Below are 144179 nucleotides of genomic sequence, written 5' to 3'. Positions count from 1 at the left end.
ACTGTTTGACTCACTTCTGTTCTCAGCTGTACCCGTCTCAGATCGATCTCTTTCCTCACTATCTCCCTGGGTCCCACCTCCCCTTACTCGTTTAAATCCTCCCGAGCAGCTCTAACAAATCTCCCTGCCAGTATATTAGTCCCCTTCCAATTCAGGTGCCAGCCGTCCTTCTTGTACAGGTCACTTCTACCCCAAAAGAGATTCCAATGATCCAAAAATGTGAATCCTTCTCCCATACACCAACCATACATTCATCTGCTCTATCCTCCTATTCCTGCCCTCACTCACTCATGGCACTGGGAGTAATCCAGATATTACTACCTTTGAGGACCTCCTTTTTAAAATCCCGCCTAACTCTATATTCTCCCTTCAGAATTTAAAAAAACTTAAAAGCAGTAAATCAGTTGAGAATACCCAGTAAGACAATCTACAGATATATTGAAGAAGTTGGAAAATCTGACAGTTGTGCAGATTTGTAACCAGGACCTGAAAAAGAGACTTTTATCCAGAGTATGGGGCAGAGACAATGAGCTGCTTTTGCCCGGGAACAATTCTGTGAGTCTGAATCCAGCAAACTCCAGTCGTTCAATTTAGTACAACATTTGTGAATGTAACGATACAAACTAAAGGGACAATCACACAAGCAATGATACTGATTTAACACAGCTCAACAGTAACAGGATTAATCAGCACATTGAGAAGATATGGAAACAGATTTCATACCTGGTGGCAGACTCTGGGTCAGAGGGAGACCACATCAGACACAAGGTAGGACTTCATGGAGGTAACAGGATTGTCTGAAAATCAAACTCCAGCTGCAGAATAGCACAGAGTTCGCAAACTGACGAAAAGACAAAGATCTTGGTATGACACAGCAATCCCCTTCAGAAAAACTATACAATTGGAATTTGGTGATCCTGATGATCTGCAGGTGACAGAGTTTGTAAATGTCACTGGAATTCGTACTCCCTCAATTCCAGTGTTACATAGAACATAGGAGACAGTGAGGACTGCAGATGCTGGAGATCAGAGTCGGGAGGGTGGTGCTGGAAAAGCACAGCAGGTCAGGCAGCATCCGAGGAGCAGGAGAATCAACGTTTCGGGATTGAGCCCTTCTTCAGGAATGTTTGAATACAGAACATAGAACTGTGCAGCACAACAACAGGCCCTTCAGCCCATCGCAAACATGACACCAAAATAAACTAATCCCTCCTGCCTGCCCTTGGTTCATATCCTTCCATTTCATGTATATCCATGGGCTTATCTAAAACTCTCTTAAATGCCCCGACCATATCTTCCTCTGCCACCACCTCTCGCAGTGCGTTCCAAACTCCTACCACTCTCTGGGTAAAAAACATATCCTTCACATCTCCTTTGAGCTTTTCCCCTCTCACCCCCAAATGCATGGCACCTAGTTTGAGACATTTCAACTCTGGGAAAAGGACTCCAATTGTCAACCCTATCTGTGCATAATTGTATAAACATTTATCAAGTCTCCCCTCAGTCTCCACAGCTCCGCAGGAAACAACCCGAGTTTTTCCAGCGTCTCCTTACACTTCATACCCTCTAATCCAGGCAGCATCCTGGGAAACCCCTTCTATACCCTCTCCAAAGCTCCCCCATCCTTCCTGGAATGTGGTGCCCAGAATTGAACACAATACTCTCGGTGTGGCCTAACCAAAGCCCTACAAAGCTGCAGCATGACATCCTGACTCTTGTACTCAATTCCCCGAGGAACAAAGCCAAGCGCATCACACACCTGCTGGGGGTCACGGTGCTACCAGACCAGTGAGCATGGCCAAGGAACAGACTCGAGATCGAGGTGAGAATGGGTGGTGTGGACGGACGGACGGACCGCGAGGGACACCGATACACTGCTGGTTAATGCACAACAAGGAGCAGCAAGAGAACAGTGTGGAAGAGCTTCACAGGGGATTTGGTTGGAACGTATCAGAAGCTGAGTGGTGGGTGTGGGAAGGATGCTTCCCCTTGTGGGAGAATCGAGGCCGATGGACTCACTGAGTAATAATGGGTTAAAACAGAGATGAGGTGAACTCCTTTATTCACAAAGGGTTGTGAGAGTTCAGAGCGGAAGGAGTGGGAAAGGGGCAGGACAGACCGGCTGATCTGACATTCCTCACATCCCCTTTCCAGTGTTTTCCAATAACCCTCTTTTCCCTTCTTGGTGAAGAATCCTTTGACCTTTGGAACTTTCTCCCTGGGAAGATGGCGAAAGCTGAGTACTTGAATATTTTTTAAGGCAGAGGTGATAAATCCTTGATTAGCAAGAGGGTAAAAGTTGATTGGGGATGGTTGAAATGTGGGTTTGAGTTTCCAATTGGATGTGGTTATTGAATGACCGAGGAGTCCTGAGGGGCTGAATGGCCTGTTTTGTGGGTTTGTGGCAGTAAGCTGTCTGCTTCTTGAATCACTCTAATCCATGTGCTCTACGGAGGGAATTCCAGGATTCGGACCCAGTGACAGTAAAGGAACGGTGATGTATTCCCAAGTCAGGATGGTGAGGGGCTCGGAGAGGAACTTGCAGGGGGTGGTGTTCCCATGGATCTGCTGCCTCTGTCCTTCTGGATAGAAGTGGCCATGGGTCGGAGGATTTTTGATGAATTTCTACGGTGCATCTTGTGGAGAGGACACACTGCTGCTCCTGAGCGTCGGTGGGGGAGGGAGTGAAGCAGACCTCACCCCTGACCCAACCAATCAGAACTAACCGACTCCAGCCCCCGGACAGCTCCTGGGCACACAGCTCAGGCAGGATGGAGTTACTGACAAAGGGCTCACGACTCAACACCAATTACAGTCTAACAATCAGAAAGTGAAATGACCTCAAAGACAACATCGACATGAACCCAACAATGAGACGCCAAGGTTTGGAGATAATGGAGCCCACAGTCGGTGTAACGGTTAGCCCCAATCTCACAGGAGCAACTTCGGAACCAAGACTCACAAGACCCCCCCAAACCAAGAGGGAGGACCATCAGGAGACAGGCCATCCGAGATGGGGGAGGCCTAACAAGGGACTGACCCCAGAACAGGCAGAGAGAGCGCCTCAGAACAAACACCTTGGGAATGTGGGCCTTGTTCAAACTGAGAACACCAACAGCAAGAACCTCAAAAACCCAACCCCAGAAACCAACCGGGACCATCCCGGCACCGAGTAACAACTCAAAACACGAAGACACTTCGACCGATACCACAGGAACCGTCAGAGGGGGGAACTGCCATCACCAAACCACACCGTCCCCGATCCCATACACACACCGTCCCCGATCGTACACACACCGTCCCCGATCGTACACACACCGTCCCTGATGGTACACACACCGTCCCCAATCGTACACACACCGTCCCCGATGGTACACACACCGTCCCCGATCGTACACACACCGTCCCCGATCGTACACACACCGTCCCCGATGGTACACACACCGTCCCCGATGGTACACACACCGTCCCCGATCGTACACACACCGTCCCCGATGGTACACACACCGTCCCCGATCGTACACACACCGTCCCCGATGGTACACACACCGTACCCGATCGTACACACACCGTCCCCGATCGTACACACACCGTACCCAATCGATCCCATACACACACCGTACCCGATCCCATACACACACCGTACCCAATCGATCCCATACACACACCATACCCGATCGTACACACACCGTACCCAATCGATCCCATACTCACACCGTACCCGATCGTACACACACCGTACCCAATCGATCCCATACACACACCGTACCCGATCCCATACACACACCGTACCCGATCGTACACACACCGTACCCGATCGATCCCGTACACACACCGTCCCCGATCGTACACACACCGTACCCAATCGATCCCGTACACACACCGTCCCCGATCGATCCCATACACACACCGTCCCCGATCGTACACACACCGTCCCCGATTGATCCCATACACACACCGTCCCCGATCAATCCCGTACACACACCATCCCCGATCGATCCCGTACACACACCGTCCCCGATCGTACACACACCGTCCCCGATCGTACACACACCGTACCCGATCGATCCCGTACACACACCGTACCCGATCGTACACACACCGTACCCAATCGATCCCGTACACACACCGTACCCGATCGATCCTGTACACACACCGTACCCAATCGATCCCGTACACACACCGTACCCAATCGATCCCGTACACACACCGTCCCCGATCGATCCCGTACACACACCGTACCCGATCGATCCCGTACACACACCATCCCCGATCGTACACACACCGTCCCCGATCGTACACACACCGTCCCCGATCGTACACACACTGTCCCCGATCGATCCTGTACACACACCGTACCCGATCGATCCCGTACACACACCGTACCCGATCGATCCTGTACACACACCGTACCCGATCGATCCCGTACACACACCGTACCCGATCGATCCTGTACACACACCGTACCCGATCGATCCCGTACGAATCAGGTACAGTGAGCGAGAACAGCCCAGCGAGCAAGATCTCTCCTGGAGATCATCCGTGTTCTCGAGCTTTATCCAATGGGAAGCCAATGATGGCGAGTCCTGATCAAAACCACATTCCGAATAGTGAGCAATATTCCCGACATCCCAAAGGTCCAACAGAGATCGCAGCAGGAGGTGTGTGGTGAAAGTGCCGTGGGAGGAATTCTGTTTAATAATGTTTTAAAAAGCTGGTGTTTTGTACGTGGAATAGTAAACAATTGTAACTCAAACAGCAATAACCTCTTTATTAGGGGTTTTTTTAAGTTCTCCTGGTTCTTGTACGCCGAGTGTTTTGTTTTCTTTGAACTATAGAATTACCTGTTTTTGTGTTATCGTTACCTTTATAAGTTAATAAACTCAGAGATTCTTTTGCCTCTAAGCACCTATCTCCTGTCCATTTATTCCATCCTGAGTAATCCTCCCAGTGTCCAGGGGCTGGAACCACGTGCAGGGCAGGAGGATACTTACTGCAAACCAAACCCCTCCAGAGTGCCCAGTGTAGGATCGTACTGAACAACACAAATCACCAGCATTGTTCCAGGGTCTGGAACAACGGGAACGCCTGATCTTCAACTGGGCCAGGTGTTAGACTTGGAGGTAGGTGAGCACTTCGGGGACAGTGACCACAACTCGGTGACTTTTACTTTAGTGATGGAGAGGGATAATCGTGCGCCGCAGGGCAAGAGTTATAGCTGGGGGCAGGGAAATTATGATGCAGTGAGGCATGACTTAGGATGTGTGGATTGGAAAAACAGGCTTCAAGAGAAGAACACTAATGAGATGTGGGGAGTGTTCAAGGAGCAGCTACTGCGTGTCCTCGATAGGTATGTACCAGTCAGGCATGGTGTAAAGGGCCTTGTGAGGCAGCCGTGGTTTAGTAAGGAATTGGAGTCCCTTGTGAAAGGGAAGAAGGCGGCATATGTAAAGATGAGGCGTGAAGGTTCAGTAGGGGCGATTGAGAGTTATAAGGTAGCCAGGAAGGAGCTAAAGAGGGAGCTAAGAGAAGCGAGAAGGGGACATGAAAAGTCTTTAGCTGGTAGGATTAGGGAAAACCCAAAGGCTTTCTATAGGTATGTCAAGAATAAAAGGATGACTAGGGTAGGTATCGGTCCAGTCAAGGATAGTAGTGGGAAGTTGTGTGTGGAGGCAGAGGAGATTGGAGAGACATTAAATCAGTACTTTTCATCAGTATTCACTCAGGAACAGGACACTGTTGCTGATGTGAATATGGAATCACAAATAATTAGAATGGATGCCCTGGAAATATGCAGGGAAGAGGTTTTGGGAATATTGGAAAGGATGAATATAGATAAGTCTCCTGGGCCTGATGGCATTTACCCCAGGATCCTATGGGAAGCTAGGGAGGAGATAGCAGAGCCATTGGCCTGGATTTTTATGTCGTCATTGTCAACGGGAATAGTACCAGAGGACTGGAGGATAGCGAATGTGGTCCCATTGTTCAAGAAAGGGAGTAGGATAGCCCTAGTAACTATAGGCCAGTGAGTCTGACTTCAGTGGTGGGCAAAGTCTTAGAGAGAATGGTAAGGGATAAGATTTATGAACATCTGGGTAGGAATAACGTGATCAGGGATAGCCAGCATGGTTTTGTGAAGGGCAGGTCGTGCCTCACAAACCTTATTGAGTTCTTTGAGAAGGTGACTAAGAAAGTGGACGAGGGTAAAGCAGTAGATGTTGTGTATATGGATTTTAGTAAGGCGTTCGATAAGGTTCCCCATGGTAGGCTAATGCTAAAACTACGGAGATATGGCATTGAGGATACATTAGAGGTTTGGATTAGGAATTGGCTGGCTGGAAGGAGACAGAGGGTAGTAGTTGATGGATTATGTTCATCTTGGAGCGCAGTTACTAGCGGTGTACCACAAGGATCTGTTTTGGGACCATTGCTTTTTGTTATCTTTATAAATGATCTAGAGGAAGGACTTGAAAGCTGGGTAAGCAAGTTTGCGGATGACACAAAAGTCGGTGGAGTTGTGGATAGTGAGGAAGGAAGTGGTAGGTTACAGCGGGATATAGATAAGTTGCAGAGCTGGGCGGAAATGTGGCAAATGGAATTCAATGTAGCTAAGTGCGAAGTCGTTCACTTTGGTAGGAATAACAAGATGAGGGATTACTGGGCTAATGGTAGGCTACTTGGTAGTGTGGATGAGCAGAGGGATCTTGGTGTCCATGTACACAGATCTCTGAAAGTTGCCACCCAGGTAAATAGTGCTGTGAGGAAGGCATATGGTGTACTGGGCTTTATTGGCAGAGGAATTGAGTTCCGGAGTCCTGAGGTCATGTTGCAGTTGTATAAGACTCTGGTGAGGCCTCATCTGGAGTATTGTGTGCAGTTTTGGTCGCCATACTATAGGAAGGATGTGGAAGCTTTAGAACGAGTGCAGAGGAGGTTTACCAGGATGTTGCCTGGAATGGTAGGAAAATCTTATGAGGAAAGGCTGAGGCACTTGGAGCTGTTCTCATTGGAGAAGAGAAGGTTTAGGGGAGATCTGATAGAAGTGTATAAGATGATTAGGGGTTTAGATAGGGTAGATACTAAGAACCTTTTACCGCTAATGGAGTCAGGTGTTACTAGGGGACATAGCTTTAAATTAAGGGGTGGTAGGTATAGGACAGATGTTAGGGGTAGATTCTTCACACAGCGGGTTGTGAGTTCATGGAATGCCCTGCCCGTATCAGTGGTGAACTCTCTTTCTTTATGGTCATTTAAGCGGGCATTGGATAGGCATTTGGAAGTTATTGGGCTAGTATAGGTTAGGTAGGATTCGGTCGGCGCAACATCGAGGGCCGAAGGGCCTGTACTGCGCTGTATCCTTCTATGTTCTATATGTTCTATGGTTTGACCAATGGAGACCCTTGCTGTTTGAGAACGTTGACCAATGGAGAGCCCTCATAACCAAGAGCTTTCCTTCCTGGAGATCATCCGTGTTCTAGAGCTTTAACCAATGGGAAGCCAATGATGGCGAGTCCTGATCATTTGGAACCTACAGTGATGCCCAGTTTTGACCAATGGGAATCTTTGGGAAGGGCCGGAATGGGACAGGAGATGGGAAGGGCTGTATCCCGCACTCCCTGACCTTTTCTGAGTGTATCTGAAATATACACAGAATGTGGGGCTGTGTCAGTGAGGTAAGGTCAAAGGTGACACTGTCAGGCAATGTGGTTCCTTAATGGATTTGCTAAACTCTCTTTACAAAAGCTTTCACTTGATAATAATTGGATCCCTTTGTGTAATAAACTGCTCCCAGTAACATTTGTATTAGTGGCAATCTCCCATTCTCCCTCCTCAGCAACAGCTCGTGTTATCCCTGACATTAATATCAAAGCAAGCTAAAAATACCCACCTCCATTCAGTGTAAACTCTTTCAATCTCTTTATAAAAATTAATTTCACTCATCATTGTCACTGAGAGAATCATGTAATTCACCATTTGCCTTTCAATACCGAGTATGGAGATTTTCATCAGGGAGGGAGAGTCAAGCCCAACATTAGGTTAAAAGTGCAGGTAATAATGAGACTGATTCCGGAGTTATCTGTGTGAAGCAGAGAGTCACAAGGGAGGAGAGACTCATATCGAGTAGCTCACATTCAACAAAAGAGCAATCAGTTCCCTTGTGAATCCGAGGAAAAGGGAGAGAGACAGAGGGGACAGACAGAGGGAGAGAGAGTGTCAGAGAGAGACAGAGGGAGAGAGAGTGTCAGAGAGAGACAGAGGGGGAGAGACAGAGGGAGAGAGTGTCTCAGAGAGAGACAGAGGGAGAGATTGTGTCAGAGAGAGACAGAGGGGGACAGAGAGAGACAGAGGGACAGAGAGAGAGTGTCAGAGAGAGACAGAGGGGGACAGACAGAGGGAGAGAGAGTGTCAGAGACAGATGGAGGGAGAGAGAGTGTCAGAGACAGATGGAGGGACAGAAAGTGCCAGAGAGATAGTGGGAGAGAGAGAGAGTGTATCAGAGAAGACAGAGGGAGAGAGAGTTCCAGAGAGGTAGTGTGAGGGAGAGAGTGTGTCAAAGACAGACAGGGAGAGATGAAGAGAGACAGAGAGGGGAAAGTGGGAGGGGGAGAGAGTGAGAGAAATAGAAAGACAGATGGACAGACAGTGAGGGAGATAGGAAGAGACAGATAGCAGAGAGGGGTGACTCAGTGGCTCAGTGGTTAGCACAGCTGCCTCACAGCGCTAGGGTCCCAGATTCAGTTCCTGCCTCGGGCGACTGACTGTGGAGTTTGCACGTTCTCCCCGTGTCTGCGTGGGTTTCCTCCGGGTGCTCCGGTTTCCTCCCATGGTCCAAGGATGTGCGGGTCAGGGTGGATGTGGCATGAGAAATACAGGGTCACAGGGATAGGGCAGGGGGTTATGATTCAAGGTGGGTTGCTCTTTGGAGGTTGTTGGTGTTGACTCAGTTGGCCTCTCTATGCACTGTAGGGATTTTATACAAAAAAAGCAGTGATTGAGAAAGAGAGAGAGAGATGTAATCATAGCTCACAGTGTCCCAGACCCCACCATCGCCATCCCTGGATATATCTTGTCCCACCAGCAGGACAGACCCAGCAGAGGGGGTCGCACAGTGGGAGTTACCCTCCGAGTCCCCAGCATTGACTCTGGGCATCACTTGAAACATGAGCAAGAAAACCATTCTCCAGCAGTTGGTAAACCAGTCCCCCTCCATATTGAACATCCCTCAGACATCTAAACTGCTCCCAGTCCCCACTGTTAACATCCGGGGGGGTTATCGTTGATCAGGAACTCAACTGGACTCACAACATAAACACAGTGGCTCTAACAGCAGGTCAGAGGGTGGGAATCCTGCAGCGAGTAACTCGCCCCCTTACTCCCCAAAACCTGTCACCATCTACAAGGCACAAGTCAGGAGTGTGATGGAATCCTCCCCACTTGCCCTGGATGGGGACAGCTCCAACAACACTCAAGAAGCTCAACACCGTCCAGGACAAAGCAGCCACTTGATTGGTCCCACATCCACAAACATCCCCTCCCTCCCCCACCGACACTCAATAACAGCAGTGTGTACCATCTACAAGATACACTGCAGAAACTCACCAAAGACCCTCAGGCAGCCCCTTCCAAACCCACAAACACTTCCATCCAGAAGGACAAAGGCAGCAGATACATGGGAACACCACCCCCTGCAAGTGTCCCTCCAAGTCATTCACCATCCTGACTTGGAAATATATCGCCGTTCCCTCACTGTCACTGGGTCAGAATCCTGGAATTCCCTCCCTCAGGGACATTGTGGGTCTACCCACAGCACAAGGACTGCAGCGGGTCAAGAAGGCAGCTCACCCCCACCTTCTCCAGGGGCAATTAGGGACGGGCAGTAAATGCTGGGCCCAGCCAATAACTCCCACTCCTTGTGAATTAATAAAACCGAACAGATAAACTCACACGCCAATTTGTTCTCTCACTGTCTTGCACATGTTCCCTCACACATTCACCTGTACACACACTCACCTGTACACACTCACCTGTACACACACTCACCTGTACACACACACACCTGCACACACACTCACCTGTACACACATTCACCTACACACACTCTCACCTGTACACACTCACCTGCACACACCTGTACACACACTCACCTGTACACACTCACCTGTACACACACACACCTGTACGCGCACTCACCTGCACACACACTCACCTGCATACAGACTCACCTGTACACACTCACCTGTACACACACACACCTGTACACAGACTCACCTGTACACACTCACCTGTACACACACTCACACAACGCTCCCACACATTCCATGGCACACACTTACACAGTTACCTACACTTCCTCACACTCACTCGCTCACAAACCTACTCTCTCTGACACAATCACTCCCCCACATATTTACACCATCACACACTCACTCCCTCACTCTGATACTCCCTCACACAAACCCACTCCCCCTCCCTTCCTGAGGCTCTCCATTGGACAGGAATACCCGTTTTCCGATCCATCAATCTCAGCAGGAGCTGGTGTTGGGAGCTGAATCCCCCTCCTCCCCTCCATGGGGACAGTGACACAGCCTCTTTCCCAGGGCGCCCGAACTCTTGCCACTGCAGGTTCATTCATTAAAATCACTGGAAGCTCCAATTTGTCACCCAGGTCTCCGCGATGAGGTGATGACAGCTCAGCGATGTCACCCGTCCATCACCGAGAAAATAATACAATCCACCAAAATGACAGCTGGTTAACGGAGAAAGAAGGGAGCGAGGGAGAGAAGGAAAAGGATAGAGAGACAGTAGGGAGAGAGGAAAAGGGCACAAGAAAGAGAAAAGAGGGTGATGATTGAGATAAAGTTTGAAAAGAGAAGAGGGGAGATGGGATGAGAGAGGCGGAAAAAAGGATAGAGAGAATGAAAGAGAGAGTAGGAAGAGAGGTTGAGAAAGGAAGACAGAAAAGGATTGATGGAAGAGCAAGATAAGGAATAAAATAGGAAGGCACGAGTAAAAATAGAATGGGCAACAGGATGGGGAATACCCCTCCCTCCTTACAAACCACCCCCTCTCTCCTCACAAACCACCCCCTCTCTCCTCACAAACCACCCCCTCTCTCCTCACAAACCACCCCCTCTCTCCTCACAAACCACCCCCTCCCTCCTCAAAAAGCACTCCCACCCTCCTCAAAAAGCACTCCCACCCTCCTCACGAACCAGCCCCTCCCTCCTCACGAACCACCCCTCCCTCCTCACTATCACCGTGGTAAATGGGACAGATTTCCAACAGATCTGACAAAGCCCAGACTGGGCATTCCTGAGACACTGCGGGTCATCACCAGCAGCAGAACTGTCCTCCAGCACAGTCTGTAACCTCATGGCCCGGTATATCCCCCACAATATGAGAGTAAAAAAAAGCATCAGCTACAAGAGGGAGGTGATGGCCTCATAGTGTTCTTGCTGTGCTCTTAATCCAGAGACCCTGGGAATATCCTAGGGACAAATCCCACCACGGTAGATAGTGGAATTTGAATTCAATTTTAAAATCCCTGGAATTAAGAGGCTAATGATGACCCTGAGTCAAATGTCAGAAAAACCATCTGGCTCACGAGTGCCCTTTAGGGAAGGAATCTGCCATTCTTACCTAGTCTCTTATCTTCTTGGACTCCAAACATAACTGCCCGTGACAGAAAGCTTTAGGGTTTACCCTGATCCTATTGTGCCATTGATTTCTCATTCCCCCCTCCTGGCTCTTCTTCGCTCTCTCTTTAGGTGTTTCTTGGCTAACTGGTAACTCTCAGGCACCCCTAACTGAGCCTTCAGGTCTCACCTCAGCATCAGCCTTCTTTATCCCGTTGACAAGAAATTCACCTTCCTCAGTAAACCATGGCTCCTGCGCTCGACCACTTCCTCCCGTTGAAGGCAAAGGATAGGAAGGGCAAGATTTGTGAACCGTGGATGACAGGAGAAATTGTACGACTAGCCAAGAGGAAAAGGGAAGCGTACGTAAGGTCCAGGCAGCTAAGAACAGAACAGGCCCTGGAGGAATATCGGGAGAGCGGGACAAGTCTTAAACAAGGAATCAAGCGGGTGAAAAGGGGTCATGAGATAGCTTTAGCGAGCAGAAGTAAGGAGAATCCCAAAGTATTTTATTCTTATATAAGAAGCAAGCGGGTAACTAGAGAAAGGATTGGTCCACTAAAAGATAATGAAGGAAGGCTGTGTGCCAAACCTGAGAGAATGGGTGAGATTCTGAATAATTACTTTGCATCAGTGTTCACTGAGGAGAGGAACATGATGACTCTTGAGATTAGAGATAGAAGTTTGATTAGTCTGGATCACGTTGGCATAAGTAGGGAAGAGGTGTTGGATATGCAAGAGATTATTAAGGTGGACAAATCCCTAGGACCGGATGGGATCTATCCCAGGTTGCTGAGGGAGGTGAGAGAGGAAATAGCTGGGACCCTGACAGATATCTTTGTGACATCCTTAAACACTGGTGAGGTACCGGAGGACTGGAGGGTTGCTCATGTTGTCCCCCTGTACAAGAAGGGTAGTAGGGATATTCCGGGTAACTACAGGCCAGTGAGCCTGATGTCAGTGGTGGGAAAGTTGCTGGAGAAGGTACTGAGGGATAAGATCTATTTATATTTGGAAAAGAATGAGCTTATCAGTGATAGGCAACATGGTTTTGTGTGGGGGAGATTGTGCCTTACCAACTTAATAGAGATCTTCGGGGAAGTGACCAAGTTAATAGATGAGGGAAGGGCTGTTGATGTCATATACATGGACTTTAGTAAGGCGTTTGATAAGGTTCCCCACTGTCGACTAATGGAGAAAGTGAAGTCACATGGTGTGCAGGGTGTTCTAGCTAGGTGGGTAAAGAACTGGTTGAGCAACAGGAGACAGAGAGTAGTAGTTGAAGGGAGTTTCTCGAAATGGAGAAAGGTGACCAGTGGTGTTCCACAGGGGTCAGTGCTGGGGCCACTGTTGTTTGTGATATACATAAATGATCTGGAAGAGGGCACTGTTGGTATGATCAGTAAGTTTGCAGATGACACGAAAATTGGTGGAGTAGCAGAAAGCATAAGGGACTGTCAGAGAATACAGGAGGATATAGACAGACTGGAGAGTTGGGCAGAGAAGTGGCAGATGGAGTTCAATCCAGACAAATGTGAGGTGATGCATTTAGGCAAGTCTAATTCTAGAGCGAATTATACAATGAATGGAAGAGCCTTGGGACAGGTTGATGAGCAGAGAGATCTGGGAGTGCAGGTCCACTGTACCCTGAAGGTTGCTGCACAGGTGGATAGAGTGGTCACAAAGGCATATAGTATGTTTGCCTTCATTGGACGGGGTATTGAGTATAAGAGCTGGCAGGTCATGTTAAAATTGTACAAGACATTGGTTCGGCCGCATTTAGAATATTGTGTACAGTTCTGGTCACCACATTACCAAAAGGATGTGGACGCTTTGGAGAGGGTGCAGAGAAGGTTTACGAGGATGTTGCCTGGTACGGAAGGTGCTAGCTATGAAGAGAGGTTGAGTAGGTTAGGATTGTTTTCTCTAGAAAAAAGGAGGTTGAGGGGGGGAACTGATTGAGGTTTACAAAATCATGAAGGGTATAGACAGGGTGGATAGAGACAAACTTTTTCCCAGGGTGAGGGATTCAACAACGAGAGGTCACGTTTCAAGGTGAGAGGTGAAAGGTTTAAGGGGGATACACGCGGCAAGTACTTCACACAGAGGGTGGGGGGCGTTTGGAACACGTTGCCAGCAGAGGTGGTAGAGGCAGGCACGGGAGATTCATTTAAGATGCGTCTGGACAGATGCATGAGTAAGTGGGGAGCAGAGGGATACAGATGCTTAGGGATTGAGCGACAGGTTGAGACAGTGGATTTGGATCGGCTCAGGCTTGGAGGGCCGAAGGGCCTGTTCCTGGGCTGTAAATTTTCTTTGTTCTTTGGTCTTTGTTCCCTGCCTGACAGGTACATACTTATCAAAGAGCCGCAGTAGCTGTTCTTTGAATAAGGTCTACATTTCAATTGTGCCCATCCCCTGCATTTCCTCCCCCATCCTATGCAGCTCAAATCTTTCCTAATCACATCGTAATTGCCTTTCCCCCAATAATAACTCTTGCTCTGGGTTCTCTACCTATCCCTTTCCATCGCCAAAGCAAACATAACCGAATTGTGATCGCTATCACCAAAGTGCTCACCTCCCTCCAGGTCTAACCCCTGGCCAGGTTCATTACCCAGTACCAAATCTAATGTGGCCTCACTCCTTGTTGGCGATCGGAGGGAGTTGAATGTTATTCCTCTTTACAAGAAGGGTAATAAGGAAATTCCTGGCAATTACAGACCAGTCAGCCTCACGTCTGTGGTCAGCAAAGTTTTGGAAAGAATTCGGAGGAATAGGATTTATGACTATTTGGCAAAGCATAGTGTGATTAAAGGCAGTCAGCATGGCTTTGTGAGGGGCAGGTCATGCCTCACAAATCTTATTAAGTTCTTTGAGGAGGTGTCAAGACAGGTCGACGACGGTCAAGCAATGGATGTGGTGTATATGGATTTCAGCAAAGCATTTGATAGGGTTCCCCATGGTAGGTTCATTCATAAAGTCAGGAATTATGGGATACAAGGAGGTTTGGCTGTCTGGATTCAGAATTGGCTGGCTGACAGAAGGCAGAGAGTGGTTGTAGATGGAAAGTATTCTGCCTGGAGGACAGTGTTGAGTGGGGTCCCACAGGGTTCTGTACTTGGGCCCCTGCTCTTTGTAGTTTTTATAAATGACTTAGATGAGGAGGTTGAGGGGTGGGTTAGTAAATTTGCAGACAAGACAGATGTTGGAGGTGCTGTTGATAGTATTGAGGGGTACTGCAGGCTGCAGCGTGACATAGACAGGATGCAGAGCGGGGCTGGGAAATGGCAGATGGAGTTCAACCTGGATAAATATGAAGAGATGCATTTTGGAAGGTGGAACTCGAATGCTGAATATAGGATTAAAGACAGGATTCTTGGCAGTGTGGAGGAACAGAGGGATCTGGGTGTGCAAGTACATAGATCCCTCAAAGTTGCTACCCAAGTGGATAGGGTTGTTAAAAAAGCATATGGTGTTTTGGCTTTTATTAACAGGGGGATCGAGTTTAAGAGCCGCGAGGTTTTGCTACAGCTCTACAAGTCCCTGGTGAGGCCACACTTGGAATATTGTGTCCAGTTCTGGTCGCCCTACTATAGGAAAGATACAGAGGCTTTGGAGAGGGTGCAAAGAAGGTTTACCAGGATGCTGCTTGGACTGGAGGGCTTGCCTTATGAAGAAAGGTTGAGTAAGCCCGGACTTTTCTCTCTGGAGAGAAGGAGGAAGAGAGGAGACCTGATCGAGGTGTACAAGGTAATGAGAGGAATAGATAGAGTCAATAGCCAGAGACGTTTCCCCAGGGCAGGACTGACTGGTACGAGGGGTCATAGTTTGAAGATATTAGGAGGAAGGTATAAAGGAGATGTCAGAGGTAGGTTCTTTACACTGAGAGTTGTGAATGCATGGAAGCAGAGTCATTCGGGACATTTAAAGCGACTACTGGACATTCACTTGGACAGCAGTAAGTTGAGGGGTGTGTAGATTAGGTTATTTTAGATTAGGAATAATCCTCGGCACAACATCGTGGGCCAAAGGGCCTGTTCTGTGCTGTACCTTTCTATGTTCTATCAATGTTCTATGTTCCATACTGTGTCAGGAAGTCCTCCCGCACATATCGGACAAAACGGACCCATCTAAAGTACTTGAACTATAGCATTCCCAGTCAATATTTGGAAAGTTAAAGTCCCCATAACAACTACCCTGTCACTCTCACTCCTATCGAGAATCATCTTTGCTATCCTTTCCTCTAAGTCTCTGGAACTATTCGGAGGCCGATAGAAAACTCCCAGCAGGGTGACCTCTCCTTTCCTGTTTCTAACCTCAGCCCATACTACCTCAGTAGACGAGCCCTCAAATGTCCTTGACCAACAATGCCATACCTCCCCCTCTTTTACCATCTTCTCTGTTCTTACTGAAACATCTAAATCCTGGAACCTGCAACAACCATTCCTGTCCCTGCTCTATCCAAGTCTCTGTAATGGCCACAGCATCGAAGTCCCAGGTACCAACCCATGCTGCAAGTTCATCACCTTATTCCGGATGCTCCTGGCGTTGAAGTAGACACACTTCAAACCACCTTCCTGCTTGCTCGTGCACTCTTGCAACCTTGAAACCATATTTCTGACCTCAGTACTCTCAACCTCCTGGACGCTGGAACTACACTTCAGGTTCCCATCCCCCTGCTGAAATAATTTAAACCCTTCTGAAGAGAATTAGCAAATTTCCCCCCCCCCCCAGCATATTGATACCCCTCTGTTTCAGATGATGACCATCCTGTTTGTAGAGGTCCCATCTATCCCAGAAAGAGCCCCAATTATCCAGGAATCCAAAACCCTCCCTCCTGCACCATCCCTGTAGCCACATGTTCAACTCCTCTCTCTCCCTGCTCCTCACCTCGCTAGTACAACTCTGTCCTAGCTCGAAGCTTCCACCCTAGCTCCCTGAAGTTCTGCCTTAAATCCCCATCTCTCTTCCTACCTGTGTCGTTCGTGCCTATGTGGGCCATGCTCCCCCTCCCCCTCACAAATTATGAAAACACGATTGGAGACATCACAAACCCTGGCAACTGGGAGGCAATACACCAATCGTGAGTCTCTCTTGTCCTCACAGAACCTCCTCTCTGTCCCCAGTGACTAATGCTCTGCTCCTCTTCCCCCTTCCCTTCTGAGCAGCAGGGACAGACTCTGTGCCAGAGACCTGTGCCCCACTGCTTTCCCCTAGGAAGTCATCCTCCCAACCCCCCTCCCAACAAAATCCAAAACAGTGTACTTGTTATTGAGGGGGACGGCCACAGGGGATCCCTGCACTGCCTGCCAGTTTCCGTTCCGTCCACTTCTTCGTGTACCTGAGGTGTGACTACCTCCCTGTAACTCCTCTAAATAACCCCCTCTGCCTCCTGAATGATCCGAAGTTCATCCAGCTCCAGTTCCCTAACACGGTTTTTGAGGAGCTGGAGTTGGGTGCACTTCCCACAATACAATCAGCAGGGACACTAGTGGTGACCCTTACCTCCCACATTCTGCAGGAGGAACATTCAACTGCCTAACATCCATTCCCACTGTTCTAAGTTCCCAAATGAGACTACTGAAAACTAACTAGTCACCTTAGTCACCTGGGCAGCATGGTGGCACAGTGGTTAGCACTGCTACCTCACAGCATCAGAGTTCCAGGTTCAAATCCTACTGTGGGTGACTCTCTGTGTGGAGTTTGCACATTCTCCCCATATCTGTGTGGGTTTCCTTCTACAGATGTGCAGGTCAGGTGAATTGGTCATGGGAAATTGCCTGTAGCGTTAGGTGAAGGGGTAAGGGTTGGTGTGGACTTGTTGGGCCGAAGGGCCTGTTTCCACACTGTGAATAATCTAATCTTAGTGAATCAGCGCACAGAACCGTTTTTTGGTTGGAGGAGGAGGAGGATGGGTGGGAGGCACTGCATCAGGGACACAACATGTATCCTGGACTTCCGTTTGGATATCCAATATTTCAGGCCCAGGCCGTCTCTGCAGGTGCTCCTCAGGGGAGTGTCCACAGCTCCACCATCTTCAGCTGCTTCATCAATGACCTATGTGTGTGGATAAGGGAAGGATTTTCTGCATCTTTTTTATCATGTGATTGGTAAAAATGTTTCTTTCCTTTTTCATTTATCTAAGTTTAAGAATAAGTTAAGTTTAAGATTAAAATGGCAGGAGATCTCAGACCCGTGCTCTGCTCCTCTTGCTCACTGTGGGAGCTCAGGGACGTGGCTGATGTCCCGGACTCCATCACGTACAGGGAATGTGTCCAGCTGCGTATACCGGATCTGGAGCTGCGGATGGACTCACTGTGGAGCATCCGCGATACTGAGGAGGTCGTGGATAGCACCTTTAGTGAACTGGTCACTCCGTAGGTTAGAGTTGCTGAGGGAGACAGTGAATGGGTGACCAAAAGGCAGAGAAAGTGCAGGAAGACAGTGCAGGTGTCCCCTGCGGTCATCTCCCTCCAAAACAGGTATACCGCTTTGGATACTGTTGGGGGAGGTGGCTCACCAGGGGAAGGAGGCAGTTGCCAGGATCATGGCACCGTGGTGGGCACTGCTGTTCAGAAGGGCGGGAAAAAGACTCATTGGGCCATAGTCAGAGGGGATTCCATTGTGAGGGGATTCTGTCTTCGAAAACGAGACTTCTGAATGGTAGGTTGCCTCCCAGGTGCGCGGGTCAGTAATGTCTTGGATTGGCTGCAGAACATTGTGAAGGGGGAGGGTGAACAGCCAGCTGTCGTGATACATATAGGAACCAGTGATGTAGGTAATAAATGGCATGAGGTCTTACAAGCAGAATTTAGGGAGTTAGGAGTCAAGTTAAAAGGTAGGACCCCTAAGATCGTAATCTCAGGATTGCTGTCAGTGCCATGTGCTCATCAGAGCAGAAATGAAAGGATAAGCAGGATGAATGCTTGGTTTGAGAGATGGTGCAGGAGGGAGGGGTTCAGATTTTTGGGACATTGGGACCAGTTCTGGGGAAGGTGGGACTATTATAAATTGGATGGTCTACACCTGGGCCAGTCTGGAACCAATGTCCTAGGGGTGCTTTTGCTAATGCTGTTGGGGAGGGTTTAAACTAATGTGGCAGGGGGTTGGGAACTAAATGAAGAGGTTAGTGGACAGTAAGGAGAGAGTAACGAAAGCCCATAAGGAACTAGGTAATGAATTCAGCGTGACTAAGGGGAAGAGGAAGTAGGGATCAGATGGTGAACGCAAAGGGACTGGGTCTGAGGGGCAGTTGTTGTAATGTGGGAAGTATAGTAGGTAAGGCAGATGGACTTCGGGCTTGGGGTTAGCCCTGGGCAGGATGATGTTATTGCTATTACTGAGACTTGGTTGAGGGAAGGGTTGGATTGGTGACTAAATATCCCAGGATATCGATGTTCAGGCTGGATAGAGAGGGAGGTAAAAGGGGTGGAGGAGTTACATTCCTGGTCAGGGAGGATATCCCATAGATCATGGAAAGGTGTAGGAGCAACAGGGCGGTGATGATGGGAGATTATAATTTTCCCAACATTGACTGGGATTCACTTCGTGTTAGAGGTCGAGATGGAGCAGAATTTGTAAGGAGCATCCAGGAGGGTTTCCCAGAGCAGTATGTAAATAGTCCAACTCAGGAAGGGACCATCCTGGAGCTGGTGTTGGGGAATGAGCCCGGCCAGGAGGGTGAAGTTTCAGGAGGGGCTTACTTTGGGAATAGTGATCAGAATTCCATAACTTTTAGAATACTCATGGACAAAGACGAGAGTGGTCCGAAAGGAAAAGTGCTAAATTGGGGGAAGGCCAACTATAGCAAAATTCAACAGGAACTGGGGAATATAGAATGGGAGCAGCTGTTTGAGGGTAAATCCCCATTTGTTATGTGGGAGGGTTTTAAAGAAAGGTTGATTAAAGTGTAGGACAGACATGTTCCTGTGAAAATGAGGGATAGAAATGGCAAGATTAGGGAACCATGGATGACAGGTGAAAGTGAGAGACTACCTAAGAGGAAAAAGGTCTAGGCGACTGAAGACAGACAAAGCTTTACAACAATATCAGGAATATAGGACAATCTGAAACAAGGAATTAAGAGGGCTCAGGAGATATCCTTCCAAATAGGGTTAAGGAAAACCCCAAAGCTTTTTATTCATATATAAGGAGCAAGAAGGTAACTAGGGAACGGGTTGGCCCATTCAAGGACAAAGGAAGAAAGATATGTGTGGAGTCAGAGAAAATGGGTGGGATTCTTAATGAGTACTTTGCATCGGCGTTCACCAAGGAGAGGGACATAGCAGATGTTGAGGTTAGGGATAGATGTTTGATTACTATAGGTCAAGTCGGCATAAGGAAGGAAGAAATGTTGGATATTCTAAAAGGCATTAAGGTGGACAAGTCCCCAGGTCCGGATGGGATCTACCTCAGGTTACTGAGGGAAGTGAGAGGGGAAATAGCTGGGATTTTAACAGATACCTTTGCAGTATCCTTGAACATGGGGGAGGTCCCAGAGGAATGGAGAATTGCTAATGTTGTCCTCTTTTTGAAGAAAGGGAGCAAGGATAATCTAAGTAATTACAAACGGGTGAACCTGACGTCAGTGATAGGGATGTTATTGGAGAAGATACTGAGGGATAGGATCTATTTACATTTGGGCTTATCAGAGATAGGCAGCGTGGTTTAGTGCAGGGAAGGTTATGTCTTACAAACCTAATAGAGTTTTGAGAAGATTTGTAGTTCAGGTTGAGGTTCTGGATGTAGGCTTGCTCACTGAGCTGGAAGGTTTGGTTTCAGACGTTTCGTCACCATACTAGGTGACAAGTTGATTGATGGGGGAAGAGATGTAGATGTCATATACATGGACTTCAGTAAAGCATTTGATAAGGTTCCCCATGGTAGGTTGATGGAGAAGGTGAAGCCACATGGGGTCCAGGGTGTACTAGCTCGATGGATAGAGAACTGGCTGAGCAACAGGAGACAGAGAGTAGTAGTGGAAGGGAGTTTCTCAAAATGGTGACCCATGATCAGTGGTGTCCCACAGGGATCCGTGCTGGGGCCACTGTTGTTTGTGATATATATAAATGATTTGGAGGAAGGTGTAGGTTGCCTCATTAGCAAGTTTGCAGATGACGCCAAGATTGGTGGAGTAGCAGATAGTGAAGGGGACAGTCAGAGATTACAGCAGAATGTAGATAGATTGGAGAGATGGGCAGGGAAATGGCAGATGGAGTTCAATCCGGGCAATCGAGGTGATGCATTTTGGAAGATCCAATTCAAGAGTGAACTATACAGTAAATGAAAAAGTCCTGGGGAAAATTGATATACTGAGAGACCTGAGTGTTCAGGTCCATTGTCCCCTGAAGGTGACAATCAAGGTCAGTAGAGTGGTCAAGAAGGCATACGGCATGTTTCCTTCATCAGACAGGGTTTTGAGTACAAGAGTTGGCAGGTCATTTTACACTTGTATAAGATTTTGGTTTGGCCACATTTGGAATACTGCATACAGTTCTGGTCGCCACATTACCCAAGGGACGTGGATGCTTTGGAGAGGGTGCAGAGGAGGTTCACCAGGATGTTGCCTGGTATGGAGGGTGCTAGCTGTAAAGAGAAGTTGAGAAGATTAGGATTATTTTCATTAGAAAGATGGAGGTTGAAGGGAGACCTGATTGAGGTCTGTAACGTCATGAGAGGTTAGACAGGGTGGATAGCAAGAAACGTTTTCCCAGAGTGGGGGACTCCATTACTAGAAATCACGGGTTCAAGTTGAGAGGGGAAAAGTTTAAGGGAAAGTTCTAAATGCAGAGGGTGTTTGGGGCCTGGAACACATTGCCAGCAGAGGTGGTAGGGACGGGAATGATAGCACCATTGAAGATGTATCTAGACAGAAACATGAATGGGCAGGGAGCAGAGGGAGACAGATCCTTATAAACAGGCGACAGGTTTAGATCGAGGATCTGGATTGGCGCAGGCTGGGAGGGCCGAAGGGCCTGTTCCTGTGCTGTAAGGTTCCTTGTTCTTGTTCTTTGACCTTCCCTCCATTGTAAGGTCAGAAGTGGGGATGTTCACCAATGATCGTACAGTGTTCAGCACCATTCACAACTCCTCAGGTACTGAAGCAGTTCATGTTCAAATGCAACAAGATCTGGACAATATCCAGGTTTGGGCCAATAAGTGGCAAGTAACATTCACACCAAACAAATATCAGACTATGGCCATCATCAATAAGAAATATTCTAATCACCACCTTTTGAAATTCAATGATGCTATCATCACTGAATCCCCTACTAACAACATTCAGGAGGGTTACCAGTGACCAGAAACTGAATTAGATCAGCTCCATAAACACTGGCTACAAAGCAGTGGGCACAGGTCTCTGGCACAGAGTCTGTCCCTGTTGTTCAGAAGGGAAGGGGGAAGAGGAGCAGAGCATTAGTCATTGGGGACTCCATAGTTAGGGGGACAGACAGGAGGTTCTGGGGGAATGAGAGAGACTCACGGTTGGGGTGTTGCATCCCAGGTGCCAGGGTTCACGATGTCTCTGATTGTGTTTTCGGAATCCGTGAGGGGGAGGGGGAGCAGCCCCAAGTCATGGCCCACATAGGCACCAACGACACAGGTAGGAAGAGCGATGGGGATATAAGGCAGAACTCAGGGAGCTAGAGTGGAAGCTTAGAGCTAGGACAAACAGAGTTGTTGTCTCTGGTTTGTTACCCGTGCCACATGCCAGTGAGGTGAGGAACAGGGAGAGAGAGGAGTTGAACACGTGGCTACAGGAATGGTGCAGGAAAGAGAGTTTTGAATACCTGGATAATTGGGGCTCTTTCTGAGGTAGGTAGGACCTCTACAAGCAGGATGGACTTCATCTGAACCAGAGGGGTACCAGTATCCTGGGGGGGGGGGGAAATTCGCTAAGGCTATTAGGGTGGGTTTAAACTAATCCAGCAGGGCGGGGGGATGGGAACCGAGATTGTAGTTCGGGTATAGACAACGTTGTGAGTAGGGAGGGCCGAAATCAAGTTTCAGGGACGCAAGATGGCACCGGCAAGCAGGAAGGTGGTTTGAAGTGTGTCTACTTCAACGCCAGGAGCAACCGGAATAAGGTGGGTGAACGTGCAGCATGGGTTGGTACCTGGGACTTCGATGTTGTGGCCATTTTGGAGACATGGATAGAGCAGGGTGAGGAATGGTTGTTGTAGATTCCGGGATTTAGACGTTTCAGTAAGAACAGAGAAGATGGTAAAAGAGGGGGAGGTGTGGCATTGTTGGTCAAGGACAGTATTACAGTTGCAGAAAGGATGTTTGGGGACTCGTCAACTGAGGTAGTATGGGCTGAGGTTGGAAACAGGGAAGGAGAGGTCACCCTGTTGGGAGTTTTCTATAGGCCTCCAGATAGTTCCAGAGATGTAGGGGATAGGATAGCAAAGATGATTCTCGATAGGAGTGAGAGAGACAGGATAGTTGTCAGGGGGTCTTCAACTTTCCAAATATTGACTGGGAACACTATAGTATGACTACTATAGATGGGTCAGTTTTTGTCCAGTGTGTGCAGGAGGGCTTCCTGACACAGTATGTAGACAGGCCAACAAGGGGCGAAGCCACATTAGATTTGGTACTGGGTAATGAGCCTGGCCAGGTGTTAGATTTGGAAGTAGGTGAGCACTTTGGTGATAGTGACCACAATTCAGTTATGTTTACTTTAGTGATAGAAAGGGATAGGTGTATACCACTGGGCAAGAGTTATGGCTCGGGGAAAGACCGTGTGGGCGGCACGGTGGCACAGTGGTTAGCGCCTGAGACCCGGGTTCAATTCCTGACTCACACTGTGTGGAGTTTGCACGTTCTCCCCGTGTCTGCGTGGGTTTCCTCCGGGTGCTCCAGTTTCCTCCCACAGTCCAAAGGTGTGCGGGTCAGGTGAATTGGCCATGCTAAATTGCCCGTAGTGTTAGGTGAAGGAGTAAATGTAGGGGTCTGGGTGGGTTGCGCTTCGGCGGGTCAGTGTGGACTTGTAGGGCCAAAGGGCCTGTTTCCACACTGTAAGTAATCTAATTACGATGCAATTAGGCAAGATGGGGAATTAGCATAGGATGGGGAAGGAAACTGCAGGGGATGGGTACATTAGAAATGCGGAGCTTATTCAAGGAACAGCTACTGTGGGTCCTAGATAAGTACATACCTGTCAGGCAGGGAGGAAACTGTAGAGCGCGGGAGCCATGGTTTACGAAGGAAGTGGAATCGCTGGTCAAGAGGAAGAAGGAGGCTTATGTTAGGACAATCACCTGATGAAGGAGCGACGCTCCGAAAGCTAGTGTGCTTCCAATTAAACCTGTTGGACTATAACCTGGTGTTGTGTGATTTTTAGCTATGTTAGGATGAGATGTGAAGGCTCAGTTAGGGCGCTCGAGGGTTACAAGGTAACCAGGAAAGACCTAAAGAGAGAGCTCAGAAGAGCCAGGAGGAGACATGAGAAGTTGTTGGGGGATAGGATCAGGGTAAACCCTAAGGCTTTCTATAGGTATGTCAGGAATAAAAGAATGACGAGAGTAAGGTTAGGGCCAATCAAGGATAGTAGTGGGAAGTTGTGTGTGGAGTCACAGGAGATAGGGGAAGCACTAAATGAATATTTTCCAACAGTATTCACTCGAGAAAACGACAATGTTGTCGAGGAGGTTACTGAGATACAGGCTGCTAGACTAGGTGGGATTGAGGTTCACAAGGAAGAGGTATTAGAAATCCTGCAGAGTGTGAAAATAGATAAGTCCCCTGGGCTGGATGGGATTTATCCTAGGATCCTCTGGGAAGCCAGGGAGGAGATTGCCGAGCCTTTGGCTTTGATCTTTAAATCATCATTGTCTACAGGAATAGTGCCAGAAGACTGGAGGATAGCAAATGCGGTTCCCCTGTTCAAGAAGGGGAGTAGAGACAACCCTGGTAATTATAGACCAGTGAGCCTTACTTCAGTTGTTGGTAAAGTTTTGGAAGAGGTTATAAGAGATAGGATTTATGATCATCTAGAAAAGAATAATTTGATTAGGGATAGTCAGCACGGTTTTGTGAAGGGTAGGTTGTGCCTCACAAACCTTATTGAGTTCTTTGAGAAGGTGACCAAACAGGTAGATGAGAGTAAACCAGTTGATGTGGTGTATATGGATTTCAGCAAGGCGTTCGATAAGGTTCCCCACAGTAGGCTATTGTACAAAATGCAGAGGAATGGGATTGTGGGAGATATAGCAGTTTGGATCAGTAATTGGCTTGCTGAAAGAACACAGAGGGTGGTGGTTGATGGGAAATGTTCATCCTGGAGTCCAGTTAGCAGTGGTGTACCGCAAGGGTCGGTGTTGGGTCCACTGCTGTTTGTCATTTTTATAAACAACCTGAATGAGGGCTTAGAAGGGTGGGTTAGTAAATTTGCAGACAACACTAAGGTCGGTGGAGTTGTGGATAGTCACGAAGGATGTTGTAGGTTACAGAGAGACATAGATAAGCTGCAGAGCTGGGCTGAGAGGTGGCAAATGGAGTTTAATGCGGAAAAGTGTGAGGTGATTCACTTTGGTTGGAGTAACCGGAATGCAAAGTACTGGGCTAATGGTAAGATTCTTGGTAGTGTAGATGAGCAGAGAGAGATCTCGGTGTCCAGGTACACAGATTCTTGAAAGTTGCCACCCAGGTTGACAGGCTTGTTAAGAAGGTATACAGTGTTTTAGCTTTTATTAATAGAGGGATCGAGTTCCGGAACCAGGAGGTTATGCTGCAGCTGTACAAAGCTCTGGTGCGGCTGCACTTGGAGTATTGTGTACAGTTCTGGTCACCACATTATAAGAAGGATGTGGAAGCTTTGGAAAGGGTGCACAGGAGATTTACTGGGATGTTGCCTGGTATGGAGGGAAGGTCTTACGAGGAAAGGCTGAGGGCCTTGAGGCTGTTTTTGTTAGAGAGAAGAAGGTTGAGAGGTGACTTAATAAAGACATATAAGATAATCAGAGGGTTCGATAGGGTGGACAGGGAGAGCCTTTTTCCAAGTACGGGGGCAGAGCTTTAAATTGAGGGGAGATAGATATAGGACAGATGTCAGAGGTAGTTTCTTTACTCAGAGAGTAGCAGGGGCATGGAATGCCCTGCCTGCAACAGTGGTAGATTTGCCAACTTTAAGAGTATTTAAATGGTCATTGGATAGGCATATGGATGTACATGGAATAGTGTAGGTTAGATGGGCTTCAGATTGGTATGACAGGTCAGCACAACATCGAGGGCCGAAGGGCCTGTACTGCGCTGTAATGTTCTATGGTCTATTGGATCTGTTCGGTTTGATGCCTCGCCACAGCCTCTGGGATCATGTCGTTGTGCATTTTCACAGAAATGGGGTTGTTGAAAAAATTGGAAGCAGAACATTCTCTCTCTCTGTCTCTCTCTCTGTCTCTGTCTCTCTCTCTGTCTCTCTCTCTTTCTCTCTCTCTGTCTCTCTCTCTCTCTGTCTCTCTCTCTCTGTCTCTCTCTCTGTCTCTCTCTCCCTGTCTCTCTCTCTGTCTCTCTCTCTGTCTCTCTCACAACAGAAGACAACTCCTAAAGCAAAACAAGCCAGCAGCGACCTCACTCAGTGCAGTCACAGAAAACCTGATAAAGAGTCAAATATCACCATTCCCAGGAGTTTCTCACCTGAAGCTGCAATCTGATCTGAAGATCATTTCTCATCCTCCCACTGCCTGCAATTTGCTTTCATCAACAGACAATTGTAGAAACTTAAAGACCCATTCCAGCTCCTGAACACACAGCCTTCACCCACAGGGGGGGTTATTCTCTTATTACTCCAAAGCGATGAAAGCTCGATGCTATGTTGCCTTGTCTGTCTCTGAAGATGTGTGTTTGGGAATAAAGAGATATCATTTAAATCGGAACTGTAGCTGAGATATTGACCAGTTTGCCACTTGTTTGAAGATGTTTTGTTTATAATCAGAGTTGCTTTAAGTTCATAAAAGAAGCCCGGAGGCCATTTCTGTTCCTGTGGATGGTCCGACAAAGAGAAGCAGGGGGCCGTGTTGGGGATTACCCAGATAGAGGAGATGTACAGTCCTCCTGTCAGCCCTGTCACACAGGGAGCTGATTGGACAGGGCACGCTGCTTGGTTGAGAGGCATTAGGGAAAGGATTCTGAAAAAGATTGAAAAGGAACAAAATTCCCATTGAGGACAGGGCTTGTGTGTGACAAAGAGAACAAAGAAAGAACAAAGAAAATTTACAGCCCAGGAACAGGCCCTTCGGCCCTCCAAGCCTGAGCCGATCCAAATCCACTGTCTCAACCTGTCGCCCAATCCCTAAGCATCTGTATCCCTCTGCTCCCCACCTACTCATGCATCTGTCCAAACGCACCTTAAATGAATCTACCGTGCCTGCCTCTACCACCTCTGCTGGCAACGCGTTCCAAACACCCCCCACCCTCTGTGTGTGAAGTACTTGCTGCGTGTATCCCCCTTAAACGTTCCACCTCTCACCTTGAAAGCGTGACCTCTCGTTATTGAATCCCTCACCCTGGGAAAAAGCTCGTCTCTACCCACCCTGTCTATACCCTTCATGATTTTGTAAACCTCAATCAGTTCCCCCCTCAATCTCCTTTATTCTAATGAAAACAAACCTAACCTACTCAACCTCTCTTCATCGCTAGCACCTTCCATACCAGGCAACATCCTCGTAAACCTTCTCTACACCCTCTCCAAAACATCCACATCCTTTTGGTAATGTGGCGACCAGAACTGTACACAGTATTCTAAATGCGGCCGAACCAATGTCTTGTACAATGTTAACATGACCTGCCAGCTCTTATACTCAATACCTCGTCCAATGAAGGCAAGCATACTATATGCCTTTGTGACCACTCTATCCACCTGTGCAGCAACCTTCAGGGTACAATGGACCTGTACTCCCAGATCTCTCTGCCCATCAACTTTTCCCAAGGCTCTACCGTTTACTGTATAATTCGCTCTAGAATTAGACTTCCCAAAATGCATCACCTCACATTTGTCTGGATTGAACTCCATCTGCCACTTCTCTGCCCAACTCTCCAGTCTGTCTATATCCTCCTGTATTCTCTGACAGACCCTTATGCTTTCTGCTACTCCACCAATCTTCGTGTCATCTGTAAACTCGCTGATCAGACCAACAGTGCCCTATTCCAGATCATTTATGTATATCACAAACAACAGTGGCCCCAGCACTGACCCCTGTGGGACACCACTGGTCACCTTTCTCCATTTCGAGAAACTCCCTTCAACTACTACTCTCTGTCTCCTGTTGCTCAACCAGTCCTTTACCCACCTAGCTAGAACACCCTGCACACCATGTGACTTCACTTTCTCCACTAGTCTACAGTGGGGAACCTTATCAAACACCTTACTAAAGTCCATGTATATGACATCAACAGCCCTTCCTTCATCTAACAACTTGGTCACTTCCTCAAAGAACTCTATTAAGTTGGTAAGGCACGATCTCCCCCACAATAAACCATGTTGCCTATCACTGAGAAGCTCATTCTTTTCTAAATATAAATAGATCCTATCCCTCAGTACCTTCTCCAGCAACTTTCCCACCACCGACATCAGGCTCACTGGTCTGTAGTTACCCGGAATATCCTTACTACCCTTCTTGTACAGTGGGACAACATGAGCAACCCTCCAGTCCTCCGGTACCTCACCTGTGTTTAAGGATGTCACAAAGATATCCGTCAGGGCCCTAGCTATTTCCTCTCTCGCCTCCCTCAGCAACCTGGGATAGATCCCATCCGGTCCTAGGGATTTGTCCACCTTAATAACCTCTAGCCGACCCAACACATCTTCCCGACTTGTGACAGTTACAGCTTCTGCAGAGTCCCATTGTGTGTCCAACTGCTCACCGGAGTGTCATTATTACAGCAAAGTTAAAAATCACACCATGCCAGGTTATAGTCCAACAGGTTTATTTGGAAGCACTGGCTTTCGGAGCGACACTCCTTCATCAGGTGGTTGTAGAGGGCACTTGGAAAGCTAGTGCTTCCAATTAAACCTGTTGGACTATAACCTGGTGTTGTGTGATTTTCAACTTTGTCCACCCCAATCCAACACCGGCTCCTCCACATCACTATAACAGCAACACACACACATCCCCCCCACATCACTATAACAGCAACACACACACATCCCCCCCCCCGCCTCCCCCGCCCCCACACGCCCACAGCCACACACACACACCCTCACACACCACCCCCACCTCCCCACACTCCCTCACACATCTCCTCCTCACCCTCACACATGCCCACAGCCACACACACATGCCCTCACACACTCCCTCACACACCACCCCCGCCCCCACACTCCCTCACACACCTCCCCCTCCTCCAACCCCCACACATACACACACGCCCTCACACACTCCCTCACACACCACCTGCAGCCTCACACACCCTCACACTCCTCCCCCTCACTCCCTCACTCCCCCCAAAGACACTCTCAGACAGACACACTCTCAGACAGAAACTCTAACTTGGAGGAGGATGTGAGCAGCTCTGAAATAAAAATCAGTCATCACTCTCGTGTTGGAGACGGATTTGCTCCTGAAGCTTGCGAAGTGCTTGAGCTGTGATTAGCTGATTTGAAAATGCACTCACTGATACTTTGTACACACATCTCCAAAAAGACCCCAGCTGATTTTGTTGCAAAACAAGAGGACAATGGTGCAATTATTGGTGAGTAATAGCTGTGTGTTTGTGCGCCTCTAATTGAGAAAGATTGAGTTCAGCATCTCTCGAAAGCGAGAGCCAGCTGTTCAGGAGTGTAAGGTAATCAGCAACTAATCACCACTCAAATTAACCAGGCTGCCACAGAACACACCGCGAGAACAATCATCCTCTGCCCCAGAAAACCCTCCAGCTCATCACACAATGTAGCCCTGAGTCCCAGTGACTGACCACACAGAGCACAGACAGAGTGACCATCTCTCAGGGACAGGACCGACTCAGAGTCTGGTACGGACAGAGGGTCGGTTGACAGGAAGAAGGCAGAGAGTGAATAGGCAGGGGTCTTTTTCAGGATGACATTCAGTGACTAGTGAAGTTCCACAGGGTCAGTGCTGGGACCTGAACTATTTGCATCGTATATTAACGATCTGGACGAGGGCGTTGTTACTAGGTTTGCAGGTGACACAGAGAGCGGTGGAGGGACAGGGAGTGATGAGGAGGCGGGAGGCTGCAGGAAGACTTGGACCGGTTAGGAGAGTTGGCAAAGAAGTGTCAGATAGAATACAGTGTGGCAAAATGTGAGTTACTCACTTTAGTCGGAGAATAGAGATGTAGACTATTCTCTAAATTGGGAAAGGCTTCAGAAATCTAAAGTGCAAACAAACCTGTCAGGTCTCGTTCAGGATTGTCTTCAGGATAACATGTCCGTTCAGTTGGTGTTGGGAAGGCAAATGCAATGTGAGCATTCATTTCAAAAGGGCTAGAATACAAGAGCAGAGATATACAACTGAGGCTATATAAGGATCTGGTCAGACCACATTTGGAAAATTGAGAGCAGTTTTGGGCCCCGCATTTAGGAAAGGATATAGTGACATTGGAGGGGGGAGTCCAGAGGGGGTTTACAAGCATGATCCTGGGGAGAAGGGGCTTGTTGTGTGAGGACCCTGGGTCTGTATTTGGTAGGTGAAGGGGAATCTGATTGAAACCGAGAGAATACTGAGAGACCCGGACACAGGGAATGTGGAGAAGATGTTTCTGCTCACAGGAGAGACTAGAACCTGAGGGCACAGCCTCAGAGTGAGGGACAAGCTTCTCAAACTGAGATAAGGAAGAATGTCTTCAGCCAGAGGGTGGGGACTCTGTGGAACACAGAGGGTTGTAGAGGCTAGGTCACTAAGGCAGAGGTAGGTCGGTTCCTGTTTGATAAGAGAATCAAGAGTTACAGGGAGATGGGAGGAGAAATGGGACTGAGGAAAATATCAGCTGAGACCAAATGGTGCAGCGTTCCCAATGAGCTGAATATCCCAATTCTACTGAGATATCTTATGGTCTTCTGATCTAAATATGGAATATGGGAACAGTGAACAGAAATAGGAGGATAACACAAGCAGGGGAGAGTGTGTGAACATTGTATGATGTTCAGTGTCATTCATGACTCCTCAGACCCTGAAGCAGTCCATGTTCAAAAGCAGCAAGATCTGAACAAAAACAAGGCTTGGCCTGACCAGTGACTCCCCAGACCGGCCTGTGACCCACCCGTCACCTCTTCATATCAAACCCACCCGGCCTGTGACCCACCCGTCACCTCTTCATATCAAACCCACCCGGCCTGCGACCCACCCGTCACCCCTTCATATCAAACTGCCACCTGCAGTGCCTGACAAGTGGCAGATAATATTTGCACCACACAAATGCCAGGCTGTAACCATCACAAATAAGAGATAATCTAACCACCACCCCTTGACATTCAAACATGTTACCATCACTTAATCCCCCACTGTCAACATCCTGGGAGTTATCATTGGCCAGAAACTCAACTGGACTCATCACATAAAAACAGTATCTACAAGAGCAGGTCAGAGACTGGGAACACTGTGGTGAATAACTCACCTCCTGACTCCCCAAAACCTGTCCACCATCTACAAGGTACAAGTCAGGAGTGTGATGGAATACTCCCGACTTGCCCCTGGATGGGGGCAGCCCCAACAACACTCAAGAAGCTTGACATCGTCCAGGACAAAGCAGCCGCTTGATTGGCCCCACACCCACAAACACCCCCTCCCTCCCCCCACCGATGCTCGGTAACAGCAGTGTGTACCATCTACAAGATACACTGCAGAACCTCACCGAAGATCCTCAGGCAGCACCTTCCAAACCCACGGCCGCTTCCATCGAAACCAAAGATGAAGTTGCTTGAGGAACTCAGCAAATATGTTTCAGGTCAATGACACTGTTTCAGAGCTGATTGTAACTAAGGCAAGGTGGTACATTTGCTGAAGATAGGGTGGGGGGGGGAGGGGGCAAGGAGGTTGGAGGTGGAGCTTGAAAAAAGAGAAAAACAGTTGGACAGACAAAAGATTGAGTGATGGTAAAAATCAACGAGGTAAAGACAATGACTGCAGAGGCTGGAAACCAGAGTTTAGATCAGAGTGGTGCTGGAAAAGCACAGCAGGTCAGGCAGCATCCGAGGAGCAGGAAAATCAACATTTCTGGCAAAAACCCTTCATCAAAGGCTTCTGCCCGAAACGTCGATTTCGCTGCACTGTGGATGCTGCCTGACCTGCTGTGCTTTTCCAGCACCACTGACCCAGAAAAAGGATTGAGTAATGGTCAGTCTGGGAACGTTAGGGTCTAACAATGGGGTGTGTGTAATAGCAGACCATGTGACGACACGGCCTGGTGTGTGGGCACTGCGGTAAGGACATGGGAAAAGGTGCCTCTATCCCAATGGTTGAACTTGATATTGATTTCTAAACTCTGTAAGTCCCCAGGCGGTGCTGGTCCTCCAGAGTGTGCTGAGTTTGACTGGGGCACTGCAGTGAAGATACAGAGACATTTGGGCCAGGAACAGGGAGGGGTGTTGAAGGAGCAGGCAACTGGAAGCTCAGGGTCGGTTTTCCAGGCAGAACTATTCTGTGAAGTGGTCAGCCAGGGTGTTGGGAGTGAAGGAAGAGTGGACTGGGGTGTCTTGGTGTGAATGGTCCCTGAGGAAGGTGGACTAGGGAGGGGAGGGAAATATGTGTCTGGCATTCCCACCTGGAGGTAGCAGGAATGTGATTCTCTGGATGTGGATGTTGGTGAGATGGTGGGTAAGGACACAGGGGGCCCATATTGCTGCTGTGGGAGGGAAATGGAGGGAGAGGGTCGACATGGAGGAGATGGGTCAGACTCGGCTGAGGACCCTGTCAGCTACAGTCTCAGGGAGTCCTTGGGGGAGGAAGGAGGTGGACATTTCAGAGGGTCCGTTGTCAAAGTTGGAACGTATATGTCAGAGACAGAGGAGCTGGGAGAATGGGTAGAGTCTCGACAGGTAGGAGGGTGTGAGGATGTAAGTGTCCAGGTAACTATGGGACACAGTGGGTTTGTGGTGGATGTTATAATGGGATATGCCCAGCAATGGAAACAGAGATGTCAAGGAAGGGAAGAGTTAGAGTTGGAGCAGGCGAAGGTGAGGACGGGGTGGAGATTAGAAGCGAAATCCAGAGAGGGAAGCAGCACCGGTGATGTCATCGATATACTGGAGAAAGAGTTGTGAGTGGGGGCCGTAATAGGGCGAGAACAAGGAATGTTCCACATCCCCCAGAGAACGACAGGAATATCCAGGACCAATGTGTGGGCACACGGTCACCTCACCGACCTGGAGAAGGTTAGAGGAGTTAAAGAAGAAATTGTTGATGGTGAGGCCAGGCGTGGCCGGGCAGAGCAGGGCACTGGGGGGTGGGACAGGGTGAGGGTGAGGGTGAGGGTGAGGGGGTGAGGGTAAGGGTGAGGGTGAGGGGGTGAGAGTGAGGGTGAGGGTGTGGGTGAGCGTGAGGGTGAGGGTGAGGGTGTGGGTGAGGGTGAGGGTGAGGGTGAGGCCAGGTGGAGCAGGGCACTGGGGGGTGGGATAGGGTCAGACCTTGTTGATGAGGGTGAGGGTGAGGGTGAGGGTGAGGGTGAGGGGGTGAGGGTGAGGGGGTGATGGTGAGGGTGAGGGTGAGGGTGAGAGTGAGGGTGAGGCCAGGTGAAGCAGGGCACTGGGGGGTGGGACAGGGTCAGACCTTGTTGATGAGGGTGAGGGTGAGGGTGTGGGTGAGGGTGAGGGTGTGGCCGAGTGGATCAGGGTGGTGCTGGGGGGTGGGACAGGTCAGGCCTTTGCTCCAGGAGGAAGCGCAGTGCCCTGAGACCGTCCTGGGGGTGTGTGTGGGGGTGGGGGTGGGGTGCGTGTGTGTGGGGGGGTGTGTGTGTGTGTGTGTGTGGGTGTGAGTGTGTGTGTGTGTGTGTGGAAAGGGATTGCTCATCCCTGAGAAACAGGAGTCAGCTGGAGCCTGCAAACTGGAAATCCCGAAACTAGTGCAAAGTGTCAGTGGAATCGCGGATGGAGGTGGACAGGGACTCTCCCTGTCTCTGTCTCTCTCTGTCTCTGTCTCTGTCTCTCTCTGTCTCTGTCTCTCTCTCTCTGTCTCTCTCTGTCTCTCCCTGTCTCTGTCTCTGTCTCTCTCTGTCTCTGTCTCTGTCTCTCTCTCTCTCTGTCTCTGTCTCTCTCTCTGTCTCTCTCTGTCTCTCCCTGTCTCTCTCTGTCTCTGTCTCTGTCTCTCTCTGTCTCTGTCTCTCTCTCTCTCTGTCTCTCTCTGTCTCTGTCTCTCTCTGTCTCTCTCTCTCTCTGTCTCTGTCTCTCTCTCTGTCTCTCTCTGTCTCTCCCTGTCTCTCCCTGTCTCTGTCTCTCCCTGTCTCTCCCTGTCTCTATCTCTGTCAGTCTTTGTGCTTCCTCTGTCTCATTCTCCCCTTGTCTCTGTCTCTCTGCCATTTCGCAAAAAAATGTAACCATTCATTTACTGCCCGTCCCTAGTTGCCCCTTGAGAAGGTGGGGGTGAGCTGCCTCCTTGACCCACTGCAGTCCCTTGTGCTGTGGGTAGACCCACAATGCCCTTAGGGAGGGAATTCCTGGATTCTGACCCAGTGACAGTGAGGGAACGGCGATATATTTCCAAGTCAGGATGGTGAGTGGCTTGGAGGGGAACTTGCAGGGGGTGGTGTTCCCATAGATCTGCTGCCCTTGACCTTCTAGATGGAAGTGGCCGTGGGTTTGGAAGGTGCTGTCTGAGGGTCTTTGGTGAGTTTCTACAGTGCACCTTGTAGATGGTACGCACTGCTGTTACTGAGGGGGGGGGAGGGAGGGGGTGTTTGTGGATGTGGGGCCAATCAAGCGGCTGCTTTGTCCTGGAAGCTTCTTGTTGGAGCTACTTGATGGTAACACATTTCAACGTCCAGGGGGTGGTGATTATCCGTGATGGTTACAGCCCGGTATGTGTGTGGCCCGAATGTTACCTGCCACGTGTCAGCCCAAGCCTGGACATTGTCCAGATCATGTTCCATTTGAACATGGACTGAGGAGTCGTAATACTACTGACCATTGTGGAATCATTAGGGAACATCCCCACATCTCACACACACACTCTCACACACTCACACACACACACACACTCACACACCCACCCACACTCCCCCTCTCACACACACACACTCTCACACACACACCCACACTCACACGCACACCCACACTCCCCCTCACACACACACCCACACACACTCACACACATACTCTCACACACATACACTCTCATCCACACACACTCTCATCTACACACACTCACACACACACACTCTCACACACACCCACACACACACACACACTCTCACACACTCACACACACACACACTCCCTCTCACACACACACTCTCACCCACACACGCACTCACCCACACACCCACTCACACACACACTCACACACACACACTCACACACACACACTCACACACACCCACACTCCCTCTCACACACACACACACTCACCCACACACACTTCCTCTCTCACACACCCTCACCCACACACACACACTCTCACCCACTCACACTCACACACACACACACACACACACACACACACAGACACACACACACGGATGCCTGGTGATTCTGACTTCCCTCCAACCCAGTCCTTTGCAGCTGGGACTGAGGGGTCTGTGATCAGCAGGGACCAGGAGGTGACCTGTGCTGCGTAGAACATTCCCTGAGCCGCTAATGGAATGGTCATGGTGTCAAAGTGCTCATGAGCTGGGGTTAAAGTGAGTTATCTCAGGGGGACCTGAGAGCACAGTTGAAGCAGAGCTGAATGGGGCTCTATGTGATTCTGTCAGTGCTCCTGACATCATTCCACACGTCTGTTAGCTCTGTCTGTATCAGCACCCTCCGATCGACAGACCGCTACACTTTAATTAAACACAATTATTTTCCAACAAAGATAAGAAAAGGAAGAGGCCGGGACAGAGCTGGAGAGATGCTGGGTCTGCCAACACCTGCCTGAGGCTGAATATTACACCAGGCAGCAAGTGCAGAATGATTCAATCTCACCCATCCCTGTGCTGGAGCTCCGGGTGCAGGAACAGGTCAAACACAACCTTGGTGTCAGCATTCTACCTCTGACACACGGAATGAAACTAGTTTCAACAGAATCACCTTCACAAAGTTATCACCCCCCTGCCCACCCCCCCACACCCCACCCCCACACACCCCACCCAGTCCATCGTCAGCAGCAGAACACACACACAATCAAAAACCCCCTCTGATGTTACAGGGAGACTGGTCTTACTCTCTCTCTCTCAATCCCTTTCTGAACAGAAATAGGGAACCGGCTCCAACAACCAGCCCAACAAATTACAACAGAATTATTCACACACGGCCCAGGGTCTCTCAATCCACACCCCCCCCACTCCCCACCCCCACAACCCCTCAACCCCCAACCCTGTACATTGACTGCTGTCCCCATCAAACCCTCCCAGGACAGGGACAGCACGGGGTTAGATACAGAGTAAAGCTCCCTCTACACTGTCCCCCATCAAACACTCCCGGGACAGGGACAGCACAGAGTGAGATACAGAGTAAAGCTCCCTCTACACTGTCCCCATCAAACACTCCCAGGACAGGGACAGCACGGGGTTAGATACAGAGTAAAGCTCCCTCGACACTGTCCCCCATCAAACACTCCCAGGACAGGGACAGCACAGGGTTAGATACAGAGTAAAGCTCCCTCTACACTGTCCCCATCAAACACTCCCAGGACAGGGACAGCAAGGGGTTAGATACATAGTAAAGCTCTCTCTACACTGTCCCCATCAAACACTCCCAGGACAGGGACAGCACAGGGTTAGATACAGAGTAAAGCTCCCACTACACTGTCCCCATCAAACACTCCCAGGACAGGGACAGCATGGGGTGAGATACAGAGTAACGCTCCCTCTACACTGTCCCCCATCAAACACTCCCGGGACAGGGACAGCACGGGGTTAGATACAGAGTAAAGCTCCCTCTACACTGTCCCTCATCAAACACTCCCAGGACAGGGACAGCACGGGGTTAGATACAGAGTAAAGCTCCCTCTACACTGTCCCTCATCAAACACTCCCAGGGACAGGGACAGCACGGGGTGAGATACAGAGTAACGCTCCCTCTACACTGTCCCCCATCAAACACTCCCAGGACAGGGACAGCACGGGGTTAGATACAGAGTAACGCTCCCTCTACACTGTCACCATCAAACACTCCCAGGACAGGTACAGCACGGGGTTAGATACAGAGTAAAGCTCCCTTTACACTGTCACCATCAAACACTCCCAGGACAGGGACACCACGGGTTTAGATACAGAGTAAAGCTCTCTCTACACTGTCCCCCATCAAACCCTCCCAGGACAGGGACAGCATGGGGTTAGATACAGAGTAAAGCTCCCTCTACACTGTCCCCCATCAAACACTCCCAGGACAGGGACAGCACGGGGTTAGATACAGAGTAAAGCTCCCTCTACACAATCCCCCATCAAACACTCCCAGGACAGGGACAGCCCGGGGTTAGATACAGAGTAAAGCTCCCTCTACACTGTCCCCCATCAAACCCTCCCAGAATAGGGAGAGCTCAGAATGTTTTTATTCATGTCTGGGATATGGAGATTGCTCTCTCGGCCAGCATTTATTGCCCATCCCTAATTGCCCAGAGGGCAGTTAAGAGTCACCCATATTGCTGTGGGTCTGGAGTCACATGTGGGCCAGACCGGGTAAGGATGGCAGATTTCCTTCTCTGAGGGACATTAGTGAACCAGGTGGGATTTTCCTGACAATAGGTAATGGCTTCTTGGCCATTTTAATCCCAGGATGTGTTACTGAATTCAAATTGTACCATCTCCCCTGGCAGGATTTGAACCTGCCTCCCCAGAGCATTAATAAGAACAGAAGAGCTCGGAGCAGGAGTAGGCCATTCGGCCCTTCGAGCCTGCTCTGGCATTCAGTAAGATCATGGCTGATCTTTTCACAGACTCAGCTCCACTGACTCACCTACTTACCATCACCCTTCATTCCTTTACTGTTCAAAATCTATCTATCTTCACCTTAGAAAATTTACTGAGTAACCCCAACTACTTCCCTGGGCAGGGAATTCCACAGATTTACAACCCTCTGGGTGAAGAAAGTCCTTCTCAATTCAGTCCTAAATCTGCTCCCCCTAATTTGGAGGCTATGCCTTTTGTTTCATCTGCCAGTGGCAACATACTCTCTACTATCCTGAGAGGGAATGATAGAAAAGGGACCTAAGGGGCAACTTTTTCACACAGCGGGTGGTACGTGTATGGACTGAGCTGCCAGAGGGAGTGGTGGAGGCTGGTACAGTTACAACATTTAAAAGGCATACATCTTTATGACTATGTTTCGATCAGATTCCCCTCATTTTTCTGAATTCCAGTGAATATAATCTCAGTCTACTCAGCCTCTCCTCATAAGCCACCCCCCTCAACTCCGGAACCAACCTAGTGACCCTCCTCTGCACCCCCTCCCGTGCCAGTACATCCTTTCTCAAGTCAGGAGACCAAACCTGCACACAGTACTCCAGGTGTGGCCTCACCAGGGCCCTGTACAGCTGCAACATAACCTCCCTGCTTTTAAACTTTGCCTTCCTAATTACCTGTTGAAGCTGCAGACCAACCTTCTGTGATTCATGCACAAGGGCACCCAGGTCCCTCTGCACAGCAGCATGCTGCAACATTTTACCATTCAAATAATAGTCCTTGGTCTCTGATTTGATGATCTACTGTTAATTCCACTGGGTAAAAACACTGCAGATGCTGGAAACCAGATTCTGGATCAGCACAGCACTGCTGGAAGAGCACAGCAGTTCAGGCAGCATCCAACGAGCAGCGAAATCGACGTTTCGGGCAAAAGCCCTTCATCAGGAATAAAGGCAGTGAGCTGGAAGCGTGGAGAGATAAGCTAGAGGAGGGTGGGGGTGGGGAGAAAGTAGCATAGAGTCCAATGGGTGAGTGGGGGAGGGGATGAAGGTGATAGGTCAGGGAGGAGAGGGTGCAGTGGATAGGTGGAAAAGGAGCTAGGCAGGTAGGACAAGTCTGGACAATTCATGGGGACAGTGCTGAGCTGGAAGTTAGGAACTAGAGTGAGGTTGGGGAAGGGGAAATGAGGAAACTGAAATCCACACTGATGCCCTGGGGTTGAAGTGTTCCGAAGCGGAAGCTGAGGCGTTCTTCCTCCAGGCGTCTGGTGGTGAGGGAGCGGCGGTGAAGGAGGCCCAGGACCTCCATGACCTCGGCAAAGTGGGAGGGGGAGTTGAAATGTTGGGCCATGGGGCGGTGTGGTTGATTGGTGCGGGTGTCCCGGAGATGTTCCCTAAAGCGCTCTGCTAGGAGGCGCCCAGTCTCCCCAATGTAGAGGAGACCGCATCGGGAGCAACGGATACAATAAATGATATTGGTGGATGTGCAGGTAAAACTTTGATGGATGTGGGAACTCGAGGACACCTCTTCCTACCACCCCCTCGACCATGACCCCACCCCCCCATCACCAAACCATCATCTCCTAGACCATACAGAACTTCATCACCTCAGGAGATCTCCCACCCACAGCTTCCAACCTCATCGTCCGGGAACCCCACACTGCCCGGTTCTACCTCCTTCCCAAGATCCACAAACCTCACCATTGTCTCAGCATGCTCCTGCCCCACTGAACTCATCTCTATCTACCTCGACACTGTCCTATCCCCCCTCATCCAGGAGCTCCCCACAAACGTTCGAGACACCACCCACGCCCTCCACCTCCTCCAAGACTTCCACTCCCCCAGCCCCCAACGCCTCATCTTCACCATGGATATCCAATCCCTCTACACCTCCATCCGCCATGACCAGGGCCTCCAAGCCCTCCGTTTTTTCCTCTCCCAACATCTCCAACAGTACCCTTCCACCGACACTCTCATTTGTTTGGCCGAACTGGTCCTCACCCTTAACAATTTCTCCTTCGAATCCTCCCACTTCCTCCAGACTAAAGGGTAGCCATGGGCACACGTATGGGCCCCAGCTATGCCTGTCCCTTTGTTGGCTACGTAGAACAGTTGATCTTCCGTAATTACACCGGCACCACTCCCCACCTCTTCCTCCGCTACATTGATGACTGCATTGGCGCCACCTCGTGCTCCCGCGAGGAGGTTGAGCAATTCATCAACTTCACCAACACATTCCACCCTGACCTTAAATTTACCTGGACCATCTCTGACACCTCCCTCCCCTTCCTGGACCTCTCCATCTCCATTAATGATGACCGACTTGACACTGACATTTTTTACAAACCCATCAACTCCCACAGCTACCTGGATTACCCCTCTTCCCACCCTACCTCTTGCAAAACTGCCATCCCGTATTCCCAATTCCTCCGCCTCTGCCGTATCTGCTCCCAGGAGGACCAGTTCCACCATAGAACACACCAGATGGCCTCCTTCTTTAGAGACCACAATTTCCCTTCCCACGTGGTTAAAGATGCCTTCCAACGCATCTCGTCCACATCCCGCACCTGCTCCCTCAGACCCCACTCCTCCAACCGTAACAAGGACAGAACGCCCCTGGTGCTCTCTTCCACCCTACCAACCTTCACATAAACCAAATCATCCGCCGACAATTCCGCCACCTCCAAAAAAGACCCCACCACCAGGGATATATTTCCCTCCCCACCCCTTTCCGCCTTCCGCAAAGACCGTTCCCTCTGTGACTACCTGGTCAGGTCCACACCCCCCTACAACCCACCCTCCCATCCTGGCACTTTCCCCTGCCACTGCAGGAACTGTAAAACCTGCACCCACACCTCCTCCCTCACCTCTATCCAAGGTCCTAAAGGAGCCTTCCACATCCATCAAAGTTTTACCTGCACAACCACCAATATCATTTATTGTATCAATTGCTCCCGATGCGGTCTCCTCTACATTGGGGAGACTGGATGCCTCCTAGCTGAGCGCTTTAGGGAACATCTCTGAGACACCCGCACCAATCAACCACACCGCCCTGTGTCCCAACATTTCAACTCCCCCTCCCACTCTGCCGAGGACATGGAGGTCCTGGGCCTCCGTCACTACCGCTCCCTCACCACCAGACGCCTGGAGGAAGAACGCCTCATCCTCTACCTCGGAACACTTCAACCCCAGGGCATCAATGTGGACTTCAACAGTTTCTTCATTTCCCCTTCCCCCACCTCACCCTAGTTCCAACCTTCCAGCTCAGCACTGTCCCCATGACCTGTCCTACCTGCCTATCTTCTTTTCCACCTATCCACTCCACCCTCCTCCCTGACCTATCACCTTCATCCCCTCCCCCTCTCACCTATTGTACTCTATGCTACTTTCTCCCCACCCCCCTCTCACTTATCTCTCCACCCTTCAGGCTCTCTGTTTGTATTCCTGATGAAGGGCTTTTGCCCGAAATGTCGATTTTACTGCTCCTCAGATGCTGCCTGAACTGCTGTGCTCTTCCAGCACCACTAATCCAGAATGTTAATTCCACTGGACAATCACCTCCCCTGATACTGAGGAAAGCTCTGTCTGCTCCATCCCCATCAAACAATTCCAGGCCATATTCAGCATGGGGTTAGATACAAAATAATCTATCTCTACACTGTCTACATTAGACACTCCCTGGACAGGGACAGCACTGGGATAAGACACAGAGTAAAGCTCCTTCTACACTGTCCACATATAACAATCTTGATTGGACTGTGGTAATGTTTGTAAATCTCTGTAATATCTGCCTCTCATCAGCAGTTCTTTGTAAATTGAGTTTGTCTCAAGCTCTGCTGGTTGTATGTGAACTCACACCAAGTCCTTGTCATTCACCAGCTCAATCCTCCCTGACCTTCATTGGGCCCTGGTCCCTCAACGCCTTAAATATTAAAATTTTCATCATTATCTCGAAATCGCTCATGACCTTGTACATAAAATTCCAACTGGAAGAAAACCAGTTTTGTAGACAAGGTTAAAGTAGGAAATGGTGTACCTGAGCACGATGGACATGTTGTTCTGTGTGTGTTTGTGTGTGTGTGTGTGTGGGTGTGTGTGTGTGTGGTGTGTGTGTATGTGTGTGTGTGGTGTGTGTGGGTAGTGTGTGTGTGTGTGTGTGGGTGTGTGTGGTGTGTGTGGTGTGTGTGTGTGTGGGTGTGTGTGTGTGTGGTGTGTGTGTATGTGTGTGTGTGTGAGTGTGTGTGGGTGAGTGTGTGTGTGTGTGAGTGTGTGTGTGTGAGTGTGTGGGGATGAGTGTGTGTGTGTGTGTGTGTATGTGTGTGTGTGTGTGTACGTGGTGTGGTGTGTGTGGTGTGTGGTGTGTGTGTGGTGTGTGTCTATGCAACAGTATGTTTTTAATTATCGATGACTGCACAATTTCAACGAAAATCTTCTCTGGTAACCATGGCTTATTTATGCATCTACCTTCAGTTTTGCAATAGATGTGTTCCTTTCTATTTTCACCACCCGGTGATGGTTGGCAGAATGCACTCTGCAGTGTAATATTCGGTCCTTAGCTGTAATCTAATCACTTCTGTCCTTCACCCCGATGGGACAGCCACTCTCTTCAGAATTGCAAGATGTTCCTTAGTCAATACTGCCTTCACACCTCCTTTCTTTCGTTTCTTCCCTATCTTTCCAGGACACCTTGTTTTTGGAAACATTTAGTACCCAGCCCTTGCCTCTTTTGTGCCCCTATTTGTTCTGCTCTGCTTATGCTCAGTGGTTGCGATTTGCAAATGATACTGAACATTGTGTAACATCAGTAAAGGTGCCCACTTCTGACCTTGTGTTGGACAGAAGGTCATTTGAAAAAGCAACTGGAAATGGTTGCCCCAAGGTCACTGTCCTGAGGAACACCCGCAGCAATTGGGAAGAACAAATTGCTTCTACGATCACAATAATATTCCTTTATTAGGTATGATCCTAATCAGTGGAGAGGTTTCTCCTGATTCCCAGCAGTTTCACTCAGGCTCCTTGATGCCACACTCGGTTAAATGCAGCCTCGATGTCAAGGGCTGTCCCTCTCCCCTCCCTCTGGAATCCAGCTCCTTTGTCCATGTTTGACCCAAGGCTGTAATGAGGTCAGGAGCTGAGTGGCCCTGGGGGAACCCAAACTGGGCGTCACTGAGCAGGTTATTGCTGAGCAGGTGCTGAGTAAGTATCACTTTTGTGTCTGGTCTGACAGGGCATGGTTGACAACAGTCACCATCACTTTTCCTGGTGATTGCACTAGGGGCAGTCATTGATCAACTGGATTTTTCTTGATTTTTATAAACAGGTATTAAAAGCAATGTATAACTTAAAGTTTGATTCATATTTTTATGAGATGAAGACATGGTTAGTCATTTTCCAAGTTTAATTTCTTTAGAGCGTTGGTGCTGAGGAGCCGAGATTGCAATGAGATTTTAAAACCTTGAAATAGAAATGGTGGGATTAACAGTTCAGTGCATTAGCAGGGAACATGTGTGAGTGTGTGTAAAATTATGTGTGTGTGTGTGTGTGTATTTGTGTGTAGGAGGGGGTGGGTGTGCACTTCTGTATAGAGGTGAGTGTGTTACTGTGTGTTTGTGTGTGTAGGAGAGTGAATGAGTGTGTAAGAGGGGGTGTGTGTATGTGCAAGAGGAAGTGTGGTGTGGAATGTCTGTATTTAAGAAGAGGTGTATATGCATGTCGAACTGTGTGTGTGAAAGAGAGCATGAGAGGGTGTGTGACTATGAGGAGGAGCCTGTGAGGAGGGAAGCAGCATTCCTGTGAGAACCTACCAGGTCCATGGAGGGTTGTGACCTCCTGAACTGAGTGTCAGTGTTGGTACCAACATGAGCAGGGCCAGTGACAGTGCACAGACCCTCAGAGTGGCTGCATACACATACAGCGACACGGCTTCGAGGGAATGTTAGCTAACACCACTCCCAGAGCTGCCTGAATCTAAGGCTAAACGTTCACACTCAGCCTGCCCTGTCACTCATCACCACACTGATAGATAACAAAGACAAACATGGAAGTATAAGAGTTATGGAAACAAGCTCTATTTTACATGCTCTGGAAATTTCTCATTAACATCCAGGATGGGGAGGGGCCGGTGTTGCACTGCGGTGGACAAGGTCAGAAGTCACATGACACCAGGTTATCGTCCAACAGGTTTATCTGAAAATCACAAACTTTCGGAGAGCTGCCCTTTCTTCATGTGTTTGTCAGGTGTAGCCAGGTCACCTGATGAAGGAGCAGCGTTCTGAAAGCTTGTGATTTCAAATAAAGCTGTTGGACTATAACCTGGTGCTGTGTGACTTCCCGATATTAACATCCGGGACAAACGAAGGACCATCAACCCATGACGAGGGTGGGCTGAGAGGTGCACAGTGTGGCTCTGGTTGTGTCAGGCTGGTGCAGACAGCAGCTTCGCTTCATCCTCATCTTGGCCAGCTCCATCCTCCGACTCAGTCAGGAGCTCAGAGGATACCTCAGTGAACAAATGGTCCCAGCTCCATGATTCATCCTCCTGCTCAAAGGCAAAACAGGGCACAGCAACAATCGGGATTAGCAAAGCCTGCATTTCATCAGTGCGCTCTGGGCTGAACAAAGCAAGCAATCTCCACTCCCACTGTCACCATAAATCCCAGCGCAGGGCGACAGCACAGGGTGAGATACATAGGAAAGCTCCCTCCACACTGCTCCCCCCCCCCCATCAAACACTCCAAGGACAGGGACAAGCACGGGGTTAGATATAGAGTAAAGCTCCCTCTACACTGTCCCCTATCAAACACTCCCAGGACAGGGACAGCATGGGGTTAGATACAGAGTAAAGCTCCCTCTGCACTGTCCCCATCAAACACTCCCAGGACAGGGACAGCACGGGGTTAGATACAGAGTAAAGCTCCCTCTGCACTGTCCCCATCAAACCCTCCCAGGACAGGGACAGCACGGGGTGAGATACAGAGTAAAGCTCCCTCTACACCGTCCCCAACAAACACTCCCAGGACAGGGACAGCATGGTGTTAGATACAGAGTAAAGCTCCCTCTACATGTCCCCCATCAAACACTCCCAGGACAGGGACAGCACAGGGTTAGATACAGAGTAAAGCTCCATCTACACTGTCCTCCATCAAACACTCCCAGGACAGGGACAGCACAGGGTTAGATACAGAGTAAAGCTCCATCTACACTGTCCCCATCAAACACTCCCAGGACAGGGACAGCACAGGGTTAGATACAGAGTAAAGCTCCCTCTACACTGTCCCCATCAAACACTCCCAGGACAGGGACAGCACAGGGTTAGATACAGAGTAAAGCTCCCTCTATACTGGGCTCTCATCAATTTCATATTTTCAAAAAGATGTAGTCGTTTTGAAAAAACCTTTATCAGGTTGAGGGTGTTGGTGGCTAAGCCAGTATTTATTTCCCATCCCTAATTGCGCAGAGGGCAGTTGAGAGTTAACCACGTTGCTGTGGGTCTGGAGTCACATGTAGGCCAGACCGGGTAAGGATGGCAGATTCCTCCCCTAAAGGAAGTTAGTGAACCAGGTGGGTTTTCCTGACAATTGGCAATGGGTTTATAGTAGTCATTAGACTCTTAATTCCAGATATTTACTGTATTCAAACTCCACCATCTGCCACACTGGGATTCAAACCCAGGTCCCCAGAGCAGTCTCTGGATTAGCAGTCCAGTGATTATCTAGGGCCATTGTCTCCCACCTAGAAAGGTGGGACTGACGAGATGCTTCTTTCAGAGTATTTTGAGTGTTTGGAGTTTTCTTTTGCAGTGATCAGTGAATTCTGGTTCACTGAACGACTTGGAGGTAGAAGTTGTTTCATTATTGAGTGACAAGGGGGTAGTGAGTTTGGAGAAGATCTGTAGCTCAGGGACAAGGGGGTCAAATGTGTTACGGGACCAGGTGAGAATGAGGAATAGTGGACACAGCCGGAGCAGCCATGCTCATATGGAATGGCACAACGGGCTTGAGGGGGAAATGGCCTTTTCCTGCTCCTCATTCCCGTGTTCCTGTTGCTGAAGGAATCGAGGGATTATTTCCCAGTGTCTTCACTAGGATAGGTTCTCAGGTGCGGGCCCTGGGGCTGCCCACATTATCCAGCCTGTTGGTTCCCCCCCGGGCCAGACTTCTACCTGCCTACTCACTGCTGCTGCTAACAGGAGCATTTCTATCCGCGGTGTTCCTCAGCCTCACCTCCCTGACGTCCTGCTCAGCTGACAGCACACGGCTCAGCAACTTCAGGTCAATATCACCGTCCTGATAGAAACACACACAGCCCCGTTATAAAACACACACCCTGATAGAAACACACACACAGACAGCTCAGAGACACAGGCCAGTTATAAAACACACACCCTGATAGAAACACACACAGCTCAGTTATAAAACACACACCCTGATAGAAACACACACAGCTCAGCTATAAAACACACACCCTGATAGAAACACACACAGCCCCGTTATAAAACACACACCCTGATAGAAACACACACAGCTCAGCTATAAAACACACACCCTGATAGAAACGCACACAGCCCCGTTATAACACACAAACCCTGATAGAAACACACACAGCCCCGTTATAACACACACACCCTGATAGAAACACACACAGGCTCAGTTATAAAACACACACCCTGATAGAAACACACACAGCTCTGTTATAACACACACACCCTGATAGAAACACACACAGCCCCGTTATAAAACACACACCCTGATAGAAACACACAGACAGACAGCCCAGTTATAAAACACACACCCTGATAGAAACACACACACACAGACAGCTCAGAGACACAGCCCTGTTATAAAACACACACCCTGATAGAAACACACACACACACAGCTCAGATTCCCCACACTCAGAGAGACAGCCCAGTTATAAAACACATACCCTGATAGAAACACAGACAGACAGCTCAGTTCCCCACACTCAGAGACACAGCCCAGTTATAAAACACATACTAACAAGTTGCAGTTACTTTATGCACTAACATGGTCAGACACCCCAAGGGGTTTCAGACAAGTGTTCGTGAACCCTATTTTATACCAAGCTCTATGGTGAGATATTGGACGGCCATTAGATCAGTTCAAGTGCTTAGTATTAAGATGCGTCATAGAAGGGGATAGAGAGGTGGAGATACAGGGCATTGAGGCAAGAAATTTGCAAGTTAGGTTCCAAGTAGCGAAGGCATGGTCACCACTGGCTGCATAAAGAAAATCAGAGGCCAAATGGGAGCAGCCCCTGGGGGATTGTGGGGCTAGAGATGATTCCAAGAGGTGGGGAGGGGAACCATGGAGACATGTGAAAGCAGTCATTGTCTGGGTCTCGATACATCATTACTTGGTTCACCTGAAACCAGGGAATATCAAACTGAAACATCCTGGAGTAGGAGCTAATACAGGTCGGTAAGCTGTCTACAAGGAGATGGTGGCAGGTAGATGGGAACAGCACCCTCTGCATGTTTCCCACCAAGCCACTTACCATTCCTTCACTGTCATCGTGGAATACCCTCCCTAACACTGTGGGAGCTGAACTACACACCAAGGTTGACAATAGATCAAGAAAGCAGCTCACCACCATCGTCTCTGTGCTGATGAAGGACAGATAGTAAACTCTGGCCCAGCCAGAGATGCCCTCATCTTATGAAGGAATGAAAACAAAAGGCTGTTTGGTGAAGAGAGCCCGGTGTGAGTTAGGTACACACGGTGCTTCGGTACATTCGGGTCTACTTTGGGTGGAGACTGGTCAGAATAGAATTGGAATAAGACAAGCCAAACAGAGAACAGCCAGGGAATTCCTAGAGGCATGGCACTCATCCACAGATTCAATCAATGAGCACATCGACCTGGACCCAATATACCGGCCACTGCAGCGGACAGCTGGAACTGACAACCGGAAGCGGCAGAGACAAACCACTATAAATGCCGGAGGAAACATCACGGAAGCGCTTCACAGGAGGCTCCTAAGCACTGAGGATGTCACCTAGACAGGGGACGAAACGTCTGCAACACAAATTCCCAGCTCGGCGAACACAACCACAACAACGAGCACCCGAGCTACAAATCTTCTCCCAAACTTTGAACTGGAATAGTGTTTGCCTGTCGCACACTCCTGTGCACTGTGGGAGGTACTGTCACTCACCAGTGTCTGGAAAGCTCCATACTTCATTAAGTCATTGTCCAGGTCTCGATACGTCATTACTCGGTTCACCTGAATGCTGAGAAAACAGACACAAGTTCAACCTCAATCGTCACTCCCTTTAACTCCTGCTCCCAATGTCCCAGTCCAGCTGTCAAGCCCCGTGACCCTGTCCAAGGTTTCTGTCATAATCCCAATCCAATTCTAACCCACCTTCCTTAAATCAATCCCACATTAGCCTCATGGCCCATTCCACCCTATCCCACTCCCCCCATCCCACTCTGCTCTATCCCATTCCAGTCTGCTCTCCTCCACTCTATCCCACTCCCCCCTATCCCACTCCCCCCTATCCCACTCCCCCCTATCCTACTCTGCCCTATCCTACTCTGCCCTATCCTACTCTGCCCTATCCCACTCCCCCATCCCACTCCCCCCATCCCATTCCCCCCTATCCCACTCCACACTATCCCATTCCACCTCTGTCCCACCAGTCTCCCATTCTAACACCTGAGAAGTCTGAGCCATGGGTGCTAGGTCCCCTCAGGTTTCACTGGATGGTGCCCCAGCTTCATCTCATCACAAAGCCGTGCTCCCTCCCCTGGTCACTGAAACAGATCCCATTCTCTCAATGCTCTCCCTGCCCAGATAATTGGAAAGCAAACTAATTTTTTGTTTCTTGATTGGATGATGCTTGAGCCAGCTCCAAGATATTATACAGCTCATAAATGTCAGAGGCATTGAGGGGCAGCACAAAAGGAAACCCTTCAGCCTCCTGTCTTCCTGCCAATCATCAAAAATCCTTCTTTTCCAATCTCACTTTGCAGCCCTCGCTCATTGCCTGGTAAAAAATGCTCTTTGTTCTGCAATATCTTGAGTGATTCTGCATCTAACACTCTTGCAGGCAATGAGTTCCAGATCCCCATCACTCTCTGGGTGAAACGTTTTTATTTCAAGTCCTTACCAAAGCTCCTACTTGTTACTATAAAACGGTGTCCCCAGGTTACTGTGCCCTTTCACTGGGGTAAGGTTTCTCCCCAACTCCCCTGCCTACGTACACCTCAATCGGATCCCCTCAAGTGTCATCACATCCTTCCCATAGTGTGGGACCAGAACTGCACGCAGTACTCCAGCTGTGACCAAACTGATGTTATATACAGCTCCATCATATCCTCCTCGCTCTTATATCCAATGCCTTAATGATAAAGGCAAATAGCCCATATGCCTTCTTCACCACCTTATTAACCTATTCTGCTGCCTTGAAAGATCCATGGACCTGTACACCAAGGTCCCTCTGATCCTCCGTACTCCACAAGGACCCCCAGGACCCCCTGCATAGCAGCGTGCTGCAATTTTTCAACATTTAAGTAATAATCTTTTTTACTGTTACTCCTACCAAACTGGATGACTTCACATTTATGAACATTGTATTCCACCTGTCAGACCTTTGCCCACTCACTCAAAGTATCGATGTCCTTCTGCACACTTTGCTCTACGCTCATCTTAGTGTCATCCTCAAACCGTCACAGCCTACACGTGCTCCCCAACCTCCGAATCATCGAGGCTGATTCGTTTACACATCACTTTACACCTATGCTCCTCTCATTCTTGTTCCTGTTATAAATGAGAATAGTTTAACACAGAACACAGAACATAGAACAGTACAGCACAGCCCTTCAGTCTTTGATATTGTGCTGGTTTTTTATCCTACTCTAAGATCAGACTAACCTACTTACCCTTCCATTGAACTTCCATGTGCCTATACAAGAGTCGCTTACATGTCCCTACTGTCTCTGACTCTACTCCCATCGCTGACAGTGCATTCCACACACCCACCACTCTCTGTGTAATGAACCGAACTCTGACACCTCCCCAAACACCTTAAAATTATACCCCCTTGTGACAGCCATTTCTGCTCTGGGAAAAAGTCTCTGACTATCCACTCTATCTCTGCCTCCCAACATCCTGTACACCTCGATCAAGTCACCTCTCATCCTTCTTCACTCCAATGAGAAAAGCCCTCGCTCCCTCAACCTTTCTTCATAAGACACAGCCTCCAGTCCAGGCAGCTTCCTGGGAAATCCCCTCTGCACCCTCTCTAAAGCTTCCACATCCTTCTATAATGAGACGACCAGAACTGAACACAATATTCCAAGTGTGGTCTAACCAGGGCTCTATACAACTGCAGCATAACCTCGCGGCTCTTAAAATCCATCTCTACTCTGTGTAGCCCGCTCATCATTTTGAAAGCTTTATCAAATATCCTCTTAGTCCTTTTCTCTCCAAGGAGAACAGTCCAAGCTCCTTTACTCTATCGCCATCGCTGAAGTTTGTTATTCCCGGAACCATTCTTGTAAATCACTTCTGCACCCTCTTCAGTACATTCACAGCTCCCCTATAACTGTATGCAATACTCCAGCTGAGGTCTAACAGGTGTCTTGTACAAGTTCAACATCACCTCCCTGCTCTTGCATTCTACAACCTTACTAATAAAGAACAAAGAACAATGCAGCACAGGACCAGGCCCTTCAGCCCTCTAAGCCTGCACTGACACATTCTGCCCTTCCACGCTAAAACTGTCTTCCCTTACAGGATCCATATCCCTCTAGTCCTTTCCTATTCATCTATTCTTCAATGCTGCTATTGTGTCTACTCCCACCACCTCCTCAGGCAGCACGTTCCAGACACGCACCACCCTTTGTGTGGAACGTGTGCCTTGCACAGCTCTTTTAAACTTCACCCCCGCCTCGCACCTTGAACCTGTGTCCCCTTCTAATCGACCCCTTGGGAAAATGCCTCCTACTTTCCACTCTATCCATGCCATTTATAATCTTATAAACTTCCACTAGGTCACCCCTGTACCTCCCGTGTTCCAGTGAAAACAAACCCAGAGTCTAGATCAGAGTGGTGCTGGAAAAGCACAGCAGTTCAGGCAGCATCCGAGGAGCAGGCAAATCAATGTTTCGGGCAAAAGCCCTTCATCAGTTGAAAACAAACCCAGTCCAGAGATTTTGAGAAGATTTGTAGCTCAGGTTATGGATGAGGTCGGAGATTGGTTCGCTGAGCTGGTGTGGTTTTTTTGCAGATGTTCTGTTGCCTTGCTAGGTCACAACATCAGTGCATCTTCGATACAGCGTTGGTGGTCTGTCCCACCTGGGATTTATGTGCCTGTTTCTTGGTAATTCTGGTTCTGTATCTGAATGGCTGGGACATGGGGCCCAGTTCAATGTGTTTATTGGATGAATGTTATCGACAAGATACCCTGCAAAGACTGTGAAAACCACTACATAGGACAGACAGGAAGAACACCGAGCCGTACAAATGCCTGAACACCAGCTCGGCACTGCCAGACATGACCAGTACTCTCTCATTTTCAACCATACAGACAATGACGGAGACAAAATCAACTGGGGTAATGTAACCATCCTAGCACAGACACAACAGAGACACGCCAGTGAATTCCTTGAAGCCTGGCACTCCATCAGGAACTCACTCAATAAGCACATTGAACTGGACCCTGTGTACAAGCCACTCCGATACAGAACTGGAAGCTCCAACAAACAGAGACACATAAACAGGAGGCAGGACAGGCCACCAACACTGTATCAAAGACACACTGACGATGTCACCCAGCAAGGCAATGAAACATCTGCAGAAAACCACACCAGCTCAGCGAACAAATCTACAACATCACAAACCCAGTCTATCCAACATTTCCTCATCGCTATAATCCCCCAGACCAGGCACCACCCTGGTAAACCTTCCCTGTACCCTCTCCAAAGCACCCACATCCTTCTGGTAGTGTGGTGACCAGAACTGTACGCAATATTCCAGATGTGGTCTAAGTAAAGTTCTACAGAGCTGCAGCATAACTTGCCTAACCTTACACCCAATGCCCCTTCCAATGAAGGGGAGCATTCCACCGGCCTTTTTCACTTAACCTGATCTACCTGCACTGCCACCTTCAGCGATCTATGCACCTGCACACCCAGATCCCTCTGCACATCAATAATGCCTAAGGGTTCTGCCATTCACTCTAATGTCCACCTGTACCTGACCTTCCAAGTGCATCACCTCACATTTGTCCAGATTAAACCTCATCTCCCATTTTTGTGCCAATGCCTTAATCGGTATCCTCTTACAATCCTCCTCACATCCACAACTCCACCAATCTTTGTATCATCCACAAACTTACTAATTAGACCAGCTAATCAGAACAGCACAGGTCCTAGCATTGATCACTGTGGAACTCCACTAGACACATCCCTCCATTCCGAAAAGCTTCCTTCCATCAGTACCTTCTGTCTCCTATGATAAAGCCAGTTCTGTGCCCATCTTGCCAGATCACCCCTGATACCATGTGACTTCACCTTTTGTACCAGTCTGCCTCGAGGGACCTTGTCAAAGGTTTTACTGAAGTCCATTTCGACAACATCAACCGCTTTTCCCTCCTCCCTCAAAAATCCTGATTGAGGTAGTGAGACAGGACCTCCCCCACACAAAACCATACTGTCTGTCGCTAATAAGTCCATTCGCTTCTGAGAGCAAATAGACCTTGGCCCTGAGAATCTTTTCCAATAATTTCCCTCCCACCGGTGTGAAGCTCACAGTCTGTTATTTCCAGGATTATCCTTGTTAGCCTTCTTAAACAATGGGACAACGTGGCTACCCTCCAGTCTTTTAAAGCTGAGGACACTGTGCGCTTCTTTAACTGCTCTTTCTATCCGTTAGCTGTTGATCTGCACACAGAAACACCAGATGCCTCTGCTCCTGCACCACCGTTAGAATTGCCTTTGAATTTCTTTCTGACTACAATGCATCAGCTCATGTGGCAAACAATCTCTACCATTACCTGGTTATTCTCTTTTCCCGAAAATCCTTCTAAAAAGGATTTGGATTGTCGTTAATGTTACCCACCAGTGTTTTCTCATATCCCCTCTTTGCTCTCCTCATTTTTCTTATAAGCAACCCCGATATTTTCTCTCCTTCTCAAGGGCATTCATTGTTTTGAGTCTTTGGTAACTGACCCTTTCCCCCTCATCCAATCCTGTACATCCTTTGACATCCCATTCTCTGGTCTTGTTGGTACCAGCATTCCCCTTTCCTGCACTCTCTATTACATTGGATTCCCACGGGGATCACACTGACCGAAGACCAGAGAAACCCTTCTCAGCTGTTCAGGCCTTTCCTGTCTGGTTAGGCTACACAGCATTTCAAAACTGCAGCTTCTCAAATAAATTAATATACTATCTTAAAAATATGTGTGAGTTCTTAAGCACCATTTTGGAGAATCTTTCTTGAATTTTAAACTGAACCCAACCTCCACCGCACAACCCCTATTCCCCCCATAAACCAGGCCCACGCTAGAACCAGTGATAAACTGGGCAGTGAGCTGACTCTATACTGGTATTTACCCAGGCAGTGAGCTGTCTCTGTACTGGTATTTACCCGGGCAGTGAGCTGTCTCTGTACTGGTATTTACCCGGGCAGTGAGCTGTCTCTGTACTGGTATTTACCCGGGCAGTGAGCTGACTCTATACTGGTATTTACCCGGGAAGTGAGCTGTCTCTGTACTGGTATTTACCCGGGCAGTGAGCTGACTCTATACTGGTATTTACCCGGGCAGTGAGCTGTCTCTATACTGGTATTTACCCGGGCAGTGAGCTGACTCTATACTGGTATTTACCCGGGCAGTGAGCTGTCTCTATACTGGTATTTACCCGGGCAGTGAGCTGACTCTATACTGGTATTTACCCGGGAAGTGAGCTGTCTCTATACTGGTATTTACCCGGGCAGTGAGCTGTCTCTGTACTGGTATTTACCCGGGCAGTGAGCTGACTCCATACTGGTATTTACCTGGGCAGTGAGCTGTCTCTATACTGGTATTTACCCGGGCAGTGAGGTGTCTCTATACTGGTATTTACCCAGGCAGTGAGCTGTCTCTGTACTGGTATTTACCCGGGCAGTGAGCTGTCTCTATACTGGTATTTACCCGGGCAGTGAGCTGTCTCTATACTGGTATTTACCCGGGCAGTGAGCTGTCTCTGTACTGGTATTTACCCGGGCAGTGAGCTGTCTCTGTACTGGTATTTACCCGGGCAGTGAGCTGTCTCTATACTGCTATTTACCCGGGCAGTGAGCTGACCCTATACTGGTATTTACCCGGGCAGTGAGCTGTCTCTATACTGGTATTTACCCGGGCAGTGAGCTGTCTCTGTACTGGTATTTACCCGGGCAGTGAGCTGTCTCTGTACTGGTATTTACCCGGGCAGTGAGCTGACTCTATACTGGTATTTACCCGGGCAGTGAGCTGTCTCTGTACTGGTATTTACCCGGGCAGTGAGCTGACTCTATACTGGTATTTACCCGGGCAGTGAGCTGTCTCTGTACTGGTATTTACCCGGGCAGTGAGCTGTCTCTGTACTGGTATTTACCCGGGCAGTGAGCTGTCTCTACACTGGTATTTACCCAGGCAGTGAGCTGTCTCTATACTGGTATTTACCCGGGCAGTGAGCTGTCTCTATACTGGTATTTACCCAGGCAGTGAGCTGTCTCTATACTGGTATTTACCCGGGCAGTGAGCTGTCTCTATACTGGTATTTACCCGGGCAGTGAGCTGTCTCTATACTGGTATTTACCCGGGCAGTGAGCTGTCTCTATACTGCTATTTACCCAGGGAGTGAGCTGTCTCTATACTGGTATTTACCCGGGCAGTGAGCTGACCCTATACTGGTATTTACCCGGGCAGTGAGCTGACCCTATACTGGTGTTTACCCGGGCAGTGAGCTGTCTCTGTACTGGTATTTACCCGGGCAGTGAGCTGTCTCTATACTGGTATTTACCCGGGCAGTGAGCTGACCCTATACTGGTATTTACCCGGGCAGTGAGCTGTCTCTATACTGGTATTTACCCGGGCAGTGAGCTGACTCTACACTAGTATTTACCCGGGCAGTGAGCTGTCTCTGTACTGGTATTTATCCGGGCAGTGAGCTGTCTCTATACTGCTATTTACCCAGGGAGTGAGTTGTCTCTATACTGGTATTTACCCAGGCAGTGAGCTGTCTCTATACTGGTATTTACCCAGGCAGTGAGCTGACTCTATACTGGTATTTACCCAGGCAGTGAGCTGTCTCTATACTGGTATTTACCCAGGCAGTGAGCTGTCTCTATACTGGTGTTTACCCGGGCAGTGAGCTGTCTCTATACTGGTATTTACCCGGGCAGTGAGCTGACTCTATACTGGTATTTACCCGGGCAGTGAGCTGTCTCTGTACTGGTATTTACCCAGGCAGTGAGCTGACTCTATACTGGTATTTACCCGGGCAGTGAGCTGTCTCTATACTGGTATTTACCCAGGCAGTGAGCTGTCTCTGTACTGGTATTTACCCGGGCAGTGAGCTGACCCTATACTGGTATTTACCCAGGCAGTGAGCTGTCTCTATACTGGTATTTACCCAGGCAGTGAGCTGTCTCTATACTGGTGTTTACCCGGGCAGTGAGCTGTCTCTATACTGGTATTTACCCGGGCAGTGAGCTGACTCTATACTGGTATTTACCCGGGCAGTGAGCTGTCTCTGTACTGGTATTTACCCAGGCAGTGAGCTGTCTCTATACTGGTATTTACCCGGGCAGTGAGCTGTCTCTGTACTGGTATTTACCCGGGCAGTGAGCTGACTCTATACTGGTATTTACCCGGGCAGTGAGCTGTCTCTATACTGGTATTTACCCGGGCAGTGAGCTGTCTCTGTACTGGTATTTACCCGGGCAGTGAGCTGTCTCTATACTGGTGTTTACCCGGGCAGTGAGCTGTCTCTATACTGGTATTTACCCGGGCAGTGAGCTGTCTCTGTACTGGTATTTACCTGGGCAGTGAGCTGTCTCTGTACTGGTATTTACCCGGGCAGTGAGCTGTCCCTATACTGGTATTTACCCAGGCAGTGAGCTGACTCTATACTGGTATTTACCCGGGCAGTGAGCTGTCTCTGTACTGGTATTTACCCGGTCAGTGAGCTGTCTCTGTACTGGTATTTACCCGGGCAGTGAGCTGTCTCTATACTGGTATTTACCCGGGCAGTGAGCTGTCTCTGTACTGGTATTTACCCGGGCAGTGAGCTGACTCTATACTGGTATTTACCCGGGCAGTGAGCTGTCTCTATACTGGTATTTACCCGGGCAGTGAGCTGTCTTTATACTGGTATTTACCCGGGCAGTGAGCTGTCTCTATACTGGTATTTACCCAGGCAGTGAGCTGTCTCTATACTGGTATTTACCCGGGCAGTGAGCTGTCTCTATACTGGTATTTACCCGGGCAGTGAGCTGTCTCTATACTGGTATTTACCCAGGCAGTGAGCTGACTCTATACTGGTATTTATCCGGGCAGTGAGCTGTCTCTATACTGGTATTTACCCGGGCAGTGAGCTGTCTCTATACTGGTATTTACCCGGGCAGTGAGCTGTCTTTATACTGGTATTTACCCGGGCAGTGAGCTGTCTCTATACTGGTATTTACCCAGGCAGTGAGCTGTCTCTATACTGGTATTTATCCGGGCAGTGAGCTGTCTCTATACTGGTATTTACCCGGGCAGTGAGCTGTCTCTATACTGGTATTTACCCAGGCAGTGAGCTGTCTCTATACTGGTATTTATCCGGGCAGTGAGCTGTCTCTATACTGGTATTTACCCAGGCAGTGAGCTGTCTCTATACTGGTATTTACCCGGGCAGTGACCTTTGAGGCTGGGGTCAGTTGACAGTAACTTGTCCTGGGAACTGGTGCTTACCTGGGTGGGGCTGCTACCTGCATGGCCAGATCTTCTTCCTGCACTTCCTCCAAGTCTGGGATCACAGGAATATCTGCAGCAGGGTATCACACACAAGTTAGTGTTCTCCACTGGACAGCTAACAACAGAATACAAGACATACACACACTGGGATCTGACAACGAGGTATCCTACCATTCCACAACAAGTTCAAAGCAGCCAAAGACAGAGTGCCAATCGGCTATATCAGGTTTGGTTGGTCATTCCTATTTGCACTGCCTGTGAACAATCCACACATGTTTATCGAAACATGTACATAAACTCACCCATCACTCATGGAGCAGACAAATATTCTCGCTCCCCTTCTTTCTCGGGCAATTGTAAAAGCTACAGTTTCCATCCATCATTTTGGAGCACTCCATGTCAACTCGTCCCTTTGCTCCCAAATGACCAGTTCGAAAAAAAATGATAAATGTTTATGGGACTGAGAGTTTGACTCAATATCAAGGAGCATTCATGAGGCCCTAAGCAGGTAACAGGGTCAGTGCTGAGGGAGTGCCGCACTGTCGGAGGGTCAGTGCTGAGGGAGTGCCGCACTGTCGGAGGGTCAGTGCTGAGGGAGTGCCGCACTGTCAGAGGGTCAGTGTTGAGGGAGTGCCGCACTGTCGGAGGGTCAGTGCTGAGGGAGAGGGCACTGTCGGAGGGTCAGTGCTGAGGGAGCACCGCACTGCCGGAGGGTCAGTACTGAGGGAGCACCGCACTGTCGGAGGGTCAGTGCTGAGGGAGCACTGCACTGTCAGAGGGTCAGTGCTGAGGGAGCACCGCACTGTCGGAGGGTCAGTACTGAGGGAGCACCGCACTGTCGGAGGGTCAGTGTTGAGGGAGCACCCGCACTGTCGGAGGGTCAGTGCTGAGGGAGCACCGCACTGCCGGAGGGTCAGTGCTGAGGGAGCACCGCACTGTCGGAGGGTCAGTGCTGAGGGAGCACTGCACTGTCAGAGGGTCAGTGCTGAGGGAGCACCACACTGTCAGAGGGTCAGTGCTGAGGGAGCGCCGCACTGTCGGAGGGTCAGTGTTGAGGGAGCACCCGCACTGTCGGAGGGTCAGTGCTGAGGGAGCACCCGCACTGTCGGAGGGTCAGTGCTGAGGGAGCGCCGCACTGTCGGAGGGTCAGTGCTGAGGGAGCGCCGCACTGCCGGAGGGTCAGTGCTGAGGGAGCACCGCACTGCCGGAGGGTCAGTACTGAGGGAGCACCGCACTGTCTGAGGGTCAGTGTTGAGGGAGCACCCGCACTGTCGGAGGGTCAGTGCTGAGGGAACACCCGCACTGTCAGAGGGTCAATGCTGAGGGAGTGCCGCACTGTCGGAGGGTCAGTGCTGAGGGAGTGCCGCACTGTCGGAGCGTCAATGCTGAGGGAGTGCCGCACTGTCGGAGGGTCAGTGCTGAGGGAATGCTGCACTGTCAGAGGGTCAGTACTGAGGGAGTGCTGCACTGTCAGAGCGTCAGTGTTGAGGGAGTGCTGCAATGTCAGAGGGTCAGTGTTGAGGGAGTTGTGCAGTGTCAGAGGGTCAGTACTGAGGGAGTGCTGCACTGTTGGAGGGTCAGTGCTGAGGGAGCGCCACACTGTCAGAGGATCAGCACTGAGGGAGTGCTGCAGCGTCAGAGGGTCAGTACTGAGGGAGTGTTGCACTGTCAGAGGGTCGGTGCTGAGGGAGTGCTGCATTGTTGGAGGGTCAGTGCTGAGGGAGTGCTGTACTGTCAGAGGGTCGGTGCTGAGGGAGTGCTGCACTGTCAGAGGGTCAGTACTGAGGGAGTGCTGCACTGTCAGAGCGTCAGTGTTGAGGGAGTGCTGCAATGTCAGAGGGTCAGTGTTGAGGGAGTTGTGCAGTGTCAGAGGGTCAGTACTGAGGGAGTGCTGCACTGTCAGTGGGTCAGTGCTGAGGGAGCACTGCACTGTCAGAGGGTCAGTGCTGAGGGAGCACCGCACTGTCGGAGGGTCAGTGCTGAGGGAGCGCCGCACTGTCGGAGGGTCAGTGCTGAGGGAGTGCCGCACTGTCGGAGCGTCAATGCTGAGGGAGTGCCGCACTGTCGGAGGGTCAGTGCTGAGGGAATGCTGCACTGTCAGAGGGTCAGTACTGAGGGAGTGCTGCACTGTCAGAGCGTCAGTGTTGAGGGAGTGCTGCAATGTCAGAGGGTCAGTGTTGAGGGAGTTGTGCAGTGTCAGAGGGTCAGTACTGAGGGAGTGCTGCACTGTTGGAGGGTCAGTGCTGAGGGAGCGCCACACTGTCAGAGGATCAGCACTGAGGGAGTGCTGCAGCGTCAGAGGGTCAGTACTGAGGGAGTGTTGCACTGTCAGAGGGTCGGTGCTGAGGGAGTGCTGCATTGTTGGAGGGTCAGTGCTGAGGGAGTGCCGCACTGTCGGAGGGTCAGTGCTGAGGGAGTGCCGCACTGTCGGAGGGTCAGTGCTGAGGGAGTGCCGCACTGTCAGAGGGTCAGTGTTGAGGGAGTGCCGCACTGTCGGAGGGTCAGTGCTGAGGGAGAGGGCACTGTCGGAGGGTCAGTGCTGAGGGAGCACCGCACTGTCAGAGGGTCAGTGCTGAGGGAGTGCCGCACTGTCGGAGGGTCAGTGCTGAGGGAGTGCCGCACTGTCGGAGGGTCAGTGCTGAGGGAGCACTGCACTGTCAGAGGGTCAGTGCTGAGGGAGCACCGCACTGTCGGAGGGTCAGTGTTGAGGGAGCACCCGCACTGTCGGAGGGTCAGTGCTGAGGGAGCGCCGCACTGCCGGAGGGTCAGTGCTGAGGGAGCGCCGCACTGTCGGAGGGTCAGTGCTGAGGGAGTGCCGCACTGTCGGAGCGTCAATGCTGAGGGAGCACCCGCACTGTCGGAGGGTCAGTGCTGAGGGAGCACCGCACTGCCGGAGGGTCAGTACTGAGGGAGCACCGCACTGTCGGAGGGTCAGTGCTGAGGGAGCACTGCACTGTCAGAGGGTCAGTGCTGAGGGAGCACCGCACTGTCGGAGGGTCAGTACTGAGGGAGCACCGCACTGTCGGAGGGTCAGTGTTGAGGGAGCACCCGCACTGTCGGAGGGTCAGTGCTGAGGGAGCACCGCACTGCCGGAGGGTCAGTGCTGAGGGAGCACCGCACTGTCGGAGGGTCAGTGCTGAGGGAGCACTGCACTGTCAGAGGGTCAGTGCTGAGGGAGCACCACACTGTCAGAGGGTCAGTGCTGAGGGAGCGCCGCACTGTCGGAGGGTCAGTGTTGAGGGAGCACCCGCACTGTCGGAGGGTCAGTGCTGAGGGAGCACCCGCACTGTCGGAGGGTCAGTGCTGAGGGAGCGCCGCACTGTCGGAGGGTCAGTGCTGAGGGAGCGCCGCACTGCCGGAGGGTCAGTGCTGAGGGAGCACCGCACTGCCGGAGGGTCAGTACTGAGGGAGCACCGCACTGTCTGAGGGTCAGTGTTGAGGGAGGACCCGCACTGTCGGAGGGTCAGTGCTGAGGGAACACCCGCACTGTCAGAGGGTCAATGCTGAGGGAGTGCCGCACTGTCGGAGGGTCAGTGCTGAGGGAGTGCCGCACTGTCGGAGCGTCAATGCTGAGGGAGTGCCGCACTGTCGGAGGGTCAGTGCTGAGGGAATGCTGCACTGTCAGAGGGTCAGTACTGAGGGAGTGCTGCACTGTCAGAGCGTCAGTGTTGAGGGAGTGCTGCAATGTCAGAGGGTCAGTGTTGAGGGAGTTGTGCAGTGTCAGAGGGTCAGTACTGAGGGAGTGCTGCACTGTTGGAGGGTCAGTGCTGAGGGAGCGCCACACTGTCAGAGGATCAGCACTGAGGGAGTGCTGCAGCGTCAGAGGGTCAGTACTGAGGGAGTGTTGCACTGTCAGAGGGTCGGTGCTGAGGGAGTGCTGCATTGTTGGAGGGTCAGTGCTGAGGGAGTGCTGTACTGTCAGAGGGTCGGTGCTGAGGGAGTGCTGCACTGTCAGAGGGTCAGTACTGAGGGAGTGCTGCACTGTCAGAGCGTCAGTGTTGAGGGAGTGCTGCAATGTCAGAGGGTCAGTGTTGAGGGAGTTGTGCAGTGTCAGAGGGTCAGTACTGAGGGAGTGCTGCACTGTCAGAGGGTCAGTGCTGAGGGAGCACTGCACTGTCAGAGGGTCAGTGCTGAGGGAGCACCGCACTGTCGGAGGGTCAGTGCTGAGGGAGCGCCGCACTGTCGGAGGGTCAGTGCTGAGGGAGTGCCGCACTGTCGGAGCGTCAATGCTGAGGGAGTGCCGCACTGTCGGAGGGTCAGTGCTGAGGGAATGCTGCACTGTCAGAGGGTCAGTACTGAGGGAGTGCTGCACTGTCAGAGCGTCAGTGTTGAGGGAGTGCTGCAATGTCAGAGGGTCAGTGTTGAGGGAGTTGTGCAGTGTCAGAGGGTCAGTACTGAGGGAGTGCTGCACTGTTGGAGGGTCAGTGCTGAGGGAGCGCCACACTGTCAGAGGATCAGCACTGAGGGAGTGCTGCAGCGTCAGAGGGTCAGTACTGAGGGAGTGTTGCACTGTCAGAGGGTCGGTGCTGAGGGAGTGCTGCATTGTTGGAGGGTCAGTGCTGAGGGAGTGCTGTACTGTCAGAGGGTCGGTGCTGAGGGAGTGCTGCACTGTCAGAGGGTCAGTACTGAGGGAGTGCTGCACTGTCAGAGCGTCAGTGTTGAGGGAGTGCTGCAATGTCAGAGGGTCAGTGTTGAGGGAGTTGTGCAGTGTCAGAGGGTCAGTACTGAGGGAGTGCTGCACTGTCAGAGGGTCAGTGCTGAGGGAGCACTGCACTGTCAGAGGGTCAGTGCTGAGGGAGCACCGCACTGTCGGAGGGTCAGTGCTGAGGGAGCGCCGCACTGTCGGAGGGTCAGTGCTGAGGGAGTGCCGCACTGTCGGAGCGTCAATGCTGAGGGAGCACCCGCACTGTCGGAGGGTCAGTGCTGAGGGAGCACCGCACTGCCGGAGGGTCAGTACTGAGGGAGCACCGCACTGTCGGAGGGTCAGTGCTGAGGGAGCACTGCACTGTCAGAGGGTCAGTGCTGAGGGAGCACCGCACTGTCGGAGGGTCAGTACTGAGGGAGCGCCGCACTGTCGGAGGGTCAGTGCTGAGGGAGCGCCGCACTGCCGGAGGGTCAGTGCTGAGGGAGCACTGCACTGCCGGAGGGTCAGTGTTGAGGGAGCACCCGCACTGTCGGAGGGTCAGTGCTGAGGGAGCACCGCACTGCCGGAGGGTCAGTGCTGAGGGAGCACCGCACTGTCGGAGGGTCAGTGCTGAGGGAGCGCCGCACTGTCGGAGGGTCAGTGCTGAGGGAGCGCCGCACTGCCGGAGGGTCAGTGCTGAGGGAGCACTGCACTGCCGGAGGGTCAGTACTGAGGGAGCACCGCACTGTCTGAGGGTCAGTGTTGAGGAAGCACCCGCACTGTCGGAGGGTCAGTGCTGACGGAACACCCGCACTGTCAGAGGGTCAATGCTGAGGGAGTGCCGCACTGTCGGAGGGTCAGTGCTGAGGGAGTGCCGCACTGTCGGAGCGTCAATGCTGAGGGAGTGCCGCACGTCGGAGGGTCAGTGCTGAGGGAATGCTGCACTGTCAGAGGGTCAGTACTGAGGGAGTGCTGCACTGTCAGAGCGTCAGTGTTGAGGGAGTGCTGCAATGTCAGAGGGTCAGTGTTGAGGGAGTTGTGCAGTGTCAGAGGGTCAGTACTGAGGGAGTGCTGCACTGTTGGAGGGTCAGTGCTGAGGGAGCGCCACACTGTCAGAGGATCAGCACTGAGGGAGTGCTGCAGCGTCAGAGGGTCAGTACTGAGGGAGTGTTGCACTGTCAGAGGGTCGGTGCTGAGGGAGTGCTGCATTGTTGGAGGGTCAGTGCTGAGGGAGTGCTGTACTGTCAGAGGGTCGGTGCTGAGGGAGTGCTGCACTGTCAGAGGGTCAGTACTGAGGGAGTGCTGCACTGTCAGAGCGTCAGTGTTGAGGGAGTGCTGCAATGTCAGAGGGTCAGTGTTGAGGGAGTTGTGCAGTGTCAGAGGGGAGTGCTGCACTGTCAGAGGGTCAGTGCTGAGGGAGCCCCACACTGTCAGAGGATCAGCACTGAGGGAGTGCTGCAGTGTCAGAGGGTCAGTACTGAGGGAGTGTTGCACTGTCAGAGGGTCGGTGCTGAGGGAGTGCTGCATTGTTGGAGGGTCAGTGCTGAGGGAGTGCTGTACTGTCAGAGGGTCGGTGCTGAGGGAGTGCTGCACTGTCAGAGGGTCGGTGCTGAGGGTGTGCTGCACTGTCAGAGAGTCGGTACTGAGGGAGTGCTGCACTATCAGAGGGTCGGTACTGAGGGAGTGCTGCACTGTCGGAGGGTCAGTGCTGAGAGAGTGTTGCTCTGTTGCAGGGTCAGTGCTGAGGGAGAGCCGCACTGTCCGAAGGTCAAAATAAAAGTGCAAAATATAAGCTGAAACATTCACAATAATCTTCAGCCAGAAATGCCGAGTGGATGTCCAATGTCGGCTTCTCCAGTGGTCCCCAGCATCACAGATACCAGTCTTCAGCCAATTTGATTCCCTCCACATGACATCAAGAAAGAGGCATTTGATTCTGCAAAGACTATGGGTCCCGACAATATTTCAACAATATTACTGAAGACCTGTGCTCCAGAATATGGCACTCCCCTGGTCAAGCTGTTCCAGCACAGTTACAACACTGGCATCTACCCGATAATGTGGGACATTGCTCAGATATGTCCTGTAGACAAAAAGCAGGACAAATCCAATTACTGCCCTATTAGTCTATTCTCTGTCATCAGGAAAGTGATGGGAGGTGTCACCAACAGCGCTATCAAGCAGCACCTGCTCAGCTATAACCTGCTCAGTGAGGCCCAGTTTGGGTTCTGCCAGGGTCACTCAGCTCCTGACCTCATTACAGCCTTGGGTCAAACATGGACAAAAGAGCTGGATTAACAGAGGGGAGGGGAGAGGGACAGCCCTTGAGAGCATGGCTGCATTACACCGACTGTGGTATCAAGGAGCCCTGGTAAAACTGGAATTAATGGGAATCAGGGGGCAAACTCTCTGCTGGTTGGAGTCAGACCTGGCACATAAGAAGGTGGCTGTGGTTGTTGGAGGTCAGTCATCTCAGCTCCAGGACATCTCTGCAGGAGTCCCTCAGGGGAGTGTCCTAGGCCCAACCATCTTCAGCTGCTTCATCAATTACCTTCCCTCCATCATAAGGTCAGAAATGGGGATGTTCTCTGATGATTACACAATGTTCAGCACCAATCGTGACTCCTCAGATACTGAAGCAGTTCATCTTCAAATGCAACAAGATCTGGACAATATCCAGGCTTGGGGTGACAAGTGGTAAGTAATATTTGCACCACACAAATGCCAGACAATGACCATCACCAATAAAAGACAATCTAATCACTGTCCCTTTACATTCAATGGTGTGACCATTGAATCCCCAAGTATCAACACTCTGAGGGTTACTATGGACCCGAAACTCAACTGGACTCACCAAATAAACATGGCTACAAGAGCAGGTCAGAGGCTGGGAACCCTGCAGCGAGTAACTCATCTCCTGACTCCCCAGAGTCTATCCATCATCTACAAGGCACAAGTCAGGAGTGTGATGGAATACTCCCCACTTGCCCTGGATGGGTGGAGCCCCACAACACTCAAGAAGCTCAACACCGTCAGGACAAAGCAGCCGCTTGATTGGCACTATACAACTTAGAACATAGACTATCGAACAATACAGTGCAGAACAGGTCCTTCGGCCCTCAAGGTTGCACTGATCTGTGAACTAATCTAAGCCCATCCCCCTACACTTTCCCATCATCCATGTGCTTATCCAAGGACTGTTTAAATCTCCCTAATGTGGCTGAGTTAACTACATTAACAGGCAGGGCATTCCACGCCCTTACCACTCTGAGTAAAGAAACTGCCTCTAACATCCGACTTCAATCTATCACCCCCCTCAATTTGAAGCTACGCCCCTCATACAAGCAGACATCATCTCCTAGGAAAAAGACTCTCACTGTCCACCCTACCTAATCCTCTGATCATCTTATATGTCTCTATCAAATCCCCTCTTAGCCTTCTTCTGTCCAATGAGAACAGATGAGGAAAGGCTGAGAGACTTGTATAAGACTTTCGATTCAGACCAGGCAACATCCTGGTAAATCTCCTCTGCCCCTTTTCCAATATTTCCACATCCTTCCTGTAATGGGGCGACCAGAACTGCACCCAATATTCCAAGTGAGGCCGCACTAGTGTTTTGTACAGTTTCAGCATGACATCACGGCTCCAGAATTCAATCCCTCTACCAATAAAACCAAGATTCCTCTGCACACCCACACTACCAAGAATCTTTCCATTGACCCAGTACTCTGCCTTTCTGTTATTTTTCCCAAAGTGCATCACCTCACATTTAGCTGCGTTGAACTCCATTTGCCACCTCTCAGCCCAATTCTGCAGTTTATCCACGTCCCCCTGCAACCTGTAACATTCTTCCAAACTGTCCACCACTCCACCAACTTTAGTGTCATCTGCAAACTTACTAACCCATTCACCTATGCCCGTATCTAAGTCAGTTATAAAAATGACAAACAGCAGTGGTCCCAAAACAGATCCTTGGGGCACACCACTAGTAACCGGACTCCAGGCTGAATATTTTCCCTCAACCACCACTCGCTGCCTTCTTACAGAAACCCAGTTTCTAATCCAAACTGCTAAATCACACTCAATTCCATGCCTCCGCATTTTCTCCTGTAGCCTACCATGTGGAACAGTATCAAAGGCTTTACTGAAGTCCATGTACACCACATCAACTGCCCTACCCTCATCTACATGCTTGGTCACCTTCTCAAAAAACTCAATGAGGTTTGTGAGACATAACCTGCCCTTGATGAGACCATGCTGACTATCTCCAATCAAATCGTTGCTTGCTAGATGATTATAAATCCTATCTCTTATTATCCTTTCCAAAACTTTTCCTACAACAGACATAAAGTTTACTGGTCTATAATTATCTGCTGTCCTTCTTGAACAAGGGCACAACATCTGCAATCCTCTAGTCCTCTGGTACTAAACTTGTAGACAATGATGATTCAAAGACAAAGGCCAAAGGCTCCAACACCTCCTCCCTAGCTTCCCAGAGAATCCTCAGATAAATCTCATCCAGACCAAAGGACTTACCTACTTTCACACCTTCCCGAATTGATAACACCTCCTCCTTACTAACCTCAATCCTTTCAAGTCTAATAGCCCGTATCTCAGTCATCTCCTCTACAAAATTCTCCTTTTCCTGAGTGAAAACAGATGAGAAATATTCATTTAGCACCTCTCTGATTTTCCACAGGGTCCACACACAACTTCCCACTTCTGTCTCTGACAGACCTTATTCCTACCCTAGACATCCTTTTATTCCTCACATACCTATATTCACAACCATCCACTCCCTCCCCCCACCAACGCTCAGTAACAGCAGTGTGTACTATCTACAAGATACACTGCAGAAATTCACCAAAGATCCTCAGACAACACCTTCCAAACTCACGATCACTTCCATCTCAGGACATTAGATATATGGGAACTTTACCACCTGCAAGTTCCCTCCAAACCACTAACCACCCTGACTTGGAAATATATCACTGTTCCTTCACTGTCACTGGGTCAAAATCCTGGAATTCGCTCCTCACGGGTATGTGAGTCTAGTGGACTGCAGTGGTTCAAGAGGCAGCTCATCAGCACCTTCTCAAGGATAGCTCAGGACGGGATATAATTGATGACCCAGCCAGCGATGCCCATGCCCCACAAGTGAATAAAAAAAAAGTGCAAGTCAGTGAGAATGAGGGAAAGTCTGAATGTATCAGAGTGATTGAAAGAACGAGGAGCAGTCCTTCACACCGCCAACCAGAATTGATGAATACACACCTTGACATCCATTTGTACCATTGTTAAATCTCTGACAATTGTTTTTTTTTAATGTTCTGCTTTGTTTAAAAGAAGAAATCAGAAAGCTGCCAATTCTGATTGTATCAAATTTAGATTGCTGTGAGGGGGACAGAGTGGAGGCAATGCTTGGTGATTGAATCCAATGCTGAAAAGGGAATGACTGGTGTGATTTGGCTTTTGGCATAAGACATGGGCATGTTCAGAGGTGCACCCCACGTGTGGCTGACTTAACATTCTACCCCTCCATTTACTAAAGGCTCTGCTCAGCAAATACCCTCCCTGCAGAACATGCATCACAGTTAGTGGCCCTGTCTGTCCAGCTCCAAAACGGACACATCACACACACATTCCCTCCTGACAGATGAAAGGAACACGGTTTGAAGCGACAGATTGCTTTAGAAGTGACAACAGGGGTTGGGAATACAAAAAGAAATGCACACGTCAGAAACTAACTAACGGCACTGGGCAGTGAGCAAACAGTCTTCAGCAGTTAATGTGTACAGAGAAATCTAGTGACAGGCGTCACTGGGGAGGTGCCGTGAGCTGAAGAGCGATGTGCGCCCACGGTAATGGGAAATGGATTTTGGAAAATAGAAAAATCAACTGTTTATGTGCAGTAAATGTTCCCATTTACACGAGGTTAAGGGGAAGTGAGTCAACAGCATCGAGCATTCCCATCCCTGTCAGACAACGTGCTGAGTGACAGGTTTCTGTGCCAACACAGACATCGGGCATAAATCCCCATCAGCTTAGAATAGACGAAGAGAGCAGGAACCCCACCTCATCTGAACTTTTCAACTCACCCATTAGTTGCTGCTATCTTTTCAACTGAAAGTAAAGCTCTCTCTACACTGTCCACATCAAACCCTCCCAGGACAGGGACAGCACAGCGTTAGATACAGAGTAAAGCTCTCTCTACACTGTCCCCCATCAAATCTTCCCAGGACAGGGACAGCACAGCGTTAGATACAGAGTAAAGCTCTCTCTACACTGTCCTCCATCAAACACTCCCAGGACAGGGACAGCATGGTGTTAGATACAGAATAAAGCTCTCTCTACACTGTCCCCCATCAAATCTTCCCAGGACAGGGACAGCACAGCGTTAGATACAGAGTAAAGCTCTCTCTACACTGTCCTCCATCAAACACTCCCAGGACAGGGACAGCACAGGGTTAGATCCAGAGTAAAGCTCCCCCTACCTGTCCACAACAAACACTCCCAGGACAGGGAAAGCACCGGGTTAGATACAGAGTAAAGCTCCCTCTACACTGTCCCCAACAAACACTCCCAGGACAGGGACAGCACAGGGTTAGATATAGAGTAAAGCTCTCTCTACACTGTCCACCATCAAACATTCCCAGGACAGGGACAGCACAGGGTTAGATACAGAGTAAAGCTCCCTCCACACTGTCCCCATCAAACCCTCCCACGACAGGGATAGCACAGGGTTAGATACAGAGTAAAGCTTCCTCTACACGGTCCTCCATCAAACACTCCCAGGACAGGGACAGCATAGTGTTAGATACAGAGTAAAGCTCTCTCTACACTGTCCCCCATCAAACATTCCCAGGACAGGGACAGCACAGGGTTAGATACAGAGTAAAGCTCCCTCCACACTGTCCTCCATCAAACACTCCCAGGACAGGGACAGCATGGTGTTAGATACAGAGTAAAGCTCTCTCTACACTGTCCCCCATCAAACATTCCCAGGACAGGGACAGCACAGGGTTAGATACAGAGTAAAGCTCCCTCTACACTGTCCTCCATCAAACACTCCCAGGACAGGGACAGCATTGTGTTAGATACAGAGTAAAGCTCTCTCTACACTGTCCCCCATCAAATATTCCCAGGACAGGGACAGCATGGTGTTAGATACAGGGTAAAGCTCTCTCTACACTGTCCCCCATCAAACATTCCCAGGACAGGGACAGCACAGGGTTAGATACAGAGTAAGGCTCCCTCTACACTGTCCTCCATCAAACAATCCCAGGACAGGGACAACACGGGGTTAGATACAGAGTAAAGCTCTCTCTACACTGTCCCCATCAAACACTCCCAGGACAGGGACAGCACAGGGTTAGATCCAGAGTAAAGCTCCCCCTACCTGTCCACAACAAACACTCCCAGGACAGGGACAGCACAGGGTTAGATCCAGAGTAAAGCCCCCTCTACACTGTCCCCAACAAACACTCCCAGGACAGGGACAGCACAGGGTTAGATACAGAGTAAAGCTCCCTCTACACTGTCCCCCATCAAACATTCCCAGGACAGGGACAGCACAGGGTTAGATACAGAGTAAGGCTCCCTCTACACTGTCCTCCATCAAACACTCCCAGGACAGGGACAGCATTGTGTTAGATACAGAGTAAAGCTCTCTCTACACTGTCCCCCATCAAATATTCCCAGGACAGGGACAGCATGGTGTTAGATACAGAGTAAAGGTCTCTCTACACTGATCCCCATCAAATATTCCCAGGACAGGGACAGCACAGGGTTAGATACAGATAAAGCTCCCTCTACACTGTTCCCCATCAAACACTCCCAGGACAGGGACAGCACAGGGTTAGATCCAGAGTAAAGCTCCCCCTACCTGTCCAAAACAAACACTCCCAGGACAGGGACAGCACAGGGTTAGATCCAGAGTAAAGCCCCTTCTACACTGTTCCCAACAAACACTCCCAGGACAGGGACAGCACGGGGTTAGATACAGAGTAAAGCTCTCTCTACAATGTCCCCATCAAACACTCCCAGGATAGTGACAGCACAGGATTAGATACAGAGTAAAGCTCCCTCTACACTGTCCCCCATCAAACACTCTCAGGACAGCGACAGCACGGGGTTAGAGTAAAGCTCCCTCTACACTATCCCCCATCAAACACTCCCAGGACAGCGACAGCATGGGGTTAGATAGAGTAAAGCTCCCTCTACATTGTCCCCCATCAAACCCTCCCAGAACAGGGACAGCATGGGGTTAGATACAGAGTAAAGCTCTCTCTATACAGTCCACCATCAAACATTCCCAGGACAGGGACAGCACAGGGTTAGATACAGAGTACAGCTCCCTCTACACTGTCCTCCATCAAACACTCCCAGGACAGGGACAGCATGGTGTTAGATACAGAGTAAAGCTCTCTCTACACTGTCCCCCATCAAACACTCCCAGGACAGGGACAGCACAGGGTTAGATACAGAGTAAAGCTCCCTCTACACTGTCCCCCATCAAACACTCCCAGGACAGGGACAGCATGGTGTTAGATACAGAGTAAAGCTCTCTCTACACTGTTCCCCATCAAACACTCCCAGGACAGGGACAGCACAGGGTTAGATCCAGAGTAAAGCTCTCTCTACACTGTCCTCCATCAAACAATCCCAGGACAGGGACAACACGGGGTTAGATACAGAGTAAAGCTCTCTCTACACTGTCCCCATCAAACACTCCCAGGACAGGGACAGCACAGGGTTAGATCCAGAGTAAAGCTCCCCCTACCTGTCCACAACAAACACTCCCAGGACAGGGACAGCACAGGGTTAGATCCAGAGTAAAGCCCCCTCTACACTGTCCCCAACAAACACTCCCAGGACAGGGACAGCACAGGGTTAGATACAGAGTAAAGCTCTCTCTACACTGTCCCCCATCAAACCCTCCCAGGACAGGGACAGCACAGGGTTAGATACAGATTAAAGCTCCCTCTACACTGTCCCCCATCAAACATTCCCAGGACAGCGACAGCACAGGGTTAGATACAGAGTAAAGCTCCCTCTACACTGTCCCCCATCAAACACTCCCAGGACAGGGACAGCACGGGGTTAGATAGAGTAAAGCTCCCTCTACACTGTCCCCCATCAAACCCTCCCAGGACAGGGACAGCACAGGGCCAGATACAGAGTACAGCTCTCTCTACACTGTCCCCCATCAACACTCCCAGGACAGGGACAGCACAGGGTTAGATACAGAGTAAAGCTCTCTCTACACTGTCCCCATCAAACACTCCCAGGACAGAGTAAAGCTTCCTCTACACTGTCCCCCATCAAACACTCCCAGGATAGGGACAGCACAACGTTAGATACAGAGTAAAGCTCTCTCTACACTGTCCTCCATCAAACACTCCCAGGACAGGGACAGCATGGTGTTAGATACAGAGTAAAGCTCTCTCTACACTGTCCCCCATCAAATATTCCCAGGACAGGGACAGCACAGGGTTAGATACAGAGTAAAGCTCCCTCTACACTGTCCTCCATCAAACACTCCCAGGACAGGGACAGCATGGTGTTAGATACAGAGTAAAGCTCTCTCTACACTGTCCCCCATCAAATATTCCCAGGACAGGGACAGCACAGGGTTAGATACAGAGTAAAGCTCCCTCTACACTGTCCCCCATCAAACACTCCCAGGGCAGGGACAGCATGGTGTTAGATACAGAGTAAAGCTCTCTCTACACTGTTCCCCATCAAACACTCCCAGGACAGGGACAGCACAGGGTTAGATCCAGAGTAAAGCTCCCCCTACCTGTCCACAACAAACACTCCCAGGACAGGGACAGCACAGGGTTAGATCCAGAGTAAAGCCCCCTCTGCACTGTCCCCAAAAAACACTCCCAGGACAGGTACAGCACAGGGTTAGATACAGAGTAAAGCTCCCTCTACACTGTCCCCCATCAAACCCTCCCAGGACAGGGACAGCACAGGGTTAGATACAGATTAAAGCTCCCTCTACACTGTCCCCCATCAAACACTCCCAGGACAGGGACAGCATGGTGTTAGATACAGAGTAAAGCTCTCTCTACACTGTTCCCCATCAAACACTCCCAGGACAGGGACAGCACAGGGTTAGATCCAGAGTAAAGCTCTCTCTACACTGTCCTCCATCAAACAATCCCTGGACAGGGACAACACGGGGTTAGATACAGAGTAAAGCCCTCTCTACACTGTCCCCATCAAACATTCCCAGGACAGGGACAACACGGGGTTAGAGAGAGTAAAGCTCCCTCTACAATGTCCCCCATCAAACCCTCCCAGGACAGGGACAGCACAGGGTTAGATCCAGAGTACAGCTCTCACTACACTGTCCCCCATCAACACTCCCAGGACAGGGACAGCACAGGGTTAGATACAGAGTAAAGCTCTCTCTACACTGTCCCCCATCAAACACTCCCAGGACAGAGTAAACATTCCTCTACACTGTCCCCTATCAAACAATCCCAGGACAGGGACAGTATAGCGTTAGATACAGAGTAAAGCTCCCTCTACACTGTCCTCCATCAAACACTCCCAGGACAGGGACAGCATGGTGTTAGATACAGAGTAAAGCTCTCTCTACACTGTTCCCCACCAGACACTCCCAGGGCAGGGACAACACAGAGTGAGATACAGAGTAAAGCTCTCTCTACACTGTCCCCCATCAAACACTCCCAGGACAGGGACAGCACGGGGTTAGATACAGAGTAAAGGTCCCTCTACACTGTCCCCCATCAAACACACCCAGGATAGGGACAGCAAGGGGTTAGATACAGAGTAAAGCTGCCTCTACACTGTCCCCCATCAAACACTCCCAGGACAGGGACAGCACGGGGTTAGATACAGAGTAAAGCTCCCTCTACACTGTCCCCATCAAACACTCCCAGGACAGGGACAGCACAGGCTTAGATACAGAGTAAAGCTCCCTCTACACAGTCCCCCATCAAACACTCCCAGGATATGGACAGCACAGGGTTAGATACAGAGTAAAGCTCCCTCTACACTGTCCTCCATCAAACACTGCCAGGACAGGGACAGCACAGGCTTAGATACAGAGTAAAGCTCTCTCTACACTGTCCCCCATCAAATATTCCCAGGACAGGGACAGCACAGGGTTAGATACAGAGTAAAGCTCTCTCTACACTGTCCTCCATCAAACACTCCCAGGACAGGGACAGCATGGTGTTAGATACAGAGTAAAGCTCTCTCTACACTGTCCCCCATCAAATATTCCCAGGACAGGGACAGCACAGGGTTAGATACAGAGTAAAGCTCTCTCTACACTGTCCTCCATCAAACACTCCCAGGACAGGGACAGCATGGTGTTAGATACAGAGTAAAGCTCTCTCTACACTGTCCCCCATCAAATATTCCCAGGACAGGGACAGCACAGGGTTAGATACAGAGTATAGCTCCCTCTACACTGTCCCCCATCAAACACTCCCAGGACAGGGACAGCATGGTGTTAGATACAGAGTAAAGCTCTCTCTACACTGTTCCCCATCAAACACTCCCAGGACAGGGACAGCACAGGGTTAGATCCAGAGTAAAGCTCTCTCTACACTGTCCTCCATCAAACAATCCCAGGACAGGGACAACACGGGGTTAGATACAGAGTAAAGCTCTCTCTACACTGTCCCCATCAAACACTCCCAGGACAGGGACAGCACAGGGTTAGATCCAGAGTAAAGCTCCCCCTACCTGTCCACAACAAACACTCCCAGGACAGGGACAGCACAGGTTAGATACAGAGTAAAGCTCTCTCTACACTGTCCTCCATCAAACACTCCCAGGACAGGGACAGCATGGTGTTAGATACAGAGTAAAGCTCTCTCTACACTGTCCCCCATCAAATATTCCCAGGACAGGGACAGCACAGGGTTAGATACAGAGTAAAGCGCTCTCTACACTGTCCTCCATCAAACACTCCCAGGACAGGGACAGCATGGTGTTAGATACAGAGTAAAGCTCTCTCTACACTGTCCCCCATCAAATATTCCCAGGACAGGGACAGCACAGGGTTAGATACAGAGTAAAGCTCTCTCTACACTGTTCCCCATCAAACACTCCCAGGACAGGGACAGCACAGGGTTAGATCCCGAGTAAAGCTCTCTCTACACTGTCCTCCATCAAATAATCCCAGGACAGGGACAACACGGGGTTAGATACAGAGTAAAGCTCTCTCTACACTGTCCCCATCAAACACTCCCAGGACAGGGACAGCACAGGGTTAGATCCAGAGTAAAGCTCCCCTTACCTGTCCACAACAAACACTCCCAGGACAGGGACAGCACAGGGTTAGATGCAGAGTAAAGCCCCCTCTACACTGTCCCCATCAAACCCTCCCAGGACAGGGACAGCACAGGGTTAGATACAGATTAAAGCTCTGTCTATACTGACCCCCATCAAACACTCCCAGGACAGCGACAACACGGGGTTAGATACAGAGTAAAGCTCCCTCTACACTGTCCCCCATCAAACATTCCCAGGACAGCGACAGCACGGGGTTAGATAGAGTAAAGCTCCCTCTACACTGTCCCCCATCAAACCCTCCCAGGACAGGGACAGCACAGGGCCAGATCCAGAGTACAGCTCTCTCTACACTGTCCCCCATCAACACTCCCAGGACAGGGACAGCACAGGGTTAGATACAGAGTAAAGCTCTCTTTACACTGTCCCCCATCAAACGCTCCCAGGACAGAGTAAAGCTTCCTCTACACTGTCCCCCATCAAACACTCCCAGGACAGGGACAGCATAGGGTTAGATACAGAGTAAAGCTCCCTCTACACTGTCCTCCATCAAGCACTCCCAGGACAGGGACAGCATGGTGTTAGATACAGAGTAAAGCTCTCTCTACACTGTTCCCCATCAGACACTCCCAGGACAGGGACAACACAGAGTGAGATACAGAGTAAAGCTCTCTCTACACTGTCCCCCATCAAACACTCCCAGGACAGGGACAGCACAGGGTTAGATACAGAGTAAAGCTCCCTTTACACTGTCCCCATCAAACCCTCCCAGGACAGGGACAGCACGGGGTTAGATACAGAGTAAAGCTCCCTCTACACTGTCCCCCATCAAACACTCCCAGGGACAGGGACAGAATGGTGTTAGATACAGAGTAAAGCTCCCTCTTCACAGTCCCTCCATCAAACACTCCCAGGACAGGGACAGCATAGGGTTAGATACAGAGTAAAGCTCCCTCTACACTGTCCCCCATCAAACACTCCCAGGGACAGGGACAGAATGGTGTTAGATACAGAGTAAAGCTCCCTCTTCACAGTCCCTCCATCAAACACTCCCAGGACAGGGACAGCACGGGGTTAAATACAGAGTAAAGCTCCCTCTACACTGTCCTCCATCAAACACTCCCAGGACAGGGACAGCATGGTGTTAGATACAGAGTAAAGCTCTCTCTACACTGTTCCCCATCAGACACTCCCAGGACAGGGACAACACAGAGTGAGATACAGAGTAAAGCTCTCTCTACACTGTCCCCCATCAAACACTCCCAGGACAGGGACAGCACAGGGTTAGATACAGAGTAAAGCTCCCTTTACACTGTCCCCATCAAACCCTCCCAGGACAGGGACAGCACGGGGTGAGATGCAGAGTAAAGCTCCCTCTACACTGTCCCCCATCAAACACTCCCAGGGACAGGGACAGAATGGTGTTAGATACAGAGTAAAGCTCCCTCTTCACAGTCCCTCCATCAAACACTCCCAGGACAGGGACAGCACGGGGTTAAATACAGAGTAAAGCTCCCTCTACACTGTCCCATCAAACACTGCCAAGGTCAGGAAGAGGACAGGCCAGGCTGGGGTTAGTGACCGACAGGGTCTGGGTGAGCAGAGCTCCCAATCCCACCATCTCAAGGAACAGGAAACAGTGCTGTGCTATGCATTGCCAATTGAAGCAGAGCTGAACAGTGCACATTGGATTAGATTAGATTACTTACAGTGTGGAAACAGGCCCTTCAGCCCAACAAGTCCACACCGACCCGCCGAAGCGCAACCCACCCAGACCCATACCCCTACATTTACCCCTTCACCTAACACTCTGGGCAATTTAGCATGGCCAGTTCACCTGACCTGCACATCTTTGGATTGTGGGAGGAAACCGGAGCACCCGGAGGAAACCCACGCAGACACGGGGGAGAACATGCAAACTCCACACAGACAGTTGGCTGAGGTGGGAAGTGAACCCGGGTCTCTGGCGCTGTGAGGCAGCAGTGCTAATCCATGGGATGACCGTGGGTTCTGAGTTGGTTCCAGACTGCCCCGTCCCTGCAATGGTCAACCTGCCTGCAGCTCGAGGTCTGAGATCCCTCAATGTGAGGGAGCCCCCGAAGTGTCCATCCCCAGCGCTGCCTGTCTCAAACCTCTTCATCACTCGAATTTAACACTTCAGTCCCACATTTGACACAAGTGTCATTGCTCACTCTGAAGACAAATGCCTTGTGTTAGATGCCAGCCAATTTGCATTAGGTCGCAAATTTAAATCTCATTCCGACCCACTTTCTGAAAAGCTCTCTTCTATTCTGGCGTTGATTGTAACAGCAGCCTCCCTCCCCCTCCCACCATCGATCAAATGGAATGAAGCAACACAGCACCAGCAGCTCCAAACACAACCGAAAATTCCATTTCGCGACATATTGATTGATATATAGCAGGGCCTTATCAGTAAATACGCAGCAAATTAAAGTGTGGAAATGACGTGCTCTCGATCGTAATGTGTTATTTGGAGGATGTATTCAGCTGCTTGCAACTTATTTTCCCCTGTTGATACAGAGAGAAAATTGAACAATTATATCTAACTCTGGCACTATCAGCTTTCCTAGATTGCTCTGTTCTGTTTAATCAGGGCAAGCGAACCCCCAGTGAACATCACATCGAAAAGCTCACCTCCGCCATCATCCGAGTGTACCGGGCTCCTGGGCCGCAGGCGGCTACTGGGTTGGGGGGGGGGTGAACAAGGCAGAAAACAAGGCAAAGTCAGAAAGGCATCAGACAGAGACGCTGTCCATATCCAGCCTGTCTTTCATACACAAGAAACCCGACCGAGATTACAACCTCAAACTGGACCAGACAAACCGGTTCATATCACTCATCGATCAGTCCCACACTAAGGATACTCGGTCCCTCTCACACCCAGACCACGTCAGACACTCTCACACCCAGATACTGTCGGTCACTCTCACTCAGACCCTGTCGGACACTCTCACACCCAGATACTGTCGGTCACTCTCACTCAGACCCTGTCAGTCACTCTCACACCCAGATACTGTCGGACACTCTCACACCCAGATACTGTCGGTCACTCTCACTCAGACCATGTCAGTCACTCTCACACCCAGATACTGTCGGTCACTCTCACTCAGACTCTGTCGGTCACTCTCACAGACCCCGTTGGTCACTCTCACACCCAGACCCTGTCGGCCAGCCTCACACACAGATCCTGTTGGTCACTCTGACCCAGACCCTGTCGGTCACTCTCACCCAGATCCAGTTGGTCAATGTCACCCAGATCCTGTCGGCCACTCTCACACACAGACCCTGTCGGTCACTCTCACACACAGACCCTGTCGGTCACTCTCACACTCAGACCCTGTCGGTCACTCTCACAAACCTTGTCGGTCACTCTCACATCCAGATACTGTCGGTCACTCTCACACCCAGACCCTGTCGGTCACACTCACACCCAGATCCTGTTGGTCACTCTGACCCAGACCCTGTCGGTCACTCTCACCCAGACCCTGTCAGTCACTCTCACCCAGACCCTGTCGGTCAATGTCACCCAGACCCTGTCGGTCACTCTCACCCAGACCCCATCGGTCACTCTCAAACTCAGACCCTGTCATTCACTCACACCCAGACCTTGTCGGTCACTCTCAAACCCAGATACTGTCAGTCACTCACACACCCAGACCCGGTTGTTCACTCTCATACCCAGACGCTGTCGGTCACTCTCACTCAGACCCTGTCGGTCACTCTCACCCAGACCCTGTCTGTTACTCTCACACCCAGACGCTGTCGGTCACTCTCACCCAGACCCTGTCGGTCACTCTCATACCCAGACCCTGCCTGTTACTCTCACACCCAGACGCTGTCGGTCACTCTCACCCAGACCCTGTCGGTCACTCTCATACCCAGACCCTGTCTGTTACTCTCACACCCAGACGCTGTCGGTCACTCTCACCCAGACCCTGTCGGTCACTCTCATACCCAGACCCTGTCGGTCACTCTCACACCCAGACCTTGTCGGTCATTCTCACCTAGACCCTGTCGGTCACTCTCATACCCAGCCCCTGTCGGTCCCTCTCACACCCAGCCCCTGTCGGTCCCTCTCACACCCAGCCCCTGTCGGTCCCTCTCACACCCAGCCCCTGTCGGTCCCTCTCACACCCAGCCCCTGTCGGTCCCTCTCACAGAGATATTGCTGGTCACAGTGGGATGGATGGTGTTTCTCCATTACATTTGAGACAGCGTGCGATTCTGTTCAAACAGAGACCAGCTGAACTAAGGAGGGATAGACATGCAGCACAGAGAGGGGAAAATCAGCGAGAGAGACAGAGATCCCAGACACAAAGAGCGAGGGAGAATGACCGACAAACAGTCAGAAACTCAAGGACCAAGAGAAAGAGAAAACAAAACCATGTAAAGAGAGCAACAGAAATTAGATTACTCAAAGATCAGCATGGCGGCCTTTGTGTTGAACCGCAGGGGATGGAGGCGATACTAAATGAGTATTTTGCATCAGTGTTGACTGGAGAAGAAGGATGTGGAAGATATAGAATGTAGGGAAATAGATGGTGACACCTTGAAATTTGCCCATATTACAGGGAAGGAGGTGCTGAACAAGTTAAAACACACAAAGGTGGATAAATCCCCAGGACCTGATCAGGTGTACCCTAGAACTCTGTGGTAAGCTAGGGAAGTGATTGCTGGGCCCCTTGCTGAGATATTTGTATCATCAATAGTCACAGATGAGGTGCCGGAAGACTGAGATTGGCAAACGTGGTGCCACTGTTTAAGAAGGGCAGTAAAGACATGCCAGGGAATTATAGACCAGTGAGCCAGACCTCGGTGGTGGGTTAAGTTTTGTAGGAGGGAATCCTGAGGGACAGGATGTACATGTATTTGGAAAGGCAAGGACTGATTAGGGATAGTCAACATGGCTTTGTGTGTGAGAAATTGTATCTCACTACTTTGATTGAGTTTTTTGAAAAAGTAACAAAGAGGATTGATGAGGACAGAGCAGTAGATGTGATCTATATGGACTTCAGTAAGGCACTCAACAAGGTTACCCATGGGAGATTGATTAGCAAGGTTAGATCTCATGGAATACAGGGAGAACTAGCCATTTGGATACAGAACTAGCTCAAAGGTAGAAGACAGAGGGTGGTGGTGGAGGGTTGTTTTTCAGACTGGAGGCCTGTGACCAGCGGAATGCCACAAGGATCGGTGCTGGGCCCTCTACTTTTTGTCATTTACATAAATGATTTGGATGTGAGCATAAGAGGTACAGTTATTAAATTTGTAGATGACACCAAAATTGGAGGTGTAGTGGACAGCGAAGAGGGTTACCTCAGATTACAACAGGATCTGGACCAGATGGGCCAATGGGCTGAGAAGTGGCAGAGGTGCTGCATTTTGGAAAGGGAAATCAGGGCAGGAGTAATACACTTAATGGTAAGGTCCTGGGGAATGTTGCTATGCAAAGAGACCTCGGAGTGCACGGTCATAGTTCCTTCGAAGTGGAGTCGCAGATAGACAGCATAGTGAAGGAGGTGTTTGGCATGCTTGCCTTTATTGGTCAGAGTTGGAAAAGCATAGCAGGCCAGGCAGCATCCGAGGAGCAGGAGAATCAACGTTTTGGGAATAAGCCCTTCTTCAGGAATGATCTTTATTGGTGAAAGTGTTAAGTACATGAGTTGGGAGGTCATGTTGCAGCTGTGCAGGACATTGGTTTGGCCACTTTTGGAATACTATGTTCAATTCTGGTCTCCTTCCTATCAGAAGGATGTTGTGAAATTTGAAAGGGTTCACAGAAGATTTACAAGGATGTTGCCAGGATTGGAGGATCTGAGCTACAGGGAGAGGCTGAACAGGCTGGGGCTGTTTTCTCTGGAGCTTCGGAGGCTGAGGGGTGACCTTATAGAGGTTTATAAAATCATTCGGGGCATGGATAGGGTAAATAGACAAAGTCTTTTCCCTGGGGTAGGTTTAGGGTGAGAGGGGAAAGATATAAAAGAGACCTAAGGGGCAACATTTTCACACAGAGGGTGGTACGTGCATGGAATGAGCTGCCAGAGGAAGTGGTGGAGGCTGGTACAATTACAACATTCAAAGGCATTTGGATGGGGATATGAATAGGAAGGGTTTGGAGGGATATGGGCTGGATGCTGGCAGGTGGGGCTAGATTGGGTTGGGATATCTGGTCGGCATGGATGGTTTGGACCGAAGGGTCTGTTTCCATGCTGTACATCTCTATGACTCTCTGAGATTTGGAAAACTTACTCTTCGATCTCTTCTGCTCCCTTGCGTCCTGACCTGCAATTAGAAAACAGAACTCAATCTCAGTATGTACTACAAGGAAGAAGAAGACATATTAACACCATCAAAACCAGCATCACATTATGTCTCTAGATATCTTTACATTAATCCAAAAGGCAGCAGGGTTACATTATCTTGGGGAGAGCTCAAAGGGGGCAAGGTGAAGGGGGGAGAGGTGAAGGGGGGAGAGGTGAAGGGGGGAGAGGTGAAGGAGGAGAGGTGAAGGGGGAGAGGTGAAGGGGGAGAGGTGAAGGGGGAGAGGTGAAGGGGGGAGAGGTGAAGGGGGAGAGGTGAAGGGGGGAGAGGTGAAGGGGGAGAGGTGAAGGGGGAGAGGTGAAGGGGGGAGAGGTGAAGGGGGAGAGGTGAAGGGGGAGAGGTGAAGGGGGAGAGGTGAAGGGGAGTGCTTAAAGGGGGGAGATGTGAAGGGGGAGAGGTGAAGGGGGAGAGGTGAAGGGGTGAGAGGTGAAGGGGTGAGAGGTGAAGGGGGGAGAGGTGAAGGGGGGAGAGCTGAAGGGGTGAGAGGTGAAGGGGGGAGAGGTGAAGGGGAGTGCTTAAAGGGGGGCGATGTGAAGGGGGAGAGGTGAAGGGGGAGTGGTGAAGGGGGGAGAGGTGAAGGGGGAGAGGTGAAGGGGGAGAGGTGAAGGGGGGAGAGGTGAAGGGGTGAGAGGTGAAGGGGGGAGAGCTGAAGGGGTGAGAGGTGAAGGGGGGAGAGGTGAAGGGGGAGTGGTGAAGGGGGGAGAGGTGAAGGGGGAGAGGTGAAGGGGGAGAGGTGAAGGGGGGAGAGGTGAAGGGGTGAGAGGTGAAGGGGGGAGAGCTGAAGGGGTGAGAGGTGAAGGGGGGAGAGGTGAAGGGGAGTGCTTAAAGGGGGGAGATGTGAAGGGGGAGAGGTGAAGGGGGAGAGGTGAAGGGGTGAGAGGTGAAGGGGGGAGAGGTGAAGGGGGGAGAGGTGAAGGGGGGAGAGGTGAAGGGGGAGAGGTGAAGGGGGGAGAGGTGATGGGGGAGAGGTGAAGGGGGAGAGGTGAAGGGGGGAGAGGTGAAGGGGGAGAGGTGAAGGGGGAGAGGTGAAGGGGGAGAGGTGAAGGGGGAGAGGTGAAGGGGGAGAGGTGAAGGGGGGAGAGGTGAAGGGGGAGAGGTGAAGGGGGAGAGGTGAAGGGGGAGAGGTGAAGGGGGGAGAGGTGAAGGGGGGAGAGGTGAAGGGGGAGAGGTGAAGGGGGGAGAGGTGAAGGGGGAGAGGTGAAGGGGGGAGAGGTGAAGGGGGGAGAGGTGAAGGGGGAGAGGTGAAGGGGGGAGAGGTGAAGGGGGGAGAGGTGAAGGGGGAGAGGTGAAGGGGGAGAGGTGAAGGGGGAGAGGTGAAGGGGGGAGAGGTGAAGGGGGGAGAGGTGAAGGAGGAGAGGTGAAGGGGGAGAGGTGAAGGGGGAGAGGTGAAGGGGGAGAGGTGAAGGGGGAGAGGTGAAGGGGGGAGTGGTGATGGGGGGAGAGGTGAAGGGGGAGAGGTGAAGGGGAGTGCTTAAAGGGGGGAGATGTGAAGGGGGAGAGGTGAAGGGGGAGAGGTGAAGGGGTGAGAGGTGAAGGGGTGAGAGGTGAAGGGGGGAGAGCTGAAGGGGTGAGAGGTGAAGGGGGGAGAGGTGAAGGGGAGTGCTTAAAGGGGGGAGATGTGAAGGGGGAGAGGTGAAGGGGGAGTGGTGAAGGGGGGAGAGGTGAAGGGGGAGAGGTGAAGGGGGGAGAGGTGAAGGGGTGAGAGGTGAAGGGGGGAGAGCTGAAGGGGTGAGAGGTGAAGGGGGGAGAGGTGAAGGGGAGTGCTTAAAGGGGGGAGATGTGAAGGGGGAGAGGTGAAGGGGTGAGAGGTGAAGGGGGGAGAGGTGAAGGGGGGAGAGGTGAAGGGGGGAGAGGTGAAGGGGGAGAGGTGAAGGGGGAGAGGTGAAGGGGGAGAGGTGAAGGGGGGAGAGGTGAAGGGGGGAGAGGTGAAGGGGGAGAGGTGAAGGGGGAGAGGTGAAGGGGGAGAGGTGAAGGGGGGAGAGGTGAAGGGGGAGAGGTGAAGGGGGAGAGGTCAAGGGGGAGAGGTGAAGGGGGGAGAGGTGAAGGGGGAGAGGTGAAGGGGGGAGAGGTGAAGGGGGAGAGGTGAAGGGGGGAGAGGTGAAGGGGGAGAGGTGAAGGGGGAGAGGTGAAGGGGGAGAGGTGAAGGGGGAGATGTGAATGGGGGAGAGGTGAAGGGGGAGAGGTGAAAGGGGGAATGCTGAAGGGGGAGAGGTGAAGGGGGGGAGAGGTGAAGGGGGGAGAGGTGAAGCATGGGACATGTTCCTGGCACGGTCAGGAACCCTGTCAACCAGAGAGTGGGGAACCTTCTGTTGCAGCAAAGAGATGTCAAATCCCAAGTGTTGGGATGGAAGGTGATCTCATCTCTGTGACAGTGAAATAACGTTGGGTGTGATGGTATTTTGTTGACATAGCTGTGGAAGGCATTAGCCTGACAATGAACACTGACTGTAGAAAGTAGAAGCAGACGTACGCCATTCAACCCATCAAGTCTGCTTTTCCATTCAATGTAATTTCGATAATTCTCCAGTCCATAATCGTGCCTTTTTTCCATAACCCTCAATTTCCCTTCCTGATTAAAAATCTGTCCGTCTCAGCCTTGAATGTACTTCCTGACCCAGCCTCGACAGCCGTCTGTGGGAAAGAATTCCACAGGTTCACCTCCCCCAACCCCGAGAGGAGAATATCCTCTTCATCTCTGTCTGAAATGGGTGACCCTCTGGCCAGACACTCTCCCACAGGGGAAGCAACCTTGCTGCACTGATCCTGTCAAGTCCCTCAAAACCTGTTTTAATAAGGCTGCCTCTCATTCTTCTCAACTCCAATGGGTGCAGACCAAACTACTCAACCTCTCCTCACGAGGCAGTCCCTCCACACCTGATAGTATTCTCTGAACTGCCTCCAATTCCATGTATATGTTTCCATCGATAAAAGGCACCAAACTATTGACAGTCATAGAATTGTACAGCACAGAAACAGACCCTTCGGTCCAATCTATCCATGCCAATCACATATCCTAACCCAATCTAGTCCCACCTGCCAGCACCTGGCCCATATCCCTCTAAACTCTTCCTATTCATATCCCCATCCAGATGCCTTTAAATGTTGTAGCTGTACCAGCCTCCACCACTCCCTCTGGCAGCTCATTCCATACACGTACCACCCTCTGGGTGAAAAAGTTACTCTTCAGGTCCCTTTTAAATCTTTCCCCTCTCACCTTAAACCTATGTCCTCTAATTTTGGACTCCCCAATCCTGGGAAAAAGACCTTGACTATTTACTATATCCATGTCTGTCATGATTTTATAAACCTCTATGAGGTCACCCCTCAGCCTCCAGGGAAAACAGCCCCAGCCTGTTCAGTCTCTCCCTGTAGCTCAAACTCTCCATCCCCAGCAACATCCTTGTAAATCTTTTCTGCATCCTTTCAAGTTTCACAACAACGTTCTGACAGCAGGCAGACCAGAACTGAACGTGGCCATATCAGCGTCCTGTACAACCACAACATGACATCCAAACGCCTGTATTCAATGCTTCTGATCAAAAAAGACAAGCATACCAAACAGCTTCTTCACGAGCTGTGATGACACGACCTTCAAGTAATTATGAATCTGCACCCTCAGATCTTTGTATGACAACACTCCCCAGGACCTTACCATGAAGTGTATAAGTGCTGCCCTGCTTTGCCTTTCCAAAATGCAGCATCGCACACTTATCTAAATTAAACTCCATCTGCCAATTGGTCTCAGCCCTTTGATCCATCTGATCAAGATACTCTGAGGTAACCTTCTTCACTATCCATTCCACCACCAATGTATAACAGACCTGCTGTGCTTTTCCAGCACCACCCTCTTGACTCTAACAGCAAGAACAGGCACGGTCAGGTTAATGAACACAGTGGGACTGGCAGTCTGAAATCTATTTATTTAATGCAAGGAGTATAAAAGGTAGAGCAGATGAGTTTCGAGCCTGGATTAGTATATGGAACTACAACGCTGTAACCATTGAGAGGTCAGGACTGGAAGCTCAATGCTCCAGGGGTTCAGGCAAGATACAGAGGGATATAAAAGGGGTGGGGGAGCTGCATTACTGATTACAGCTACAGTAAAAGGGGACACCTGGGAGGGCTCACCCAGCCAGGCCCTAAGGGTAGAACTCAGGAATAAGAAAGGTACAAGCACTTTGTTGGGATGATACAGGCCTCCCAATAGCCAGTGAGAGATAAAGGACTAGATAGGTAAGCAGGTCATGGTAAGATATAAAAACAACAGGGCCGTTGTAGTGAATGATTTTAACTTCCCCTAAATTGACAGGAACTCTATTTGTGCCAGAGCTTAGGGGGAGAATTTGTTAGATGGATCCAAGAGGGATTCTTGAAACAATACATTGCTAGTCCAGTGAGTGAAGGGGCAAGACTCGAATTTGTACAGGGGCCCAGCCAGGTGGTCAATGTTTTACAAGGGGAGCATTTTGGGAGCAGTGACCATAATCTGGGCAGCAAAAAGGAGTGGGAAAATGGGGTGGAGTAATGGCAGATCGAGTTTAATCTGGGTAAGCGTGAGGTGATGCATGTTGGGAAGTCAAATGGAAGGTGTAAACAGCAAGACACTCAGGAGAACTGATATTCCCAGGGACAATTTCATAGCTCCTTGAAATTGGCAACACAAATGAATGAAGTAAAGAAGGTGTATGGCATCCTTACCTTCATCGGTTGGAGCACTGAGTGTAAAAGCTGGCAGGTTGCAATCATATAAAACGTTAGTTAGGCCACAGCTGGAATACAGTCTGCAGTTCTGGTCCCTATACGAGAGGAAGGATGTGGAGGCTTTGGAGAGGGTGCAGAAGAGGTTTACCAGGATGTTCCCTGGATTGGGGTGTATTAGCTCCGTGGAGAGGTTGGATTATTTTCACTTGAGTGTCAGAAGCTGAGGGATGACACTGAAATTTCAGATCATAGAAGCCCCACAGTGCGGAAGCAGGCCATTCGGCCCATTGAACCAACACCCACCCTCTGAAGAGCATCCCATCCAGACCCACTCCCCTACCATATCCCTGTAACCCTGTAATTCCCATGGCTAACCCGCCTAGCCTGCACATCCCTGGACACTACGGGCAATTTAGCACAGCCAATCTGCACATCTTTGGACTGGAGGAGGTAACCCACACAGACAGGGGGCAACCATGCAAACTCCCCACTGACAGTCACCTGAGGGTGGAAGTGAGCCCAGCTCCCTGGTGCTGTGAGGCAGCAGTGCTAACCCCTGAGCCACCGTGTCGCCCCGATAGAAGTCAGTGCTGCTTGGCCTGGCTTCGGACACTGCTGTCCTGTGAATGGGTGAAGAGAAAGATGTGAGGCCTGAAACCACATTGTTGTCATTCAAAGCTGAGAGTGAATGTTACACACAGCCGCTGGCAATAGCTGGGGAAACAATAAGCGGAGTGGAGTTGTTGCTGAGTGTCAGTGAACAAGGACTGATGGTCTCTCACACAGGAAACCAGCAGATTGAGAACTAAAAGGACATGCACATTTCAAAAACTCAGGATGAAATTCGCCTCAGCTCAGTAATTTGGAATGAGAAACAATAGTTACTGAATCAGCGATGTGAGAAGTTAATTAAAGTGACAGTTGTAGTTGAGGCTGCCACTCCATCATGCAGTGAATATGTGAGCAACTCACTCCCTGCTGCTTCACTGAGTCGTCACCAACCCCAGCTGGCAGCCACCAGCGAGATGTGGATCCGATTCCATCCGTTATCAGCCACTTGGTGAACCAGTCTTTTTAAACACTGCAGCTGAAGTAGCTATCAATGTGTTCAGAACACTTCAAACACTATTAACCTACACACAGATCACTGCTCATGTTATCTCACATCCCCTGGTACTTCCCTTCAACACACACACGAAGACTAACTGGAAATCTCATTACCACATTAGTGCTGTGACATCCTTCCTCATGAACACTGATCAATATTGCACATCCAACACACAGTGTCACACAGCTTCATCCTTTCACTGCAGGGTCAGGGGTCCAGCTTACCCAGCAAGATGGAGGGGGCAGTGGAAACAAAACACCATCGGAGGGTCAGTGCTGAGGGAGTGCCACACTGTCGGAGGGTCAGTGCTGAGGGAGCCCCGCACTGTGGGAGGGTCAGTGCTGAGGGAGCCCCGCACTGTGGGAGGGTCAGTGCTGAGGGAGTGTTGCACTGTGGGAGGGTCAGTGCTGAGGGAGCCCCGCACTGTCGGAGGGTCAGTGCTGAGGGAGTGTTGCACTGTGGGAGGGTCAGTGCTGAGGGAGCCCCGCATTGTCGGAGGGTCAGTGCTGAGGGAGTGCCACACTGTCGGAGGGTCAGTGCTGAGGGAGCCCCGCACTGTGGGAGGGTCAGTGCTGAGGGAGTGTTGCACTGTGGGAGGGTCAGTGCTGAGGGAGCGCCGCACTGTCGGAGGGTCAGTGCTGAGGGAGTGTTGCACTGTGGGAGGGTCAGTGCTGAGGGAGCCCCACACTGTCGGAGGGTCAGTGCTGAGGGAGCCCCACACTGTCGGAGGGTCAGTGCTGAGGGAGCCCCACACTGTGGGAGGGTCAGTGCTGAGGGAGTGTTGCACTGTCGGAGGGTCAGTGCTGAGGGAGCCCCGCACTGTCGGAGGGTCAGTGCTAAGGGAGCGCCGCACTGTCGGAGGGTCAGGGCTGAGGAAGAATACTGCAAAAGAGACAAAGTGGGAGGGGGACAGGGATGGTTTGACAGAAAGAGCTAGACAACGTGGGAGAGACATTGATTTAGAGCTATGACAGACAAGACAGATGGGATAGCAGGAGAGATAAAGTCAGGGATGGAGAGAGAGAGAAAGAGAGTGAGTGAGAGAGAGAGGATAGAGTTATTAAACAAGAGATTGTCAGACACAGCATGAAAGACAGATGTGGGAATGTGTTTAAGTGGGAGAGCAAGAAAATGAGACATGGAGGGAGAGTGAGAGAGAAACTATTTGGGAAGAGACTGTGTGAGACAGTTAGGGCAAGAGAGAGTGTTATACAGGGAGAGAGAGTGTGTCAGAGATAGATGAAGGGGTAGAGAGAAAAATGAGTAAGGGAGAAATACAGAGGAAGAGAGAGACTAGGGAAACAGAGAGAGAGAGACGGAGAGACAGAAAGAGAAAGAATAAGAGAGTGAGTGATAGACAGGAAGAGGGAGAAAAAGAGAGAGGTATAAGAGAGATTGTGAAATGGGGAGACAGTGAGAGCGTGTCAGTGAGAAAGGGAGAGAGCAGATGTCAGGTAGAATGAGTGAGAAAGGGTGAAACAGAAACAAATAGAGAGAAGCAGACAGATGGACACATAGAGAGTGAGAGAGAGAAATAGAAGCAGGGATAGAGAGACAGTAGGACAGCAGGAGAGAGAGGGAAAGATAGGAAGAGAGAGGGAAGAGAAGAATTAGAAATACAAAGATACAGGGAGAGAGTGAGAGAGACAGACTGGGAAAAGGATAACGGACAAACTGTCAGAGAGAGAGAAGTAGGGATAGATAAAGAAGAGACGGAGAATGAGATGGGAGAAAGAGAGGGGAAAGAGAGGGGGAGACAGACAGACATAAAAAGCCACAGAGACAAGGATACACACACTATCTATACATATAAATATATATATACATAGAGAGAGAGAGAGAGACAGACAGACATAGACAGAGAGTGACAAATGAGAGTGAGATTTGAGGGAGAAACAGACAGTGAAAGGGAGAAAGTAGCAGCAAAAGAAGAAAAATAGATCATGGTGGCTCAGTGGTTAGCACTGATGCCTCACAGCACCAGGGTCCCAGGTTCGATTCCAGCCTCGGGCGACTGTCCGTGTGGAGTTTGCACATTCTCCCCGTGTCTGCGTGGGTTTCCTCTGGGTGCTCCAGTTTCCTCCCACAGTCCAAAGATGTGCAGGTCAGGTATACTGGTCATGCTAAATTGCCCGTAGTTGTTAGGTAAAGCACAGCAGGTCAGGCAGCATCCAAGGAGCAGGAGAATCCTGAAGAAGGGCTTATGCCCAAAACGTCAATTCTCCTGCTCCTTTGATGCTGCCTGATCTGCTGCGCTTTTCCAGCAACACATTTTCAGCTCTGATCCCCAGCATCTGTAGTCCTCACTTTCTCATAGTTGCTAGGTGCATTAGTCAGAGGGGGTGGGTTACTCTTTGGAGGATTGGTATGGATTTGTTGGGCCGAAGGGCCTGTTTCCACACTGTAAGGAATCTAATCTAATCAAATTACGAAATTGAAAAAAATGAGAGAGAGAGAGAGAGAGAGGGAGACAGATGGAGAGATGCAAAACAATGCCAGGGAGTATGCAGCTGCAAGGTGAGACTGGGATCAGCCAGTGAGCACAGTTAATTGTATCTTGATGACTATATGACACGGTGAGCCATTCCTTACAACAATTCTACAGCCTCCTATTCTGTAAAGCTCCTGGTGAGTGTAACTGACCGGAGGCGGCTGCATACTGACTATCGGCTCAGACTCCAGAATGTGCCAGCATTAAGCCAATGCTGCCCTCTGCTGTAAGATACGGACTGAATATGTGTTGAAAGGAAACCAATTCCCTTTCCATTCTCACACTGCAGCCGAGAAACAATCCAAACCAAGCAATCACTCTCACACTTACAGTACAGGAAGGAGCTCGTCTATCTATTCAGTTTGCACTGCCTCTTTGAAAGCAATATCAAATTCATTCCAATGTTCTGCCCTTTCCCAACTTACTCACACATGGGGGTCAGTGAGTGGGTACAGCACGGACCTCTGGGGGGTCAGTGAGTGGGTACAGCACGGACCCGTGGGGGGTCAGTGAGTGGGTACAGCAATGACCCGTGGGGGATCAGTGAGTGGGTACAGCACAGACCCCTGGGGGGGTCAGTGAGTGGGTACAGCAATGACCCGTGGGGGGTCAGTGAGTGGGTACAGCGCGGACCCGTGGGGGGTCAGTGAGTGGGTACACCACGGACCCGTGGGGGGTCAGTGAGTGGGTACAGCGCGGACCCGTGGGGGGTCAGTGAGTGGGTACAGCGCGGACCCGTGGGGGGTCAGTGAGTGGGTACAGCGCGGACCCGTGGGGGGTCAGTGAGTGGGTACAGCGCGGACCCGTGGGGGGTCAGTGAGTGGGTACAGCGCGGACCCGTGGGGGGTCAGTGAGTGAGTACAGCGCGGACCCGTGGGGGGTCAGTGAGTGGGTACAGCGCGGACCCGTGGGGGGTCAGTGAGTGGGTACAGCGCGGACCCGTGGGGGGTCAGTGAGTGGGTACAGCGCGGACCCGTGGGGGGTCAGTGAGTGAGTACAGCGCGGACCCGTGGGGGGTCAGTGAGTGGGTACAGCGCGGACCCGTGGGGGGTCAGTGAGTGGGTACAGCGCGGACCCGTGGGGGGTCAGTGAGTGGGTACAGCGCGGACCCGTGGGGGGTCAGTGAGTGGGTACAGCGCGGACCCGTGGGGGGTCAGTGAGTGGGTGGAGCACGGACCCGTGGGGGGTCAGTGAGTGAGTACAGCGCGGACCCGTGGGGGGTCAGTGAGTGGGTACAGCACGGACCCGTGGGGGGTCAGTGAGTGGGTACAGCACGGACCCGTGGGGGGTCAGTGAGTGGGTACAGCACGGACCCGTGGGGGGTCAGTGAGTGAGTACAGCGCGGACCCGTGGGGGGTCAGTGAGTGGGTACAGCACGGACCCGTGGGGGGTCAGTGAGTGGGTACAGCACGGACCCGTGGGGGGTCAGTGAGTGGGTACAGCGCGGACCCGTGGGGGGTCAGTGAGTGGGTACAGCACGGACCCCTGGGGGTCAGTGAGTGGGTGGAGCACGGACCCGTGGGGGGTCAGTGAGTGGGTACAGCACGGACCCGTGGGGGGGGGATGGGGGGGGTCAGTGAGTGGGGTCCCCACCCCATCCCCTTTTCTCAAAGACCGTTCCCTCCGTGACTACTTGGTCAGGTCCACGCACCCCTACAACCCACCCTCCCATCCTGGCACCTTCCCTGCCACCACAGGAATTGCAAAACCTGCGCCCACACCTCCTCCCTCACCTCTATCCAAGGCCCTAAAGGAGCCTTCCACATCCATCAAAGTTTTACCTGCACATCCACTAATATCATTTATTGTATCCGTTGTTCCCGATGCGGTCTCCTCTACATTGGGGAGACTGGACGCCTCCCAGCAGTGCGCTTTAGGGAACATCTCTCGGACTCCCACACTGCACCGCCCCGTGGCCCAACATTTCAACTTCCCCTCCCACTCTGCCGAGGACATGCAGGTCCTGGGCCTCCTCCACTCTCGCTCCCTCACCACCCGACACCTGGAGGAAGAACGCCCTTTATCAACCCTTTCCTGATGAACGGCTTATGCCCAAAATATCAATTCTCCTGCCCCTCGGATGCTGCCTGACCTGCTGTGATTTTCCTGCACCACCCTCTTGACTCTGACCTCCAGCATCTGCAGTCCTAACTTTTTTTCAAATGTGCGGTTCTGCACTTTGTCAGGAAGAATACAGGATTTCAATACTGACTAAATGGGGAAAGGCAGAAAGCTGCAGCACAGAGGATCGGGGAGCCCTTGTGCATAAATCATAAAAAGCCAGCATCCACATTCAGCAGCTAAAAGGGAAGGCCAATGGGTTGGTGGCCGTTATTTCAAAGGGAACGGAGTATAAAAATTGGGAAACCTTGCCAAAAGTATATCCGACATGGATCAGATCACAGCTGGAGTGCTGTTAGTAGTAACAATACTAAGGAAAGTGATACTGGCATTGGGGGCAGTTCAGAGAAGGTTCACTAGCTAATACCAGGTATGGACAGAGGGTCTTATGAGGAGAGGTTGAGTAGGTTGGACCTGTACTCCTTAGAGTTTAGAGGAATGAGAGGCAACTTTATTTAAACATACAAATATCTGAAATGCCTTAACAGGATAGATACAGAAAGGCTGTTTGCCCTTGTGGTACAGTGTAAGACCAAAGGGTATAGGATTGCTCATTTAAGTCAGTGATGATGAGGAGGGTAGAGAATCAGTGATATTCTTTACCAACGGGGCTGTCACGATTTTTATTCAGTAAGGGAATCAAGAGTTATGGTGCTATAGACCAGGCCAGATCCCCCTCAAAATATTTTAAGGTGGTAGCCAAGATGCTAACTTTTTCTTATTTGAAAGGCAAATGTGAAGTTCTGTGTCCAGATGCAATCGGATGGTCAAACCTTTCAACATTAAACCAAATACAACTTACTTAAACACTATAGTTAAAACAAATCCCAAGAAAGAGGGACTTAGCAACTCTATTGGAAAACTCAATGGAATAATAGATCCAGTAACTAATACGAATTAACTGTTCCAGTACAGTGACAGCCCATAAACACACCCCTCAGCAAAAAGGAAAGTTCAGACAGATTCTCACATGCAGTTCTCCAATCCAGGAGGAAAAAAGCATTCAGAGAGAAGTCAGAGAGAGTAGCAGCCAGGAAACATTCACTGAAACTTCCAACTCTGTTGAGACCCCAATAGCTTCTGATGTTACTGAGAAACCAAAACCCAGAGATCTTCATCTGTGAGAGTTGGCCACACCCATTCAGGCTGCATTAAAATAAACCCAAGGCCTCCCAAGCTGTTTACTCAAGTGGTAGTCACTACCTAGCTCAGACCCTCTCATTCAATCTCACTCCTAAAATAAACCAGGACAAAATAACTTCTACAAACGACAGCCTTGTCCCAGTGGGGAAAAGGCAGAACGGTGGAGTTGAGGATTATCAGATCAGCCATTATCTCATTGGATGAGGACCAGACTTGATGGGCTAAATGGCCTTCATCCACTCCTACATCTTATGATCTCATGGTCAAATATCAGCAGAATGCTCACCTAGAGGAAACATAAAAACTGAAGCTGACTTTGCACTCATTGGCCCTTGAGCAATAAACTGTCTAACAGTGCTGGTGGTGCTGCCTATTTAGGTATAGATGTGTCAGATTGACTGGCAATTCTCATCTTTTGTGTTTTGAAGAAGTAACCAAGAGGATTGATGAGGGCAGAGCGGTGGACATGATCTGTATGGACTTCAGTAAGGCATTTGACAAGGTTCCCCATGGCAGAGCGGTGGACGTAATCTGTATGGACTTCAGTAAGGCATTTGACAAGGTTCCCATGGGAAACTGATTAGCAAGGTTAGATCTCATAGAATACAGGGAGAACTAGCCATTTGGATACAGAACTGGCTCAAAGGTAGAAGACAGGGGGAAGTGGTGGAGAATTGTTTTTCAGACTGGAGGCCTGTGACCAGTGGAGTGCCACAAGGATCGGTGCTGGGTCCACTATTTTTCATCACTTCTATAAAAGATTTGTGAGCTTAAGAGGTATAGTTAGTAAGTTTGCAGATGACACCAAAATTGGAGGTGTAGTGGACAGTGAAGAGGGTTACCTCAGATTACAACAGGATCTGGACCAGATGGGCCAATGGGCAAATGGAGTTTAATTTAGATAAATGCAAGGTGCTGCATTTCGGGAAAGCAAATCTTAGCAGGACTTATACACTTAATGGTAAGGTCCTAAGGAGTGTTGCTGAACAAAGAGACCTTGGAGTGCAGGTTCATAGCTCCTTGACTCACCTTCTCTCAGCCGAGTATAAATACCTCCTTATTTCTCCCTTTTTTTTAGCTTTGACAAAGGGTCAGTTAGACTCAAAACATCAGCTCTTTTCTCTCCTTACAGATGCTGCCAGACCTGCTGAGATTTTCCAACATTTCTCTTTGGGATTCAGATTCCAGCAACTGTAGTAATTTGCTTTTATTGAGTACAGGACCTGGGAGGTCATGTTGCAGCTGTACAGGACATTGGTTCGGCCACTGTTGGAATACTGCGTGTAATTCTGGTCTCCTTCCTATCGGAAAGATGTTGTGAAACTTGAAAGGGTTCAGAAAAGATTTACAAGGATGTTGCCAGGGTTGGAGGATTTGAGCTACAGGGAGAGGCTGAACAGGCTGGGGCTGTTTTCCCTGGAGCATCGGAGGCTGAGGGGTGACCTTGTAGAGGTTTACAAAATCATAAGGGGCATGGATAGGGTAAATAGGCAAAGTCTTTTCCCTGGGGTGGGGGAGTTCAGAACTAGAGGGTATAGGTTTAGGATGAGAGGGGAAAGATATAAAAGAGACCTAAGGGGCAACTTTTTCACACAGAGCATGGTGCGTGTATGAAACGAGCTGCCAGAGGAAGTGGTGGAGGCTGGTACAATTACAACATTTAAGAGGCATTTGGAAGGTATATGAATAGGAAGGGTTTGGAGGGATATGGGCTGGATGCTGGCAGGTGGGGCTAGATTGGGTTGGGATATCTGGTCGGCATGGATGGGTTGGACCGAAGGATCTGTTTCTGTGCTGTACATCTCTATGACTCTATGTGTCTATGATTCTATAATGTCGATTATATACATTCACATACTAATGATGAACTGGCTGCAGTGTCCATACAGGAGCAGGTGTTAATGCTGAAAGAAATGATGGTCATTTGTATGTCACCAGTTACAAAGGACAATAAGAAACCTCACCACTGAACCTGTTAGAAGTTAGCAGGATTCTCAAAGCATGATAACATCAGATACATATTTATGCAACAAATTAAACCTATAATATACAGGAGAAATATAGGACAATGGAGGTTCTGGTGATGTGGTCAGTAGAAGTGATCAGATATTGGTTCCTAGAGGAGCCAATGGTGTGTGAGTGTTGGCACCTATATGTGTCTTACTTAACAGAGTCAGCTAGATCCCGCTGGTGTTTCCCAGACCTGAAACTTGTGTTGGAGATGAAGAATGCAGCACAGTATTCCCTAATAAACCTATGTCCAGTCAGCAGGGCCACATTTCAAAGTCCTCAATAAAGCTGTCATACACAGAGCAAGCAGAAACTCTGGCTGAAATCAATGCCCACCCTCCACTCCAAGGGGAGCAGGGCTCATGCCACTTGAAGCACCTCTGTGCCTGGCTCAGTGCTTTACCAATATCAGCACACGCCATAAGACAGCAAAGAGTAAGCAATAGGAGTATAGGGCCACTCAAACCTGTTCCAGCATTCAAACAATCTTTCCACTTTCCTGTCCTCTCCTTATATCTCTTGATTCCATGAGAGATCAAAATCTCAGTCTTGAATATCGTGAACACCCTGGGTTAGAGAATTCCAAGTAGACACCTTTTAAGGAAGTTATTTCACTTCCTCCCCACCGAAAATGATTCGGCCCTTACCCTGACACTCTGCCATCTGTTCTAGATTCTCCGGCTGTTGGTATGGAATGGATCGGGATCCCTCAGAGTTCGGTTGAACTCAATGAGATCTCTCTTTTTTCTAAATTGCAGAGAAAATTGACTCAATTTACTCAGCTTCTGATCCCAGGAACTAACTTATAGAATGTTGTTAGAGCTGTACCCATCCAGGCAAGTGGGGAGTATTCCATCACACTTTTGATTTGTGCCTTGTAGATGGTGGACAGACCTTTGAAGACTGGGGGTGGGGTGGGGTGGGAGATGAAGGGGTTTAGGAGGTGAGTTATTTATCACAGTGTTTCTAGCCTTTTTACAGCTGCTGTATTACATGGTAAATCCAGTTGAGTTTCTGGTCAACGAGGGATTCAGTGATGGCAATACCATTGAATGCCAAGAGGTGGTTTTAAGTTTGTCTCTTATTGACGATGACCATAGCCTGACACTTGTGTGGTGTAAATGTTACTTGCCCCTTGTCAGCCCAAGCCTGGATATGTCCACATCCTGTTGCATTTGAACATTGACTGCTTCAGAATTCAAGCAACATATTCCTTTCTATCCAAATATTACCCATCCTTATCAAGGACTTCATGAAGCCTGGTAATCATCGCTGAATTTGTAACTGAACAAGCAAGTTGCAACTCTTTCATTTTAAAAAATCAAAATTCCTTCACTGTGTCTGTCTGTGAGACTGAGGGAGTTAATGATCAAAGGAGTTTGAGCTTAGATATTAATTAGATATTAATTAGATAGACTTGTTGGTTATCTTTGTTCTGCTAAGAAGATACATTCCTAAGAATAAATTGTTAATTTTTGTTTAAGTTATAAACTTTGTGTTCAAGATCTGAGTGATTTTGAGGATCACTGAATGTTTGAGTTTCACATTGTAAATTCAGTGATAGTGAGGCTGATTAGGTTTGGCTTGCTGTCCCTGTACTGTAACAGGAGTAAGATTCCAGCAGGTTTCTCATGAAATCAAAATTGTCTGGAGTGTTCAGCTAATCTATCTTCAGCAGAGGAGGGAAACTCTTTAACATTCTTGAGTATTTGCCACTTACTTGGATGAACGAGGGGTATCATCTGCCCACCCTCCTTGACGGCGTGCAGGTTTGCTTGTAGGACCCTACAATAAAAGCAGAGCAGTCTCATTAGCTGTGTTACTTATCAACAGAGCACAGTGCAACAAGAACGTGTCTGTGGAACTGAACGCAAGGGAAGTCAGTGTCTATGAAACCGTACCCGAGGGAGATCGGTGCCAAAGGAACTATAACCCAGAGGGTGCCAGCATGTGTCAAACTGTACTCCAGTGAGAGTCAGCATGTGTGGGACTGTACCCCAGAGAGAGTCAGCATGTGTGGGACTGCACCCCAGTGAGAATCAGCGTGTGGGACTGTACCCCAGTGAGAGTCAGTGAATGTAGGACTGTACCCCAGAGAGAGTCAGCATGTGTGGGACTGTACCCCAGAGAGAGTCAGCATGTGTAGGACTGTACCCCAGTGAGAGTTAGTGTATGTAGGACTGTACCCCAGAGAGAGTCAGTGAATGTAGGACTGTACCCCAGAGAGAGTCAGCATGTGTGGGACTGTACCCCAGAGAGAGTCAGTGAATGTAGGACTGTACCCTAGAGAGAGTCAGCATGTGTGGGACTGTACCCCAGAGAGCGTCAGCATGTGTGGGACTGTACCCCAGAGAGCGTCAGCATGTGTGGGACTGTATCCCAGTGAGAATCAGCGTGTGGGACTGTACCCCAGTGAGAGTCAGTGAATGTAGGACTGTACCCCAGAGAGAGTCAGCATGTGTGGGACTGTACCCCAGAGAGCGTCAGCATGTGTGGGACTGTACCCCAGTGAGAGTCAGTGAATGTGGAACTGTACCCCAGGGAAAGTAAAAAGTGAGGTCTGCAGATGCTGGAGATCAGAGCTGAAAATGTGTTGCTGGTTAAAGCACAGCAGGTTAGGCAGCATCCAAGGAACAGGAAATTCGACGTTTCGGGCCAGAGCCCTTCATCAGGAATCCAGTGAGAATCAGCGTGTGGGACTGTACCCCAGAGAGAGTCAGCATGTGTAGGACTGTACCCCAGTGAGAGTCAGTGTGTGTGGGAACTGTACCCCAATGAGAGTCATTGTACCCAGTGAGAGTCAGTGTGTGTGGGACTGTACCCCAGTGAGAGTCAGTGTGTGTGGGACTGTACCCCAGTGAGAGTCAGTGAATGTGGGACTGTACCCCAGAGAGAGTCAGTGAATGTGGGACTGTACCCCAGTGAGAGTCAGTGTGTGTGTAGGACTGTACCCCAGTGAGAGTCAGTGTGTGTGGGAACTGTACCCCAATGAGAGTCATTGTACCCAGTGAGAGTCAGTGTGTGTGGGACTGTACCCCAGAGAGAGTCAGTGTGTGTGGGACTGTACCCCAGAGAGAGTCAGTGAATGTGGGACTGTACCCCAGTGAGAGTCAGTGTGTGTGGAATCGTACCCCAGAGAGAGTCAGTGTGTGTGGGACTGTACCCCAGTGAGAGTCAATGAATGTAGGACTGTACCCCAGGGAGAGTCAGTGAATGTGGGACTGTACCCCAGTGAGAGTCAGTGTGTGTGGAACCGTACCCCAGAGAGAGTCAGTGTGTGTGAGACTGTACCCCAGTGAGAGTCAGTGTGTGTGGGACTGTACCCCAGTGAGAGTCAGTGTGTGTGGAACCGTACTCCAGAGAGAGTCAGTGTGTGTGAGACTGTACCCCAGTGAGAGTCAGTGTGTGTGGGACTGTACCCCAGTGAGAGTCAGTGTGTGTGAGACTGTACCCCAGTGAGAATCAGTGTGTGGGGGACTGTACCCCAGAGAGAGTCAGCGTATGTGGGACTGTATCCCAGTGAGAATCAGCATGTGTGGGACTGTACCCCAGTGAGAGTGTGTGTGGAACTGTACCCCAGTGAGAGTGTGTGTGGAACTGTACCCCAGAGAGAGTCAGCATGTGTGGGACTGTACCCCAGAGAGCGTCAGTGTGTGTCGGACTGTACCCCAGAGAGAGTCAGTGTGTGTGGGACTGTACCCCAGTGAGAGTCAGTGTGTGTGGGACTGTACCCCAGAGAGAGTCAGCATGTGTGTGGGAGTGTACCCCAGTGAGAGTCAGTGTATGTGGGACTGTACCCCAGAGAGAGTCAGCATGTGTGTGGGAGTGTACCCCAGAGAGAGTCAGTGTGTGCGGGACTGTAACCCAGTGAGAGTCAGTGTGTGTGGGACTGCACCCCAGTGAGAGTTAGTGTGTGTGGGACTGCACCCCAGTGAGAGTCAGTGTGTGTGGGACTGTACCCCAGAGAGAGTCAGCATGTGTGTGGGAGTGTACCCCAGTGAGAGTCAGTGTGTGTGGGACTGCACCCCAGTGAGAGTTAGTGTGTGTGGGACTGCACCCCAGTGAGAGTCAGTGTGTGTGGGACTGTACCCCAGTGAGAGTCAGTGTGTGTGGGACTGCACCCCAGTGAGAGTCAGTGAATGTGGAATATACCTGTGATTTAGATGTGTAGTATGTTATCACCATTTGTGGTCTTGGATTCGAAAGTGGAGTAAAAGTCGACTTAACTTTCACCAGCTCTGTAGTGGGGACTTATGTTTTTATCAAAGGTCATAAAATAATTTTTGAACAATTAGTTCAAATGTCATTGCCAAGAAAATATCTGATTGAAGCTAAATGCCTAGATCTGTTCATTGCAAAGTTACCTGATTAAATATTTACAAAGTTGAACTCCTGTGACATACAGGCAGATTCTCACCCCAATGAGAGACATAGACATAGAAACGGAAAATAGGCTGTGGGAAAACTTAGCAAAACCTCCTGACCAGAAGGCAACACTGACCAGGTCTCAGATGATCTCGCCCAAATAATATCAGCCACAGGTGTGATACATTTCTGGGTGGAAGACTGAGAGATCTCACACAGATCCCCAGTAGCTCTTCGGTAGGAGTCAGTCACATTCATGTTCGAAGTAGGTGTCACCTCGCTGGCCACTGGTATAGGATGGTTACCCATCCCCCCCACCCTGTGCTGCTCCAGCAATTGGCAGTAGTCAGTGTCAGTGTTTCGGGATACCCACAGTCTGCACTGACACTGGAGGAACCGGCATTGACCATGACAGACTCCAGCTCTCCTCGATCTCCCAAGGGGACCTTCAGCTATGACCTCTTCACACTGAGGCTGTCCGCCATCTGCTGGAGGTCACTATTGCTCTTGGACTTACACAGAACATAGAAAAACAAAGCACAGGACCAGGACCTTCAGCCCATCATGTCTGTGCCAACCATAAAGCCGTTCTAAATTAATTGCATTTGCCTCTATTCCCTGCCTATTCACGTGTCTATCTAAATGCCCCTTAAATGTTGCTATTATATCTGCTTCAACCATCTTCCCGGGCAGCAGATTTCAAGCACCTACCACCCTCTGTGTAAAAGAAGTGTCTCACACATCTCCTTTAAACTTTCCCCCTCTCACCTTAGCCTAATTTCTGACATTTGCATCCTGGGAAAGAGACGACCCACCCCATGCACACATATCTTAATTTTATATCTCAATATCAGGTCGCCCCGAGCCTCTGATGCTCTAACCAAAGTAACACAAGCTTCTCCTATCCTGTCCAAGTCCTTCTGCAGTCTCCTCGCTTCCTCAACATGCCCTGTCTCTCCACCTAGCTTTGTGTCATCTCCAAACTCAGCAAAAATGGCCTCAGTTCCTTTGAATAGTTGTGGTCCCAACACTGACCCCTGTGGAATTCCACAAGCTGCCATCCTGGAAAAGACTCCATTATCCCTACTCTCTCCTTTCTGCCAGTCAGCCAGTACCTTGCTCCAAACACCGTGGGCCCTTATCTTATTTAGCAGCCTCTTGTCAAGGGCCTTCTGAAAATCTAAATAGATCATGCCCACTGGCTCTTTACTGTCTAACCTGCTTGTTACTTCTCCAAAGAATTCTAAAAGATTTGTCAGGCATGACCACCCCTTGACAAAGTTATCTTGATTCAGCCCTACGTCACCAAGCACTTCCAAACACTCTGCAATCTCCTCCTTAATAATGGACCCTAAAATCTGGCCAATGACCAAGGTCAGGCTGACTGGCCTACAGTTCCCTGTCTTCTGACCCCCTCCCTTCTTAATCAGGAGTGTTACATTATCCATTTTCCAATCTGTGGAACCTAGTGAAAAGCCTTTTGAAAATCCAGATACACAACATCTACTGATTCACTCTCATCCACTCTGTTGGTCACATCCTCAAAACATTCCAGAAGATGTGTCAAGCATGATTTCCCTTCAGTGAATCCATGCTGACTGGGCCTGATTCTGTCACCTCTCTCCCAATGCTCCGTTATTACATCCTTAATGATTGACTGCAGCATTGTCCCCACGCTGGTGTCAGGCTCACCAGCCCTTCATCACCCATTTTCTCTCTCCCTGCTTTTTTAAAGAGTGGAGTTACATTAACCACCCTCCAGTCCATTGGAACTCTTCCAGAGTCTACAGAATGCTGGAAAATGGTCACCAATGAATGCATCACCTATTTCTAGGGCCACTTCCTTAAGTATTTTGGGATGCAGAGCGTCAGGCCCTGAGACTTATCACGCTTTAATCCCATCAATGACTCTCACTGGGGTACAGTCCCAATACCATTTCCCGATTAATAAGGATTTCCTTCAGTTCCCTTTTCATGCTTGACCCCCTGTCCCCGAGCATTTCCTGAAGGTTACTGTGTCCTCCTGAGTGACAACAGATCCAAAGTATTTGTTCAACTGGTCTGCTATCTCTTTGTTGTCCATTATGAATTCACCCGATTCCAACTGCAAGGGACCTGCATTGGTCTTCGCCAGTCTTTTTCTCTCCACGTATCTATAGAACCTTTTGCAGTCGGTTTTTAGGCTTTCCTCAAGCTTACTTTCATGTTATATTTTCCCTTTCCAAATTAAACACTTTGCTCTCCTCTGCTGGATTTTAAGTTTCTCCAATCCTCGGATTTGCTGCTTTTTCTGGCCAATTGGATATTTAGTTCTCAGCCTTGATCTCCTTGTAGCCACATCTCTATGATACCCACAACATTGTACCTGCCAATTTTAATCTGCGCTACAAGTTCATTCACCTTGTTGGGTATCCTGGGTCGAGAGCGTGGTGCTGGAAACACAGCAGGTCAGGCAGCATCCGAGGAGCAGGAGAATCAACGTTTCGGGCAACAGCCCTTCATCGGGAATGAGGCTTGTGGGTCGGGGCTGTGAGATAAATGGGAGGGGGGTGGGACGGTAGCTGAGAATGCGATAGGTAGATGAAGGTGGGGGTGAAGGTAATAGGTCAGAGAGGAGAGGTGGGAAAGATGATGGACAGGTCAAGAGGGCGGTGCCGAGTTGGAGGCCCAACACTGGGATAATGTGGGGAGAGGGGGAATGAGGAAACTGGTGAAATCCACATTGATCTCGTGAGGTTGCAGGGTCCCAGGGTGGAAGATGAGGTGTTCTTCCTCCAGGCGTTGTGTGGTAAGGGAGTGGTGATGGAGGAGGCCTTGGTGGAAAGGGAGGGAGTGTTGAAGTGTTCAGCCACAGGGCGGTGGGGTTGGTTGGTGCAGGTGTCCCAGAGATGGTCTCTGAAACAATCGGCAAGTTGGCGCCCCAGTCACCCCGATGTAGAGGAGATCACGTCGATACAGTAGATGACTTTGGTGGAGGTACAGCTACATTTCTGATGGATGTGGAAGGATTCTTTGGGGCCTTGGAGGGAGGTGTGGGCACAGGTTTTGTACTTCATGAGGTGGCGGGGAAGGTGTCGGGAGTAGGGTGTGGGCTGGTGGGGGGGGCTTTCTCCTTGTTGTGTATACTGCGTGTATTTAAGTACAGCACCCTCAGTCCTGCATTGACTGCCCCCCCTTCTCATAGTTGTTCCTTATCTGCTGACCCTGAAGTTCGATTCCTGAGTCCTTCCATACTCTGTCCCATTACTTATTCTGGGAATTTTAATAATCTCAGCTATGCTCTCCCACCTTTTAACTTTTTCCATACAATTATTCCCCCCTCCTCCCCTGCACCACTAGTTAGTTTACATCGAAAGCCCTAGTTATGTGATTCTCCAGGATTCTGGTCCCAGTATGATTCAGGCAGGATAACCAGCACCTTCCCTTGTGTCAATGTCCCATGAATTTGAACCTGTTACTCCCATACTAATCATTGAGCCATGCATTTACCTCTTTAATCTTGCTGACCCTGTGCCAATTAGCTCATGGCTCAGGTAGTCACCCATATGGCTCTGCTCTTTAATTTAGCCCCTAGCAGCTCATATCTCCTCAACAGAATCGCTTTCTTCCTAACACCGGTATTGTTGGTACTTACATGGACCACGAGAAGTGGACCTTTCCCCTCCCACTCCAAGTTCCTCTGTTGCCCAGATGAGATATCCTGAACCTGGACAAAAGGCAGCAACACAGCCCTCAGGACTCTCGATCCTGGCCACAGACAATAGTGTCTATTCCCCTGACTACAGTATCCCTGATTACCATTACATTTCTCTTTTCTCCCCCCTTTATGAATGGCTTCCTGTACCATGATGTTGTGGTCAGTTTTGCTAATCCTACCTACAGCTCTGACTCACACAGGGTACAGAAATCTCAAATTTGTTGGACAGGTTCAAGGGCTGAGGCTCCTCCAGCACTACCTCCTGGATTCCTCTAGCTGCTTCGCTCATTGTCTCACACACCTGTCCCTGCCTTCCTTACCTGGCCAAATGCAACTCCAGATCTACAGCAATGTGGTTGACTCTAAACTGCTCTCTGGGCTATTAGAGATGGTCGTTAAATACTGGCATGGCCATCAACACTGAAGTACCATGAATGAATGAAAACAATCCTATCAGGCCCTGGGGACTTCCCTACCTTAATGTTTTTTGAGACAGCAGCTCCTTCTTAACAAAGCCATTCCCTAGACTATCTACATATCCCTCCCTAATCCTACCATCAAAGATAGCCTTCCCCCGGTGAATATCAATGTGAAGTACTCATTAAGGACGTCAACCACTTCCTCGGGCTCCACACGAAAACCTCCTCCTTTGTCCTTGAGTGGATCTACCCTTTCTCAAGCAACCCTCCTGCTCCTAATATACATCTAAAATGCCTTGGGAATGTCCTTAATCCTATTTGCCGAGGACATTTCATGGCCTCTACCAGCCCACCGAACTCCCTGTTCTTTCCTGCTTCCTTTATATTCCTCAAGAGCCTCGGCTGATTTCAGTTTCCTACACCTTACATTTTCTTCCATTTCCCTTTTGACTAACCTTTCAACACCTCTCACCATCCAGGGTTCCTGAATCTTACCATCCTTAACTTTCATCCATGCAGGAACATGCTGGTGCTGAACTCTGATCAACTGGCTCCCATATGTCAGATATAGATTTACTCCAATGTAATTTCTCCAGTTCCTGCTCAATATTGTTGTAAAAGTCTTCGCCCAATTTAGCACTTTTACCCAAGGACCAGTCTTATCTTTATCCATTAATATTTTAACATTTATAGAATTATGATCACTGTTCCCAAAATGACCCCCCACTGAAACTTCGATCACCTGGCCAGGCTCATTCCCCAATACAAGGTCTAGAACGCCCTTTCCCAAGTTGGACCATCCACATATTGTTTCAAGAAATCCTCCTAGGTGCACCTGACAAATTCTGACCCAGCTAAGTCCCAGCACTAGGGAGTCTCATTCAATATTTGGGAAGTTAGAAGTACCCAAGACAACAATTGGCTGGCACCTTTGGGCCATTTCTCTGCACCTTGGTAGCATTGCAGCAACAGTGGTGATGACTCCTGCTGTGGCTGAGTCCGTCAGTGATGTTCACAATGTCCCTGTGCGGGCAGCAGAAACACAGAAAGTAGGAGTAGGCCATTCGGCCCTTCGAGCCTGCTCCACCATTCAATATGGATCATGGCTGATCATCCAATTTATCCCCTGCTCCTGCTTTCTCCCCAAACCCTTTGATCCCTAAGAACTATGTTTAACCCCTTCACTGAAACATTCAATGTTTTGCCCTCAACCGCTTTCCCTGGAGGAGAATTCCACAGGTTTATCATTCTTTGTGTGAAGGCATTTCTCCTAATCTCAGGATTTTATCTCTCCATCCCGGAGGCTCCCAGTCTCATTCCTGATGAAGGGCTCCTGCCCGAAACGTTGATTTTCCTGCCCTCGGATGCTGCCTGACCTGCTGTGCTTTTCCAGCAACACTCTAATCTTTCCCTAAATGGCCTATCCCATGTCCTTAGTCTGTGACCCCTGGTTCATTGGGAACATCCTTCCTGTATAATCCTGGTAGAATTTATAAATTTCTGTGAGACTCCCTCATCTTCTAAACTCCACTCAAAACAGGAATTGTCTAAGTTAGAGTATAAACTGAGTAAGGATTTAATACTTTCATTATACTGAAGGGGACACCCTTGGTTCAAAAAATATTTTCAAATTTCTTCAACTTAATTTCCAAAAATAAACTTCTGAGGAATGTTGAGAGATCCCGTTGCTTAAAATAAAAGATGACTAATTGGAGTGTGGGAAAACAACTGATAAGAGGCTGAAGATACATTCGCTTCCCGAGGATCTGTGACACTGGCACAGAAGCAACAAGAGCTAACCTGACCCCAGCCTGGCCAAAGAGAAGCTCTTCTGTGAGAGAGAGAGAGAAAGCAGCACTGAAGAGAGATTCAATCAGAGAGAAGACAATGCAGCCACAGGCCAGATGCACCCTGGAACTCTCTCTCTAACAGCACTCGGTATGTTCCCACACCCAAAGAATGGAAGCCATTCAAATCATTGCTCATTACCAGTAAATTAAGGTGCAGCAGAAAGCTTCAGTGTGATTTGGACAGGTTGTATGAGTTGGCAAATGCATGGCAGACAAAGAATAACAATTATTATCTGACTGGTGATAGCTTCAGAAAGGGGAGTATGCAGTGTGAGCCTGGGTATCCTTGTACACATCACTGAGAGTAAGCACTCAGGTGAAACGGGTTGTGAAGATGGGAAGTGGGGTGTTAGTCATAAGCAGGGAGATGGTATTGCGATTGCACAGGGACTTGGGGAGACCACTCCTGGGGTCTTGTGTTTTGGTCTCCCTATCAGAGGAAGGATGTTCTGGCAATGGAAGGAGTGCAGTGAAAGATAACCAAACTGATTCCGGCATTGCATGGACTGAGGTACGATCATTTAGGACAATTTTTGCAAGGTTTGTGAAGGTTTGTAGCTCAGATTGAGGTTTAGTGTGTAGGTTTGCTCGTTGAGCTGTAGGTTTGATATCCAGATGTTTCACTACCTGGCTAGGTAACATCATCAGTGGTGACCTCCAAGTGAAGCGAAGCTGTTGTCTCCTGCCAGAGAATTCCTAGAGGCCTGGCACTCCAATCAAAATGCCATAAACAAACACATAGATCTAGATGCCATCTATCAACCCCTCAGAAAACGAACAGGAAATGACATCACCACAAAACCCAAGAACCCCATCCAGGAGAAAGATATAAATAGAAAGCAGGAGACAACAGCTTCGCTTCACTTGGAGGTCACCACTGATGATGTTACCTAGCCAGGTAATGAAACGTCTGGATATCAAACCTACAGCTCAGCGAGCAAACCTACACCCTAAATTTAGTACAATGTATACTGGGGTTTATAAGAATGAGATGGGATCTCATAGAAACCGATAAAATTGATTTCAGGAAGGAATTAGATATAGTTTTTTGAGCTAAAAGAATCAAACGGTATGAGGAGAAAATGGGAACAGGGCACTGAGTCGGATGGTCAACCGTGACAATATTAAATGGGGGAGCAGGCTTGAATAGCCGAATGGGGGTCCAGATTAGAGTGGTGCTGGAAAAGACAGCAGGTCAGGCAGCATCCAAGGAGCAGGAAAATCGACATTTCGGGCAAAAACCCTTCATCAGGAATAGAGGCAGGGTGCCTACAGAGTGGAGAGATAAATGAGAGGGGGTGGGGAGAAAGTAGCATAGAGTACAATAGGTGAGTGGGGGTGGGGATGAAGGTGATAGGTCAGGGAGGAGGGTGGAGTGGATAGGTGGGAAGGAAGATTGGCAGATAGGACAGGTCATGGGGACAATGCTGAGCTGGAAGTTTGGAACTGGGATGAGGTGGGGGAAGGGGAAATGAGGAGACTGGTGAAGTCCACATTAATACCCTGGGGTTGAAGTGTTCCGAGGTGGAAGATGAGGCGTTCTTCCTCCAGGCATAGGGTGGTGATGGAGCGGTGGTAGAGGAGGCCCAGGATCTGCTTGTCCTTGGCAGAGTGGGAGGGGGAGTTGAAATGTTGGGCCACGGGGCGGTGTGGTTGATTGGTGCGGGTGTCCCAGAGATGTTCCCTAAGGCGCTCTGCTAGGAGGTGTCCAGTCTCCCCAATGTAGAGGAGACCGCATCGGGAGCAATGGATACAATAAATGATATTGGTGGATGTGCAGGTAAACCTTTGATGGATGTGGAAGGCTCCTTTGGGGCCTTGGATGGAGGTGAGGAAGGAGGTGTGGGCACAGGCTTTGCAATTCCTGTGGTGGCAGGGGAGAGTGCCAGGATGGGAGGATGGGTTGTAGGGGGCGTGGCCCTGACCAGGTGGTACTCCTGCTCCTAGTTATTATGTTCCTGTGCTGACATCACCAGTGATGTTGATATTCAATGAACAATTTAGTTACAGGATATTTGTGTTCATAGTTGCAAAAGAGAGTGAGTGATTGTGTGTGTGTGCATGCAGGAGAGAAAACATGAGTTGTGTGTGTGACAATGAGATCATAAGAAATAGGAACAGGATTAGGAGATTCAGCCCCTTGAGCCTGTTCCACCATTCAATATGATCCTGGCTGGTCTGACATCCCTCACATCCACTTTCCTGCCCTTTCCTGTCACCTGCAATTCTTGACTAATCAAGAATCCATTGATCTCAGCCTTACATATACCCAAGGAATCTGCCCCACAGCTCTCTGGGGCAAGGAGTTCCAAAGACTCACAACCATCTGGGAGAAGAAATTCAGCCTCATCGCAGTCTTAAACTGGTGCCCCTTTATTCTGAGACTGTGTTGCTGCTCCTCGATTCTCTCATGAGTGGAAGCACCTTCTCAATATTTACCCTACCAAGCTCCTTAAGTTCCTGTATGTTCTAGTTATAGCACCTCTCACTCTTCTAAACTCCAATGAGTACAGTCCCAACCTGTTTAAGCTTTGTTCATCAGGCAATCCTCCATACCAAGGATCATCTGAGTGAACCTAGGCTGAACTGCCTCCAATGAAGTGATATCTTTCCTTAAAATATGAGACTAAAACTGCTCACAGTACTCCAGATGTGGTCACATTAGCACCTTGTACAGTTACAGTTCCCTACTCATACTCCAAATCCCTTGAAATAAGGGCCAACGTTTCCTGAGGACCTGCTGTCCTTGTGCTAGCTTTCTATGCTTTATACACAAGTACCTGCAAGTCCCTTTGTGTTGCAACTTTCTGCAGTTTTGTTTGTGAAATAATAGGCTGTCTTTTATTCTCCCTTACAAATTGAACAACTTTGAATTTCCCACATTATACACCATTTGCCCACTTATTTAACCTATCAATGCCTCTCTATAAACAGTTTGCACCCCTCTCACAAGCTTTCCCACCTATGTTTGTACTGTCTACAAGTCTGGCTCCAGTACATTCACTTTGTTCTTCCAAGTCATTTTGTAAACAGTTGCAGTCCCAGCACTGATTCCTGTGGAAGCACACTTCTGACAGGTCACAAACCTGAAAAAGAATTCCTTCTCCCCACTCACTGTTTCTTGCCCATGAGCTAATTCTCCATCCACACCAATAACCGATTTCCAACACCACGGGTCCTGATCTTATGATGTAATCATTTGTGAGGTATCTTGTCAGACACCTTCTAGAAGAGAATATTTATCCTCTGTGTTTACCGTGGAGAAAGACGTAAAGACTTGGGGAAGTTAGTGGTGATGCTTAGGGGAAAGTGAGGACTGCAGGTGCTGGAGAATGTAGTGCTGGAAAAGCACAGCAGGTCAGGCAGCATCCGAGGAGCAGGAGAATCCACATTTCGGGCAAGCCCTTCATCTGGAATGAGGGGTTGGAGAGATAAATGGGGTGGGGGTGGGGGGCTGGGGTTTGATAGCTGAAAATGCGATAGGTGGATGGAGGTGGGGGTAATGACGATAGGTCGGAGAGGAGGCTGGAGCAGATAGGTGGGAAGGAAGGTAGACAGGTAAGATATGTCATGAGGATAGTGCCGAGTTGGAAGGTTGGATTGGGATAAGGTGGGGGGAGGGGATTGCCATGGTTGGAGGGTGCCAAGGTGGAAGATGAGGTGTTCTTCCTCCAGGTGTTGGGTGATTAGAGTGTGGCGGTGGAGGAGGCCCAGGATCTGCATGTTCTTGGCAGAGTGGGAGGGGGAGTTGAAGTGTTCAGCCACAGGGCAGTGGGGTTGATTGGTGTGGGTGTCCTGGAGATGTTCTCTGAAGTGCTCTGCAAGTAGGTGTCGTCTCCCCAATGTAGAGGAGACCACAATGGCAAAAACAGACACAGTAAATGACTTGGAAGTGCAGGTAAAACTCTGGTGGTGGGGACCACTGCCTCTAACTGCACCAAGGACAGAATCCCCCGGTCCTCATTTTCCATCCCACCAACCTCCATATACATCACATCATCCTCCGCCATATCTGCCACCTACGGACCCCACCACCAGAGACATATTTCCCTCCCACCCCTATCCGCTTTCCATAAAGACCAGTCCATCCGCGACTCTCTTGTCAGGTTCACGCCCCCCACCAACTCACCCTCCCCTCCTGGCACCATCCCCTGCCAGAGTGGGACCGTTCGGCGCAGCCATTTTGGCGCGAGCGATTCGGAACAGCCGGTTTGGCGCAGACCCATTTCAGCGCAGAACTGTTTTGTAGTTATTCAGTAGTAGTTATTATACTATTATTAAAATTATTAAAATATATTAAAATAAAACATTAATATACAAATTATTAAAATTAAATAAAACCCATTAAAACAACAATTTTTTATTTGCCTTATTTCTTTCATTTTTATTTTCTTTTTAACATTTTTACTGAAGAGGATAAACATTATTTTTCTTTTTATTGCTTTCATTAATGCTTGTTAGTAACCTCAAAAGGAATAAATCAGAGCTGTGCCGAATCGCTCACGCCGAAATAGGTCGCTCCAAACCGTCCGGCCCAAACCGCTTGCGCCAAATGGTCCTACACCCCTCCCCTGCCACCACAGGAATTGCCAAACCTGCACCCGCACCTCCCTCCTCACCACACCCACACCTGCACCCGCACCTCCCCCCTCACCACACCCACACCCGCACCTCCCCCCTCACAGCCATCCAAGGCCCCAAAGGAGCCTTCCACATCCATCAAAGTTTTACCCTGCACTTCCACATGTCATTTCCTGTGTCCTTTGCCCCCCGATGCGGCCTCCTCTACATTGGGGAGACAGGATGCCTACTTGCAGAGTGCTTCAGAGAACATCTCCACAACACCTGTGACAGTCACCCCCACCATCCCATGGCTGAACACTTCAACTCCCGATGCATGGAGGAAGAGAATCTCATCTTCTGCCTTGGGACCCTCCAACCACACGGGATCAATGTGGATTTCACCAGTTTCCTCATTTCCCTTCCCTCCACCCTATCCCAGTTCCAACCTTCAACCCAGCACCACCCTCATGACCTGTCTTACCTGTCCATCTTCCTTCCCATTATCTGCTCCACCCTCCTCTCCAACGTATTACCTTCTCCTCCCCCACCTCCATCTACCTATTACACTCTCAACTACCTTATCCCCAGCCCCACACCCCCCCCCCCCCTCCCATTTATCTCTCCACCTCCTCGGCTCACAAGCCTCATTCCTGATGAAGGGCTATTGCCCGAAACGTCGGTTCTCCTGCTCCTCGGATGCTGTGTGGCCTGCTATGCTTTTCCAGCACCACACTCCCGACTCTGATATCTTGAGGACAGCCCTTGTCACAGTTGAAGAGGTGTTGGAGGTATTAGAATTTATGACAGTGGATAAATCTCCTGGTCCTGAACAGATATCTCCAAGAACACTGCAAGAGGATAAAGAAATTGCCAGCGTCCTGGCTGATATTTTTGCATCTTTAACGACAGGGTGAGGGCCCTGAAGATTGGAGGGGAGCGAATGTTGTGCCCTTAGTCAAGAAGGGCTGCAAAGATAAAGCTGGGAACAAAAGCCCAGTAAGCCTAACCTCTGTGGTAGGCAAGTTACTTGAGAAGATTCTGAGGGATAAGATATACATGAATTTGGAAAGACAATGTTTGATTAGGAGTAGTCAGCATGGCTTTGTGAAGTGAGCAGGAAGGTTGATGGGGACAAGGTGGTAGATGTAGTCTATCTGGATTTCAGAAAGGCCTTTCATTAAGTTCCACATAGTAGGCTGTTCTGGAAGGTTAGATCACATGGAGTCCAGGGCCAGCTGGAAAAGTGGATACAAAATTGACTTGATGGTAGGAAGCAGAGGGTAATAATGGAAGGACTGGAGGTCTGCAACTAGTGGATTGCCTCAGGGGTTGGCACTGAGCCCATTACTGTTTGCTATCTATATCAATGATTCGGATGAGAATGTACAAGGAGTACATTCCACACTTGGAGTATTGTGTTCTGTTTTGGTCACTTCGCTATAGGATGTTAGTAAGTTTGCAACTGACACTAAAATAGTTGTTATCATGGACAGTGAGGAAGGTCATCAGAAATTGCAGCAAGACCTTGATCAGCTGGGGAAGTGGGATGAGAAATGGTAAATGGGGTTTAATACAGATAGGTGTGAGGTCTTGCATTCTGTAAAGTCAAATCAAGGTAGGAATTCCATGGTGAATGGTAGGGTCTTAAGGAGTGTAGTGGAACAGAGGGACTTTGGTGTTCAGGTGCGCGGTTCTCTGAAAGTGGAGTCCCAGGTAGGCCGGGCAGTGAAGGTGTCTGACGCACTGGCCTTCATCAGTCAGGGCATTGAGTATAGAAGTTGGGAAGTTATGTTGCAGTTGTAAAGGACATTGGTGAGGCTGCATGTGTAGTATTGTGTTCAGTTTTGGTCACCTTGCTATAGGAAGGATGTTATTAAATTGGAAAGAGTGCAGAAGAAGGATGTTGCCTGGACCCAACGGTCTGAGTTATAGGGAGAGTTTGGACAAGCTAGGATGATTTTCTTTCAAGTGTAGGAGATTGAGAGGGAGGATCTTATAAGATGTATAAGATCATGAGAGACATGGATAGGGTGAATGCACCCTCTTTTTCCCAGGGTTGGGGAATCGAAGACTAGAGGCATCTAGTTTAAGGTTAGAGGGGAAAGGACAAAAGGGAACGTGAGGGACAACTGTTTTACGCAGAAGGTGGTATGCATATGGAATGAGCTGCTAGAGGAAGTGGTTGAGGTGGGTACATTAACAACATTTAAAAGGCATTTGGATAAAAAAAACATAAATAGGAAAGGATTAGAAGGATATGGGCCAAGTTCAGGGGAATGGGGTTAGTGTGGACAGACAGTTTGGTCAGCATGGACCTGTTTGGGCCAAAGGGCCTGTCTCAGCGCTGTAGGACTCTGTGAGTAAGATTGTGAGCGTGCAGGCATGAGACAGAGAGAGAGAGAGACAGAGAGAGAGAGAGACACTGTGTGTTTACATTCGTGTATTTGTGTGTACTCACTCACATCTACATTGGAACATATATTACTCAGGACACCACTTCTTTCTGCCACAAGAATGAATTTTACCTATAAATGTCTTTCTCTACTTTTTATTCACTCACAGGATGTGGGCATTGTTGGCTGGTCCAGCAATTATTGCCCACCTGTAGTTGCCCTTCAGAAGGTGGTCAAGAGCTATCATGTTGAACTGCTGCAGTCCACTTACAGTGTGAGATCTAAACAACTCATTTCTAGCTGTCAGCTGTGGTAAGCTGTTCGCAGCACTCCTACCTCGGAATCAGAGTGTTCAACGCCTGCTCCAACACAGCTGAACCCATAATCTGGGCTGACAGTCCAGCACATTACTCAGGCAATGCTGTACTGTCACAAAAATATTGCCTTTCAGGTGAGATATTAAACCAAGACCACACTTTCTATCTGAGGGAGATTTCTGTACGAGGGTAAAGTTTTACGTCGAATGGTAAATGCCCACTATCTGGGGATTCAGTTTCCACTGTTTTAGTTAGCTGGGGTTTACCATGGCTCAAAAATATTACATGGAACATTCCAGAAATAATTCTGGGGGCTGGCGGGGAGGTAAGTTACCCATTTAACTGATAGGGTTCGCTACTATCTGCAGTTTCGGGCATCCGTGGTTGGTCTTGCAATGTACCTCCCGTGGATACTGGGGGACACATGCAGTGAGATGGGGAAAAGTATTATTTCAGACAAGCTGGAAGCAAGACCTGTGTACAAGTGGAGCCAAGGCTGGCAACAAGCAGCAGCTTGGTGTGTGGAATGGTGACTAGTTAGTGACGACAAAAGACTTCTGCCTGTCAACATCGGTGTGATTAGCTCCCAGGGAGCTACACAGCTTGTGGTGTCAATGCTTGAGGGAGAAGCAATTAGATTTCCAAAAAGGAAGGAGCTGCCCGTTCTCTGCACTTTTAAAAAAAAACCACCTCAAAACCTAGATGGAGTCAGTTTTTTCCCCCTCAATAGTTGCTGTAGATTGTTTCCTAGCCAATAAATCAGACACTTTAAATGGTGATCCAGTCATTCTGTGCCACCCATAAGCAATTGAAAGTACCTGTAGAACAAAGCTCACAGGGCAATCCAAAACAATCATCTCAGCAAACCCTGTAGTTGGAAACTACTGAACTGCCTTTACTGTCTTTCCCTCCAACTATAACACCAATAATGGTTTTTCCCTGTTTGCATGTGCGTGTGGTGGGAGTCGGAGATTCCACGAGTAGAGTAACATGTTAATGTTTCATTGTTAGTTATCTGTAGTTAGAATCTAATTATTTGTAATAAATAGCCATCTTTCTTAAATACAAAAACCAGGTCTGTCCTTCCGTTCCCTTGGTCTAATAACAGGTAAATTGAGGAATTCTGTGTGCCTTTAAAAATCTTTAACTGTATGAAGACTCAGAATAGTAGTACCTGATTTTCAGCATATTACTCAGTGGGTGGTAATATAAACCACTCCAGTGAGGAACAACCTTAGTCATGAACCGTGTTGGAAATCAAACCTCACTTCCCGAAGTCTCCAATTCACATCTGGCAAATTCCAGTCAAAATGAACCTGGTTTCTGTACTTAATCAGAAAATAACTGCTTATTCTAAACAAACTGTCTTCAACCAATAGCAGTTCACAAATAGCATGGAAACTGAGAAAGTAAGTGCAAGAGTAGGCCATTCAACCCTTCGATCCAGCACCACCATTCTGTATGATCATGACTGATCATACAATCTCCGCATCCCATTCCTACTCTCTCTCTGTTCCCCTTGATCCCTTTAGCCCCAAGGGCCATGTCCAGCTCCCTCTTGAATCTATCTAATGAACTGGCCCCAACAGCTTCCTGCAGGAGATAGTCCCACAGGTTCACAGCTCTCTGAGTGAAGAAATTCTTTCTTATCTCAGTTCCGAATGGCTTACCCTTTCTCCTTTGGCCCATAGTTCTGGACTTCTCCAACATCCGGAACATTCTTCCTGCATCTAGCCTGTTCAGTCCCATCAGGATTTTTATATGTTTCTATGACATCTCCCCTTATTCATCTACATTCCAGTGAGTACTAGCCCAGTCGATCCAGTCTCTCCTCATACGTCAGTCCTGCCATCTGGGAATCAGTCTGGTGAACCTTTGCTGAACTCCCTCAATACCAAGAATGTCTTTCCTCAGACCAGGAAACCAAAACTACACACAACACTCAAGGTGTGGCCTCACCAAGGCCCCGGACAAGCAGTGTTTGCTGAAACTGACAATTACACACAATTACACGTATGTGCTCATTCAGGTTCCAAACCAGAACACTGTCACATAAACCTTACCTGGGATGTCATGCACAAATGCAGCAGTGCACATACACAGGGAAGTGTGTGCGATTTTGGAATGGGTTTCAGAGGTGGAAACTGGGAAGAGGACAAGGCCTCCGGAATGAGAAGTGAAGAGGGTGCAGAAGCCCGGGGATGGGGGTTGCAGCGACAAGGTCTGACACAGTCCCCTTCCCTGGTTCTGATCTTGCATCCCACACCATCCCCCCTTCCCAACTTCACAACCCTCTTCCCCCACTGGCCCATTCCCTGTAACATTTGTACACATGAGGCTGAAAGAACCAGCGTACACCGTTATGTGTTGGTGTCGGGAAATAGAAATTCCCAGCTTATAACTCAACCATATATATTTGCTGAGTTCTTCCTTTTTCTGTTTGTCAAGTCCTTTGCTGCTTTGCAGGGTTGTTTGCACAGTGATGCTTCCTTTCATTCACTGGCTAAAAATTCATCCTTTCACTGTCTTTGAAGGTATTTTATTCCTCTTTCAACAAGGGATTTGCAGAGAAAGGTGAGTGAAACTAACTGTTACTGGAGACTTTCTGGTACCTGCACACAAAAAGAAAGAGAGAGAGAGACAGAGACAGAGAGAAAGATTTTTTAATGTTTTTTTCAGGTGAGGTGATTCTCTGCTGCACTGGTCCCACAAGTGCTACGGTCACCTGGTCAGACGCTAAACAGAATGTTGTTAGCCGTTTTCCTTTTGTTCAAAGCTCACTGGCTCCCTGCTTTTTGCTCTCACGGTTATCCTGTTCCAGGACAGAAGTGTCGTTGCACACAATCACAATATGCTTCACCGAAAGGAGTTTTAACACTGCAGTCATATCTTTGTACAGTCTCCTTAGTTTATGCAGTACCTTAATTTCTTTAGCCCATAGTCCAAAGATAAATGCAAAAGAAATGTGCTAGGACCTTGCAGATGATACATGCAATGTACAGTGAACTATGAACAGCATACTTCAAACTTCAAAAGAACAGACTCATGGATTGGTGGACAAACGGCAGATAAAATTTAATCCAGATACATGTGAAATGATTAACTTTGATAGAAAGAGTGAGAGGCAATTCTAAAGGGAGTGCAGGAACAGAGGGATCTGGGCGTATGTGTGCACCACTTAGTTAAGGTTGCAAAGCAGATTGAGAAAGTGATTAAATAAAGCAAGTAGAATCCTGGGCTTCATTAAAAGGGCATAGAATATGAAAGCAAGAAGGTTATGATGTATTTTCATCAAACTCTGATTTGGCTTCTACTGTATCACGTTCAATTTTTGGGCACCACATCTTAAGAAGAATGTGAAATCATTAGATGCAGAAAAGATTCATGAGAATGAAATTTGTCAACTCTGGAACCAATTATGTGGTTAGAGTTGGAAAGCTGTAATCAGGGGAGAGCTGCAAGGACCAGCGCTCGGGGCTCAATAATTTCCAATGTACAATCATGACTTGAGTGAAGGGACTGAGTGCATTCCAACTACACTTGCTGATGAAATTTAGAAAGCTAGGAAAGCAAGTTGTTAGGAGGGCACAGAGATTTGGATACACTCACTAATTTAGTCAATAATTTGGCAGATGGGCAATAATGTGGGAAAATGTGAAGTTGTCAACTTTGGCAGAGGAATAGGAAAGCAGAATACTATTTAAATAGAGAGAGATTGCGGAATGCTATAATACAGAGAGATCTGGGTGCAGTTGTATGTTAACCACAACATTTTAACCTTAAGAGACAGTAAGAAATTAGGAAGTCAAATGGTATGCTATCCTATATTACAAGAGGGACAGAGTATAGAAGTAGTATGCTAGAACTGTACGGGGATCTCTGTTATTAGAGAATGATATACTTGTATTTTAAGCAGTTAAGAGAAGGATCATAACGTACTTTCCTGGAAAGATGGGGCTATCTTGAACAAGGTTGAACTGTCTGGACCTTGCAGTCTGAAGAGGAATCAGATTGAACTTGCAATGTTAACACTTTCCCTTTCCACAAATGTGTCAGAATTCATTACTTTCTCCAGCAGTTTCTGTTTTAATTTCAGATTTCCAGCATCTGCAGCAAGAAAACGGTTGATCTGACTGTGGCCTCAACTCCACTTTCTCACTTTCAACAAGTCGGCCTCCTCTGCTCTGTGCAGAAGAGAATTCCAAAGATCCAAGAGAAGGAATTCCTTCCCATTTCCAGCTAAATGGGAGAAAAACAGTCCCCTAAATCTCGTCCCACCCATGGGTATAAACAAGCTCACAGTTAAGAGTTAATTACAGATGGTGTCAATCACAAACATCTTGTGCCTCAGGGAGTGGAGCAGCTTGGTTCTGAGAACAAGATAGACAGAGAAGTGATCAGATCTCCAAAGTACGATACAGTAATTCGTGTTAATGAAGGAACCTTACCCTTGCTTTCTAGCAAGTTGGGTCTGGAAACCAAGTAAGTGGGATAGTTTTGTATTTTTTTTTGAATTTTAACTTTTGTGATGATTCCAAGAATAGCAAGGGTTGATTTCCAGCACACTACCTCAGTTGGTTGTGACAGTGGGGTATCTATCCACACAAACTACAAAGACAATTGGTTTCCAAGACAGTGTTGACTAGTTTTCTTCCCAAGGACAATCCTGCAATGGAACAAACTGAAAAGAGATCATCATGCTTGGTCCAGCACTCCCCAGATAAATGTTGATGGGATACTGACATTAGACTATGATGCTGACATCATGTAGGAGCTAGGAGCAGGAGTGGGCCGTCCGGCCCTTTGAGCCTGTTCCACCATTCAATAAGATCATGGCTGATCTTTTCATGGCCTCAGCTCCACTTATCCACCCTCTCACTGTATCCCTTAATTCCTTTATTGTTCAAAAAAAATCAATCTTAACCTCTGGGTGGAGAAGTTCCTTCTCTGTTCAGTCCTAAATCTGCTTCCCCTAAATGCTATGCCCTCTTGTTTTAGTTTCACCTGCCAGTGGAAACATCCCCTCCACTTCTATCTTACCTCTTCCCTTCGTAACTTTCTATGTTTCTATAAGATCCCTCTTTATTCTTCTGAATTCCAATGAGTATGATCCCAACCGACTCAGTCTCTCCTCATAAGCCACCCCCCTCAACTCCAGAACCAACCTAGTGACCCTCCTCTGCACCCCCTCCCATGCCAATCCATCCTTTCTCAAGTCAGGAGACCAAAACTGCACTCAGTACTCCAGGTGTGGCCTCACCAGGGCCCTGTACAGCTGCAACATAACCTCCCTGCTTTTAAACTTTGCCTTCCTAATTACCTGTTGAAGCTGCAGACCAACCTTCTGTGATTCATACACAAGGGCACCCAGGTCCCTCTGCACAGCAGCATGCTGCAACATTTTACCATTCAAATAATAGTCCTTTTTATTGTTACTCCTACCAGAATGGATGAATTCACATTTATTAACATTGTATTCCATCTGCTGGACCTTTGCCCACTCACTCAGTGTATCCATGTTCCTCTGCAAAGTTTCACAGTCCTCTGCACACTTTGCTCTGCCACTCATCTTAGTGTCATCGGCAAACTTTGACACATTACACGGGGTCCCAACTCTGAATCATTTGTATAAATTGTAAATAATTGCAGTCCCAACACTGATCCCTGAGGCACATCACTAGTCATTGATTGCCAGTCAGAATAGCACTCATTTATCCCCACTCTTTGCTTCCTGTCAGTCAACCAATCCTCTGTCGATGCTAATACTCTACCCAACACCATGCATCCTTATTTTACGCGGCAGCCTCTTGTATGGCACCTTGTTGATGGCCTTTTGGAAATCTAGGTACACCACACCCACTGGGTCCCCATTGTCCACCTTGCTTGTAATGTCTTCACAGAATTCCAAAAGATTTGTTAAGCATGACCTGCCCTTCATGAACCCATGCTTCGTCTGTACAATGGGACATATTCTTTAGAGATGCCTTGCTATTTCTTCCTTGATAATGGACTCCAGCATCTTCCCCATCACAGAGGTCAAGCTCACTGGTCTATAATTCCCCATTTTTGTCTACCTCCCTTTGTAAACAGTGGCGCCACATTTGCTATTTCCAATCTGCTGGGACTGCCCCAGAGTCCAGCGAATTTTGGAAAATTACCATCAGTGCACCTGCTATTTCTCCCACCATCTCTGTCGTACCTTGAGTTGCATTCCATCAGGCCAGGAGACTTATCTATCCTTAGCTCCATTAGCTTACCCAACACCAGCTGTTCCATTATAATGATTGTTTCCAGGTCCTCACCCACCTCCGTCTCTGTCACTTACTGACATGTTATTCATGACCTGCACTGTGAAGACTGACACACAGGACCTGTTCAATACCTCAGTCATTTCATCATCTCCCAGAGCTAACTGCTCCTTCTCATCCTCTAAAGGACCAACATTTACTTTAGTCACTCAGCTTCATTTTATATATTTACAGAAACTTTTACTGTCTGTCTTTATATTCTGTGCTAGTTTTTTCTCATGTTCTATCTTACTTTACTTTATAACTGTTTTTATGGCTTTCTGTTGACCTTAAGGTTTTCCCAATCTTCTCGTTTCCTGCTGTTTTTGACGCTTTGTATGCCTTCGCTTTCACTTTGACAGCCTGCCTTATTGCCTTCGACACCCACGGCAGATTACTGCTCCTCTTCCAGTCCTTCCTTCTCACTGAAGTATGCTTTTGCTGAGCACTTTTAAAATTTGCTTTGAAGGTCCTCCTCTGCTTGTCAATGGTCACACCATAAAGTCTCTGTTTCCAGTCTACTTTAGTCAGGTCCTCTCTCATTCTATCATAGTCCCCCTTATTCAAGCACAGGACCCTGGGATTGGATTTTATCTTCACACTTTCCATCTGTATTCTAAATTCAACCGTACTGTGATCGCTGCTTCCAAGAGGATCCCTGACTATGAGGTCGTTAATTATTCCTGTTTCATTACACACGACCAGATCTAGGATAGCCTGCTCCCTGATCGGTTCCATTACATACTGTTCAAGAAAACCATCACATACACACTCAACAAACCCCTCCTCAAGGCTACTCTGACTGACCTGGTTCGATCAATCAGCATGTAGATTAAAACCCCCATGATAGTTACCGTACCATTTTTACAGGCATTAGTTATTTCTTTGTTTATGGCTCCCCGCAATGTGATGTTATTATTTGGTGGCATATAGACTACGCCTATCAGTGTGTTTCCTTCTCAGAATTTCTAGTTTCTACCCAAATGGATGCAAGGTTATTGTCCATATATCATCTCTTATATCATCTATATTTTCCTATATCATCTCTCAGCACTGCCCTGATGTCATCCTTGAATAATAGAGTGATACCATCTCCCCTGCATTCCTGTCTGCTCTTCCAAATAGTCTGGTACCCCTAGATATTTAACTCCCGGTCATGACCATCCTGTAACCATGTCTCTATGATGGCTACTAAATCATATTCATACACAATGATTTGTGCCGTTAACTCATCGACCTTGTTACAAATGCTTCAAGCATTCAGGTAAAGTGCCCTTATGCTAGTTTTCTTACCCTTGTGATTTCCAACATCTCTAATAATATCTCCTGAGGTCTCCATCTTTTTTACTTCTTCCATAGTCTGCCTTGTAGTTAAACCCTCCTGCACACATGCTAACCTGCTGCTTACCTTTAAATTTACCACCAGACTTCCTGTCCTTTTCCCTTTTCCTCATCAACACCCCCCCCAGTTCAATAACTTAAAGTCCTAGTGACCAGAGCACTGGTTCCAGATCGGTTCAGGTGGAGACCGTCCCATCGGTACAGATCTCCCCGGTTCCAAAACTGATGCCAATGCCCTATGAAATGGAATCCCTCTTTCCCACACCAATCCCTTGGCCACGTGTTTACTTCCCTAATTTTCTTATCCCTGTACCAATTTGCACGTGCCTCGGGCAGTAATCCAGAGATTATGACCCTCGAGGACCTGTTCCTTAATTTCCTTCCTAGTGCTTGATAATGCCCAAACAGGTCCTCCACCCTAGCTTTGCCTATTTCATTAGTCCCAACGTGGACCACAAGAACTAGACCCTCCCCTTTCCACTCCAGTATCCTTTCAAGCCAGTCAGAGATGTCCTGCACCCTGACACCTGGCAGACACACACTATGCGAGACTCCCAATCCGGCTCACAAAGGATACTGTCTGTTCCCCCTAATTAAAGAATCTCCTATAACAACTACTCATCTTTTTGCTGCCCCCTCTTGAATGGCCATCTGCACCTTGGTGCCGTGGTCAGCTGGCTCATCCTATCCACAGCCCTTTCCCTCGTCCATACAGGGAGCAAGAATCTCATACCTGTTAGACAAAGTCAGGGGCTGAGGCTCCTCCACTCCTGACCTCAGAATCCCCTTACCTGCCTCACTTACAGTCACACCCTGTTGGTTCTGATCACTGACTGAACTTGAATTACTCAATCTGCTGGGTGTGAGTGCCTCCTAAAACAAGTCCAGGTAACTCTCCCACTCCCGATTGTGCCACAGTGTTTGAAACTCAGATTCCAGATCATCATAACTAAAGCAGAACATCAGTATGACAAGACAGGTGTTATATAAATGCAAGTCTCTTTTTCTAGAACTCAAACATGTAAAAAAATACAAAGATACACTGTGTCAGACATTAAATCTTAGGCAGAAATCTCAAAGTAGAAAAGTCACCTGATCCAGATGGGATATTTCTGATTTACTGAGGAAAGTACATGCCAACACTGAGAAAGAACTCCCGATACTCCTTAACAATGGGATTGGTGTCAGAGGGCTGAAGGATGTAAATTTAACTCCCCTTAAAAAGGGGAAAAACATAAAGCCAACAACAGGCCAGTCAGCCTCATGTCATGATGGAGATAGTATAGCATGGAAGTGAATTTCCTCATCCTTCTCAGAGGCAAAGATGGACTGGTGCCAAACGCTTTGCAGCAACGCTCCCATCCAATGACAGAGGAAAAGAAACTGCATACCTTGGTCACCAGCAACTATGCCAATGCTCTCCTATTTTTTTTACCAGCCTGAACTCATCCAGAACCCCGCTGCCTGTATCCTAACCTGCATGTGGTCTATATTCCTCTCTTCCCTGCCCTTTGCCTGAGGTGTGGTGACCTTCAGGTTGAATCGCCGCGAGCTGTCTCTCTCTAATGTGAGAGCAGCCCTATGGTCTGGTAAGACAATGGCAACACAACATTTCCCTGTCAGTTCATGTATCTGTCTCAATGCCTCTTAAACGTTGGATATGTTTCTACCAGCTCCCTTGGCAATGCACCGACTACTATCTTCTATGTAAAAAAATCTTTCCTCACACATCTCCTTTAAACTCTTCCCTTTTTCACCTTAAACCTATTCCCCTAGTATCTGACATTCCCACCCTGGGTAAAAGACCCCGACTATCCACCCTATCCACACCTCTTATAATTTTATAAACGTCTATCAGGTTGTCCCTCAGCCTCTGATGCTCTTGCTAAAACAATCCAACTTTGTCCAACCCCTCTTTATAGTTAATACACTCCAATCCAAGTCATGTCTGGTAACCTGCTTTACACTCTCTCCAAAGCTTCTACATCCCTCATTTAGTCCGGCGACCAAAACTGTACACAATACTCCAAATGTGGCCTAACTACAGTTCTATACAGCTAAAACATGATTTTTTAAAATATAGATTAGATTAGATTAGATTCCCTAGCGTGGAAACAGGCCCTTCAGCCCAACAAGTTCACACTAACCCTCTGAAGAGTAACCCACCCAGACCCATTTCCCTCTCACTAATGCACCTAACAGTACTGCCAATTCACCTGACCTGCATATCTTTGGACTGTGGGATGAAACCCATGCAGACACAGGGAGAATGTGCAATCCCTGGTGCTGTAAGGCAGCAGTGCTAACCACTGAGCCACCATGCCACCCCCAACATTTACACTCAATGCCCCCACCAATGAAGGCAAGCATGCCATTTGTGTTGCCACTTTCAGGGAGCCAAGGACTTGCACTCCAAGATCCCTCTGCACATCAATGCTCCTTAATGTCCTGCCATTTACTGTATATTTTCCTCTTGCATTTGACCTCCCAAAATGCATCACCAAAGCGACACCAAATTGTTCATCGATCACCCTTGGACAGCACTGCCTGTAAACTCACCTGAACCAAACATTCACCCCGGTGTTTACTGACACACAGCAGTCCTGACCAGGGATCACTGTGATTTTAAAACCACTTTGTTTTATACGAATCACTCCTTGCTCATCCTTACCTCACCTCCAGCCTCACAATGTTCCAAGATCTGGGCACTCTTCCAAGTCTGACCCCTTGCGCATACCTGACTTCCTTTGCTGCACCATTGATGGCCATGCTTTCAGCTGCCTGAGCCCCAAGCTCCATAATTCCCTGAATTAACCTCTGCCCATCTCTCAGGTGCTCTTGAAGACTTACCTCTTGACCAAGCTTTTGATCACCAGTCCTAATAATGTCTTATGTCACTCAGTTACTCATCTACTGAAGCTAAGAATTGCTTATGGTTTATTGCACAGGATTCTCAATTAGTCTTGCCAAAGATCTGAGTATATACACTGTCTGTTCCTGCACTCCCTTTAAAATGATGCCACAACCCTACCTTCTCCAGCATCTCAGCAAGCTGAGGTCCCTTATTCCTGGGAATATGCAACCGATTCCTCTGTACCTCTCTTCAAGACCCTATCATCATCTAGAGAGATGTAGAATCAGTGATACACCTGAGGGCCTAACTCTCCTACGACCCGATCTCTTGCTCTCCATGGATCCTGAAGCATCCATGCCTGATAACACTCTGACTGATTTCTCCTCGTCGGCAGGACAGTGTGCCGAACTGATAGTTTCCTGGCATTCATGACCAGGCTTAAACATTTCTACAATACTTTTGGGAGAAAAGATATGCATTTTATTTGCAGAAAGGGTCACTGGGGCTTTGAAACACCCAATTTTACCCGGGCACTTGGCCTAATTTGGCATCATTGATGCAGCAACATATTTGCCATTCTTTCGGAACCAATGACTCAAATCAGCACGAAAGACCAGTTCACCAGGGGAATTTATTGACTTTGTTATTTAAATAATGCCACAAGGCATCTGTTTTACCCTATATAGGTTTCAATGCAGAACAGAATTAGTGTTACTAATCATGACATTGAATAAAAGAGTCACACACACTCAGAATACAGAAATCTTCTCATCAACCTGTTCAGAGACGTTATTACAAATCTCTTGAAAAGGTGGGACTTGAACTCTGCTCTCCTGGCTCAGAAGCAGGGACACTACCACTGCACAATAGGGACAGAACACAGAACAGTATAGCACAGGAACAGGCCCTTCGGCCCACCAAGTCTGTGCTGACCATGATGCCAGTCTAACTACTCCCATCTGCCTGCAGACGGTCCATATCCCTCTATTCACTGCCTGCTCATGTGTCTGTCTAAATGCCTCTTTCAAGTTACGAAGGGAGAACAGTGTCATGGTTTAATTTTGAGTAGTCAGAGAATCATACAGCACAGAAACAGACTCTTCCATCCAACCAGTCCACGCTGCACATAATCCCAAACTAAACTAGTCCCACCTGCCTACTCCTGGCCCATATTCCTCTAAACCTTTCCTACTCTTGGATCCATTCAAATGTCTTTTAAACATTGTAAATGTAACTGCATCCACCACATCCTCAGGGAGTTCATTCCACACGTGAACCACCCTGTGTGGAAAAATAATTTGCCTCTTACGTATTTTTTAAATCTCTCTCCTCTCGCCTTCTGTGCCCTCTATTCTTGAAAGTCTTTGTAATAGAAATTACTTTTCCACACTTTCAGGAGGCCAGGGGACTAGTATCCAACTTAGAGTCAGCAGAGGGAACCTGTATCCCAGTGAAAGTCAGCCCCTTCAGGAGAAGGAGGGGGACCCCGCACCCCAGTGAGAGCAGCAAATTCAGTAAAGGATAATCATTACGGTCGCCACAAGATGCCTTGTATTTGAGTCACTAGTTCAGCCATTTCAGAAGGCAGTTAAGAGAGTCAACCACATTGCTGTGGATCTCGAGTCACTTCTAGGTGATGTGATGGTAACATCACTGAATAGCAAGGGGAGATGGTTAGATTCTTTCCTATTGGAGCGTGATATTTGTGTGGCACAAATATTTCTTGCCACTTGTCTGCCCAAGCCCAGATATTGTCCACGTTGTATTTGGACATGGACTGCTTCAGTATCTGAGGAATTGCGATTGGTGCTGAACACTGTGCAATCATCAGCGAACATCCCCACCTTAAGATGGAGGGAAGGGCATTGGTGAATCACCTGAAGATGGTTGGGCCGAGGACACTCCCCTGAGGAACTCCTGCAGAGATGTCCTGGAGCTGAGATGACTGACCTCCAACAACCACAATCATCTTCTATGGGCCAGGTCTGACTTTCAGATCCTTTTATGGCCTCAGGCTCCTCATTTGCACTATCTCCTCCAGCTCTCCAACGTCAGAGATTTCTATATCCTCCATTATTGAAGACTGTATCTACAGTTTCCTAGGCAGTAACTCCTGACTACCCTACCCAAACTGTTCAATCTCTCTAGCTCTCGGTATTAGGAGAGTCTCCAGAGGCACACTCTGCTTTGTATTCCCCCTTTGCATTCGGACAACAACGTGCCATCCACAGAAATTCAGGCCCAACCCTATAGAACCAGGGATCAGGAACCCGCAGACTGATAGCACACAGACTTCCACATGTTTAATGATCATACAGAAATTTAAAAAAACAGAAATTTCTGGAGAAACTCAACAGGTCTGACAGCATCTGTTGACAGAAAGCAGAGTCAACATCTAAGGGTCACTAGGCACAGATTTTCTCTCCACAGATGCTGCCAAACGTGCTGAATTTCTCCAGCAATTTTAGTTTTGCTTTTGTCAGATTTCCAGCACTTCTAGTTTTGTTTTATACAAAACAAAAACAAGAAATGAGATGGAAAGCCAGTTGTGTCTGTAGTCAGTAACTGTGACATCGATGTTCATGCGAGTGGCTGTTATCCTTGAGCAGCTGAAAGGCACTGGCTGTTTTCAAGCTGAGTGGTTTAGGTGGTGGGAACATTGCTCTCTTTCCTGGCTACACCTTGAGAACAAAGACAAGAGGGGGAGAAAGGTTTAAAGCGGCTCACCCAAGCACTCACCTCTGGCCCAGTGCTGCTGGAAGGTGCTTTGTGGCTCAAGCGAGTCTCCTCCTGTGATGTATCAAGGGACTGTCTGGCACGTCGCCCAGTCTTCACAATCTGGAAGGGGGAAGATTGGTGATACAAAGAGAAACAGCTCACAACCCAATAGGGTAGAACGGACAGTGTTGATTAGCCTGGAGTGAGTTCATATACATGTTCAACATGCTCCCCTGCTGCCTCAGTGTTTCTCTGTTACTGCTTCAATCAAAAGCACCACCTCCCCTCAACCCCATCAGTCATCTCAGTAACTCTCAGATTTCAGCTGAGAATCAGTAACTCAGAAGACTCTCAGCTCTCAAGTCTGAATGTCCACACCATAGGCCTGGGTACAGAATCCAGGTCAACCCTCACAGCGCAGCACTGAGGGAAGGTACTGTCACTTGGATTAGCTGTTAAGCAATGGGTTCATCAACAGGAAATGAAAGATTTCATGGCTCCTACTGGAAGGTGAGTAAAGGGGTTGAGTACTGAGACCTACATTTATCCCTGAACGAGCATCACTAAAACGGACAATCTGCTTTCTTTTAACTCATTCACGGGATATCGACGTTGCAGGCCAGCCCACTCCGAACCACCCAGAGGACATTTCAGGGTCAACCACATTGCTGTGGGTCTGGAGTTACATGTAGACCAGACCAGGGAAGGATGGCAGATTCCTTTCCTTAAAAGACATGAGTGAACCAGATGGGTTTCCTGACAATTGGCAATGGTTCCATGGTCACAACTAGACTCTTAATCCCAGATTTTTTTTAAAAATTGAATTCAAAGACCACCATCTGCCATGGCAGGATTTGAACCTGGGTCCCCAGAACATTATCCCTGGGTCTCTGGATTAATATTCTCGAAACAATACTACGAAGCCATCACCTCCCCTATCAAGTCCACCTCACTGTAGCTTGTAAATGACCTTATCTTGTGTAAAGGTTTTCTACCCAACAGTAAGTAATTCACTGGCTCTGAAGCACTTTGATGTCTTTCTCCATCCTCTCCCTATCTCACCCACATGCACCTCATGTGCCCACCCACCCCTCATCAGCTGCTTTCCAAACCTGGGTCTCTCTCTCTCTCACACACACACACACATTCCCCCCTCCACTTCTCCCTCTCTGCCACTCCTCTCGCTCTATAGACCCCCGCCTCTCTACCCATTCCCGTCCTCACTGTTTCTCTATCCACCTCAGTATTCCACTTTCTCTCTATACCACCTCACTCTTTATCTATCCTCTCCCTCTCTAGATCCATCCCCACTACAACCACACCCTCCCCGCTCTGTATCCCAAACTGCTCTTTCTCTCCTCTACCCCCACTTTCTCTATATCCCTCTCAATACAACCCCTCTCCCCATCTGTCTCTCCCTAGCCCACATCTCACTCTCTATTCTACTACTCTGTCTCTACCCCACAACGTCTATCCTACCACTCATTCTCTCTATACCTTCTCTCTCACACACACATTCTCTAACCCCTATCTTTCCGTCTAACCACCCCTCTCTCCTCTTCCCATCTCTCGCTCTCCTTTCTCTCATTCTCCATTCCTGTCCCCTAATCCTATTCCTTCCTGCACTCTCTTCCCCTCTCCCTCTATCACATCTGTCTGTTCACTCTCTCTCTATTCCCCTATCTCTCTATCCACTGCATTCTTCATCTTTCTCTACTTTCATTTTCTTTCTCTCACTATCCATCACCCATAACTCCACCCTCTCCGCCTCTCAATCCCACCTCTGTATCCCCCTTTCCCTCTCTAAACTCACTTCCTCCCTCTACATCTCTCTCAAACTCAATCTCACTCTCTCTATCCCCTCTCTCATAGTCTCTGGCCTCTCTTACTCTCTATCCCCTCCTATCTACATTTCTCCCATTCTCCCTATATCTCCTGCACACTCTATCCCACCCCTCACTTTCTATCACCTTCTCTCTCCCCCATACTCCCATTCTCTCTCTATCCCTCTAACTCCATACCTATCCTCCTCTCTCGCTATACCTCCTTTCTCACAGTCTTTCTCTCCCACTCTCTTGTACTCTCTTTCTATCCTACCTTCTCTATATCCACCCCATTCTCGTCTTTCTCTCAATCCCTTTACATTCCCCCTCCCCAAAATCACATTCTCAGCCTGTCACATTCTCTCTCTCTCTGTTAGGTTCTCTCCCTCTCATTCCTGTCACATTATCTGTCTCTGACACACAATCTACCACATTCTCTCCCTCTGCCATGTACTCTTTCTCTCAATCTTTATTATTTCTCTATCGCTTTATCGCATGCTCTCTTTCCATCACTATCACATTTTCTCTCTATCACACATTTGCTCTCTATCACATTCTTCCCCTCTCTCCCTATCGCATTCCCTCTCTCTCTGTCTCACATGTTGCACCCTCCAATCTATCACATTTTCTCACTCTATCACATTCTCCATCTGTCACACATACATACATATTCCCTCCTCTCGCTCTTAAATTCCTCCTCTTTCTCTCACATATCGCCTCTCCCTGCTCTGTTACATTCTCCCTCACTCACATTCACAAACATTCCCTTCTCTTTCACACACACACACATCTTCCTCTCCGTATCACATTCCCTCTCTCTGTGTGTTACATTCCCTCTCTCTGTGTGTTACATTCCCTCTCTGTCACACTCCCCCTATTACATTCCATCACTCACTCTATCACACTCCCTCTCTCTCTGTCACATTCCCCCTGTCTATTAGATTAGATTAGATTCTCTACAGTGTGGAAACAGGCCCTTCAGCCCGACACGTCCGCACTGCCCCTCCAAAGAGAAACCCACCCAGACCCATTCCCCTACCCTACATTTACCCCGACTAACAGACCTAACACTGTGGGCAATTTAGCGTGGACAATTCACCTGATTTGCACATCTTTGGACTGTGGGAGGAAACCAGAGCACCCGGAGGAAACCCACGCAGATACGGGGAGAATGTGCAAACTCCTCACAGACAAGCGGGAATCGAACCCAGGTCCTTGGTGCTGTGACATTCCTTCTCTCTCTGTCACATTACCCCTGTCTATTACATTCCTTACTCTATCACACTCCCCCTCTCTCTATCATATCCGCTCTCTCCCTCTACCACATTCTCCCTCTATCACAGTCTCTCTCATTGTCTCTCTCTACCACATTCTCTCTCAATCACATTCTCTCTCTCTCTCACTACCACATTCTCTCTCTCCCTCTCTCTATCACATTCGGCCTATCTCATTCTCTCTATCACATTCTTGTTTTTTAGATGCCCTACAGTGTGAAAACAGACCCTTTGACCCAATGGGTCCACACCAACAATCCGAAGAGTAACCCACCCCGACCAAACACTACGGGCAATCCACCTGGCCTGCACATCTTTGGATTGTGGGAGGAAACCGGAGCATCCGGAGAAAACCCACGCAGACACGGGGAAAATGTGCAAACTCCACACAGACAAGCGGGAATCGAACCCAGGTCCCTGGTGCTGTAACATTCCCTCTCTCTGTCACATTCCTTCTCTCTCTGTCACACTCCCCCTCTCTCTGTCACACTCCCTCTCTCTCTGTCACATTCCCCTATTATATTCCTCACTCTATCACACTCCCTCTCCCTCTGTCACATTCCCCCGTCTATTACATTCCTCACTCTCTCTATCACATTCCCTCTCTTTCTCACACTCCCTCTCCCTCTGTCACATTCCCCTATTATATTCCTCACTCTCTCTATCACATTCCCTCTATCACATTCCCCTGTCTATTACATTCCTCACTCTCTCTATCACATTCCCTCTCTCTGTCACAGTCCCTCTCTCTCTGTCACATTCCCCCGTCTATTACATCCTTACTCTCTCTATCACATTCCCTCTCTTTCTCACACTCCCTCTCTCTCTGTCACATTCCCCTATTATATTCCTCACTCTCTCTATCACATTCCCTCTCTGTGTCACATTCCCTCTCTCTCTGTCACATTCCCGTCTATTACATTCCTCACTCTCTCTATCACATTCCCTCTCTCTGTGTCACATTCCCCCGTCTATTACATTCCTTACTCTCTCTATCACATTCCCTCTCTTTCTCACACTCCCTCTCTCTCTGTCACATCCCCCTATTATATTCCTCACTCTGTCTATCACATTCCCTCTCTGTGTCACATTCCCTCTCTTTCTGTCACATTCCCCCTGTCTATTACATTCCTCACTCTCTCTATCACATTCCCTCTCTCTCTGTCACATTCCCCCTGTCTTATTACATTCCTCACTCTATCACATTCCCTCTCTCTCTAAAAAAACGCAAAAGAACAGCGGATGCCATAAATCAGAAACAAAAACAGATGTTGCTGAAAAGCTCAGCAGGTCTGGCAGCACTTCTGAAGAGAAATTAGCTAACATTTTGGGTCTGGTGAAACGTCCTCAGATGCTGCGAGACGTGCTCAGCTGGTCCAGTTATTTCTGTTTTGTTTCCCTGTCTCTCTCTCTCACTCTCTCTCTATATTACATCCCCCCTTTAATCATATTCTTGTTCTCTCTATTCCATTTCCTTCGCTCTCGCTCTCTATCACATTTCCTCACTCTTATCACATCTCCCCTCTATCTCTCACATTTACTCTCTATCACACACACTCTCTCACAGACGCACACAGTCCCTCTCTATCACATTCACTCTCTCACACACATTCCCTCCCTCCCTCTATTGCATTCTCTCTTTCTCTCTGTTACATTCCCCTCCTCTCTCACTGTCATATTCCTTTCCTCTCTATCATATTCTCTCTCTCGATTACATTCACATTCAGGTATCAGAGGTAGTTTCTTTACTCAGAGAGTAGTAGGGGCATGGAACGCCCTGCCTGTAACAGTAGTAGACTCGCCAACTTTAAGGATATTTAAATGGTCATCGGATAGGCATATGGACAAGAATGGAATAGTGTCGGTTAGATGGGCTTCAGATTGGTTTCACAGGGCGGCGCAACATCGAGGGCCGAAGGGCTGTAATGTTCTATATTCAATCACTTTCTCTCTCTGTTACATTTGCTCTCTCTCAACACATTCTCTCATTCTCACCCTCTCAACACATTCTCTCTCTCTCAAATTTTCTGTCTTTCTATTCCATTCTCACTCTCGATCAAATTCACTCTCACCTGATCACATTCTCTCTCTCTATCACACTCCACCTCTCAATCATATTCTCATTCTCTCTATCACACTCTCCTGTCTCTCTATCACATTCTCCCTCGCTCAACCACATTCTCTATCACATTCTCTCTCTATCACATTCCCTCTCATATCACATTCTCTCTCTCTCTCTATATCTCTCTCACATTCTCTCTCTCTATTAAATTCTCTCTCTCTATTTCACATTCTCCCTCTATCACATTCTCTCTCCCTCTCTATATCTCTATTACATTCTCTATCACATTCTCTCTCTTTCTCATACATTCTCTCTCACTATCACATTCTCTCTCCCTCTCGCTATCACATTCTCTCTCCCTCTCTCACGTTCTCTCTTAATCACATTCCCTCTCCCTATATCACATTCTCTCTATCATATACCGTATCACATTCTCTCGATCATGTTCCTTCTCTGTCCATTACATTCTCACCCTCTCTCTCTATCACATTGTGTGTGCGCCTCTCTTTTTCTCTAACCACATTCTCTATCACAATCTCTGTCTCTCTATCCATCACACACTCTCTCTTTCATATTGTCTCTCTACCACACACAGTCTGTCACATTGCCTCTCTATCACATTCTCTCTCTCTCTCACACAGATTCTCTATCACATTCCCTCTCTCTATATCACATTCCCCTCTCTCTCCCTCTCACATTCCCTCTCTATCACACTCTATCATATTCCCTCTCTATGACATTCTCTCTGTCTCTAACACATTCTCTATCACATTGTCTCTCTCCCACTCTATCACACACTCTCTCTATCACATTCCCTCTGTCTCCAACACATTCTCTGTACCATATTCTCTCTCTCTCTCTCTCTCTCACATTCCCTCTCTCTCTAGATCACATTCCCACTTTCTCTCTATCACAATCTCTCTTTCTCTATCACATTCTCTCTCTCCATCACATTCCCTGTCCCTCCTCTATCTACATTACATTCTCCCTCACTCTATATCACATTCTCTCTCTGAATCACATTCTATCACATTGTCTCGATCTCACTCTATCATATTCCCTCTCTGACATTCCCTCTATCTTTAACACATTCTCTATCACATTCTCTCTCTCCTGCTCTATCACACACTCTATCACATTCTCTTTATCTTATTCTCTATCACATTCTCTCCTTCTCTATCACATTCTCTCTATCACATTCCCTCTTTCTCTATATCACATTCTCTCTCAATCTGTATCACATTCTCTCTATCACATGCTCTCTCGCTCTATCACATTCTCTTTCTCTCCCTCTCTCTATCACATTCTCTCCCTCTCTCTATCACATTCACTCTCTCTGTCACATTCCCTTTCTCTCTAGATCACATTCTCTATATCACATTCTCTCTCTCCCACTCTATCATAATCTCTCTTTCTCTATCACATTCTCTCTATCACATTCTTTCTCTCCCTCTATCTATCACATTCTCTCATTCCCTCTCTCTCTAGGTCACATTCTCTCTCTCTCTCTATTGCATTCTCTCTTTCTCTATCACCTCTCTCTATCACATTCTCTCTCTATCACACTCCCTCTTCTCTGTCACATTCTGTCTCTCCCTCTATCATATTATCTCTCTCTATCACATTCGCTCTCTTCCTCTTTCTATCAAGTTAGAAATCATACTGTACATATATTGTACAGGGAACCCCCAGCTTCTGTCACGACACTACAGATTTCTGACAGAAACTCAGCACCCATAGACCAGTCGAACCAGGAACACTCCTCGTCACAATGGCCATTTCAGCACTCTACACCAGCATTCCCCACAATGACAGCATCGTGGCAGCAGCCTCAGTACTCAACACCAACAACTGCCAATCTCCAAACACTGTCCTACAACTCATCTACTTTATCCTCGATCACAACGTCTTCACCTTTGACAACCAGTTCTTCATCCAGACACGTGGAATAGCCATGGGCACCAACTTTTCACCCCAATATGCTTAGATTTTCATGCACAAGTTCGAACAAGACTTCTTCTCTATGCAGGACCTCCAACCAACACTACACACCAGGTACATTGACGACATTTTCTTCCTCTGGACCCATGCGAGGAGTCACTGATAAAACTATTCTTGGACAGATACATCTCCATACAGCACCACACTCTATCACAAACCCACGGATAATGTCACGATGCTACATTTCTCCAGCTTCCACCTGAAACATATTGAAACTGCCATCCCCTATGGACAAGCCCTACGCATACACAGGATCTGTTCAGATGAGGAGGAACATGACAGGCACTTGGAAGTACTCAGGGATGCCCTCATAAGAACAGGGTACGATGCTCAACTCATCGACCGCCAGCTCTGACGTGCCAGTGAGGAACGGTAATGACCTCCTCAGGAGACAGACATGAGCTGCAACCGACAGGGTACCCTTCGTTGTCCTGTACTTCGCAGGAGCCGAAAAACTACGCCATGTTCTTCGCAGCCTGTAACAGATTATCAATGAGGAGGAGTACCTCGCCAATACCTTCCCCACACCTCCACTGCTCGCCTTTAAACAACAACCAAACCTCAAATAGATCATTGCTCATTGCAAACTGCCCAGCTTTCAGGACAATACCATACAACCTTGTCAAGGTAGGTGCTGCAAGACGTGTCAGAATACCACCATTATGTGTGGGGACACCTCCCACCATGTATGTGACAGCCAACATTGTCCACCTCATACGCCACAGGCAAGGATGCCCTGAGGCATGGTACATTGGTGAGACCGAACAAAGGCTACGGCAACGGGTGGATGGACATCGCACAACAATTAACAGACAGGAGTGCTCCCTCCCAGTCGGGGAACACTTCAGCGGTCCGGGACATTCGACCTCGGACCTTCGGGTGACTGTCCTCCAAGGCGGAATCCAGGACAGGCAACAATGAAAAATGGTCAAACAGAGGCTGATAGTCAAGTTTGGTACCCATGGGGATGGCCTCAACCGGGACTTTGGGTTCATGTCACACTACAGGTGACCCCCATTGGATTGCACTACACACACAAACACACACCCTCTCTCATACACTCACACATACAGTCCCACACACACCCTCTCATAGACTTAAAGCCCTTTACACTCACACTCACACACATCCTCTCACAGACACTCATAATCCCCCTCCCCCTAAACACACAAGCGGCCATGCACATATAAGTGTAGGATAAAGTTATATTTGCAGAATTACATTTTATTTTGCTCAAAAACTTCATGAATCTATGTAAGATTCCGTTAATCCATTTTTTAGATGAGACTCAGTCTGACCATTGTGGTACAGACAGCCTCACACAGGGAGCAAACACCTTCAATACATTATCAGGGCCGACATGACATCAATTGTTAGAGTTCACGTGAGAATGTAACTTCTACAAAAAGGTTTTGCGATTTACATGTGAAAGAACTGAAACCAACATTCTAAAAGATGAGAGACTTAACAAACAATCCAGGTCTTTTTCAATATATAATTTCAGTTACATCACACTGGAAATTTTTGCTATAAATTCTGTGTCTTACAATCTTATTCTGCACAACCACCTGATGAAGGACCAGCGCTCCAAAAGCTAGTGCTTCCAAATAAACCTATTGGACAATAACCTGGTGTTGTATGATTTCTAACTTCGTACATCTCAGTCCATGACCGGCGTCTCCAAATCATCTCTCCATCATATTCTCTCTCTATCTCTCTCACATTCACTCTTTCCCTCTCTCTATCACATTCTTCTTCTATCACATTCTCTCTCTCCCTCTAACACATTCTCTCTCCCTCTCTCTATCACATTCTCTCTCCCCCTCTCTTTATCACATTCTCTCTTTCTCCCTCTCTCTATGGCATTCTCTCTCTCTATCCCATTCTCTCTCTGTCACATTCTCTCTCTCTCTTTCCCTCTATCACATTCTCTCTATCTTTCCCTCTCTCTGTCACATTCTCTCTCTATCACTTCCCTCTCTCTTTCCCCCTCTCTATCACATTCTTTCTCTCTCTCCATCACATTCCCTCTCTCCATCACATTCCCTCTATCACATTCTCTCTCTCTCTCTTTCCCTCTCTGTATTACATTCTCTCTCTCTCTTTCCCTCTCTATCACATTCTCTCTCTCTTTCTCTCTCTCCATCACATTCCCTCTCTCTATCACATTCTCTCTCTCTTTCCCTCTCTCTATCACATTCTCTCTTTCTCTTTCCCTCTCTCCATCACATTCCCTCTATCACATTCTTTCTCTCTTTCCCTCTCTATCACATTCCCTCTCTCCATCACATTCTCTTTCTCTATCACATTCTCTCTCTCTTTCCCTCTCTCTATCACATTCCCTCTCTCTTTCCCTCTCTCTATCACATTCCCTCTCTCTTTCCCTCTCTCTATCACATTCCCTCTCTCTATCACATTCTCTCTCTTTCCCTCTCTCTATCACATTCCCTCTCTCCATCACATTCTCTTTCTCTATCACATTCTCTCTCTCTTTCCCTCTCTCTATCACATTCCCTCTCTCCATCACATTCTCTTTCTCTATCACATTCTCTCTCTCTTTCCCTCTCTCTATCACATTCCCTCTCTCCATCACATTCTCTTTCTCTATCACATTCTCTCTCTCTTTCCCTCTCTCTATCACATTCCCTCTCTTTCCCTCCCTCTATCACATTCTCTCTCTCTTTCCCTCTCTCTATCACATTCCCTCTCTTTCCCTCCCTCTATCACATTCCCTCTCTCTTTCTCTCTCTCCATCACATTCCCTCTCTCTATCACATTCTCTCTCTCTTTCTCTCTCTCCATCACATTCCCTCTCTCTATCACATTCTCGCTCTCTTTTCCTCTCTCTATCGCATTCTCTCTCTCTCTTTCCCTCTCTCCATCACATTCTCTTTCTCTATCACATTCTCTCTCTTTCCCTCTCTCTATCACATTCCCTCTCTCTCTCTATCACATTCTCTCTCTATCACATTCTCTCTCTTTCCCTCTCTCTATCACATTCTCTCTCTCTATCACATTCTCTCTCTTTCCCTCTCTCTATCACATTCTCTCTCTTTCCCTCTCTATCACATTCTCTCTCTCTCTCTATCACATTCTCTCTCTTTCCCTCTCTCTATCACATTCTCTCTCTCTCTCTATCACATTCTCTCTCTCTCTCTCTCTATCACATTCTCTCTCTTTCCCTCGCTCTATCACATTCTCTCTCTCTCTCTGTCACATTCTCTCTCTCTATCACATTCTCTCTCTCTCTCTCTCTCTGTCACATTCTCTCTCTCTATCACATTCTCTCTCTCTTTCTCTCTCTCCATCACATTCCCTCTCTCTATCACATTCTCGCTCTCTTTTCCTCTCTCTATCGCATTCTCTCTCTCTCTTTCCCTCTCTCCATCACATTCTCTTTCTCTATCACATTCTCTCTCTTTCCCTCTCTCTATCACATTCCCTCTCTCTCTCTATCACATTCTCTCTCTATCACATTCTCTCTCTTTCCCTCTCTCTATCACATTCTCTCTCTCTATCACATTCTCTCTCTTTCCCTCTCTCTATCACATTCTCTCTCTTTCCCTCTCTATCACATTCTCTCTCTCTCTCTATCACATTCTCTCTCTTTCCCTCTCTCTATCACATTCTCTCTCTCTCTCTATCACATTCTCTCTCTCTCTCTCTCTATCACATTCTCTCTCTTTCCCTCGCTCTATCACATTCTCTCTCTCTCTCTGTCACATTCTCTCTCTCTATCACATTCTCTCTCTCTCTCTCTCTCTGTCACATTCTCTCTATCCTGTTACCCGCTGATTTTCCTCCAGAACATCCTCCATCACTAGGCCCGGCGTCACTGCGCATGCGCGTCCGTCACCCCGGCAACGCAGAGCGCGCGCGCGCGAGAGAGAGAGAATGTGAGAGGGAGAGAGAGAGAGAATGTGAGAGGGAGAGAATGTAATAGAGAGAGAGAGAATGTAAGAGAGAGAGAGAATGTGAGAGAATGTAATAGAGAGAGAGAATGTAAGAGAGAGAATGTGAGAGAATGTAATAGAGAGAGAGAATGTGAGAGAGAGAGAGAATGTAATAGAGAGAGAGAATGTGAGAGAGAGAGAATGTAAGAGAGAGAATGTAAGAGAGAGAATGTGAGTGAGTGAGAGAGAGAGAGAGAGAATGTGTGAGAGAGAGAATGTAATAGAGAGAGAGAGAATGTGAGAGAGAATGTGAGTGAGAGAGAGAGAGAGAGAATGTGTGAGAGAGAGAATGTAATAGAGAGAGAGAGAATGTAAGAGAGAGAATGTGAGTGAGAGAGAGAGAGAGAGAATGTGTGAGAGAGAGAATGTAATAGAGAGAGAGAGAATGTAAGAGAGAGAGAGAATGTGAGAGAATGTAATAGAGAGAGAGAGAATGTAAGAGAGAGAGAGAATGTGAGAGAATGTAATAGAGAGAGAGAGAATGTAAGAGAGAGAATGTGAGAGAATGTAATAGAGAGAGAGAATGTGAGAGAGAGAGAGAATGTGAGAGAATGTAATAGAGAGAGAGAATGTGAGAGAGAGAGAATGTAAGAGAGAATGAGTGAGAGAGAGAGAGAATGTGAGAGAGAGAGAATGTGAGAGAATGTAATAGAGAGAGAGAGAATGTAAGAGAGAGAATGTAATAGAGAGAGAGAATGTGAGAGAGAGAGAGAATGTGAGAGAATGTAATAGAGAGAGAGAATGTGAGAGAGAGAGAATGTAAGAGAGAGAATGAGTGAGAGAGAGAGAGAATGTGAGAGAGAGAGAATGTGAGAGAGAGAGAATGTGAGAGAATGTAATAGAGAGAGAGAGAATGTAAGAGAGAATGTGAGAGAATGTAATAGAGAGAGAGAGAGAATGTGAGAGAGAGAGAGAATGTGAGAGAGAGAGAGAATGTGAGAGAATGTAATAGAGAGAGAGAATGTGAGAGAGAGAGAATGTGAGAGAATGTAATAGAGAGAGAGAATGTGAGAGAGAGAGAGAATGTAAGAGAGAGAGAGAATGTGAGAGAATGTAATAGAGAGAGAGAGAATGTAAGAGAGAGAATGTGAGTGAGAGAGAGAGAGAATGTGTGAGAGAGAGAATGTAATAGAGAGAGAGAGAATGTAAGAGAGAGAGAGAATGTGAGAGAATGTAATAGAGAGAGAGAATGTAAGAGAGAGAATGTGAGAGAATGTAATAGAGAGAGAGAATGTGAGAGAGAGAGAGAATGTAATAGAGAGAGAGAATGTGAGAGAGAGAGAATGTAAGAGAGAGAATGAGTGAGAGAGAGAATGTAATAGAGAGAGAGAGAATGTAAGAGAGAGAGAGAATGTGAGAGAATGTAATAGAGAGAGAGAGAATGTAAGAGAGAGAATGTGAGAGAATGTAATAGAGAGAGAGAATGTGAGAGAGAGAGAGAATGTGAGAGAATGTAATAGAGAGAGAGAATGTGAGAGAGAGAGAATGTAAGAGAGAATGAGTGAGAGAGAGAGAGAATGTGAGAGAGAGAGAATGTGAGAGAATGTAATAGAGAGAGAGAGAATGTAAGAGAGAGAATGTAATAGAGAGAGAGAATGTGAGAGAGAGAGAGAATGTGAGAGAATGTAATAGAGAGAGAGAATGTGAGAGAGAGAGAATGTAAGAGAGAGAATGAGTGAGAGAGAGAGAGAATGTGAGAGAGAGAGAATGTGAGAGAGAGAGAATGTGAGAGAATGTAATAGAGAGAGAGAGAATGTAAGAGAGAGAATGTGAGAGAATGTAATAGAGAGAGAGAGAATGTGAGAGAGAGAGAGAATGTGAGAGAGAGAGAGAATGTGAGAGAATGTAATAGAGAGAGAGAATGTGAGAGAGAGAGAATGTGAGAGAGAGAGAATGTGAGAGAATGTAATAGAGAGAGAGAATGTGAGAGAGAGAGAGAATGTAAGAGAGAGAGAGAATGTGAGAGAATGTAACAGAGAGAGAGAGAATGTAAGAGAGAGAATGTGAGTGAGAGAGAGAGAGAGAATGTGTGAGAGAGAGAATGTAATAGAGAGAGAGAGAATGTGAGAGAATGTAATAGAGAGAGAGAATGTAAGAGAGAGAATGTGAGAGAATGTAATAGAGAGAGAGAATGTGAGAGAGAGAGAGAATGTGAGAGAATGTAATAGAGAGAGAGAATGTGAAAGAGAGAGAATGAGTGAGAGAGAGAGAGAGAATGTGAGAGAGAGAGAATGTGAGAGAATGTAATAGAGAGAGAGAGAATGTAAGAGAGAGAATGTGAGAGAATGTAATAGAGAGAGAGAGAGAATGTGAGAGAGAGAGAGAATGTGAGAGAATGTAATAGAGAGAGAGAATGTGAGAGAGAGAGAATGTGAGAGAATGTAATAGAGAGAGAGAATGTGAGAGAGAGAGAGAATGTAAGAGAGAGAGAGAATGTGAGAGAGAGAGAATGTAATAGAGAGAGAGAGAGAATGTGAGAGAATGTAAGAGAGAATGTAATAGAGAGAGAGAGAGAGAGAATGTGAGAGAGAGAATGTAATAGAGAGAGAATGTGAGAGAATGTAATAGAGAGAGAGAATGTGAGAGAGAGAGAGAATGTGAGAGAATGTAATAGAGAGAGAGAATGTGAGAGAATGTAATAGAGAGAGAGAATGTGAGAGAATGTAATAGAGAGAGAGAATGTAATAGAGAGAGAATGTGAGAGAATGTAATAGAGAGAGAGAATGTGAGAGAGAGAGAGAATGTAAGAGAGAGAATGTGAGAGAATGTAATAGAGAGAGAGAGAATGTGAGAGAATGTAATAGAGAGAGAGAGAGAGAATGTAATAGAGAGAGAGAATGTGAGAGAGAGAGAGAATGTGAGAGAATGTAATAGAGAGAGAGAATGTAAGAGAGAGAGAGAATGTGAGAGAGAGAGAATGTAATAGAGAGAGAGAGAGAATGTGAGAGAATGTAAGAGAGAGAATGTGAGAGAATGTAATAGAGAGAGAGAGAGAGAGAATGTGAGAGAGAGAATGTAATAGAGAGAGAATGTGAGAGAATGTAATAGAGAGAGAGAATGTGAGAGAGAGAGAGAATGTGAGAGAATGTAATAGAGAGAGAGAGAGAATGTGAGAGAGAGAGAGAGAATGTGAGAGAATGTAATAGAGAGAGAGAATGTAAGAGAGAGAATGTGAGAGAATGTAATAGAGAGAGAGAATGTAATAGAGAGAGAATGTGAGAGAATGTAATAGAGAGAGAGAATGTGAGAGAGAGAGAGAATGTAAGAGAGAGAATGTGAGAGAATGTAATAGAGAGAGAATGTGAGAGAATGTAATAGAGAGAGAGAGAGAATGTGATAGAGAGAGAGAATGTAATAGAGAGAGAGAATGTGAGAGAGAGAGAGAATGTAAGAGAATGTGAGAGAATGTAATAGAGAGAGAGAGAGAGAATGTGAGAGAGAGAGAATGTGAGAGAACGTAATAGAGAGAGAGAGAATGTAATAGAGAGAGAGAATGTGAGAGAGAGAATGTGAGAGAATGTAATAGAGAGAGAGAGAATGTGAGAGAATGTAATAGAGAGAGAGAATGTGAGAGAACGTAATAGAGAGAGAATGTGTGTATGTGAGAGAGAGAATGTGATAAAGAATGTGAGAGAATGTAATTGAGAGAGAGAGAATGTAACAGAGAGAGAATGTGAGAGAGAGAGAGAATGTAATAGAGAGAGAATGTTAGAGAATGTGAGAGAGGGAGAATGTGAGAGAATGTAATAGAGAGAGAATGTGAGAGAACGCAATAGAGAATGTGAGAGAGAGAGAATGTGAGAGAACGTAATAGAGAGAGAATGTAATAGAGAATGTGAGAGAGGGAGAATGTGAGAGAATGTAATTGAGTGAGAGAGAATGTGAGAGAGAATGTAATAAAGAGAGAATGTGAGAGTATGTAATTGAGAGAGAGAATGTAATAAAGAGAGAATGTGTGAGAGAGAGAATGTAATAGAGAAAGAATGTGAGAGAACGTAATAGAGAGAGAACGTAATAGAGAGAGAATGTGAGAGAGAGAGAATGTAATAGAGAGAGAATGTGAGAGAACGTAATAGAGAGAGAATGTAATAGAGAGAGAATGTGAGAGAACGTAATAGAGAGAGAATGTGAGAGAACGTAATAGAGAGAGAATGTGAGAGAGGGAGAATGTGAGAGAATGTAATTGAGAGAGAGAATGTAATAAAGAGAGAATGTGTGAGAGAGAGAATGTAATAGAGAGTGTGTGAGAGAGAGAGAGAATGTAATAGAGAGTGTGTGTGTGAGAGAGAGAGAATGTGAGAGAGGGAGAATGTGAGAGAATGTAATTGAGAGAGAATGTAATTGAGAGAGAGAGAATGTAATAAAGAGAGAATGTGAGAGAATGTAATTGAGAGAGAGAATGTGAGAGAATGTAATAAAGAGAGAATGTGAGAGAGAGGGAGAATGTGAGAGAGAGAGAATGTGAGAGAATGTAATAGGGAGAGAGAATGAGAGAGAGAGAGAATCTAATAGAGAGAGAATGTGAGACAGGGAGAATGAGAGAGAATGTAATAGAGAGAGAGAATGAGAGAGAGAATGTGAGAGAGAGAGAATGTAATAAAGAATGTGAGAGAGAGAGAATGTAATAAAGAATGTGAGAGAGAGAGAATGTAATAAAGAATGTGAGAGAGAGAATATGTGAGAGAGAATATAATAGAGAGAGAGAATATGTGTGTGAGAGACAGAGGGAGAGAGAGAATGTAATAGAGAGAGAATGTGAGAGAGAAAGCATGTGTGTGAGAGAGATTATGAGGGGGGAGCAATGTAATAGGGAGAGAGAGAGAGAGGGAATTAGAGAGAGAGAATGTGGGTGGCATGGTGGCACAGTGGTTAGCATTGCTGCCTCACAGCGCCAGAGACCCGAGTTCAATTCCCGCCTCAGGCGACTGTCTGTGTGGAGTTTGCACATTCCTCCGGGGGAGTGTCTGGTTTCCTCCCACAGTCCAAAGATGTGCGGGTCAGATGAATTGGCCATGCTAAATTGCCCGTAGTGTTAGGTAGGGGGTAAATGTAGGGGAATGGGTCTGGGTGGGTGTGGGTCGGTGTGGACTTGTTGGGCCGAAGGGCCTGTTTCCACACTGTAAATAATCTAAGTAAAAAAAAATCTAAGAATGTAATAGAGAGGTGTGTGAGAGAGAGAGGAAAATTTAACAAAGAATGTGAGAGAGAATATAATCGAGAGAGTGAGAGAGAGAGAGGGAATGTGAGAGCGAGGAGAGAGAATGTAATAAAGAGAAAAAACGTGTGAGAGAGAAAGACAATGTGTGAGAGAGAGGGGGTAATGTGATAGGGAGAGGGGGAGGGAACGTTAGACAGAGAGGGAATGTGATAGAGGGGAGAATGTGATAGAGAGGGAATGTGAGAGAGAGAGAATGTAATAGAGTAATATAGAGAGAGAGGGTATGTAATAGAGTGAGAGAGGGAGGGAATGTGATAGAGAAGGAATGTGATCGAGGGAATGTGATAGAGAAAATGTGAGAGGGAGAGAGAATGTATATAAGAGAGAGAGAATGTGTTATATAGCGGGAATGTGATAGAGGGAGAGAGACTGACAGAGAGAATATGTTAGAGAGCAGGAGAGAGTGTGAGAGAGTGGGAATGAGAGAGAGAGAATGTGTGAAAGACAGAGGTGGGGGGGGGGGGGGGTGGATTTTGATATACGGAGAAAGACCAAAATAGGGTGAAAGAGTGAGAATGAGTGAGAGAAACAGATGAGAGTGAGAGAGAGAATTTAGTAAAGAGGGAGAGAGGACATGTGATAGAGAGAAGTAATATGATAGAGGGGAATGTTATAGAGAAGGAGAGAGATAATGTAATATAGAGAATATGATTGAGAGGGAATGTGACAGAGAGTGGGAAGTATGACAGAGAGGATGAATGTGACAGAGGGAGAGGGGATGTGACTAGATTAGATTAGACTTACAGTGTGGAAACAGGCCCTTCGGCCCAACAAGTCCACACCGACCTGCCAAAGCGAAACCCACCCATACCCCTACATTACCCCTTACCTAACACTACGGGCAATTTAGCATGGCCAATTCACCTGACTCGCACATCTTTGGACTGTGGGAGGAAACCGGAGCACCCGGAGGAAACCCACGCAGACACGGGGAGAACGTGCAAACTCCACACAGTCAGTCGCCTGAGTCGGGAATTGAACCCGGGTCTTCAGGCGCTGTGAGGCAGCAGTGCTAACCACTGTGCCACCGTGCCGCCCACATGTGTGTTAGCAAGAATGTGATAGAGAGAGCGAGAGGGACTGTGATAGACAAGGAGTGTCAGAGGGAATGTCAGAGAGAGAGAGAATGTGATAGAAAGGGAGAGAATGTAGAGAGAGTGGGAATGTGACAGAGAATGAGAGAGAGAATGATAGGGGGAAGAGAGTGAGAAACGGAGAAAAAGAGAAATACATGAGGGTGAGTGAGCAAGAGAGAAACTGAGAAAGATAAACGGGAGAGACAGTGAGAAAGAGTGAGAGAATCAGGTGAGAGTGAGAAAGAGAGAGAAGCAGGTGAGTGAGAAAGAGAGAAACAGATGAGAGTGAGTGAGAAAGAAAGAGAGAAATAGGTGAGTGAGACACAGGTGAGAGAGAGTGAGAAACAATGAGAGGATGAGAAAGAGAGCGAGAAACAGGTGAGAAAGGTAAACAGGACGAAAGAGAATGAGGGAGAGAAATAGAGAAAGAGTGAGAAAGAGAAAGATATGGAGAAAGAGCGAGAGAGACAGTGAGAGAAAAGGAAACAGGTGGAGAGAATGAGAGAGACGGGAGAAAGAGAGAGTGGGAAAGACGGAGAAAGAGTGAGAGTGAAAGAAAGAGAGACAATCGGTGAGACAGTGAAAGAAAAAGAGAGAAACGAAGAGAGAGAGAGACCGGTTTCTTACTTTCACTGTCACTCCCTCTCTTTATCTGTCCTTCCCTTTGTCATACAGTAACCTCCGCTTTATTAATACTGGTACATAGATTTTTAAGCCAAGAGGTGATGTTGAACATTTACAAGACACTGTTTAGACCTGGAGTATTGTGTACAGTGTGGGCACTACAGTATAGGGAAGATGTGAATGCATTGGAGAGAGTGCTGAAGTGATTAACAAGAATGATTCCAGAAATGAGAAACTTCAGTGATGAGGATAGACTGAAGAAGTTGGAATTGTTCCATTTGGAGAAGAGACGGTTGAGAAGATATTTGATAGAGGTTTTCAAAATCGTGAGTGGAGAAGATGGGGAGAAGCTGGTCACACTCATAAAACAAAGAAGATAGAGAGGGGCATAGATTGAAAGCGATGTGCAAACCAAGCAAGGGTGGTGTGAGAAACACAATTTCATATGGTGAGTAGTTAGGGTCTGAGGTGTACCACCTGGAAATCTGGTGGAGACAGTTTCAATTGGGGCATTCAAGAGGGGCATTGGATGATTAACATAGAACATAGACCAATACAGTACAGGCCATTTGGCCCCTTAATGTGCTGACCTTAGATCCAACTCTAAGATCAAACTGACCTACATACCCTTCATTGTCCTATTTTCCACGTGCCTATCTAAGAGCCGCTTAAAATTCCCGAATGTATCTGACTCTACTACTACTGCTGGCAGCACAATTCACGCATCTACCACTCTGTGTGTGAAGAACCTACCTCTGACATCTCCCCAAACTTTCCTCCAATCATCTTAAAATTATGATAGCCCCTCATGATGGCCATTTCTGCCCTGAGAAAAAGTCTCTGACTATTATTTGGATTAAAATAGTGTGAGAAAGGCAGGAGGTTGGTAGGAAATAATAGAGATGGACTTGGTAATAGAATTGGTACAGACATGGGCTGGAAATCCCTCCTCTTGCACCCTAACAATTTTGTGATTCTCAAAGGCAGCTAAGGACTGGCAATAAATGCTGACCCTGGGAATATATCGGCAGACTGTGCAATTTTCCCATTGCATCTGTGAATAGTATGAGACCCATTGAAGAGGGAAGTGATGTTCACAAAAAGCATGTAAATGTGACATAGAAGTGTCTGAAGGAAATGAGGTGAGGGCGGAACCTGCTGAATCTGTAATATGGAGTTCACCTGATCCAGTTAATTTTTCAGGCCTAAGAAGTTGGTTTGTAGTAATCTCCTCTAGAGGTCCCCAGCGTCACACATACCAGATTTCAGCCAATCTGAATCACTTGATGTGCTATCTGGAGACAGGTGGATACTGCAGAGGCTATGGACTCTATTATATCCAGAGTGAATCTTTGAATTAAAAGGGGACTAGTAACATACAAAATGTATTATGTTAGTGGATAAAACGTGAGTCTCATATCACTTGAATGAACAAAATATGGTTTTGTGCTTAGGTTTTTAGTGGGGTCTTGAAACCCCTTAGAATAGAGGGCGTTCTAAGGTAAGCACTCTGGAAACAAATAGAACATTACTCAATTACAGAATTGTGATGTGCAGAAGCTGCATCCTAATAGTCTGGGGCAATTTCCCTGAAATGTCAGATGACCTTATAGAGGTTTATACAATCATGAGGGACATAAACTTCATGAATAGCCAAGGTATTTTCCTTGGATGGTATAGATTTAAGGTGAGACAGGAAAGATTTAAAAAGGACCTGAGGGGCAACATTTTCACATGGAGGGTGGGTGTGTGTATGGATTGAGCTGCCAGAGGAAGCGGTGGAGGCTGATACAATGCCAACATGTAAAAGGCATCTGGATGGCTTTATGAATAGGAAGGGTTTGGAGGGATACGGGCCGGGTGCTGGCCAATGGGACTCGATTAGTTTAAGAGATCTGGTCAGTGTAGTCGGGTTGGACCACTGGGTCTATTTCTGTGATATATGATTCTAT

The 144179-nt window shown here is 48.4% G+C and overlaps 1 protein-coding gene across 2 annotated transcripts; it reads right to left on the bottom strand.

The window, feature by feature from the left end:
• Positions 1–43670: 43670 nt before the first annotated feature.
• On the bottom strand, positions 43671–135202 carry LOC132818020 (intraflagellar transport protein 43 homolog B). Of its 2 annotated transcripts, none has more exons than XM_060828613.1 (9): positions 135145–135202; positions 124218–124316; positions 95113–95177; positions 79747–79779; positions 76132–76178; positions 56571–56643; positions 47801–47876; positions 45847–45909; positions 43671–44162 (listed from the first exon to the last, which is right to left on the bottom strand). In XM_060828613.1, the coding sequence occupies exons 1-9, from the start codon at positions 135172–135174 to the stop codon at positions 44040–44042; spliced, it is 609 nt and encodes a 202-aa protein (XP_060684596.1). In that variant the 5' UTR covers positions 135175–135202; the 3' UTR covers positions 43671–44039. The 2 variants fall into 2 exon arrangements, with proteins under 2 accessions (XP_060684596.1, XP_060684597.1); XM_060828614.1 differs by having other exon boundaries at positions 76132–76175.
• Positions 135203–144179: the final 8977 nt, after the last annotated feature.

Source organism: Hemiscyllium ocellatum, chromosome 8, assembly GCF_020745735.1.
Source record: "Hemiscyllium ocellatum isolate sHemOce1 chromosome 8, sHemOce1.pat.X.cur, whole genome shotgun sequence".
NCBI lineage: Eukaryota > Metazoa > Chordata > Chondrichthyes > Orectolobiformes > Hemiscylliidae > Hemiscyllium > Hemiscyllium ocellatum.
This window is presented reverse-complemented; position numbering and strand designations above follow the sequence as displayed.

Bases quoted from the DNA above. Each gene is read 5' to 3' on its own strand.
- LOC132818020 (XM_060828613.1), bottom strand. From the start codon at position 135,174: ATGGAGGATGTTCTGGAGGAAAATCAGCGG. The intron at 79,780-95,112 runs GTAAGTGGCAAA...TTCTAATTGCAG, and splicing joins GATACCCCTCGTTCATCCAA to GTCAGGACGCAAGGGAGCAG. The intron at 56,644-76,131 runs GTGAGCTTTTCG...ACCCTGCTGCAG, and splicing joins ACACTCGGATGATGGCGGAG to ATATTCCTGTGATCCCAGAC.